This window comes from Pseudophryne corroboree, assembly GCF_028390025.1.
Source record: "Pseudophryne corroboree isolate aPseCor3 chromosome 7 unlocalized genomic scaffold, aPseCor3.hap2 SUPER_7_unloc_11, whole genome shotgun sequence".
Taxonomy (NCBI): domain Eukaryota; kingdom Metazoa; phylum Chordata; class Amphibia; order Anura; family Myobatrachidae; genus Pseudophryne; species Pseudophryne corroboree.
The window spans coordinates 11,701-155,879 of record NW_026967610.1 but is presented as its reverse complement, the minus strand read 5'-3'; the positions used below and the strand labels follow the sequence as shown (position 1 = coordinate 155,879).

Genomic DNA, 144,179 nt, shown 5'->3' with positions numbered 1-144,179 from the left:
ACTGCTATCAGTGCTGCTTCTATGTGAGTGTGACGCCCCCTGCTGCATTGCTATATTACTGCTAATTGCTTCTATGTGAGTGTGACGCCCCCTGCTGTATTACCATATTACTGCTATCACTGCTACTTCTATGTAAGTGTGACGCCCCCTGCTGAATTACCATATTACTGCTATCGCTGCAGCTACTATGTAAGTGTGATGCCCCCTGCTGTATTACCATATTACTGCTATCGCTGCTGCTTCTATGTAAGTGTGACGCGCTTCTATGTAAGTGTGACGCCCCCTGCTGCATTACCATATTACTGCTATCGCTGTGGCTTCTATGTGAGTGTGACGCCCCCTGCTGTATTACCATATTACTGCTATCGCTGCTGCTTCTATGTGTGACATCCCCTGCTGTATTACCATATTACTGCTATCGCTACTGCTTCTATGTTAGCGTGACGCCCCCTGCTGTATTACCATATTAGTGCTATCGCAGCTGCTTCTATGTAAGCGTGACGCCACTAGCTGTATTACCATATTACTGCTATCGCTGCTGCTTCTATGTAAGTGTGACGCCCCCTGCTGTATTACCAAAATACTGCTATCACTGCTGTTTCTATGTGAGTGAGACACCCCCTGCTGCATTACTATATTACTGCTATCACTGCTGCTTCTATGTAAGTGTGACGCCTCCTGCTGCATTACCATATTACTGCTATCACTGCTGCTTCTATGTAAGTGTGACACGCTTCTATGTAAGTGTGACGCCCCCTGCTGCATTATCATATCACTGCTATCACTGCTGCTTCTATGTAAGTGTGACGCCCCCTGCTGCATTACCATTTTACTGATATCGCTGCTGCTTTTATGTAAGTGTGACGCCCCTGCTGCATTACCATATTACTGCTATCACTTCTGCTTCTATGTAAGTGTGACGCCCCCTGCTGCATTAACATATTACTGCTATCACTGCTGCTTCTATGTTAGTGTGACACCCCCTGCTGCATGACCATATTACTGCTATCGCTGCTGCTTCTATGTAAGTGTGATGCGCTTCTATGTAAGTGTGACGCCCCCTGCTGCATAACCATATTACTGCTATCGCTGTTGCTTCTATGTGAGTGTGACGCCCCCTGCTGCATTACCATTTTACTGATATCGCTGCTGCTTTTATGAAAGTGTGACGCCCCTGCTGCATTACCATATTACTGCTATCACTTCTGCTTCTATGTAAGTGTGACGCCCCCTGCTGCATTAACATATTACTGCTATCACTGCTGCTTCTATGTTAGTGTGACACCCCCTGCTGCATGACCATATTACTGCTATCGCTGCTGCTTCTATGTAAGTGTGACGCGCTTCTATGTAAGTGTGACGCCCCCTGCTGCATTACCATATTACTGCTATCGCTGCTGCTTCTATGTAAGTGTGACATCCCCTGCTGTATTACCATATTACTGCTATCACTGCTGTTTCTATGTAAGTGTGATGCCCCCTGCTGTATTACCATATTACTGCTATCGCTACTGCTTCTATGTTAGCGTGACGCCCCCTGCTGTGTTACCATATTACTGCTATCACTGCTGTGCCTATGTAAGCGTGACGCCACTTGCTGTATGACCATATTACTGCTATCGCTGCTGCTTCTATGTAAGTGTGACACCCACTGCTGTATTACCATATTACTGCTATCGCTGCTGCTTCTATGTAAGTGTTACGCCCACTGCTGTATTACCAAAATACTGCTATCACTGCTGTTTCTATGTGAGTGTGACACCCCCTGCTGCATTACCATATTACTGCTATCGCTGCTGCTTCTATGTAAATGTGACACCCCCTGCTGCATTACCATATTACTGCTATCGCTGCTGCTTCTATGTAAATGTGACGCCCCCTGCTGCATTACCATATTACTGCTATCACTGCTGCTTCTCTTTAAGTGTGACTCCTCTTGCTGCATTACCATATTACTGCTATCACTGCTGCTTCTATGCAACCCCATACAGTAATATGACGCCCCCTGCTGCATTACCATATTACTGCTATCGCTAATGCTTCTATGTAAGTGTGACACCCCTTGCTGCATTATCATATTACTGCTATCACTGCTGCTTCTATGTAAGTGTGACGCCCCCTGCTGCATTACCATTTTACTGCTATCGCTGCTGCTTTTATGTAAGTGTGACGCCGCTGCTGCATTACCATATTACTGCTATCACTGCTGCTTCTATGTAAGTGTGACGCCCCCTGCTGCATTAACATAATACTGCTATCACTGCTGCTTCTATGTTTGTGTGACAACCCATGCTGTATTACCATATTACTGCTATCGCTGCTGCTTCTATGTAAGTGTGACATCCCCTGCTGTTTTACCATATTACTGCTATTGCTGCTGTTTCTATGTAAGTGTGATGCCCCCTGCTGTATTACCATATTACTGCTATCGCTACTGCTTCTATGTTAGCCTGACGCCCCCTGCTGTATTACCATATTACTGCTATCGCTGCTGCTTCTATGTAAGTGTGACTCCACTTGCTGTATTACCATATTACTGCTATCGCTGCTGCTTCTATGTAAGTGTGACGCCCCTGCTGCATTACCATATTACTGCTATCACTGCTGCTTCTATGTAAGTGTGACGCCCCTTGCTGCATTAACATATTACTGCTATCACTGCTGCTTCTATGTTAGTGTGACACCCCCTGCTGCATTACCATATTACTGCTATCACTGCTGCTTCTATGTATGTGTGATGCGCTTCTATGTAAGTGTGACGCCCCCTGCTGCATTACCATATTACTGCTATCGCTGTTGCGTCTATGTGAGTGTGATGCCCCCTGCTGTATTACCATATTACTGCTATCGCTGCTGCTTCTATGTAAGTGTGACATCCCCTGCTGTATTACCATATTACTGCTATCGCTGCTGTTTCTATGTAAGTGTGATGCCCCCTGCTGTATTACCATATTACTGCTATCGCTACTGCTTCTATGTTAGCCTGACTCCTCTTGCAGTATTACCATATTACTGCTATCGCTGCTGCTTCTATGTAAGTGTGACGCCACTTGCTGTATTACCATATTACTGCTATCGCTGCTGCTTCTATGTAAGTGTGACGCCCCCTGCTGTATTACCATATTACTGCTATCACTGCTGCTTCTATGTAAGTGTGACGCCCCCTGCTGTATTACCAAAATACTGCTATCACTGCTGTTTCTATGTGAGTGTGACACCCTCTGCTGCATTACCATATTACTGCTATCGCTGCTGCTTCTATGTAAGTGTGACGCCCCCTGCTGCATTACTATATTACTGCTATCACTGCTGCTTCTATGTGACCCCATACAGTAATATGACGCCCCCTGCTGCATTACCATATTACTGCTATCGGTAATGCTTCTATGTAAGTGTGACACCCCTTGCTGCATTATCATATTACTGCTATCACTGCTGTTTCTATGTAAGTGTGACCCCCCCTGCTGCATTACCATTTTACTGCTATCGCTGCTGCTTTTATGTAAGTGTGACGCCCCTGCTGTATTACCATATTACTGCTATCACTGCTGCTTCTATGTGAGTGTGACGCCCCCTGCTGTATTACCATATTGCTGCTATCACTGCTGCTTCTATGTAAGTGTGACCCCCCCCTGCTGCATTACCATTTCTCTAACGTCCTAGTGGATGCTGGGGAATCCGTAAGGACCATGGGGAATAGACGGGCTCCGCAGGAGACATGGGCACTTTAAGAAAGAATTTGGATTCTGGTGTGCTCTGGCTCCTCCCTCTATGTCCCTTTTCCAGTTTGAATCTGTGCCCGGACGAGCTGGGTGCTGTTCAGTGAGCTCTCCTGAGCTTGCTATAAGAAAGTATTTTGTTAGGTTTTTTATTTTCAGGGAGCTCTGCTGGCAACAAACTCCCTGCATCGTGGGACTGAGGGGAGAGAAGCAGCCCTACTCTCTGCAGATAGGTCCTGCTTCTTAGGCTACTGGACACCATTAGTTTCAGAGGGATCGTACACAGGATCTCACTCTCGTCGTCCGATCCCGGAGCCGCGCCGCCGTCCCCCTCGCAGAGCCGGAAGACAGAAGCCGGGTGTCAGAAGCAAGAAGACTTCGAAATCGGCGGCAGAAGACTCCAGTCTTCACTGAGGTAACGCACAGCACTGCAGCTGTGTGCCATTGCTCCCACATACACCCACATACTCCGGTCACTGTAAGGGTGCAGGGGAGGGGGCGCCCTGGGCAGCAATTTAGAACCTCTTTGGCAAAAAGTGGCATATATACAGTTGGGCACTGTATATATGTATGAGCCCCCGCCAAAAATTGTATATTAAAGCGGGACAGAAGCCCGCCATTGAGGGGGCGGGGCTTCTTCCTCAGCACTCACCTGCGCCATTTTTTCTCCACAGCTCCGCTGAGAGGAAGCTCCCCAGGCTCTCCCCTGCAGATACACGGTAGAAGAGGGTAAAAAGAGAGGGGGGCCACATAATTTGGCGCAAAAAGCAATATAACAGTGACTACTGGGTTAACATTAAGTTACTGTGTTATTCCTGGGTTATATAGCGCTGGGGTGTGTGCTGGCATACTCTCTCTGTCTCTCCAAAGGGCCTTGTGGGGGAACTGTCTTCAAAAAGAGCATTCCCTGTGTGTGTGGTGTGTCGGTACGCTTGTGTCGACATGTTTGACGAGGAAGGCTATGTGGAAACAGAGCGGGAGCAAATGAATGTGGTGTCTCCGCCGACGGTGCCGACACCTGATTGGATGGATATGTGGAAGGTTTTAAATAATAATGTTAATTCCTTGCATAAAAGGTTAGACAAAGCTGAAACCTCAGGACAGTCAGGGTCCCAACCCATGCCTGATCCTATGTCGCAGAAGCGCCCACTATCCCAAATTGTTGACACAGATACCGACATGGATTCTGACTCCAGTGTCGATTACGATGATGCAAAGTTACAGCCTAAATTGGCTAAATCCATCCGTTATATGATTATAGCAATTAAGGATGTGTTGCACAACACAGAGGAAACCCCAGTCCCTGACAAGAGGGTTTATATGTATGGGGAAAAAAGGCAGGTGGTGACCTTCCCTCCTTCACACGAGCTAAATGAGTTATGTGAAAAGGCTTGGGAATCTCCAGATAAAAAACTGCAGATTTCCAAACGGATTCTTATGGCGTATCCTTTCCCGCCAACGGACAGGTTACGCTGGGAATCCTCCCCTAGGGTGGACAAAGCTTTAACACGCTTATCCAAGAGGGTAGCCCTGACGTCACAGGATACGGCCACCCTAAAAGATGCTGCGGATAGAAAGCAAGAGGGTACCCTGAAGTCCATTTATACACATTCAGGTACCTTACTAAGGCCGACGATTGCGTCGGCCTGGGTGTGTAGTGCTGTAGCAGCATGGACGGATACCTTATCTGAGGAACTCGATGCCTTAGACAAGGACACTATATTAATGACCCTGGGGCATATAAAAGACGCTGTCCTATATATGAGAGATGCTCAAAGAGACATTAGCCTACTGGGCTCTAGGATAAATGCAATGTTGATTTCTGCCAGAAGGTTCCTGTGGACTCGGCAATGGACAGGTGATGCTGACTCAAAAAGGCACATGGAGGTTTTTTCCTTACAAGGGTGAGGAATTGTTTGGGGAGAGTCTCTCGGACCTGGTCTCCACAGCTACTGCTGGAAAGTCAAATTTTTTGCCATATGTTTCCTCACAGCCTAAGAAAGCACCGTATTACCAAATGCAGTCCTTTCGATCACAAAAAGTCCGAGGTGCGTCCTTTCTTGCCAGAGGCAGGGGCAGAGGAAGGAAGCTGCACAACACAGCTAGTTCCCAGGAACAGAAGTCCTCCCCGGCTTCCACTAAATCCACCGCATGACGCTGGGGCTCCACAGGCGGAGCCAGGCCCGGTGGGGGCACGTCTACGAAATTTCAGCCACAAGTGGGTTCACTCACAGGTGGATCCCTGGGCAATAGATATTGTGTCTCGGGGATACAAGCTGGAATTCGAAGAGATGCCCCCTCACCGATACCTCAAATCGGCCCTGCCAGCTTCCCCCTTAGAGAGGGAAATAGTGTTAGCTGCAATTCAAAAATTGTATTTTCAACAGGTGGTGGTCAAGGTTCCCCTCCTTCAACGAGGAAAGGGTTATTATTCGACCATGTTTGTGGTACCGAAACCGGACGGTTCGGTCAGACCCATATTGAATTTAAAATCCCTGAACATATACCTGAAAAGGTTCAAGTTCAAGATGGAATCGCTCAGAGCGGTCATCGCAAGCCTGGAAGGGGGGGATTTTATGGTGTCTCTGGACATAAAGGATGCATACCTTCATGTCCCCATTTATCCACCTCATCAGGCGTACCTCAGATTTGTGGTACAGGATTGCCATTACCAATTTCAGACGTTGCCGTTTGGTCTCTCCACGGCACCGAGAATATTTACCAAGGTAATGGCAGAAATGATGGTACTCCTGCGGAAGCAAGGGGTCACAATTATCCCATACTTGGACGATCTCCCCATAAAGGCGAGGTCCAGAGAGCAGTTGCTGATCAGCGTAGCATGCTCTCTGGAAGTGTTAGGACAACACGGCTGGATTCTAAATATTCCAAAGTCGCAGTTGATTCCTACGACTCGTCTGCCCTTCCTGGGCATGATTCTGGACACAGACCAGAAGAGGGTTTATCTCCTGATGTAGAAGGCTCAAGAACTCATGACACTGGTCAGAAACCTATTGAAACCAAAACAGGTGTAGGTGCATCACTGCACGCGAGTCCTGGGAAAGATGGTGGCATCATATGAGGCCATTCCCTTCGGCAGGTTCCATGCGAGGACCTTTCAATGGGATCTACTGGACAAATGGTCCGGATCACATCTTCAGATGCATCGGTTAATCACCCTATCCCCCAGGGCCAGGGTGTCTCTCCTGTGGTGGCTGCAGAGTGCTCACCTCCTCGAGGGCCGCAGATTCGGCATTCAGGACTGGATCCTGGTGACCACGGATGCAAGCCTCCGAGGGTGGGGGCAGTCACACAGGGGAGAAATTTCCAAGGTCTGTGGTCAAGTCAGGAGACTGGCCTCCACATCAACATCCTGGAACTAAGGGCCATATACAACGCCCTACGCCAAGCGAAGTCCCTGCTTCTCGACCACCCGGTTCTGATTCAGTCAGACAACATCACCGCAGTGGCTCATGTAAACCGCCAAGGCGGCACAAGGAGCAGGGTGGCGATGGTAGAAGCCACCAGAATTCTTCGCTGGGCAGAGAATCACGTAAGCGCACTGTCAGCAGTGTTCATTCCGGGAGTGGACAACTGGGAAGCAGACTTCCTCAGCAGACACGACCTCCACCCGGGAGAATGGGAACTTCATCAAGAAGTCTTCGCGCAGGTTGCAAGTCGGTGGGAGCTGCCACAGGTGGACACGATGGCATCCCGCCTCAACAAAAAGCTAAAGTAGTATTGCGCCAGGTCAAGAGACCCTCAGGCGATAGCTGTGGATGCACTGGCGACGCTGTGGGTGTTCCAGCCGGTCTATGTATTTCCTCCTCTTCCTCTCATACCCAAGGTGCTGAGAATCATTAGAAAAAGAGGAGTGAGAACAAGACTCATTGTTCCGGATTGGCCAAGAAGGACTTGGTATCCAGATCTGCAAGAAATGCTCGCAGAGGACCCGTGGCCTCTGCCTCTAAGACAGGACTTGTTGCAACAGGGGCCCTGTCTGTTCCAAGACTTACCGCGGCTGCGTTTGACGGCATGGCGGTTGAACGCCAGATCCTAGCAGAAAAAGGCATTCCGGATGAGGTCATTCCTACGCTGATAAAGGCTAGGAAGGACGTGACGGCTCAACATTATCACCGTATATGGTGAAAATATGTTGCTTGGTGCGAGGCCAGGAATGCCCCTACGGAGGAATTCCAGCTGGGCCGTTTCCTTCACTTCCTACAGTCGGGAGTGACTTTGGGCCTAAAATTGGGTTCCATAAAGGTCCAGATTTCGGCCCTATCCATTTTCTTTCAAAAAGAACTGGCTTCTCTGCCTGAAGTTCAGACGTTTGTAAATGGAGTGCTGCATATTCAGCCCCCTTTTGTGCCTCCAGTGGCACCTTGAGATTTTAACGTGGTGTTGAGTTTCCTGAAATCACACTGGTTTGAACCACTCAAGATGGTGGAATTGAAATATCTCACCTGGAAGGTGGTCATGCTACTAGCCTTGGCTTCGGCTAGGCGTGTGTCAGAATGGGCGGCTTTATCACATCAAAGCCCCTATCTGGTTTTCCATATGGACAGGGCAGAATTGCGGACCCGCCCACAATTTCTGCCAAAAGTGGTTTCATCCTTTAATATAAACCAACCTATTGTGGTGCCTGTGGCTACTAATGACTTGGAGGATTCCGAGTTACTGGATGTGGTCAGGGCTTTGAAGGTTTATGTAGCCAGAACGGCTAGGGTCAGGAAAACAGAATCTTTGTTTATCCTGTATGCTTCCAACAAGCTTGGGGCGCCTGCTTCAAAGCAGACTATTGCTCACTGGATCTGTAACACGATTCAGCAGGCTCATTCTGCGGCTGGATTGCCGCTGCCTAAATCAGTTAAGGCCCATTCCACTAGGAAGGTGGGCTCTTCTTGGGCGGCTGCCCGAGAGGTCTCGGCATTACAGCTTTGCCGAGCGGCTACTTGGTCAGGTTCAAACACCTTTGCAAGGTTCTACAAGTTTGATACCCTGGCTGAGGAGGACCTTGTGTTTGCTCATTCGGTGCTGCAGAGTCATCCGCACTCTCCCGCCCGTTTGGGAGCTTTGGTATAATCCCCATGGTCCTTACAGAGTCCCCAGCATCCACTAGGATGTTAGAGAAAATAAGATTTTACTTACCGGTAAATCTATTTCTCGTAGTCCGTAGTGGATGCTGGGCGCCCGTCCCAAGTGCGGACTTCTTCTGCAATACTTGTATATAGTTATTGCTTCAATAAGGGTTATATTATAGTTGCATCAGCGTTGATCTGATGCTCTGTTGTTGTTCATACTGTTAACTGGGTAAGTTTATCACAAGTTATACGGTGTGATTGGTGTGGCTGGTATGAGTCTTGCCCTGGATTCCAAAATCCTTTCCTTGTACTGTCAGCTCTTCCGGGCACAGTTTCTCTAACTGAGGTCTGGAGGAGGGACATAGAGGGAGGAGCCAGAGTACACCAGAACCTAAATTCTTTCTTAAAGTGCCCATGTCTCCTGCAGAGCCCGTCTATTCCCCATGGTCCTTACGGAGTCCCCAGCATCCACTACGGACTACGAGAAATAGATTTACCGGTAAGTAAAATCTTATTATTACTGCTATCACTGCTGCTTCTATGTAAGTGTGACACCCCCTGCTGCATTACCATATTACTGCTATCACTGCTGCTTCTATGTAAGTGTGACCCCTCCTGCTGCATTACCATATTACTGCTATCACTGCTGCTTCTATGTAAGTGTGACACCCCCTGCTGCATTACCATATTACTGCTATCACTGCTGCTTCTATGTAAGTGTGACGCCTCCTGCTGTATTACCATATTACTGCTATCGCTGCTGCTTCTATGTAAGTGTGAAGCCCCCTGCTGTATTACCATATTACTGCTATCACTGCTGCTTCTATGTAAGTGTGACGCCCCCTCCTGTATTACCATATTACTGCTTTCACTGCTGCTTCTATGAGAGTGTGACGCCCCCTTCTGCATTACCATATTACTGCTATCACTGGTGCTTCTATGTAAGTGTGAAGCCCCCTGCTGTATTACCATATTACTGCTATCACTGCTGCTTCTATGTAAGTGTGACACCCCCTGCTGTATTACCATATTACTGCTATCGCTGCTGCTTCTATGTAAGTGTGAAGCCCCCTGCTGTATTACCATATTGCTGCTATCACTGCTGCTTCTATGTAAGTGTGACGCCCCCTGCTGTGTTACCATATTACTGCTATCACTGCTGCTTCTATGTAAGTGTGACGCCCCCTGCTGCATTACCATATTACTGCTATCACTGCTGCTTCTATGTGAGTGTGACGACCCCTGCTGCATTACCATATTACTGCTATCACTGCTGCTTCTTTGTAAGTGTGACACTCCCTGCTGCATTACCATATTACTGCTATCACTGCTGCTTCTATGTAAGTGTGACGCTCCCTGCTGTATTACCATATTACTGCTATCGCTGCTGCTGCTTCTATGTAAGTGTGATGCCCCCTGCTGTATTACCATATTACTGCTATCGCTGCTGCTGCTTCTATGTAAGTGTGACGCCCCCTACTGTATTACCATATTACTGCTATCACTGCTGCTTCTACGTAAGTGTGACGCCCCCTGCTGTATTACCATATTACTGTTATCACTGCTGCCTTTGAGTGTGATGCCCCCTGCTGTACTACCATATTACTGCTATCACTGCTGCTTCTATGTAAGTGTGACGCCCCTGCTGTATTACCATATTACTGCTATCACTGCTGCTTCTATGTAAGTGTGACGCCCCCTGCTGTATTACCATATTACTGTTATCACTGCTGCCTCTGAGTGTGACGTCCCCTGCTGTATTACCATAGTACTACTATCGATGCTGCATCTATGTAAGTGTGACGCCCCCTGCTGTATTATCATATTACTGCTATCACTGCTGCTTCTATGTAAGTGTGCCGCCCCCTGCTGCATTACCATATTACTGCTATCGCCGCTGCTTCTATGTAAGTGTGACGCCCCCTGCTGTATAACCATATTACTGCTATCACTGCTGCTTCTATGTAAGTGTGACGCCCCCTGCTGTATTACCATATTACTGTTATCACTGCTGCCTTTGACTGTGACGCCCCCTGCTGTACTACCATATTACTGCTATCTCTGCTGCTTCTATGTAAGTGTGACGCCCCCTGCTGTATTACCATATTACTGCTATCACTGCTGCTTCTAGGTAAGTGTGACGCCCCTGCTGTATTACCATATTACTGTTACCACTGCTGCCTTTGAGTGTGATGCCCCCTGTTGTATTACCATATTACTGCTATCACTGCTGCTTCTATGTAAGTGTGACACCCCCTGCTGTATTACCATATTACTGTTATCACCGCTGCTTCTATGTAAGTGTGACGCCCCTGCTGTATTACCATATTACTGCTATCACTGCTGCTTCTATGTAAGTGTGACACCCCCTGCTGTATTACCATATTACTGCTATCGCTGCTGCTTCTATGTAAGTGTGACGCCCCCTGCTGTATAACCATATTACTGCTATCACTGCTGCTTCTATGTAAGTGTGAAGCCCCCTGCTGTATTACCATATTACTGCTATCACTGCTGCTTCTCTGTAAGTGTGACGCCCCATGCTGTATTACCATATTACTGCTATCACTGCTGCTTCTATGTAAGTGTGACGCCCCCTGCTGTATTACCATATTACTGCTTTCACTGCTGCTTCTATGAGAGTGTGACGCCCCCTTCTGCATTACCATATTACTGCTATCACTGGTGCTTCTATGTAAGTGTGAAGCCCCCTGCTGTATTACCATATTACTGCTATCACTGCTGCTTCTATGTAAGTGTGACACCCCCTGCTGTATTACCATATTACTGTTATCGCTGCTGCTTCTATGTAAGTGTGAAGCCCCCTGCTGTATTACCATATTACTGCTATCACTGCTGCTTCTATGTAAGTGTGACGCCCCCTGCTGTATTACCATATTACTGCTATCACTGCTGCTTCTATGTAAGTGTGGCGCCCCCTGCTGCATTACCATATTACTGCTATCACTGCTGCTTCTATGTGAGTGTGACGCCCCCTGCTGCATTACCATATTACTGCTATCACTGCAGCTTCTTTGTAAGTGTGACACTCCCTGCTGCATTACCATATTACTGCTATCACTGCTGCTTCTATGTAAGTGTGACGCTCCCTGCTGTATTACCATATTACTGCTATCGCTGCTGTTGCTTCTATGTAAGTGTGATGCCCCCTGCTGTATTACCATATTACTGCTATCGCTGCTGCTGCTTCTATGTAAGTGTGATGCCCCCTACTGTATTACCATATTACTGCTATCACTGCTGCTTCTACGTAAGTGTGACGCCCCCTGCTGTATTACCATATTACTGTTATCACTGCTGCCTTTGAGTGTGATGCCCCCTGCTGTACTACCATATTACTGCTATCACTGCTGCTTCTATGTAAGTGTGACGCCCCTGCTGTATTACCATATTACTGCTATCACTGCTGCTTCTATGTAAGTGTGACGCCCCCTGCTGTATTACCATATTACTGTTATCACTGCTGCCTCTGAGTGTGACGTCCCCTGCTGTATTACCATAGTACTACTATCGATGCTGCATCTATGTAAGTGTGACGCCCCCTGCTGCATTATCATATTACTGCTATCACTGCTGCTTCTATGTAAGTGTGACGCCCCCTGCTGCATTACCATATTACTGCTATCGCCGCTGCTTCTATGTAAGTGTGAAGCCCCCTGCTGTATTACCATATTACTGCTATCACTGCTGCTTCTCTGTAAGTGTGACGCCCCATGCTGTATTACCATATTACTGCTTTCACTGCTGCTTCTATGTAAGTGTGACGCCCCCTGCTGTATAACCATATTACTGCTATCACTGCTACTTCTATGTAAGTGTGACGCCCCCTGCTGTATTACCATATTACTGTTATCACTGCTGCCTTTGACTGTGACGCCCCCTGCTGTACTACCATATTACTGCTATCACTGCTGCTTCTATGTAAGTGTGACGCCCCCTGCTGTATTACCATATTACTGCTATCACTGCTGCTTCTAGGTAAGTGTGACGCCCCTGCTGTATTACCATATTACTGTTACCACTGCTGCCTTTGAGTGTGATGCCCCCTGTTGTATTACCATATTACTGCTATCACTGCTGCTTCTATGTAAGTGTGACACCCCCTGCTGTATTACCATATTACTGTTATCACCGCTGCTTCTATGTAAGTGTGACGCCCCTGCTGTATTACCATATTACTGCTATCACTGCTGCTTCTATGTAAGTGTGACACCCCCTGCTGTATTACCATATTACTGCTATCACTGCTGCTTCTATGTAAGTGTGACGCCCCCTGCTGTATAACCATATTACTGCTATCACTGCTGCTTCTATGTAAGTGTGAAGCCCCCTGCTGTATTGCCATATTACTGCTATCACTGCTGCTTCTATGTAAGTGTGACGCCCCCTGCTGTATTACCATATTACTGCTATCACTGCTGCTTCTATGTAAGTGTGACGCCCCCTGCTGCATTACCATATTACTGCTATCACTGCTGCTTCTATGTGAGTGTGACGCCCCCTGCTGCATTACCATATTACTGCTATCACTGCTGCTTCTTTGTAAGTGTGACACTCCCTGCTGCATTACCATATTACTGCTATCACTGCTGCTTCTATGTAAGTGTGACGCTCCCTGCTGTATTACCATATTACTGCTATCGCTGCTGCTGCTTCTATGTAAGTGTGATGCCCCCTGCTGTATTACCATATTACTGCTATCGCTGCTGCTGCTTCTATGTAAGTGTGACGCCCCCTACTGTATTACCATATTACTGCTATCACTGCTGCTTCTATGTAAGTGTGACGCCCCCTGCTGCATTACCATATTACTGCTATCACTGCTGCTTCTATGTGAGTGTGACGCCCCCTGCTGCATTACCATATTACTGCTATCACTGCTGCTTCTTTGTAAGTGTGACACTCCCTGCTGCATTACCATATTACTGCTATCACTGCTGCTTCTATGTAAGTGTGACGCTCCCTGCTGTATTACCATATTACTGCTATCGCTGCTGCTGCTTCTATGTAAGTGTGATGCCCCCTGCTGTATTACCATATTACTGCTATCACTGCTGCTTCTATGTAAGTGTGACGCCCCTGCTGTATTACCATATTACTGCTATCACTGCTGCTTCTATGTAAGTGTGACACCCCCTGCTGTATTACCATATTACTGTTATCACTGCTGCCTCTGAGTGTGACGTCCCCTGCTGTATTACCATAGTACTACTATCGATGCTGCATCTATGTAAGTGTGACGCCCCCTGCTGTATTATCATATTACTGCTATCACTGCTGCTTCTATGTAAGTGTGACGCCCCCTGCTGCATTACCATATTACTGCTATCGCCGCTGCTTCTATGTAAGTGTGACGCCCCCTGCTGTATAACCATATTACTGCTATCACTGCTGCTTCTATGTAAGTTTGACGCCCCCTGCTGTATTACCATATTACTGTTATCACTGCTGCCTTTGACTGTGACGCCCCCTGCTGTACTACCATATTACTGCTATCACTGCTGCTTCTATGTAAGTGTGACGCCCCCTGCTGTATTACCATATTACTGCTATCACTGCTGCTTCTAGGTAAGTGTGACGCCCCTGCTGTATTACCATATTACTGTTACCACTGCTGCCTTTGAGTGTGATGCCCCCTGTTGTATTACCATATTACTGCTATCACTGCTGCTTCTATGTAAGTGTGACACCCCCTGCTGTATTACCATATTACTGTTATCACCGCTGCTTCTATGTAAGTGTGACGCCCCTGCTGTATTACCATATTACTGCTATCACTGCTGCTTCTATGTAAGTGTGACACCCCCTGCTGTATTACCATATTACTGCTATCACTGCTGCTTCTATGTAAGTGTGACACCCCCTGCTGCATTACCATATTACTGCCATCACTGCTGCTTCTATGTAAGTGACTCCCCCTGCTGTATTACCATATTACTGCTATCACTGCTGCTTCTATGTAAGTGTGACACCCCCTGCTGTATTACCATATTACTGCTATCACTGCTGCTTCTATGTAAGTGTGACACCCCCTGCTGCATTACCATATTACTGCTATCACTGCTGCTTCTATGTAAGTGTGACTCCCCCTGCTGTATTGCCATATTACTGCTATCACTGCTGCTTCTATGTAAGTGTGACACCCCCTGCTGTATTACCATATTACTGCTATCACTGCTGCTTCTATGTAAGTGTGACACCCCCTGCTGTATTACCATATTACTGTTATCACTGCTGCCTCTGAGTGTGACGCCCCCTGCTGTACTACCATATTACTGCTATCACTGCTGCCTCTGAGTGTGATGCCCCCTGCTGTATTACCATATTACTGCTATCACTGCTGCTTCTATGTAAGTCTGACACCCCCTGCTGTATTACCATATTACTGTTATCACTGCTGCCTCTGAGTGTGACGCCCCTGCTGTACTACCATATTACTGTTATCACTGCTGCCTCTGAGTGTGACGCCCCCTGCTGTATTACCATATTACTGCTATCCCTGCTTCTATGTAAGTCTGACACCCCCTGCTGTATTACCATATTACTGTTATCACTGCTGCCTCTGAGTGTGACGCCCCCTGCTGCATTACCATATTACTGCTATCGCTGCTGCTGCTTCTATGTAAGTGTGACGCCCCCTACTGTATTACCATATTACTGCTATCACTGCTGCTTCTATGTAAGTGTGACGCCCCCTGCTGCATTACCATATTACTGCTATCACTGCTGCTTCTATGTGAGTGTGACGCCCCCTGCTGCATTACCATATTACTGCTATCACTGCTGCTTCTTTGTAAGTGTGACACTCCCTGCTGCATTACCATATTACTGCTATCACTGCTGCTTCTATGTAAGTGTGACGCTCCCTGCTGTATTACCATATTACTGCTATCGCTGCTGCTGCTTCTATGTAAGTGTGACGCCCACTGCTGTATTACCATATTACTGTTATCACTGCTGCCTTTGAGTGTGACGCCCCCTGCTGTACTACCATATTACTGCTATCACTGCTGCCTCTGAGTGTGATGCCCCCTGCTGTATTACCATATTACTGCTATCACTGCTGCTTCTATGTAAGTCTGACACCCCCTGCTGTATTACCATATTACTGTTATCACTGCTGCCTCTGAGTGTGACGCCCCCTGCTGTACTACCATATTACTGTTATCACTGCTGCCTCTGAGTGTGACGCCCCCTGCTGTATTACCATATTACTGCTATCCCTGCTTCTATGTAAGTCTGACACCCCCTGCTGTATTACCATATTACTGTTATCACTGCTGCCTCTGAGTGTGACGCCCCCTGCTGTATTACCATATTACTGCTATCGCTGCTGCTGCTTCTATGTAAGTGTGACGCCCCCTACTGTATTACCATATTACTGCTATCACTGCTGCTTCTATGTAAGTGTGACGCCCCCTGCTGCATTACCATATTACTGCTATCACTGCTGCTTCTATGTAAGTGTGACGCCCCCTGCTGTATTACCATATTACTGTTATCACTGCTGCCTTTGACTGTGACGCCCCCTGCTGTACTACCATATTACTGCTATCACTGCTGCTTCTATGTAAGTGTGACGCCCCCTGCTGTATTACCATATTACTGCTATCACTGCTGCTTCTAGGTAAGTGTGACGCCCCTGCTGTATTACCATATTACTGTTACCACTGCTGCCTTTGAGTGTGATGCCCCCTGTTGTATTACCATATTACTGCTATCACTGCTGCTTCTATGTAAGTGTGACACCCCCTGCTGTATTACCATATTACTGTTATCACCGCTGCTTCTATGTAAGTGTGACGCCCCTGCTGTATTACCATATTACTGCTATCACTGCTGCTTCTATGTAAGTGTGACACCCCCTGCTGTATTACCATATTACTGCTATCACTGCTGCTTCTATGTAAGTGTGACACCCCCTGCTGCATTACCATATTACTGCCATCACTGCTGCTTCTATGTAAGTGACTCCCCCTGCTGTATTACCATATTACTGCTATCACTGCTGCTTCTATGTAAGTGTGACACCCCCTGCTGTATTACCATATTACTGCTATCACTGCTGCTTCTATGTAAGTGTGACACCCCCTGCTGCATTACCATATTACTGCTATCACTGCTGCTTCTATGTAAGTGTGACTCCCCCTGCTGTATTGCCATATTACTGCTATCACTGCTGCTTCTATGTAAGTGTGACACCCCCTGCTGTATTACCATATTACTGCTATCACTGCTGCTTCTATGTAAGTGTGACACCCCCTGCTGTATTACCATATTACTGTTATCACTGCTGCCTCTGAGTGTGACGCCCCCTGCTGTACTACCATATTACTGCTATCACTGCTGCCTCTGAGTGTGATGCCCCCTGCTGTATTACCATATTACTGTTATCACCGCTGCTTCTATGTAAGTGTGACGCCCCTGCTGTATTACCATATTTCTGCTATCACTGCTGCTTCTATGTAAGTGTGACACCCCCTGCTGTATTACCATATTACTGCTATCACTGCTGCTTCTATGTAAGTGTGACGCCCACTGCTGTATTACCATATTACTGTTATCACTGCTGCCTTTGAGTGTGACGCCCCCTGCTGTACTACCATATTACTGCTATCACTGCTGCCTCTGAGTGTGATGCCCCCTGCTGTATTACCATATTACTGCTATCACTGCTGCTTCTATGTAAGTCTGACACCCCCTGCTGTATTACCATATTACTGTTATCACTGCTGCCTCTGAGTGTGACGCCCCCTGCTGTATTACCATATTACTGTTATCACCGCTGCTTCTATGTAAGTGTGACGCCCCTGCTGTATTACCATATTTCTGCTATCACCGCTGCTTCTATGTAAGTGTGACGCCCCTGCTGTATTACCATATTTCTGCTATCACTGCTGCTTCTATGTAAGTGTGACACCCCCTGCTGTATTACCATATTACTGCTATCACTGCTGCTTCTATGTAAGTGTGACGCCCACTGCTGTATTACCATATTACTGTTATCACTGCTGCCTTTGAGTGTGACGCCCCCTGCTGTACTACCATATTACTGCTATCACTGCTGCCTCTGAGTGTGATGCCCCCTGCTGTATTACCATATTACTGCTATCACTGCTGCTTCTATGTAAGTCTGACACCCTCTGCTGTATTACCATATTACTGTTATCACTGCTGCCTCTGAGTGTGACGCCCCCTGCTGTACTACCATATTACTGTTATCACTGCTGCCTCTGAGTGTGACGCCCCCTGCTGTATTACCATATTACTGCTATCCCTGCTTCTATGTAAGTCTGACACCCCCTGCTGTATTACCATATTACTGTTATCACTGCTGCCTCTGAGTGTGACGCCCCCTGCTGCATTACCATATTACTGCTATGATAATTACAGCATGTCATAAGTGTCAAAGGCTTTTATTGACAATAAACACAGTGATTGTTACTTCATCTATACAGCAACAAGGAATAGCGCTTTAAAGAATAATAGTTTTTAATTACATATAAAACGACAATAACACACTCATTGTAAAATATAATAAAATAAAGCAGTATCAACAACGTAACACAAATACAGCTGCAGCTCTTGTGTAAAACTTTTGGGGTCCGTGTTGTTTATTTGTAACTGATTAGTGTCCGATTGATTAGCGAGCAACTTTGTATCAGTCTTCTTTACACAAAGTCCCGAACTTTCAAAAGGCGTCCCGCCAGGAACGCTATGCTCAGACCCCCCGTAATGTTTAATGTATCTCATCGCAGCGGTTGATCAGAGCTGCCGTCATTCAGACCTTGTGCCGAGCGCTAAGATTAAGTTCACTGCCGCCTCAGTAGCGTTGATGTTACGTCTCTCTATTAAGCTCCTATTGAGGCTGGTGACCGGCGTTATTGTGGCTTATGGTCCTTGCTCAGCTGTCACGGGGGGAGTATCCAGGCCTGAAAACACAATATATTATCCACGGACGGACATAGGGGGTCATTCAGACCTGATCGGTGCTGTGTGTTTTCGCCGGCGCCGCAGTGTTTCTCCACTGCAACAAATCTGCGGTTTCCTCAGGAGGCGTATAATGGCATACATGGGTATATACTGTTTACTACAAAACTCCAATTGTTAGAAACTTTTGCGCTATATTATAAATTTATATGATATGGCTGACAAAAATAACAGACTCCTATTGAATTAAAAATATTTAATAATATATGAATAATCACAAATCATAAAACAAGACCGGTCTTAGTAGTTTAAACATCTAAGATGACAAGTATATATACTTTCCAATAAAAGGAGGTGGACTTAAGCATATTCTGTGCACAGAGGTGTAAAAACTAGCTTTATAGCTAAATTACTTGATTTACAAAGTCAAAAAAATATAGATCAAGTGTAGCTGCTGGTAGAACCCGTATAATAGATGTTTCCAATAGACAGTCACTTTGTATCAAAGTTCCTTTGAATGTAATAATCCAACATAGGTCAGTAAAATGAATGAGAGCCGTTTTCAACCGGAATCTTACGTGAGGTGTGAGCAAGTAGTATCAGCAGGAGTACATCCCGACGTCCACCACACTGGCTTCTAGCTGCGGGGAAAACGGCACCTGCACTGGCGCCTGCTACAACCTGTCCTGCTCGGTCTGAATGCTCCACAGGTCTCCACCTCTACGTGCCGTTTGCGGGCACCGGTGAGCGGCTCCTCTCCACTCAAGAATAAACAACCAGCAGATGAATGCTGCGGCCGGTATGTACTACGGGTCTAACTCCAGCTGGGGTCCAACAGTTCAGTTCTGACGCGTTTCGCTCCTCCCACAGGGGCTTCCTCAAAGAATGAATCATTCTTTGAGGAATCCCCTGTGGGAGGAGCGAAACGCGTCAGAGCTGAACTGTTGGACCCCAGCTGGAGTTAGACCCGTAGTACATACCGGCCGCAGCATTCATCTGCTGGTTGTTTATTCTTGAGTGGAGAGGAGCCGCTCACCGGTGCCCGCAAACGGCACGTAGAGGTGGAGACCTGTGGAGCATTCAGACCGAGCAGGACAGGTTGTAGCAGGCGCCAGTGCAGGTGCCGTTTTCCCCGCAGCTAGAAGCCAGTGTGGTGGACGTCGGGATGTACTCCTGCTGATACTACTTGCTCACACCTCACGTAAGATTCCGGTTGAAAACGGCTCTCATTTCATTTTACTGACCTATGCAGGGGCAAACGCAGGATTTTTAAGGGGGGGTTTCCACGCACGCACGCACGCACGTGTGGTGTATGTATCTATCTATATATATATATATATATATATATATATATATACTCTATCAATAAATACAGTATTCCAGAAGATAACTACAACACCAGTTGCATGAACTTTTCGCTTTTCGTGCAACTGGTGTTACAGTTATTTTCTGGAATACAAGTCCGCTGGAGTGCCACTGTATTTATTGATATTCGGATCTTGGAGCTGTGCACCACCGCTGCTGCATATGGTCATATGGTACAGGGAGTGCTGGTCGTTCAGAGTGTGTGTGTATGTATATATATATATATATATACACACACACACATACATGTATATATAAATATATATATACACATACATACAAATACATGCATATATATATATACAGTATACGTGTGACACACGTACAGCATACAAACACACACTGCACACACACATTGAATAACACGCACCATACTTATAAACATGCACAAAACATACTTACACACACACACACACACACACACACACACACACACACACACACACAGCATACCCACATAAATACAGTACATACATACACACACAAATAGTATACATATAAATAGCATACTTACTCACACACACACACTACAGATTACAGCATGCCCTTCGAGTTGCGGATCTCCTCTGTGACCCCAAAATGCCGTGCTGCGGTGCAAATCCTCCCCCCTCTCACTCCCCTTCTGGGAGCCGAGCACTGCCTATTATTGCGCGCGCTGTGCGGTAAAAAAACAGCCGGGTCAGCAGTCAGTCAGCGCTTCTGTAGAAGCACTGACAACTGAGCTGAACAGGCAGCTGCTGGCCAGGCAGCACTGCTCGCGGGTGTCCCGCGGGTGCTGCAGAGACGGGGACAAGGCTGTCCCCGTCTGCAGAAAAAAAACAGTTTTGGTCCGTAAGGGGGGGTTTCTGGGTACTCAGAACCCCCCCCTGCGTGCGCCACTGCTATGTTGGATTATTACATTCAAAGGAACTTTGATACAAAGTGACTGTCTATTGGAAACATCTATTATACGGGTTCTACCAGCAGCTACACTTGATCTATATTTTTTTGACTTTGTAAATCGTCATTTAGCTATAAAGCTAGTTTTTACACCTCTGTGCACAGAATATGCTTAAGTCCACCTCCTTTTATTGGAAAGTATATATACTTGTCATCTTAGATGTTTAAACTACTAAAACCGGTCTTGTTTTATGATTTGTGATTATTCATATATTATTAAATATTTTTAATTCAATAGGAGTCTGTTATTTTTGTCAGCCATATCATATAAATTTATAATATAGCGCAAAAGTTTCTAACAATTGGAGTTTTGTGGTTAATTGCACTTGGGTGGCCCAGTGCAATTTGATTGACCTGCTAACCCCAGGTCATTAACTTTTTGCAGCTGATTGTTATTTTATCCAAAAGGGTTTCTTATAGCATTTGATATTAGCGCCTGATAAAAAAGTTTTTTTCTATATACTGTTTACTAAGCTATACTGTATATATTTTTATATGTTATGTTATATATCACCCTTTTATATTTCATTATAATATACATATGAATAATCCAGCATTTGATTATTAACGCTGGGCTCATTAGTAATCACCACAGGTGACTATCCAAAAGCAAGATAATGATTGGCTGCAGCTAGTATAAATATCTACCCAAGTGGGATACCATTATACACCTCCTGAGGAAACCGCAGATTTGTTACAGCGGAGAAACACGTAGGGAGAGTGTGTATGTCCATCCATGGATAATATATTGAGCGTTTTCAAGCCTGGATACTATTGCCCCCCCATGACCGCTGAGCAAGGACCCACCCTGCTGTCACTCACTGTCACCCACAGCCTCTCCTGCTGTCACCCACAGCCTCTCCTGCTGTCACCCACTGCCTCGCCTGCTGTCACCCACTGCCTCGCCTGCTGTCACCCACAGCCTCTCCTGCTGTCACCCACAGCCTCGCCTGCTGTCACCCACAGCCTCGCCTGCGGTCACCCACAGCCTCGCCTGCTGTCAGCCAAAGCCACTCCTGCTGTCACCCACAGCCTCGCCTGCTGTCACCCACAGCATCGCCTGCTGTCACCCAAAGCCACTCCTGCTGTCACCCACAGCCACTCCTGCGGTCACCCACAGCCTCGCCTGCTGTCAGCCAAAGCCACTCCTGCTGTCACCCACAGCCACTCCTGCGGTCACCCACAGCCTCGCCTGCTGTCAGCCAAAGCCACTCCTGCTGTCACCCACAGCCTCGCCTGCTGTCACCCACAGCCTCGCCTGCTGTCACCCAAAGCCACTCCTGCTGTCACCCACAGCCACTCCTGCTGTCACCCACAGCCTCGCCTGCTTTCACCCAAAGCCTCGCCTGCTGTCACCCACTGCCTCGCCTGCTGTCACCCACAGCCTCTCCTGCTGTCACCCACAGCCTCACCTGCTGTCACCCACAGCCTCACCTGCTGTCACCCACAGCCTCGCCTGCTGTCAGCCAAAGCCACTCCTGCTGTCACCCACAGCCTCGCCTGCTGTCACCCACAGCCTCACCTGCTGTCACCCAAAGCCACTCCTGCTGTCACCCACAGCCACTCCTGCTGTCACCCACAGCCTCGCCTGCTGTCACCCAAAGCCTCGCCTGCTGTCACCCACAGCCTCTCCTGCTGTCACCCACAGCCTCTCCTGCTGTCACCCACTGCCTCACCTGCTGTCACCCACAGCCTCCCCTGCTGTCACCCACAGCCTCTCCTGCTGTCACCCACAGCCTCTCCTGCTGTCACCCACAGCCTCGCCTGCTGTCACCCACAGCCTCACCTGCTGTCACCCAAAGCCACTCCTGCTGTCACCCAAAGCCACTCCTGCTGTCACCCACTGCCTCGCCTGCTGTCACCTACAGCCTCCCCTGCTGTCACCCACAGCCTCTCCTGCTGTCACCCACAGCCTCTCCTGCTGTCACCCACTGCCTCACCTGCTGTCACCCACAGCCTCCCCTGCTGTCACCCACAGCCTCTCCTGCTGTCACCCACAGCCTCTCCTGCTGTCACCCACAGCCTCTCCTGCTGTCACCCACTGCCTCTCCTGCTGTCACCCACTGCCTCTCCTGCTGTCACCCACTGCCTCTCCTGCTGTCACCCTCTGCTCCACCCTGCCACCTGATGTCAAGTACCTCTCAGCCTCTCCAGTCACACTCAGCCTTTCCCTGTCACCCACTGCTTTCCCCTGCCACTATTATTGTAAGCCGTGAGGTGGTCAGATTAATGTTAAATTGATTTGAAATTAATGTTATTGATGTTAATAATACTGTAGGAAAACAGGCCCAAATTACATGATTTTAGCGGTTTAAAAAAAAAATACAGATTCAAAACAAAACACATGAGGGCCAGTGCACATCTCTAGTCAGTACTCAGCCTTCTAACTCACAGTTGTGCTCATAAGTTTACATACCCTAGCAGAATTTGTGATTTTCTGGCCATTTGTCAGAGAATATGAATGATAACTCACAAACTTTTCTTTCACTCATGGTTAGTGGTTGGGTGAAGCCATTTATTGTCAAACAACTGTGTTTACTCTTTTTAAAACATAATGACAACAGAAACTACCCAAATGACCCTGATCAAAAGTTTACATACCCTGGAGATGTTGGCCTGATAACATGCACACAAGTTGACACAAACGGGTTTGAATGACTACTAAAGGTAACCATCCTCACCTGTGATCTGTTTGCTTGTAATCAGTGTGTGTGTATAAAAGGTCAGTGAGTTTCTGGACTCCTGAAAGACCCTTGTATCTTTCATCCAGTGCTGCACTGACGTGTCTGGATTCTGAGTCATGGGGAAAGCAAAAGAATTGTCAGAGGATCTGCGGGAAAAGGTCATTCAACTGAATAAAACAGGAAAGGGATATAAAAAGATATACAAGCAATTGAGAATGCCAATCAGCAGTGTTCAAACTCTAATTAAGAAGTGGAAAATGAGGGATTCTGTGAAAACCAAATCACGGTCAGGTAGACCAACAAAAATTTCAGCCACAACTGCCAGCAAAATTGTTCAGGATGCAAAGAAAAATCCACAAATAACTTCAGCTGAAATACAGGACTCTCTGAAAAAAAGTGGTGTGGTTGTTTCAAGATGTACAATAAGGAGGCATTTGAAGAAAAATGGGCTGCATGGTCGAGTAGCCAGAGTAAAGCCATTACTACGCAAATGCCACAAAGCATCCCGCTTACAATACTCCAAAGAGCACAGAGACAAGCTTCAAAACTTTTGGAACAAAGTCATTTGGAGTGAGGAGACCAATATTTAACTTTTTGGCCACAACCATAAACGTTACATTTGAAGAGGAGTCAACAAGGCCTATGATGAAAGGTACACCATTCCTACTGTGAAACACGGAGGTGATTCGCTGATGTTTTGGGGATGTGTGAGCTACAAAGGCACTGGAAACTTGGTCAAAATTGATGGCAAGATGAATGCAGCATGTTATCAGAAAATACTGGAGGAAAATTTGCACTCATCAGCCCGGAAGCTACGCATGGGACGTACTTGGACGTTCCAACATGACAATGATCCAAAACACAAGGCCAAGTCGACCTGTCATTGGCTACAGCAGAATAAAGTGAAGGTTCCGGAGTTGCCATCTCAGTCTCCTGACCTCAATATCATTGAGCCACTCTGGGGAGATCTCAAATGTGCAGTTCATGCAAGACAGCCCAAGAATTTACAGGAACCGGAGGCTTTTTGCCAAGAAGAATGGGCAGCTTTACCATCTGAGAAAATAGAGCCTCATCCACAACTACCACAAAAGACTTCAAGCTGTCATTGATGTTAAAGGGGGCAATACACGGTATTAAGAACTGGGGTATGTAAACTTTTGATCAGGGTTATTTGGGTGGTTTCTGTTGTCATTATGATTTAAAAAGAGTAAACACAGTTGTTTGACAATAAATGGTTTCACCCAACCACTAACCATGAGTGAAAGAAAAGTTTGTGAGTTATCATTCATGTTCTCTGACAAATGGCCAGAAAATCACAAATTCTGCTAGGGTATGTAAACTTATGAGCACAACTCTATGTGCACCAATGCAAGAGCTAGCCAGCAAGGACTCTGAGGTTAATCTGTTCTATATGAGAACGTATCTTGCAAGGATTAAGGAATTCTTATGGGACATATTGCACTTGCAGATTTATGTGTGTATTGTTTGCCTTACATTGCGTTATTGTCTGAAAAGATTATTTATGATTTATTGTGAAAGTTCTTGAATTATTACACTCACATGTATTACTATGGCATATGCTGGATAAAGTACAAGTAGTGTCGTCATTTCTTCAGCAGGTAGACCGCAGAACGACAGTACCAGGTTGCAGCATACAGTTCACAGCTTAATAATACACAGGCTTCAAACAAGTTGGTATAACAATCCAGATAGCACCTAACGTAACCCCACACCCATAGTCCTATAGTCTGGTTTGCCGTCAGAAGCACTGACCTACTGCACAAACACATTTTTAAAGGTAACAGACATTAATTATTAATTAGCCCAGTTGTTGCTTACAACAGATTCAGCAAAAACCTGGACTGGATTCCATTAGACCTGGTGCTGCTGTGAAAGCCTGCCGTTCCACATTACCATCATGTGGAATCATGCTGTCCCTGCCACAGTACCTATTCAGGTTAGTGTATTATGGCCACAGTTTATCTTACCATTAGGCCTTTGTTCACATGACAATTTACTGAAGAACCGGAAGTATCCTTACAAAGAACTAGGTATCAAATAGGTTTAAAGTTACCAAAGAATAAAATAAATTAAGGACAGACTAGATGGGCCAAAAGGTGCTTATCTGCTGTCAAATTTTCTGTTTCTAAGTATCATGAAGTATAGTGGTATTGCGCTGATTTAATAATGTATTGAGCGTTTACAAGAGATGTTCTTGACATGTCACTGTTTATTTGGAACAAGGCCCAGTAGTGTTGCCTGTGGGAACGGCCAAGGTTCAGAGTATTAATGTTTTTCTTTTACATTTAAGCAGATCTACAGTGACGTAGTGTTCCAGCTAGAGATGAGCGGGTTCAGTTCTCCGAGAACCGAACCCCCCGAACTCCCCGTGGTTTACACGGGTCCGAGGCAGGCTCGGTTGTTCCCGCCTGACTCGGAAAACCCGAAGGAGGCAAAACTTCATCATCCCGCTGTCGGATTCTCGCGAGATTCAGATTCCATATAAAGAGCCGCGCGTCGCCGCCATTTTCACTCGTGCATTGTAGAGAGAGCAGAGAGGACGTGGCTACGTTCTCTCAGTGTCAGTTCTCAGTATCAGTGCTCAGTATCAGTGCTTATTGCTGCTCAGTAATACTAGTACAGTGTCTCTCTTGTGCTGCATCTTGCTGCTCAGTGTCACTGCTCATTGTCTTGTGCTGCTCAGTAATACTACAGTACATTACTAATACACTAGTCCAGTGTCTTGTGCTGCATCTTGCTGCTCAGTGTCAGTTCTCAGTAGTATCATCATCATCAGTGCTCAGTATCACTGCTAATTGTCTTGTGCTGCATTGTGGTGCTCAGTAATACTACATTACTAATACTAGTCCAGTGTCTTGTGCTCCATCTTGCTGCTGTAGGGTGCTGTGGTAGTGTCCTGTCACTGTGCATAGGTCATCATCATTCCAGTCACAGTGGTATTTGGTATCTATCTAGTGGTATCTAATTCCAGACATTACTGCCGTCTAATTCCAGATATATTACTGGCATATAATTCCACACATTAAAAAATGGAGAACAAAAATGTGGAGGGTAAAATAGGGAAAGATCAAGATCCACTTCCACCTAGTGCTGAAGCTGCTGCCACTAGTCATGGCCGAGACGATGAAATGCCATCAACGTCGTCTGCCAAGGCCGATGCCCAATGTGATAGTAGAGAGCATGTAAAATCCAAAAAGCAAAAGTTCAGTAAAATTACCCAAAAATCTAAATTAAAATCGTCTGAGGAGAAGCGTAAACTTGCCAATATGCCATTTACGACACGGAGTGGCAAGGAACGGCTGAGGCCCTGGCCTATGTTCATGGCTAGTGGTTCAGCTTCACATGAGGATGGAAGCACTCATCCTCCTGCTAGAAAAATGAAAAGACTCAAGCTGGCAAAAGCACCGCAAAGAACTGTGCGTTCTTCTAAATCACAAATCCCCAAGGAGAGTCCAATTGTGTCGGTTGCGATGCCTGACCTTCCCAACACTGGACGGGAAGAGGTGGCTCCTTCCACCATTTGCACGCCCCCTGCAAGTGCTGGAAGGAGCACCCACAGTCCAGTTCCTGATAGTCAGATTGAAGATGTCAGTGTTGAAGTACACCAGGATGAGGAGGATATGGGTGTTGCTGGCGCTGGGGAGGAAATTGGCAAGGAGGATTCTGATGGTGAGGTGGTTTGTTTAAGTCAGGCACCCGGGGAGACACCTGTTGTCCGTGGGATGAATATGGCCATTGACATGCCTGGTCAAAATACAAAAAAAATCACCTCTTCGGTGTGGAATTATTTCAACAGAAATGCGGACAACTGGTGTCAAGTCGTGTGTTGCCTTTGTCAAGCTGTAATAAGTAGGGGTAAGGACGTTAACCACCTAGGAACATCCTCCCTTATACGTCACCTGGAGCACATTCATCAGAAGTCAGTGACAAGTTCAAAAACTTTAGGTGACAGAGGAAGCAGTCCACTGCCAACTAAATCCCTTCCTCTTGTAACCAAGCTCCTGCAAACCACACCACCAACTCCCTCAGTGTCAATTTCCTCCTTAGACAGGAAAGCCAATAGTCCTGCAGGCCATGTCACTGGCAAGTATGACGAGTCCTCTCCTGCCTGGGATTCCTCCGATGCATCCTTGAGTGGAACGCCTACTGCTGCTGGCGCTGCTGTTGTTGCTGCTGGGAGTCGATCATCATCCCAGAGGGGAAGTCGGAAGACCACTTGTACTACTTCCAGTAAGCAATTGACTGTCCAACAGTCCTTTGCGAGGAAGATGAAATATCACAGCAGTCATCCTGTTGCAAAGCGGATAACTGAGGCCTTGACAACTATGTTGGTGTTAGACGTGCGTCCGGTATCCACCGTTAGTTCACAGGGACTTAGAGAATTGCTTAAAGGAAGTGTGTCTCCGGTACCAAATACCATCTAGGTTCCACTTCTCTAGGCAGGTAATACCGAGAATGTACACAGACATCAGAAAAAGTGTCCTCATTGTCCTAAAAAATGCAGTTGCACCCACTGTACACTTAACCACGGACATGTGGACAAGTGGAGCAGGGCAGACTAAGGACTATATGACTGTGACAGCCCACTGGGTAGATGTATTGCCTCCCGCAGCAAGAACAGCAGCGGCGGCACCAGTAGCAGCATCTCGCAAACGCCAACTCGTTCCTAGGCAGGCTACGCTTTGTATCACCGCTTTCCATAAGAGGCACACAGCTGACACCCTCTTACGGAAACTGAGGAACATCATCGCAGATTGGCTTACCCCAATTGGACTCTCCTGGGGATTTGTGATATCGGACAATGCCACCAATATTGTGCGTGCATTACATGTGGGCAAATTCCAGCACTCTATATGCTTCAGAGGATGGAGGAGCAGCAAAAGGCCATTCAAGCCTATACAGCTACCTACGATATAGGCAAAGGAGGGGGAATGCACCTGACTCAAGCGCAGTGGAGAATGATTTCCATGTTGTGCAAGGTTCTCCAACCCTTTGAACTTGCCACACGTGAAGTCAGTTCAGACACTGCCAGACTAAGTCAGGTCATTCCCCTCATCAGGCTTTTGCAGAAGCAGCTGGAGAGATTGAAGGAGGAGCTAAAATGGAGCGATTCCGTTAGGCATGTGGGACTTGTGGATGGAGCCCTTCATTCGCTTAACCAGGATTCACGGGTGATCAATCTGTTGAAATCAGAGCACTACATTTTGGCCACCGTGCTCGATCCTAGGTTTAAAGCCTACGTTGTATCTCTCTTTCTGGCAGACACAAGTCTGCAGATGTTCAAAGACCTGCTGGTGAGACAATTGTCAAGTCAAGCGAAACGTGACCCGCCAACAGCTCCTCCTTCATTTTCTACCGCCGCTGGAGCTGCCAGGAAAAGGATAAAATTTCCAAAACCACCCACTGGCGGTGATGCAGGGCAGTAAGGAGCAAGTGCTGACATCTGGTGCGGACTGAAGAACCTGCCAACGATTACTGACATGTCGTCTACTGTCACTGCATATGATTCTGTCACCATTGAAAGAATGGTGGAGGATTATATGAGTGACAGCATCCAAGTAGGCATGTCAGACAGTCTTTATGTATAGTGGCAGGAAAAAGAGGCAATTTGGAGGCCCTTGCACAAACTGGCTTTATTTTACCTAAGTTGCCCCCCCTCCAGTGTGTACTCCAAAAGAGTGTTTAGTGCAGCCGGTCACCTTGTCAGCGATCGGCGTAGGAGGTTACTTCCAGAAAATGTGGAGAAGATGATGTTCATCAAAATGAATTATAATAAATTCCTCCGTGGAGACATTCACCAGCAATTGCCTCAAGAAAGTACACAGGGACCTGAGATGGTGGATTCCAGTGGGGACGAATTAATAATCTGTGAGGAGGGGGATGTACACAGTGAAAGGGGTGAGGAATCGGAGGATGATGATGAGGAGGACATCTTGCCTCTGTAGAGCCAGTTTGTGCAAGGAGAGATTGATTGCTTCTTTTTTGGTGGGGGCCCAAACCAACCAGTCATTTCAGCCACAGTCATGTGCAGACCCTGTCGCTGAAATGATGGGTTTGTCAAAGTGTGCATGTCCTGTTTATACAACATAAGGGTGGGTGGGAGGGCCGAAGGACAATTCCATCTTGCACCTCTTTTTTCTTTCATTTTTCTTTGCATCATGTGCTGTTTGGGGACTCCTAGATGGGCCAGGTGTTTGTGTCGGCCACTTGGGTCGCTTAGCTTAGTCATCCAGCGACCTCGGTGCAAATTTTAGGACTAAAAATAAAATTGCGAGGTGTGAGGTGTTCAGAATAGACTGGAAATGAGTGGAAATTATGGTTATTGAGGCTAATAATACTATAGGATCAAAATGACCCCCAAATTCTATGATTTAAGCTGTTTTTGAAAAAAAAAAAAAAACACCCAAATCCAAAATGCATCCGTATCAGACAAAAATCTGAAAGGGAGGTTTTGCCAAAATACGTCCGAATCCAAAACACGACCGCGGAACCGAATCCAAAACCAAAACACGAAAAATGCCAGCTGCACATCTCTAGTTCCAGCCTAATATATCTAAACGTCACGTTACTTCCCTGGTATCCACCTTGTATTTGGGGTTTGAGAGTTCACTGTTCCTCTGCCACGACATAGCAGGAAGAAGACGAAGAGGAATCTTCTGAGAGCAAGTACAGTCCACACTACACATGAACACCCACCACTAGGGGCGTCACAGATCTTCTGAGGGATTATTAAGGGCTTGATTCTGGCTATGTTCCTCAGATGAGGATCTGATTGTAAAAGATGCCACCATCCAGGACAAGATTCCGCACATGATCAGTGCTTTGTAATTCCGAACCCAATAATCAAATTTCAGTGATTAACTTTTCCCAAAAGCTTTTTTACTCTTGAATTATCTGCAGTGTTACACACCAATAAATAACCCGAGGAACCATAATAGTGATCTATACAACTTTAATATTGTAAGATTTCAGCAATGATTTGACATCAAACTTAGAAGTAAAGCAGAAGGAAATTCAGCAGAACGTAGTTATTCATTTTACATAATAGGAAAAAATGTAAAAACTAATTTTGTGCCTCATCCTGTCTCAGGTGATTCCTGCCAGAGAGTTGTTTCTGGATCACTGCAGGAGGACGCGATGAGGGGAAGTGATGCTACCGTGGGGTACAGCGTAGAGCGAGCATTATTACCACGTTCCTCATGGGCAGACGTAGCATTAGTGGAAAAGTGCAGCACTTAGCTCATCCCATTGTGTTAGCTTTATATAAATTACATGAGTCTACTGCTTTGTTTCAAGATGGCGTCTCTGTTCATAAGGCAGCGGCTGGGAGGGGGAGTCAGATAAGCAGGGAGCGCTGGTACATTCAGCAGGTGAAGCCGGGCTGGCAGCAAGGTGTCCGTCTGCCACTGAAAGATGGAAACAGACAGAAGTAACATGTAACTGGGACACTTACATCCAGACTCTCACACATGTATAACTCACTGCAGAGATAGATGGAAACAGACAGAAATAACATGTAACTGGGACACTTACATCCAGACTCTCACACATGTATAACTCACTGCAGAGAAAGAAGGAAACAGACAGAAATAACATGTAACTGAGACACTTACACCCAGACTCTCACACATGTATAACTCACTGCGGAGAAAGATGGAAACAGACAGAAGTAACATGTAACTGGGACACTTACATCCAGACTCTCACACATGTATAACTCACTGCAGAGAAAGAAGGAAACAGACAGAAGTAACATGTAACTGGGACACTTACATCCAGACTCTCACACATGTATAACTCACTGCGGAGAAAGATGGAAACAGACAGAAGTAACATGTAACTGGGACACTTACACCCAGACTCTCACACATGTATAACTCACTGCAGAGAAAGATGGAAACAGACAGAAGTAACATGTAACTGGGACACTTACATCCAGACTCTCACACATGTATAACTCACTGCAGAGAAAGAAGGAAACAGACAGAAGTAACATGTAACTGGGACACTTACACCCAGACTCTCACACATGTATAACTCACTGCAGAGAAAGATGGAAACAGACAGAAGTAACATGTAACTGGGACACTTAAATCCAGACTCTCACACATGTATAACTCACTGCAGAGAAAGAAGGAAACAGACAGAAGTAACATGTAACTGGGACACTTACACCCAGACTCTCACACATGTATAACTCACTGCAGAGAAAGAAGGAAACAGACAGAAGTAACATGTAACTGGGACACTTACACCCAGACTCTCACACATGTATAACTCACTGCAGAGATAGATGGAAACAGACAGAAGTAACATGTAACTGGGACACTTAAATCCAGACTCTCACACATGTATAACTCACTGCAGAGAAAGATGGAAACAGACAGAAGTAACATGTAACTGGGACACTTACATCCAGACTCTCACACATGTATAACTCACTGCAGAGATAGATGGAAACAGACAGAAATAACATGTAACTGAGACACTTACACCCAGACTTTCACACATGTATAACTCACTGCAGAGATAGATGGAAACAGACAGAAGTAACATGTAACTGGGACACTTACACCCAGACTCTCACACATGTATAACTCACTGCAGAGAAAGATGGAAACAGACAGAAGTAACATGTAACTGGGACACTTACATCCAGACTCTCACACATGTATAACTCACTGCAGAGAAAGATGGAAACAGACAGAAGTAACATGTAACTGGGACACTTACACCCAGACTCTCACACATGTATAACTCACTGCGGAGAAAGATGGAAACAGACAGAAGTAACATGTAACTGGGACACTTACACCCAGACTCTCACACATGTATAACTCACTGCAGAGATAGATGGAAACAGACAGAAGTAACATGTAACTGGGACACTTACACCCAGACTCTCACACATGTATAACTCACTGCAGAGAAAGATGGAAACAGACAGAAGTAACATGTAACTGGGACACTTACATCCAGACTCTCACACATGTATAACTCACTGCGGAGAAAGATGGAAACAGACAGAAGTAACATGTAACTGGGACACTTACACCCAGACTCTCACACATGTATAACTCACTGCAGAGAAAGATGGAAACAGACAGAAGTAACATGTAACTGGGACACTTACATCCAGACTCTCACACATGTATAACTCACTGCAGAGAAAGATGGAAACAGACAGAAGTAACATGTAACTGGGACACTTACATCCAGACTCTCACACATGTATAACTCACTGCAGAGATAGATGGAAACAGACAGAAGTAACATGTAACTGGGACACTTACATCCAGACTCTCACAAATGTATAACTCACTGCAGAGATAGATGGAAACAGACAGAAGTAACATGTAACTGGGACACTTACATCCAGACTCTCACACATGTATAACTCACTGCAGAGATAGATGGAAACAGACAGAAGTAACATGTAACTGGGACACTTACATCCAGACTCTCACACATGTATAAATCACTGCAGAGATAGATGGAAACAGACAGAAGTAACATGTAACTGGGACACTTACATCCAGACTCTCACACATGTATAACTCTGCAGAAATAGATGGAAACAGACAGAAGTAACATGTAACTGGGACACTTACATCCAGACTATCACACATGTATAACTCACTGCAGAGAAAGATGGAAACAGACAGAAGTAACTTGTAACTGGGACACTTACATCCAGACTCTCACACATGTATAACTCACTGCGGAGATAGATGGAAACAGACAGAAGTAACATGTAACTGGGACACTTACATCCAGACTCTCACACATGTATAACTCACTGCAGAGAAAGATGGAAACAGACAGAAGTAACATGTTACTGGGACACTTACATCCAGACACTCACACATGTATAACTCACTGCAGATAAAGAATAACTCATTAGGAAGTTTCCTGAGAAGCTCATTGATAACTCTGAAAAGATCCTTAAGTATTTGATATATGGCAAATTAAAGAGCAACAAGAGAAACCCTATAGGTTACGTAGTTACTGGATAAGGGTCATTCACTTCCTGGCAGAGTTACTTATAGGGGGTAATTCCAAGTTGATCGCTAGCTAGCTACTTTTTGCAGCGCTGCGATCAGATAGTCGGCGCCTGTGGCCAGAGAGACTAACCAGCCACACGTGTAATGGTGGCCGCGGCACTGAAGGGGTTAACCCCTAGTGCCCGGCGCCATTAGGAGGACAATGGGCGCTTGGCGCCACTTTTAAACTGTGCACTGGCGCTAGTCGCCATCTTTAAATGTATTGTGAGTGCTAGGCACCGGGTAGTTAAAATATGTTTAATAATGTGTCATATGTTATATCGCTGCGCAGTTGGAGAATGATGAACTGATGGACAGGGCACTTATGAGGAAAGTACAAGGTATTTTGTTTCTAAAAAGGCCTTGAAAATAGTTTGTGAGACACTTTTTGCATAGGAAGACGTATGGTAATTGTCCTAGCTCCAGACTTGCTATGTACAAGCAAGTGTCAATTAGCCGGCCTCTTGGTGGCCAAACATCTTTGAAATGCAAACGAAGGTGGAAGGAAGACTGTTTGTTGTGTTGCAGCCTTTCCTGTTGTAATCCCAAACACTGGGTTTGCATGGAGATGTGAATGAGACTGAAACATTTGTATTTTGAAGCTATGTGATAAATTTATCAATAGTGAATGTTAAACTGATAACAAACGTCTGTGGGACAGGAAAGAGGAAATTGTTTAAAGAACTTGTATCCTTTGAAAATGTAATTTATTTATATTTTGTAAGATATCCTGATTGGATGGAAAGGACTGTGGTTTGTGATTTTACTGTATAAAAAGAGGAGGTCTGTGAGCCTCCAGTGTGTATTATACCAACTACTTTCTGCTGTGAACATCTTGCTGTACTGCTGAGCCTTTTGAAGGCTGTATTTGGGCAAATAAAGATCTTCTGCCTAAAGACGACGCTTCATCTTGTGACCTGCAGGCCTATGCAAAACATAGCCCCGTTCTCCGGCTGTCCCGGGAGCACCCCAACGTCTCCAAGTTCCGCCAGCTACCAGTAAAGGACTAGTGGGGATTCGTCAATACCACACAGGTGTGGTAAGGCAGTGTGTCGGCACATACAGAGCAGAACCGTGGTTCCAAACGCCACGGCAGGTTAGGAGTTTGGTGGTGGCAGCATAAACCCACCCACAGCGCAGTGGGAGGAGTCAGTAACAGGCGGTAACTGACGGTAAGCGGGAATCCCCTATGTGGTCAGGTCCCATGTGACCTGAACATCCAATCTGTGTACTGGGGACGGGACGCGAAAGCGGTGACTGCTTTTCGTACGAGACCGTCCGGTCACACCGCCTATAGGGTAGTGTATTTTTGCTTTGCAAGTGTGCAAACGCTTTTGTAACTGAGCGGTACAAAAAAAGTCTTGTGCAGTTTCTGAGTTTGAACTTACTCAGCCGCTGCGATCACTTCAGCCTGTTCGTGTCCGGAATTGACGTCAGACACCCGCCCTGCAAACGCCTGGACACGCCTGCGTTTTTCCAAACACTCCCTGAAAACAGTCAGTTGCCACCCACAAACGCCCTCTTCCTGTCAATCTCCTTGTGATCGGCTGTGCGAATGGATTCTTCGCTAAATCCATCACTCAGCAACGAACTGCTTTGTACCCGTACGACGCGCCTGCACATGGCGGTGCACACGCAGTTTTGCCGAGTTTTGACCTGATCGCACTGCAGCGAAAAAACCTAGCGTACGATCAGGTCGGAATGACCCCCATAATGTGATGCAGCGTTTTCTTCTGCTCTCCTAACATTGCAGATTTCAGGGTGACCCCATGATAATACATTAGCATAGAAGCTACAATGACGGTAAATGGTGGAAGTGAAAGTAACGCCCTGACTTTGCAGCAGCAGAATAAGCTCCGAGTTGACAACAATAAAGATTTGCCCTTTAAATTATTTTTCTGGAAATATTCCTATTTTACTGGGCAGTACAATTACTCTAATACTGGGCGCTAACGGGGCGTGATCATGTGATCCTAGGGGCGGCGCTTGCTGGGGGGCGGCACACCAGGCTGGATGTTTTTTTTTGTCATCATTACGATGTATTTTTTATAATTTATTTAGCCGATGATGGGAATTGAACTACGGGCAGCAAATTGTGGTCCAGGAGTCAGTAGTAGGATAAGGCTGGGGCTGCTTTGGTGGTCTCGAGGCATCTGGACCGGCACCCGAAATGAAGGGGGCAATGAAGTGATTTTAGCGGCCAATAATGTGCTAAGGGGCAACATGACCCCTAAATCTGCCCCTGTGGGTAAGGATCAGTAAGGGAATGCCAATGCCACTACGGGCTACACAGTAGCAGGATTCCTATAAGTCAACACGCGGCCTTTCCTCTGCGCCACATACCGTACACCCAATACACATTTACCTGCATCAGGCCCAGACTGTCTCTTATCACAGTTATGTCTTCTTCCTGTCATGTCCAGAGCCAGATTTAGGGGTCAGGCCGCCCCTAGGCACATTATTGATGCCCACCCCCTCCAACATCATGTCACTGCCCTCTTCATGTTAAGGCCAATCCTGATGCCTACAGACCACCAAACAGCCCCAGCCTCGCCCCACAGCCACCCCCCGCACCACAATTTGCAGCCAAATGAATCTGGCCTTAATCAGCCTGCTCTACCACTCCCCAGTAATTACCACCCCCCAGTAAGTGCCCCCCCCTAGGCACGTGCCTCATGTGCCTAGTGGGAATTCCACCACTGGTCATGTCTGTGTCACTCACCTCCTGTACATATGGAATGGAGTATTGGAGGTATGGTCTTACCTCACCAAGGCTTGTGATGTGCCGCCGGCAGGGAGACTTTCTGATGTGGAATTAGGAGATCTCGGATTTCTGGTTTAAGGCAGAGCCCAGGTACCGTGAATATGGATCGCACTGAAAGACAACACATGAAGGATTAGTTGTTGATCGATTCTAGTTACTGTGTACAAACTAGCTACGGAGCAGAGGCAGCATTTTATTGCCTGAGCCATATGCATAAGAAAGGATCATTGGCCCCGGAAGCAGTTACTTCTTCCATGGACGGCCTATGGAAGAAGTAACTGGATGTTACGAAACGCGTCTAGGACTCCCAAACTGAGTGACAGCTGAACCGAGTTGACCCTTGTCCGGCATCTCGAAAACACCCGGCACCCGCTAGCCGTTGATCGTGAAGGCGTAGTAACCTTCTTACCAGCGCCGCGGTGGACAGTGCTTCGGAGGCTGGAGCGGCTTTGCACCTGGTTGCTTCTAACGGGAGCAGAAGGAGTGACAACCCGCCCGTTGAAGTTGCCTGGCGGCTTACACGGAAGCTTTCAACCAGCGTATATACATTCAGTCGCATAGACAGAAGCCGCCAGCCGTTCTCAGGATACCGATCCGGTCTGCAGGTAATTAACCATCAGCCAAACAGATTGTGCAAACCCGGGGACGCTCGGGCTGCACAAAACTCCTCATACCTGCAAATAGGTCCCACATTACAAGCACAAGGGACAGAGTGAGTAATTTTACCTGTGACCGTTTGATCCCGATTTATACAGTTATCTGGATATAATTACTGGTGACTCTGGGATTCAATCAGCCGGGTGCAATTCAGTATAGAGGAATTCAGTCCTCATTAAACTTTTGGCTCAACTCCTGTCAGTCTGGACATTTTACAACTCAGTACACTTAATATATGTGAGCAAAAATTGATAATTTAGTATTGGATATTTATTGATATATTAGAGGGTGTTGTGATTACACCAGGTCTTAAATATCACGTACCATTATTTTTATATATGCTTATGGTTTTTTTAATAAATATTTTTAAAGTTGAGACTGGTGTGGAATATTTAATTGGCTCTATAGCGCGACCTCTTATACTATCATAATCCTATTCTGTTAATTTGAAGCCAATACAGACAGGCTTCTGAGGTCTGACGAGATAGAACCATTTACATTTGGTCACGAGGTGACAGATTTTAGATAAATATCAACTATATGTTTATATGATTTTTGCGCCATCAGGTATCTATTCTTTTTAACTTGTGGCTTGTGGCCCACCTTGTGTCCAGAAGTAAGAGAGATATAGATGATGCCATTATTTGCTGTGGTAAGTGGGTGGGGCAGTTGCACCATTAGGCGTCTCCGAGCGCAGGACACTGAGTGGTATGATAACGGCAACAACCATCTGCAATAGGTAAGGGATCCTGGGATATGTGCTCGCTTCATCTACTCTTCTATCTTCTGTGTCTTTCACTGTCGCTTCATCTACTCTGCTATCTTCTGTGTCTTTCACACTCGCTTCATCTACTCATCTATCTTCTGTGTCTTTCACACTCGCTTCATCTACTCTTCTATCTTCTGTGTCTTTCACACTCGCTTCATCTACTCTGCTATCTTCTGTGTCTTTCACACTCGCTTCATCTACTCTGCTATCTTCTGTGTCTTTCACACTCGCTTCATCTACTATTCTATGTCTCACACTCGCTTCATCTACTCTTCTATCTTCTGTCTTTCACACTTGCTTCATCTACTCTGCTATCTTCTGTGTCTTTCATACTCGCTTCATTTACTCTTCTACCTTCTGTGTCTTTCACACTCGCTTCATCTACTCTTCTATCTTCTGTATCTTTCACACTCGCTTCATTTACTCTGCTCTCTTCTGTATCTTTCACACTCGCTTCATCTACTCTGGTCTCCTCTGTGTCTTTCACACTCACTTCATCTACTCTTCTATCTTCTGTGTCTTTCACACTCGCTTCATCTACTCTTCTATCTTCTGTGTCTGTCATACTCGCTTCATCTACTCTTCTATCTTCTGTGTCTGTCACACTCGCTTCATCTACTCTTCTATCTTCTGTGTCTGTCACACTCGCTTCATCTACTCTTCTATCTTCTGTGTCTGTCACAGTTCATCCACTCTGCTATCTTCTGTGTCTTTCACACTCGCTTCATCTACTCTTCTATCTTCTGTGTCTGTCACACACACTTCATCCACTCTGCTATCTTCTGTGTCTTTCACACTCGCTTCATCTTCACTTCTATCTTCTGTGTCTTTCACACTCGTTTCATCTACTTTTCTATCTTCTGTGTCTTTCACACTCACTTCATCTACTCTTCTATCTTCTGTGTCTTTCACATTGCTTCATCTACTCTTCTATCTTCTGTGTCTTTCACACTCGCTTCATCTACTCTTCTATCTTCTGTGTCTTTCACATTGCTTCATCTACTCTGCTATCTTCTGTGTCTTTCACATTGCTTTATCTACTCTTCTATCTTCTGTGTCTTTCACACTCACTTCATCTACTCTTCTATCTTCTGTGTCTTTCACACTCGCTTCCTCTACTCTTCTATCTTCTGTGTCTTTCACACTCGCTTCATTTACTCTGCTCTCTTCTGTATCTTTCACACTTGCTTCATCTACTCTGCTATCTTCTGTGTCTATCACACTCGCTTCATCTACTATTCTATGTCTCACACTCGCTTCATCTACTCTTCTATCTTCTGTCTTTCACACTTGCTTCATCTACTCTGCTATCTTCTGTGTCTTTCACACTCGCTTCATCTACTCTGCTATCTTCTGTGTCTATCACACTCGCTTCATCTACTCTGCTATCTTCTGTGTCTTTCACACTCGCTTCATCTACTCTTCTATCTTCTGTGTCTTTCACACTCGCTTCATCTACTATTCTATGTCTCACACTCGCTTCATCTACTCTGCTATCTTCTGTGTCTTTCATACTCGCTTCATTTACTCTTCTACCTTCTGTGTCTTTCACACTCGCTTCATCTACTCTTCTATCTTCTGTATCTTTCACACTCGCTTCATTTACTCTTCTATCTTCTGTGTCTGTCACACTCGCTTCATCTACTCTTCTATCTTCTGTGTCTGTCACACTTCATCCACTCTGCTATCTTCTGTGTCTTTCACACTCGCTTCATCTACTCTTCTATCTTCTGTGTCTGTCACACTCGCTTCATCTACTCTTCTATCTTCTGTGCCTGTCACACTCGCTTCATCTACTCTTCTATCTTCTGTGTCTTTCACACTCGCTTCATCTACTCTTCTATCTTCTGTGTCTGTCACACTTCATCCACTCTGCTATCTTCTGTGTCTTTCACACTCGCTTCATCTTCACTTCTATCTTCTGTGTCTTTCACACTCGTTTCATCTACTTTTCTATCTTCTGTGTCTTTCACACTCACTTCATCTACTCTTCTATCTTCTGTGTCTTTCACATTGCTTCATCTACTCTTCTATCTTCTGTGTCTTTCACATTGCTTCATCTACTCTTCTATCTTCTGTGTCTGTCACACTCGCTTCATCTACTCTTCTATCTTCTGTGTCTGTCACACTCGCTTCATCTACTCTTCTATCTTCTGTGTCTGTCACACTTCATCCACTCTGCTATCTTCTGTGTCTTTCACACTCGCTTCATCTACTCTTCTATCTTCTGTGTCTGTCACACACACTTCATCCACTCTGCTATCTTCTGTGTCTTTCACACTCGCTTCATCTTCACTTCTATCTTCTGTGTCTTTCACACTCGTTTCATCTACTTTTCTATCTTCTGTGTCTTTCACACTCACTTCATCTACTCTTCTATCTTCTGTGTCTTTCACATTGCTTCATCTACTCTTCTATCTTCTGTGTCTTTCACATTGCTTCATCTACTCTGCTATCTTCTGTGTCTTTCACATTGCTTCATCTACTCTTCTATCTTCTGTCTTTCACACTCACTTCATCTACTCTTCTATCTTCTGTGTCTGTCACACTCGCTTTATCTACTCTTCTATCTTCTGTGTCTTTCACACTCGCTTCATTTACTTTGCTATCTTCTGTGTCTTTCACACTCGCTTCCTCTACTCTTCTATCTTCTGTGTCTTTCACACTCGCTTCATTTACTCTGCTCTCTTCTGTATCTTTCACACTCGCTTCATCTACTCTGGTCTCCTCTGTGTCTTTCACACTCGCTTAATCTACTCTTCTATCTTCTGTGTCTGTCACACTCACTTCATCCACTCTTCTATCTTCTGTGTCTTTCACACTCGCTTCATCTTCACTTCTATCCTCTGTGTCTTTCACACTCGTTTCATCTACTTTTCTATCTTCTGTGTCTTTCACACTCGCTTCATCTACACTTCTGTCTTCTGTGTCTTTCACAGTCACTTCATCCACTGCGCTGTCTTATGTGCAATCACTTATTGCTGGTCTGTGTTTTCCTGGGGAAGTTTAGCTTCTTAATTAAGAGATCACTTGTCTTCAAAAGGTGCCACATCTGCTGTTACTCTATACATTCCTGTATCCAGCCAATCAGCATAATGAATCCCCCCACTAGTGGCGGGCACCCTGATGTGAGGGAGGCATATAGGTGGCGCTAGGTGGTGGTGTTTATATGGTGTTACTTTTGTGGAGCTGCACAGAGTGACAGAACGAGGTGCTCACACCCTAGTGCTATGGCTGCTCTGAGTCATGTGTAATAATACTGTAATCCGAATTACTAGGAAGAGAAAACATGGAAAACTACTCATGAGGGCCCCTGGGACTTTCTAAGGGCCACAGTTTTTCCTTTGCATTGTTGAGTAATTACACCTGTTTCTAAAACACACACACATGGGTGAACAGGGGATTCCCTCTTACCGTCAGTAACCACCTGTTACTGCGCAGTATTTTGTTGCCACCACGTCCTACCACCGTCACTGGGAACTGCTGATTTCTACTCAAGCTCCACCACCTGAAACCGCTTGCTACTGTGTATGCGTGGACACGCTGCTGACACACCTCCTAACTGGCATTGACTGATCCCCACTGGTCACTCACCATGGACCAGAGCATTTAAACACTGTGCTCACTCCACAACAGGCGGGAAACGGAATTGTATTTTGCGCAATTCTGCTGGTCACAGGATAAATATTTGTCTTAAAGGCAATATGTTTATTGCTCAAAAAGTATAACCAAAAACACAAATGGGGTCATTCTGACACGATCGACGCTGCAGGTTTTCGCAGCGGTGCGATTGGGTCTGAACTGTGCATGCACCGCGACCGCAATGCGCAGGTAGGTCGATCCCTGGCAATGGCCGTCGCCAGGGAGCGACAGAACTAACGAAAAAAGCAACTGCACCCGTGACCGCATGAAGATTGACAAGTAGAGGCCGGCCGGAGGCGTCAATTGACCGCTTTCAGGGAGTGTCCGTCCAAACGCAGGCGTGCACAACCGTTATGAGGGAGGGATCCTGACAAGTTGTTTTCCTTCAGCCCTACGAGACACTTTACACAAACACACAGAAGACTCCTTCATTACCACCTTCCACAGGATACTGCAAGATCCAGGAACATCACCAGGGTTGAGCACAATGAGCTTGGTCATTGACCAGACCTCCTGCTAGGACAGGACAACTAGAGTCCCATCTCCTACAGTCACAGAAGACTCCCTCATTACCACCTTCCTACAGGATACTGCAAGATGCAAGAACATCACCAGGGGTGAGCACACTGACCACTGAGCTTGGTCATTCACCAGACCTCCTGCTAGGACAGGACAACTAGAGTCCCATCTCCTACAGTCACAGAAGACTCCTTCATTACCACCTTCCACAGGATACTGCAAGATGCAGGAACATCACCAGGGGTGAGTACACTGACCACTGAGCATAGTCATTCACCAGACCTCCTGGTAGGAAAGGACAACTAGAGTCCCATCTCCTACAGTCACAGAAGACTCCTTCATTACCACCTTCCACAGGATACTGCAAGATGCAGGAACATCACCAGGCGTGAGTACACTGACCTCTGAGCATAGTCATTCACCAGACCTCCTGCTAGGACAGGACAACTAGCCACCCATCTCCTACAGTCACAGAAGACTCCTTCATTACCACCTTCCACAGGATACTGCAAGATCCAGGAACATCACCAGGGGTGAGTACACTAACCTCTGAGCATAGTCATTCACCAGACCTCCTGCTAGGACAGGACAACTCGCGTCCCATCTCCTACAGTCACAGAAGACTCCTTCATTACCACCTTCCACAGGATACTGCAAGATGCAGGAACATCACCAGGGGTGAGCACACTGACCTCTGAGCATAGTCATTCACCAGACCTCCTGCTAGGACAGGACAACTCGCATCCCATCTCCTACAGTCACAGAAGACTCCTTCATTACCACCTTCCACAGGATACTGCAAGATCCAGGAACATCACCAGGGGTGAGTACACTAACCTCTGAGCATAGTCATTCACCAGACCTCCTGCTAGGACAGGACAACTCGCGTCCCATCTCCTACAGTCACAGAAGACTCCTTCATTACCACCTTCCACAGGATACTGCAAGATCCAGGAACATCACCAGGGGTGAGCACACTGAGCATAGTCATTCACCAGACCTCCTGCCAGGACAGGACAACTCGCGTCCCATCTCCTACAGTCACAGAAGACTCCTTCATTACCACCTTCCACAGGATACTGCAAGATGCAGGAACATCACCAGGGGTGAGCACACTGACCTCTGAGCATAGTCATTCACCAGACCTCCTGGTAGGAAAGGACAACTAGAGTCCCATCTCCTACAGTCACAGAAGACTCCTTCATTACCACCTTCCACAGGATACTGCAAGATGCAGGAACATCACCAGGGGTGAGCACACTGACCTCTGAGCATAGTCATTCACCAGACCTCCTGCTAGGACAGGACAACTAGCCACCCATCTCCTACAGTCACAGAAGACTCCTTCATTACCACCTTCCACAGGATACTGCAAGATCCAGGAACATCACCAGGGGTGAGTACACTAACCTCTGAGCATAGTCATTCACCAGACCTCCTGCTAGGACAGGACAACTCGCGTCCCATCTCCTACAGTCACAGAAGACTCCTTCATTACCACCTTCCACAGGATACTGCAAGATCCAGAAACATCACCAGGGGTGAGCACACTGAGCATAGTCATTCACCAGACCTCCTGCCAGGACAGGACAACTCGCGTCCCATCTCCTACAGTCACAGAAGACTCCTTCATTACCACCTTCCACAGGCTACTGCAAGATGCAGGAACATCACCAGGGATGAGCACACTGACCTCTGAGCATAGTCATTCACCAGACCTCCTGGTAGGAAAGGACAACTAGAGTCCCATCTCCTACAGTCACAGAAGACTCCTTCATTACGACCTTCCACAGGATACTGCAAGATGCAGGAACATCACCAGGGGTGAGTACACTGACCTCTGAGCATAGTCATTCACCAGACCTCCTGGTAGGACAGGACAACTAGAGTCCCATCTCCTACAGTCACAGAAGTTGGCAACTGCTTCTAAAATCACTGAATAAGTAACAGAAATGCATTTTACCTTTAAAATAAATTCAAACACATCTTAAATATAAAAACATTTAACGTGGAATTCCACAACCGTGCGCAGAGCGCTACATAGAACATATTAAACACATTATTGCCTATTACAGTACATTACGCCTAGCGACAATTTGTCCATCTAAAATATGGTGAATGCTCTGCGAGTTTATCCTGTGTGCAGGACTCCGAACACAAATTGTGACACCTGAAGTGTCTTACAGGTCACAGGAAAAGAAATTGCGCAGGTAAGTCCTGTACTTTTGTCCTCCATTATCACTGTCTCCCTGATGGAGACAGATTTCTGCGGCATCATTCCCATTGGCTCACACCGCGCTCCGGCCCTACGAGGTAACTAACGCTAACAGATGAAACGGGTACAAATCCTGCACCAAATAACATTTATTACATATATAAAATAACATTAATGGCTTGTACTGATGGAAAGTAGAATACAATAGAAATATATAAAGAACGGCACCATATAAAAATATAAAACAAAATAAATGGGCTGGTACATAGCAATCGGTATTACAGCGCACGCCGGCGCAAAGTGGGTGCCTCATGGGGTGTAGTGGAGCGTGGGGTATAACGGAGCGTAGGGTGTAGAAGAGCGTAGGGTGTAGGGGAGCGTGGGGTGGAGGGGAGTGTGGGGTGTACAGGAGCATGGGTGTACGGTAGCGTGGGGTGTAGGGGAGTGAGGGGTGTATGGGAGCGAGGGGTGTAGGGGAGTGAGGGGTGTACAGGAGCGAGGGGTGTAGGGGAGCGTGGGATGTAAGGGTAGTGTGGGGTGTAGGGGAGCGTCGGGTATAGGGGAGCGTGGGATGTAAGGGTAGTGTGGGGTGTAGGGGTGCGAGGGGTTTAGGGGAGCGTGGGATGTAAGGATAGTGTGGGGTGTAGGGGAGCGTGGGATGTAGATGAGGGTGGGGTGTAGGGGAGCATGGGGTTTAGTGGAGCGTGGGGTGTAGGGGAGCATGGGGTTTAGTGGAGCGTGGGGTTTAGTGGAGCGTGGGGTGTAGGGGAGCACGGGGTGCATTGGGTGTAGGGGAGCATGGGGTGTAGGGGAGCGTAGGGTGTAGAAGAGCATAGGGTGTAGGGGAGCGTGGGGTGTAGGGGAGCGTGGGGTGTAGGGAAGCATGAGGTGTATGGGAGCGTGGGGTGTAAGGGAGCGAGGGGTGTAGGGGAGCGTGGGGTGTAGGGAAGCTTGGGGTGCAAGGATAGTGTGGGGTGTAGGGGAACGAGGGGTGTAGGGGAGTGTTGGGTGTTAGGGAGCGTGGGGTGTAGGGGAGCATGCGGTGTAAGTGTAGTGTGATGTAGGGGAGCGTGGGGTGTATGGGAGCAAGGGGTGTAGGGAAGCGTGGGGTGTAAGGATAGTGAGGTAAATACCCCTGCCAGAATTCCATAAAAAACGGGAGAATAGGCCGCGAAAAAGGGGCGGAGCCTATCTCCTCAGCACACTGGCGCCATTTTTCCCTCACAGCTCGGCTGGAGGGAAGCTCCCTGGCTCTTCCCTGCAATTCTACAGTACAGTAAGAGGGAAAAGAGAGGGGGGGCATTAAAATTGGCACTGTATACAGTATATTATATAAAAGCTATTAGGGACATAACTCAGTTAGTCCCTGTATATATATAGCGCTCTGGTGTGTGCTGGCATACTCTTACTCTGTCCCCCCAAAGGGCTTTTGTGGGTCCTGTCCTCGTTTAGAGCATTCCCTGTGTGTCTGCGGTGTGTCGGTACAGCTGTGTCGACATGTTGAATGAGGAGGCTTATATGGTGACAGAACAGAGGCCGATATATGTGATATATGTGATGTCGCCCCGAGTGGATGGATAGGTGAAAGGTATTAACCGACAGTGTCAACTCCTTACATAAAAGGGTGGATGACATAACAGCTGTGGGACAGCCGGCTTCGCAGCCCGCGCTTGCCCAGGTGTCTCAAAGGCCATCAGGGGCTCAAAAATGCCCGCTCTCTCAGATGGCAGACACAGATGTCGACACAGAGTTTGACTCCAGTGTCGACAAGGTGGAGACATATACACAATCCACTAGGAACATCCGTGACGTGATCCCGGCAATAAAAAATGTGTTATACATTTCTGACTTTAACCCAAGCACCACTAAAAATGGGTTTTAGGTTTGGGGAGAAAAAGCAGGCAGTGTTTTGTTCCCCCATCAGATGAATAAATGAAGTGTGTGAAAGCGTGGGTTCCCCCGTTAAGAAACTGGTAATTTATAAAAAGTTACTGATGGCGTACCCTTTCCCGCCAGGTGGATAAGTTACGCTGGGAGATATCCCTTAGGGTGGATAAGGCGCTCACACGTTTGTCAAAAAAGGTGGCACTGCCGTCTTAGGATACGGCCACTTTAATAGGTACCTGTTGATAAAAAACAGGAGGCTATCCTGAAGTCTGTATTTACACACTCAGGTACTAGACTGAGACCTGCAGATAGTGCTGCTGCAGCGTGGTCGGTGACCCTGTCAAACAGGGATACTAGTTGGAAAACATAAAAACATATTAAAGACGTCGTCTTATATATGGGGGATGCACAGAGGGATATTTTGCCGGCTGGCATCCAAAATAAATGTAATGTCCATTCTGTCAGGAGGGTATTAGAGACCTGTCACTGGACAGGTGATGCTGACTTAAAAAGCGCATAGAGAGCCTTATAAGGGTGAGGAATTATTTGGGGATGGTCTCTGGGACCTCGTATCCACAGCAACTGCTGGGAAGAAATAATTTTACCTCAGGTTTCCTCACAGACAAAGGTACAGTCCTTTCGGCTTCAGAAAAGCAAGCTGGTCAAATGGCGCTTCCTTTCTGTACAGAGACAAGGGTAGAGGGAAAAAAGCTGCACCAGTCAGCCTGTTCCCAGAATCAAGATTCTTCCCCCGCCTCCTGTGAGGCCACACCATGACGCGGGTGCTCCACAGGTGTAGCCAGGTACGGTGGGGGGCCGTCTCAAAAAAATTTCAGCAATTAGTGGGCTCGCTCACAGGTGGATCCCTGTTTCTTTCAAGTAGTATTTCAGGGGTACAAGCTGGAATTCGAGATGTCTCCCCCCAGCCGTTTCCTAAAATATGCCTTGCTGACAACTCCCTCAGGCAGGGAGGCTGTGCTAGAGGCAATTAATAAGCGGTATTCCCAGCAGGTAATACTCAAGGTGCCCCTACTTCAACAAGGACGGGGTTACTATTCCACACGGGTTGGGGTACCGAAACCGCATGGTTCGGTGTGACCCATTTTATATTTAAAATCCTTGAACACAAAAATTCAAGTTCAAGATGGAATCGCTCAGGGCGGTTATTCCAAGCCTGGACGAGGGGGATTACATGGTATCCTGGGACATCAAGGATGCTTACCTGCATGTCCCCATTTACCATCCTCGCCAGGAGTACCTCAGATTTGTGGTACAGGATTACCATTACCAAGTCCAGACACTGCCGTTTGGACTGTACATGGCACCGAGGGTGTTTTATCAAGGTAATGGCCAAAATGTTGATACTCCTTCAAAAAAAAAAAAAAAAAAAGGGAGTTGTAATTATCCCGTACTTGGACAATCTCGTTATAAGGGCGAGGTCCAAGGAGCAGTTGGTAGTCGGGGTAGCACTATTTTGGAAAGTGCTACAACAGCATGGTTGGATTCTAAACAGTCCAAAGTCACAGCTGGTTCCTATGACACGTCTACTGTTCCTGGGGATGGTTCTGGACATAAACCAGAAATAGTGTTTCTCCCGGAGGAGAAAGCCAAGGAGTTGTCATCTCTAGTCAGAGACCTCCTGAAGCCAAAATAGGTAGCGGTGCATCATTGCACGCGAGTCCTGGGAAAAATGGTAGCTTCCTACGAAGCAATCCCATTAGGCAGGTTCCATACAAGAACTTTTCAGAGGGACCTGTTGGACAAGTGGTCCGGATCGCATCTTCCGATGCATAGGCTGATAACCCTGTCTCCAAGAACCAGGGTATCTCTACGGTGGTGGCTGCAGAGTGCCCATCTTCAAGAGGGCCGCAGGTTCGGCATACAGGACTAGGTCCTAGTGACCATGGATTCCAGCCTTTGAGGCTGGGAGGCAGTCACACAGGGAAGAAATTTCCAGGGACTTTGGTCAAGTCAGGTTATTTCCCTACACATAAATATTCTGGACCTGAGGGCCATTTACAATGCCCTGAGGCCGGCAAGGCCTCTGCTTCAAAACCAGCCGGTACTGATCCAATCAGACAACATCACGGCAGTCGCCCATGTAAACCAACAGGGCGGCACAAGAAGCAGGATGGCGATGGCAGAAGCCACAAGGATTCTCCGATAGGCGGAAAATCATGTGTTAGCACTGTCAGCAGTGTTCATTCCCGGAGTGGACAACTGGGAAGCAGATCTTCTCAACAGACACGACCTCCACCCGGGAGAATGGGGACTTCCTCCAGAAGTCTTCCAATAGGATTGTACACCATTGGGAAAGGCCACAGGTGGACATGATGGCGTCCCGCCTCAACAAAAAGCTATAAAAGATATTGCATCGGGTCAAGGGACCCTCAGGCGATAGCTATGGACGCTCTGGTAACACCGTGGGTGTACCAGTCGGTTTATGTGTTCTCCCCTCTGCCTCTCATACCAAAGGTACTGAGAATAATAAGAAGGCGAGGAGTAAGAACGATACTCGTGGATGGCCAAGAAGAGCTTGGTACCCAGAACTTCAAGAATTTATATCAGAGGACCCATGGCCTCTGCCACTCAGACAGGACCTGCGGCAGCAGGGGCCCTGTCTGTTCCAAGACTTACCGCGGCTGCGTTTGTCGGCATGGCGGTTGAACGCCGGATCCCGAAGGAAAAGGGCATTCCGGAGGAAGTCATTCCTACGCTTACTAAAGCCAGGAAAGAGGTTACAGCAACTCATTATCACCGCATATGGCGAAAATATGTTGCATGGTGTGAGGCCGAAAGGGCCCCAACAGAGGAATTTCAACTAGGTCGATTTCTGCATTTCCTGCAAGCAGGAGTGACTATGGGCCTTAAATTGGGTTCCATTAAGGTACAGATCTCGGCTCTGTCGATTTTCTTTCAAAAAGAACTAGCTTCAGTACCTGAAGTTCAGACATTTATAAAAGGAGTGCTGCAGAGTCAGCCCCCGTTTGTGCCTCCTGTGGAACCTTGGGATCTCAACGTGGTGTTGAGTTTCTTAAAATCACATTGGTTTGAACCACTAAAAACCGTGGATCTGAAATATCTCACGTGGAAGGTGGTTATGTTATTGGCCTTGGCTTCTGCCAGGCGAGTATCAAAGTTGGCGGCTTTGTCTTGTAAAAGCCCTTATTTGAGATTTTCCATATGGATAGGGCAGAATTGAGGACTTGTCTCCAGTTTCTCCCAAAGGTGGTGTCAGCGTTTCACCTGAACCAGCCTATTGTGGTGCCTAGGCTACTAGGGACTTGGAGGACTCCAAGTTGCTAGACGTTGTCAGGGCACTGAAAATATATGTTTCCAGAACGGCTAGAGTCAGAAAATCTGACTCGCTGTTTATCCTGTATGCACCCAACAAGCTGGGTGCTCCTGCTTCTAAGCAGACTATTGCTCGTTGGATTTGTAGTACAATTCAGCTTGCACATACTGTGGCAAGCCTGCCACAGCCAAAATCTGTCAATGCCCATTCCACAAGGAAGGTGGGCTCATCTTGGGCGGCTGCCCGAGAGGTCTCGGCTTTACAATTTTGCCGAGCAGCTACTTGGTCAGGGGCAAACACGTTTGCAAAAATTCTACAAATTTGATACCCTGGCTGAGGAGGACCTGGAGTTCTCTCATTCAGTGCTGCAGAGTCATCGGCACTCTCCCGCCCGTTTGGGAGCTTTGGTATAATCCCCATGGTCCTTACGGAGTTCCCAGCATCCACTAGGACGTTAGAGAAAATAAGAATTTACTCACCGGTAATTCTATTTCTCGTAGTCCGTAGTGGATGCTGGGCGCCCATCCCAAGTGCGGTTTATCTGCAATACTTGTACATAGTTATGGTTAACTAAATCGGGTTATTGTTGAGCCATCTGTTGAGAGGCTCTATTGTTTCATACTGTTAACTGTGTTTCATATCACGAGTTGTACGGTGTGATTGGTGTGGCTGGTATGAGTCTTACCCGGGATTCAAAATCCTTCCTTATTGTGTACGCTCGTCCGGGCACAGTGCCTAACTGAGGCTTGGAGGAGGGTCATAGTGGGAGGAGCCAGTGCACACCAGGTAGTCTAAGATCTTTCTAGAGTGCCCAGCCTCCTTCGGAGCCCGCTATTCCCCATGGTCCTTACGGAGTTCCCAGCATCCACTACGGACTACGAGAAATAGAATTACCGGTGAGTAAATTCTTATTGTTAGCATGACCGTAATATGAAAAGAACGGAAAAAAAAAATGGCAATTAATGATAATGTAAATGTGAAACCCATTTACTAAAGAGCAAACAGTACGTGTCACTTAGTGGTGTAATGAATGTGAAATCTCTCTCTATATAAGAGAGAGATCTTGCCTTATAAATAGCTATAGGAGCATATTTGTTAAAATATGCAGTTGGCTTCCAAAAAACTAAGAATCCTTATTGCCATATATCAAGACAATAAATATTCTTCTTCTGCTCGGATGTATAAATTTGTAATCGCCAGGACAAGGGCTCCAATGAAAGCCTGTCCCAGAAATAAGGAAGAAATATAGTGATCACTTTACTTCTATCTACAGACCCCCTTGTGTCTACTTAGCATGTGCGACAATATGGTGTTAGCCCACGCAGCATTTTATGGGGACAGGAGCCGCTGGACGGAAAGGATTTTTTTGGCCACGGTGCCGATTACTGAGGAGGGCAAGTTTTAAATCTGAAGGGCAACATTTTGGTTGCAAAGTATTGCTATAACTGTGTGGCATATTATGAATTGCGGGCACTACAGTGTAGTATAGTGTTTATGGGGTGCCGTCACCATGTCAACAATAACAAAGTCAACAGTTATGAGTCAACATTGTTGAATGTCGGCATGGAACACGTCGACATCTACAAAACGGTGACATATTCACAATGTTGGCACATAAAGAGTCAACATTCTGAAGAATGCTAACATAAAGGTTAGGCTGTGGCACTCACCGCCTGAGACTGTTATGTTGACATACTAATTATTTCAATGTATCATTAATGTCAACATACAAAACCCATATTTATAAAGAAATGTTTAAATCTTTCCCATTCATCCCCCCAAATCCTTTCAATGGCCCTCAGTCCTCACCAAGTGCCTAGTGGGTATGGTTTTCTCTGCACACCATCAGGCCACAATTCATGCCCCTGTATAGCCTCACAACTTAAGTTGACAGACCTCTGGGGGTAATTCCGACCCGTTCGTACGCAGCGGTTTATCGCTGCGCTGTGAACGGGTGCGGAATGCAGGACAGGTCGCCGGGTTACATTGCGGCTTACAAAGGAAGCGGTCGCAGAGCCAACCGCAAAGAAGATTGACAAGAAGGCGTGTCAGGGCGGATCCGGACCGTTTGGAGCTGTTTTCGGGGAGTGGTGAGTAAAACGCAGGCGTGTCCAGAAGAACGGAGGGCGGATGTCTGATGTCAAAGCCGGCTCCAGCATTGCAGGGATCGTCGCACAGTGTAAGTACTAGGTCTAGGCCTAGTCTTCTTTTGCGTGAAGATTATTTAGCATAGCCAGGCTGCACAAGCGATCGCAGCCCTGCTCAGCTATAATACACTCCCCCATAGGCATGTGCTAGTTGATCGCAGCAGCAGCTAAAAGTTGCTGGCTGCGATCAACTCGGAATGACCACCTCTGTGCAGTGTTTTAACACAGAGGGAGAAAAAAAAAATGGCCACCAGAAAGGGGATATGCGGACTGCCGCGACAGGGAAGCAGTGTTGGAATCAGCGGAATTATGCAGAGACACAGGGTCTCTGCTGCAGTCAGAGATGTACTGGGCACACTCACTTCAGTTCCCAATGCCTCCCAATAACCCCACATGAGTCCTTCTATAGATACCAATCTCCTGTTTCTCCTGTCACTAACCTCGCCACTGTCAGTGATTCCAGCAAAAGGTCCATCCGACAAGGGAGATTACACCCACCCTCTTTGTGTGGCTGCGACCCATCCTGCCTACAGTGCTGTGGTTCTCTGCAGTGTGCTTAGTGCTTTGGTTTGCAGGAATGGACGGAGGCAGGTGATGGCAGTGCTCAGCATCAGGTAGTGCCCACATCAGCGCTGATTATCCAATCAGTGTGATGCCCCCTAAAATGACAGGGCAAATTTTGACATTTACAAGATGGGCAGGGCGTCTATATCCATCCGATCGCACGGGCGTTCGAAAGGTGATTGACAGGAGGAAGCCATTTGTGGGTGGTACCTGATAGTTTATTAGGAGTGTCCAGAAAAATGCAGGCGTGCCTAAACATTTTCAGGGTTGGTGTCTGATGTCAGCTCCGGCCCCGATCAGCCTGTTCTTATCGCACTGTAGGAGTAAGTCCTGGGTTGTGCTGAGACTGCACACAATGGATTTTTGCAGCTCGGCGTACACATAGGATCGCACACTTGCACGGCGAATTTACACTCCCCCTGGAGGCGGCGACTATCTGAACGCAGGACAGCAAAGTTTGCAGCCCAGCGATCAGGTCTGAATCACCCCCTAAATGCGAAAGCCCTCATTCACTGACTGACTCATCACTGATTCTCTTACTTCCCAATATGTCAGGAAGATGAAATGTAACATAGATCTTCTTCAGGTGGGACACAGGAAAACTATGTAATTAGAATTTTAATAAATCTCCCCTAAGAGGATTAAAAAGGGGGGTGACATAATGACATCATTACCGATGCGTGGCTTCTTGCGTTACGTGAACGATAACGCCCAAACGGACATTCGGATGAACACCTCCAGTGTGTAGAATTTAATAAACTACAAAAATGGTCTTGTCACTTTATACCGTTTCTGCTATGGGTGCTCCTCGGGTAACGCCAAGAACCATAGATAAATATTTACTTACATTATGACATCTCAGATTTACATTGCCATAGATTTACCAACTTTTTAATAGTCATTTATATTTACAATCGTGGAAAAACAGAAACTCCCGTGCGAAGAACTATTCTACCCGTGCGAAGGACGGGTAGAATAGCTAGTAATTGTATAAGAATGTCCCGTCTCCCTAATGTGTGAGCCCCAAATATGGGACAGCCTTTGGAGAGGAAGACCAGCTGCTGGGTTTAGTATGGGAGCAAGGGGGTTGAGATGGAACCGTGACATGGGAGACAAGATCTGCAATGGATGTGTGGGACCGAACGCGTCCCACACATCCAGTGGGAAGAGCTGGTATGGGAGGAGGAACAAAGCAGCTACTGGAGGAGGGGGGGATAACGGAGAGGGGATGGGGCCAGCTAAACAGGGGCAGAGGCTGAGGTGACTGCTATAGTATAATTATATATATTATTCCTCGATGGGGCGGCACTCCTGGAATAGATAACGTCACACTGGCAACAGCATATAAGACATTAACATTTCAGTGCCCCATTATTACTTTCATTTCAATCAGGGGGTTCAGTATGGTATGCCGGCGACCAGCATACCGGCGCCGGGAGCCCGACCGCCGGCTTACCGACAGTGTGGCGAGCGCAAATGAGCCCCTTGCGGGCTCGCTGCGCTCGCCACGCTACAGGCACGGTGGCACGCTACGCTATTTTATTCTCCCTCCAGGGGGGTGGTAGACCCCCACGAGGGAGAATAAGTGTCGGTATGCTGGCTGTCGGGATTCCGGCGCCGGTATACTGTGCGCCGGGATCCCGTCAGTCGGCATACTGAAGACCACCCCAATCAGGATCCTGATGAAAGTGTCATTAATAGTGGAGCACTGAAATGTTAATGTCTTACATGCTGTTTCCAGTGTGACGTTATTTATGCCAGTAGTACCTAGCATAAATACAGGGAGAGGTGGACTTGTATAACTAGATATATATATATATATATATATATATATATATATATATATATTATATCTCAATCATAAATCACTAAATCTAATTAGGCAACAGTCAGTGGCGGTGCATACCTTTTTCATAGGCACTGCAGGACACTGACACCACGTCCCTGTGCAGCAGCAGCAGAGGGCAGGTACTATAGCTCAGACACAACCATGAAAGCCGGCCTTTACGGAGATCAGCTCGGCAACAGTTTCACATGGCGGGCCGGCGCTTGCATCTGATCACACGGCGCCGGAGGGATATGACCTGATGTCACGGCGCGGCTGCGAATAAGAGGCAGGTACTGTGCGGCGCAGGGAGGTATGAAGTCTTCCGCTGCGCCGCCATTAGCAAATTTATTATGCCCTCCCAGGTTTTCAACCCCGGGCAGGAAAGTGGAGGAGGGGTCAGGGGTGTTGCTGTTTCAGTGGGCGGGGCAATAGGTGGCCACAGGAAGACCGATGTAACAGGAAAATAAATACTGTTTCCAGCAGCAGTGAAAGGGATCTTGTGGGCCTGTTTTAATGGGGGGCCTGGAGCTGCAGCTCCATCCGCCCCATTGTTAATCCAGCCCTGGATGTGGGGAAGTGTGGGGTGTAGGGGAGGGAGGGGTGTAGGGGAGTGATGAGTATAGGGGAGTGACGGGTGTAGAGGAACAAGGGATGTAGTTGAGCGTGGGGTGTAGGGGAGCGTAGGGTGTAGGGAGGCACGGGGTGTAGGGGAGCACTGGGTGTAGGGGAGAGACGGATGTAGAGGAACAAAGGATGTAGGAGTGTGTGGGGTGTAGGGGAGCACGGGGTGTAGGGGAGCGTGGGGTGAAGGGGAGCACGAGGTGTAGGGGAGTAATGAGTATAGGTGAGAGATGGGTGTAGAGGAACAAAGGATGTAGGAGTGTGTGGGGTGTAGGGGAGCGTGGGGTGTAGGGGAGCACGAGGTGTAGGGGAGCACGGGGTGTAGGGCAGCGTGGGGTGTAGGGGAGCACAGGGTGTAGTGGAGCACGGGGTGTAAAGGAGCACAGGGTGTAGGGGAGCGTGGGGTGTAGGGGAGCACAGGGTGTAGGGGAACATGAGCTGTAAGGGAGCATGGGGTGTAGGGGAGCACAGGGTGTAGGGGAGTGTGGGGTTAGGGGAGTGATGGGTGTAGAGGAACAAGGGATGTAGTGGAGCGTGGGGTGTAGGGGAGCACAGGGTGTAGGGGAAGGTGGGGTGTAGAGGAACAAGGGATGTAGTGGAGCATGGGATTTAGTGGAGTATGGGATGCAGGGGAGCGTGGGGTGTAGGAGAGCGTGGGGTGTAGGGGAGCACAGTGTGTATTTGAGCGTGGGGTGTAGGGGAGGACAGGGTGCAGGGGAGTGATGGGTGTAGAGGAACAAGGGATGTAGTGGAGTGTGGGATGTAGGGGAGCGTGGGTTGTAGGGGAGCGTGGGGTGTAGGGGAGCACAGTGTGCAGGGGAGTGATGGGTGTAGAAGAACAAGGGATGTAGGGGAGCGTAGGATGTAGGGGAGCGTGGGGTGTAGTGGAGCGTGGGATGTAGGGGAGCGTGGGGTGTAGGGGAGCGAGGGATGTAGGGGAGCGTGGGTTGTAGGGGAGCGTGGGGTGTAGGGGAGCACAGGGTGCAGGGGAGTGATGGGTGTAGAAGAACAAGGGATGTCGGGAAGCGTAGGATGTAGGGGAGCGTGGGGTGTAGTGGAGCGTGGGATGTAGGGGAGCGTGGGGTGTAGTGGAGCGTGGGATGTAGTTGAGCGTGGGTGTAGGGGAGCGTAGGGTGTAGGGGAGCGTAGGGTGTAGGGAGGCATGGGGTGTAGGGGAGCACTGGGTGTAGGGGAGAGACGGATGTAGAGGAACAAAGGATGTAGGAGTGTGTGGGATGTAGGGGAGCACGGGGTGTAGGGGAGTGTGGGGTGAAGGGGAGCACGAGGTGTAGGGGAGTGATGAGTATAGGTGAGAGATGGGTGTAGAGGAACAAAGGATGTAGGAGTGTGTGGGGTGTAGGGGAGCGTGGGGTGTAGGGGAGCACGAGGTGTAAGGGAGCACGGGGTGTAGGGCAGCGTGGGGTGTAGGGGAGCACAGGGTGTAGTGGAGCACGGGGTGTAAAGGAGCACAGGGTGTAGGGGAGCGTGGGGTGTAGGGGAGCACAGGGTGTAGGGGAACATGAGCTGTAAGGGAGCATGGGGTGTAGGGGAGCACAGGGTGTAGGGGAAGGTGGGGTGTAGAGGAACAAGGAATGTAGTGGAGCATGGGATTTAGTGGAGTATGGGATGCAGGGGAGCGTGGGGTGTAGGAGAGCGTGGGGTGTAGGGGAGCACAGTGTGTATTTGAGCGTGGGGTGTAGGGGAGGACAGGGTGCAGGGGAGTGATGGGTGTAGAGGAACAAGGGATGTAGTGGAGTGTGGGATGTAGGGGAGCGTGGGTTGTAGGGGAGCGTGGGGTGTAGGGGAGCACAGTGTGCAGGGGAGTGATGGGTGTAGAAGAACAAGGGATGTAGGGGAGCGTAGGATGTAGGGGAGCGTGGGGTGTAGTGGAGCGTGGGATGTAGGGGAGCGTGGGGTGTAGTGGAGCGTGGGATGTAGGGGAGCGTGGGGTGTAGGGGAGCACAGGGTGCAGGGGAGTGATGGGTGTAGAGGAACAAGGGATGTAGGGGAGCGTGGGGTGTAGTGGAGCGTGGGGTGTAGGGGAGTGTGGGGTGTAGGGGAGCACAGTGTGTACGGGAGCGTGGGGTGTAGTGGAGCGTGGGATGTAGGGGAGCGTGGGGTGTAGTGGAGCGTGGGATGTAGGGGAGCGTGGGGTGTAGGGGAGCACAGGGTGCAGGGGAGTGATGGGTGTAGGATGTAGGGGAGCGTGGGGTGTAGTGGAGCGTGGGATGTAGGGGAGCGTGGGGTGTAGGGGAGCACAGGGTGCAGGGGAGTGATGGGTGTAGAGGAACAAGGGATGTAGGGGAGCGTGGGGTGTAGTGGAGCGTGGGGTGTAGGGGAGTGTGGGGTGTAGGGGAGCACAGTGTGTACGGGAGCGTGGGGTGTAGTGGAGCGTGGGATGTAGGGGAGCGTGGGGTGTAGTGGAGCGTGGGATGTAGGGGAGCGTGGGGTGTAGGGGAGCACAGGGTGCAGGGGAGTGATGGGTGTAGAGGAACAAGGGATGTAGTGGAGCGTGGGATGTAGGGGAGCAGTGGCGTCACTTGGGGGGTGCGGCCCGCACCCTGGTGTCCTTTCAATGGGGTGACACCAAATAGAGCCGCTCTCACGTCCGCACCCCCTCCTCCTATAGCGGGCCGCAGTCACGCCTGTCGCCCGCTATGTTTAACTACTAAACAAGCATATACCCCTGCGCCGCGGACAGCGTGCTTCGGGTGCGCCGCCACCGCCGCCGGGGTTGTTGTCACTGGGGTCCGTCCGGCACTGCATTGCGTCTCGGTCACACTGTCTTGTAGCCGCCGCTGCGGAGCTATGGACGGAGAGCAGACTTGCGAGATGATGGCATCATCATCTCGCGGGTCTCTCTCTCTCTCTGCACTGCAGCGGCTGTGGCTTCAGGCTGGGAGGAGCGGACGGGAACTCTGCGGGACAAACTGAGACTGAGTGTAGCTGTGTCCTGTGGCGCAGCTCGCACCCTCAAAAAGCAGCAGGGGAAGGGCTGGCCTGTCTGTTCGTCTGGAGCTAAGTAAGTTGATGTAACTGTAAGCTCCTGAGTCCTGTGCAGTCTATGTGACTGCTGTACATTAATACTGATAATCTGATATACTAAATGCAGTTCAATAAATGATTATTTGAATATTAAAAGGTAAATTAGATTAGATTTTATAAGTGTGTATTGCATGGCATGAAAAATTCTGGGGGCCAAGACGCCATGGCGACCAGGTATTGGTGCCTGGCGACCTGGGCCGGGAACACTATGAGGAGGTGGCTGGGAACGTGGTGAGGAGGGGGCCGGGCATGCGGTCAGGCAGGGTAGTGTCTAGTTACCCTTCGTGGAGAGGACCTTTCCCATAACCCCCTGGGTCCATGTCACAAACTATTTGTAATAGTAACCTGCGGCGAGCGAGACACAGAACCTGAAGCGTGGCAAGCGAAGCGAGGCCGTGAGGGTCCAATGGTGCATACATAAAATGAAATAACCTCAAATTAATGGAGAACAGAGAAAACATTTACTGTAGGTGCTGTAAGGGCAGAAATTATCTTCTACCCTCTCGTGCTGTCACTTCCTAGTCCTGATCACGAAGGGAACATAGACACAACCGGTCAGGCAGGGGCTGGGCAGCTATGGATAATAGCACTGAGTGATAACCCTTCAAATGAGGCGCCGATCTCCAGCCATTCTAAGCTTGTGGACCGGCAGCTAATCAGGAGCGTTGCCGGACTGCGAGCTCCTATTGGTTCGCAAATAGGCGCCACATTAAAAATGGCTCCTGGCCGCCCACCGCTCTGCCTGGTTATCCTCATCCCGATAGCCTAATGCATTGCAGCTTCACGTTCCTGTTGCTTGGTCTCCCGCAGCCTGCCCGTCTGATCTCCACGGTGAGGGACCCGCATAACAATAAGTCTTCAGCCAGTGGTGAGTACAGTACTGTAACTGTTCATTTTTTTAAGTGTATCTGGCTTTTACAAGGTTTTTTTGTTCATGTGGATCTGGCTTTTTAAGTATTTTTCATTTTTAATGTGGATCTACCTTGTGCAATGTATTTTATGTGGATTTGGCTTTTTCAGTGTTTTTCATTTTTAATGTGGATCTGGCTTTTTACGTATTTGCAGTACTGCAGGCTTTGTTGCCCTCCTTGTAATATGGATAAAAGATGCAGCACGGATGGTGTAGTGGTTAGCATTGCTGCCTAACAGCACAGAGGTCGTGTGTTCAATTCCCACCACGGCCCTAACTGTGTGGAGTTTGCATATTCTCCCTGTGCTTGCGTGGGTTTTCATCAGGTTCTCCTGTTTCCTTCCACAATCCAAAAATATACTGGTAGGTTAATTGGCTTCCAACAAAAAATAAACCCTAGTGTGAATGTGTGTTCATGTATATGTGGTAGGGAATATAGGGGGTCATTCCGACCCGATCGCACGCTGCACTTCCTAGAAGTGGTGCGATAAGGTCGGAAGTGCGCATGCACGGCGTTGCCGGTGCCGGGCAATGACGCCGGGAACGAGGAAAGCGGATGCAGTGGCGACCGCAAGAAGATTGACAGGAGGAAGGTGTGTCGGGGCATCAACTGACCGTTTTCTGGGAGTGGTCCAGCGAACGCAGGCGTGTCCAGGCGTTTTGAGGGCGGATGTCTGACATCAAATCCAGGACCTGCATCGCTGGATCCGTCACACAGGGTAAGTAGGTATAGGGCTACTCTTGTTTTGCTTGAAACTTTTAATGCATAGCAGGGCTGTACAAGTGATTGCAGCCCTGCTATGCTAAAATACACTCCCCCATAGGTGGCGTCTAGTTGATCGCACAAGCAGCAAAAAGTTGCTACGTGCGATCATCTCGGAATGACCACCATAGAGTGTAAGCTCCACTGGGGCAGGGACTGATGTGAATGGCCAAATATTCTCTGTACAGCGCTGTGGAACATGTGTGTGTTATATATGTATGTGTATTCGGCTAAATGGCGACATTTCAGGACCATGGGGGGTGACACCATGAGTTACTATACCGGGTGACACCATCCCTAGTGACGCCTCTGTAGGGGAGCATGGGGTGTAGGGGAGCGTGGGGTGTAGGGGAGCATGGGGTGTAGGGGAGCACAGGGTGCAGGGGAGTGATGGGTGTAGAGGAACAAGGGATGTAGTGGAGTGTGGGATGTAAGGGAGCGTGGGTTGTAGGGGAGCGTGGGGTGTAGGGGAGCACAGTGTGCAGGGGAGTGATGGGTGTAGAAGAACAAGGGATGTAGGGGAGCGTAGGATGTAGGGGAGCGTGGGGTGTAGTGGAGCGTGGGATGTAGGGGAGCGTGGGGTGTAGGGGAGCGTGGGATGTAGGGGAGCGTGGGGTGTAGGGAAGCACAGTGTGTATGGGAGCGTGGGGTATAGGGGAGCACAGGGTGCAGGGGAGTGATGGGTGTAGAGGAACAAGGGATGTAGTGGAGCGTGGGATGTAGGGTAGCGTGGGGTGTAGGGGAGCGTGGGATGTAGGGGAGCGTGGGGTGTAGGATGTAGGGGAGCGTAGGGTGTAGGGAAGCGTGGGGTGTAGTGGAGCGTGGGATGCAGGGGAGTGTGGGGTGTAGGGGAGCACAGTGTGTATGGGAGCGTGGGGTGTAGGGGAGCACAGGGTGCAGGGGAGTGATGGGTGTAGAGGAACAAGGGATGAAGGGGAGCGTGGGGTGTAGGGGAGCACAGGGTGCAGGGGAGTGATGGGTGTAGAGGAACAAGGGATGTAGTGGAGCATGGGATTTAGTGGAGTATGGGATGCAGGGGAGCGTGGGGTGTAGGAGAGCGTGGGGTGTAGGGGAGCACAGTGTGTATTTGAGCGTGGGGTGTAGGGGAGGACAGGGTGCAGGGGAGTGATGGGTGTAGAGGAACAAGGGATGTAGTGGAGTGTGGGATGTAGGGGAGCGTGGGGTGTAGTGGAGCGTGGGATGTAGGGGAGCGTGGGGTGTAGTGGAGCGTGGGATGTAGGGGAGTGTGGGATGTAGGGGAGCGTGGGTTGTAGGGGAGCGTGGGGTGTAGGGGAGCACAGTGTGCAGGGGAGTGATGGGTGTAGAAGAACAAGGGATGTAGGGGAGCGTAGGATGTAGGGGAGCGTGGGGTGTAGTGGAGCGTGGGATGTAGGGGAGCGTGGGGTGTAGTGGAGCGTGGGATGTAGGGGAGCGTGGGGTGTAGGAGAGCGTGGGGTGTAGGAGAGCGTGGGGTGTAGGGGAGCACAGTGTGTATGGGAGCGTGGGGTGTAGGGGAGCACAGGGTGCAGGGGAGTGATGGGTGTAGAGGAACAAGGGATGTAGTGGAGTGTGGGATGTAAGGGAGCGTGGGTTGTAGGGGAGCGTGGGGTGTAGGGGAGCACAGTGTGCAGGGGAGTGATGGGTGTAGAAGAACAAGGGATGTAGGGGAGCGTAGGATGTAGGGGAGCGTGGGGTGTAGTGGAGCGTGGGATGTAGGGGAGCGTGGGGTGTAGGGGAGCGTGGGGTGTAGGGGAGCGTGGGGTGTAGGGGAGCACAGTGTGTATGGGAGGGTGGGGTGTAGGGGAGCACAGGGTGCAGGGGAGTGATGGGTGTAGAGGAACAAGGGATGTAGTGGAGCGTGGGATGTAGGGTAGCGTGGGGTGTAGGGGAGCGTGGGATGTAGGGGAGCGTGGGGTGTAGGATGTAGGGGAGCGTGGGGTGTAGGGAAGCGTGGGGTGTAGTGGAGCGTGGGATGCAGGGGAGTGTGGGGTGTAGGGGAGCACAGTGTGTATGGGAGCGTGGGGTGTAGGGGAGCACAGGGTGCAGGGGAGTGATGGGTGTAGAGGAACAAGGGATGAAGGGGAGCGTGGGGTGTAGGGGAGCACAGGGTGCAGGGGAGTGATGGGTGTAGAGGAACAAGGGATGTAGTGGAGCATGGGATTTAGTGGAGTATGGGATGCAGGGGAGCGTGGGGTGTAGGAGAGCGTGGGGTGTAGGGGAGCACAGTGTGTATTTGAGCGTGGGGTGTAGGGGAGGACAGGGTGCAGGGGAGTGATGGGTGTAGAGGAACAAGGGATGTAGTGGAGTGTGGGATGTAGGGGAGCGTGGGTTGTAGGGGAGCGTGGGGTGTAGGGGAGCACAGTGTGCAGGGGAGTGATGGGTGTAGAAGAACAAGGGATGTAGGGGAGCGTAGGATGTAGGGGAGCGTGGGGTGTAGTGGAGCGTGGGATGTAGGGGAGCGTGGGGTGTAGTGGAGCGTGGGATGTAGGGGAGCGTGGGGTGTAGGGGAGCGTGGGGTGTAGGGGAGCGTGGGGTGTAGGGGAGCACAGTGTGTATGGGAGCGTGGGGTGTAGGGGAGCACAGGGTGCAGGGGAGTGATGGGTGTAGAGGAACAAGGGATGTAGTGGAGCGTGGGATGTAGGGTAGCGTGGGGTGTAGGGGAGCGTGGGATGTAGGGGAGCGTGGGGTGTAGGATGTAGGGGAGCGTGGGGTGTAGGGGAGCGTGGGGTGTAGGAGAGCGTGGGGTGTAGGGGAGCGTGGGGTGTAGGGGAGCACAGTGTGTATGGGAGCGTGGGGTGTAGGGGAGCACAGGGTGCAGGGGAGTGATGGGTGTAGAGGAACAAGGGATGTAGTGGAGTGTGGGATGTAAGGGAGCGTGGGTTGTAGGGGAGCGTGGGGTGTAGGGGAGCACAGTGTGCAGGGGAGTGATGGGTGCAGAAGAACAAGGGATGTAGGGGAGCGTAGGATGTAGGGGAGCGTGGGGTGTAGTGGAGCGTGGGATGTAGGGGAGCGTAGGGTGTAGGGAGGCACGGGGTGTAGGGGAGCACTGGGTGTAGGGGAGAGACGGATGTAGAGGAACAAAGGATGTAGGAGTGTGTGGGGTGTAGGGGAGCACAGGGTGTAGGGGAGCGTGGGGTGAAGGGGAGCACGAGGTGTAGGGGAGTGATGAGTATAGGTGAGAGATGGGTGTAGAGGAACAAAGGATGTAGGAGTGTGTGGGGTGTAGGGGAGCACGGGGTGTAGGGGAGCGTGGGGTGAAGGGGAGCACGAGGTGTAGGGGAGTGATGAGTATAGGTGAGAGATGGGTGTAGAGGAACAAAGGATGTAGGAGTGTGTGGGGTGTAGGGGAGCGTGGGGTGTAGGGGAGCACGAGGTGTAGGGGAGCACGGGGTGTAGGGCAGCGTGGGGTGTAGGGGAGCACAGGGTGTAGTGGAGCACGGGGTGTAAAGGAGCACAGGGTGTAGGGGAGCGTGGGGTGTAGGGGAGCACAGGGTGTAGGGGAACATGAGCTGTAAGGGAGCATGGGGTGTAGGGGAGCACAGGGTGTAGGGGAGTGTGGGGTTAGGGGAGTGATGGGTGTAGAGGAACAAGGGATGTAGTGGAGCGTGGGGTGTAGGGGAGCACAGGGTGTAGGGGAAGGTGGGGTGTAGAGGAACAAGGGATGTAGTGGAGCATGGGATTTAGTGGAGTATGGGATGCAGGGGAGCGTGGGGTGTAGGAGAGCGTGGGGTGTAGGGGAGCACAGTGTGTATTTGAGCGTGGGGTGTAGGGGAGGACAGGGTGCAGGGGAGTGATGGGTGTAGAGGAACAAGGGATGTAGTGGAGTGTGGGATGTAGGGGAGCGTGCAGTGTAGGGGAGCACAGTGTGCAGGGGAGTGATGGGTGTAGAAGAACAAAGGATGTAGGGGAGCGTAGGATGTAGGGGAGCGTGGAGCGTGGGATGTAGGGGAGCGTGGGGTGTAGGGGAGCGTGGGATGTAGGGGAGCGTGGGTTGTAGGGGAGCGTGGGGTGTAGGGGAGCACAGTGTGCAGGGGAGTGATGGGTGTAGAGGAACAAGGGATGTAGGGGAGCGTAGGATGTAGGGGAGCGTGGGGTGTAGTGGAGCGTGGGATGTAGGGGAGCGTGGGGTGTAGTGGAGCGTGGGATGTAGGGGAGCGTGGGGTGTAGGGGAGCACAGGGTGCAGGGGAGTGATGGGTGTAGAGGAACAAGGGATGTAGGGGAGCGTGGGGTGTAGTGGAGCGTGGGATGTAAGGGAGCACGAGGTGTAGGGGAGCACGGGGTGTAGGGCAGCGTGGGGTGTAGGGGAGCACAGGGTGTAGTGGAGCACGGGGTGTAAAGGAGCACAGGGTGTAGGGGAGCGTGGGGTGTAGGGGAGCACAGGGTGTAGGGGAACATGAGCTGTAGGGGAGCATGGGGTGTAGGGGAGCACAGGGTTTAGGGGAGTGTGGGGTTAGGGGAGTGATGGGTGTAGAGGAACAAGGGATGTAGTGGAGCGTGGGGTGTAGGGGAGCACAGGGTGTAGGGGAAGGTGGGGTGTAGAGGATCAAGGGATGTAGTGGAGCATGGGATTTAGTGGAGTATGGGATGCAGGGGAGCGTGGGGTGTAGGAGAGCGTGGGGTGTAGGGGAGCACAGTGTGTATTTGAGCGTGGGGTGTAGGGGAGGACAGGGTGCAGGGGAGTGATGGGTGTAGAGGAACAAGGGATGTAGTGGAGTGTGGGATGTAGGGGAGCGTGGGTTGTAGGGGAGCACAGTGTGCAGGGGAGTGATGGGTGTAGAAGAACAAGGGATGTAGGGGAGCGTAGGATGTAGGGGAGCGTGGGGTGTAGGGGAGCGTGGGATGTAGGGGAGCGTGGGGTGTAGGGGAGCGTGGGGTGTAGGGGAGCGTGGGTTGTAGGGGAGCGTGGGGTGTAGGGGAGCACAGTGTGCAGGGGAGTGATGGGTGTAGAAGAACAAGGGATGTCGGGAAGCGTAGGATGTAGGGGAGCGTGGGGTGTAGTGGAGCGTGGGATGTAGGGGAGCGTGGGGTGTAGTGGAGCGTGGGATGTAGTTGAGCGTGGGGTGTAGGGGAGCGTAGGGTGTAGGGCAGCGTAGGGTGTAGGCAGGCGTGGGGTGTAGGGGAGCGTGGGGTGTAGGGGAGCACAGGGTGCAGGGGAGTGATGGGTGTAGAGGAACAAGGGATGTAGTGGAGCGTGGGATGTAGGGTAGCGTGGGATGTAGGGGAGCGTGGGGTGTAGGGGAGCGTGGGGTGTAGTGGAGCGTGGGATGCAGGGGAGTGTGGGGTGTAGGGGAGCACAGTGTGTATGGGAGCGTGGGGTGTAGGGGAGCACAGGGTGCAGGGGAGTGATGGGTGTAGAGGAACAAGGGATGTAGTGGAGCGTGGGATGTAGGGTAGCGTGGGGTGTAGGGGAGCGTGGGATGTAGGGGAGCGTGGGGTGTAGGATGTAGGGGAGCGTGGGGTGTAGGGGAGCGTGGGGTGTAGTGGAGCGTGGGATGCAGGGGAGTGTGGGGTGTAGGGGAGCACAGTGTGTATGGGAGCGTGGGGTGTAGGGGAGCACAGGGTGCAGGGGAGTGATGGGTGTAGAGGAACAAGGGATGTAGGGGAGCGTGGGGTGTAGGGGAGCACAGGGTGCAGGGGAGTGATGGGTGTAGAGGAACAAGGGATGTAGGGGAGCGTGGGGTGTAGGGGAGCACAGGGTGCAGGGGAGTGATGGGTGTAGAGGAACAAGGGATGTAGTGGAGCGTGGGATGTAGGGGAACGTGGGGTGTAGGGGAGCGTGGGGTGTAGGAGAGCGTGGGGTGTAGGGGAGCGTGGGGTGTAGGGGAGCACAGTGTGTATGGGAGCGTGGGGTGTAGGGGAGCACAGGGTGCAGGGGAGTGATGGGTGTAGAGGAACAAGGGATGTAGTGGAGTGTGGGATGTAAGGGAGCGTGGGTTGTAGGGGAGCGTGGGGTGTAGGGGAGCACAGTGTGCAGGGGAGTGATTGGTGCAGAAGAACAAGGGATGTAGGGGAGCGTAGGATGTAGTGGAGCGTGGGGTGTAGTGGAGCGTGGGATGTACGGGAGCGTAGGGTGTAGGGAGGCACGGGGTGTAGGGGAGCACTGGGTATAGGGGAGAGACGGATGTAGAGGAACAAAGGATGTAGGAGTGTGTGGGGTGTAGGGGAGCACGGGGTGTAGGGGAGCGTGGGGTGAAGGGGAGCACGAGGTGTAGGGGAGTGATGAGTATAGGTGAGAGATGGGTGTAGAGGAACAAAGGATGTAGGAGTGTGTGGGGTGTAGGGGAGCGTTGGGTGTAGGGGAGCACGAGGTGTAGGGGAGCACGGGGTGTAGGGCAGCGTGGGGTGTAGGGGAGCACAGGGTGTAGTGGAGCACGGAGTGTAAAGGAGCACAGGGTGTAGGGGAGCGTGGGGTGTAGGGGAGCACAGGGTGTAGGGGAACATGAGCTGTAAGGGAGCATGGGGTGTAGGGGAGCACAGGGTGTAGGGGAGTGTGGGGTTAGGGGAGTGATGGGTGTAGAGGAACAAGGGATGTAGTGGAGCGTGGGGTGTAGGGGAGCACAGGGTGTAGGGGAAGGTGGGGTGTAGAGGAACAAGGGATGTAGTGGAGCATGGGATTTAGTGGAGTATGGGATGCAGGGGAGCGTGGGGTGTAGGAGAGCGTGGGGTGTAGGGGAGCACAGTGTGTATTTGAGCGTGGGGTGTAGGGGAGGACAGGGTGCAGGGGAGTGATGGGTGTAGAGGAACAAGGGATGTAGTGGAGTGTGGGATGTAGGGGAGCGTGGGGTGTAGGGGAGCACAGGGTGCAGGGGAGTGATGGGTGTAGAGGAACAAGGGATGTAGTGGAGTGTGGGATGTAGGGGAGCGTGGGTTGTAGGGGAGCATCGGGTGTAGGGGAGCACAGTGTGCAGGGGAGTGATGGGTGTAGAAGAACAAGGGATGTAGGGGAGCGTAGGATGTAGGGGAGCGTGGGGTGCAGTGGAGCGTGGGATGTAGGGGAGCGTGGGGTGTAGGGGAGCGTGGGATGTAGGGGAGCGTGGGTTGTAGGGGAGCGTGGGGTGTAGGGGAGCACAGTGTGCATGGGAGTGATGGGTGTAGAATAACAAGGGATGTAGGGGAGCGTAGGATGTAGGGGAGCGTGGGGTGTAGTGGAGCGTGGGATGTAGGGGAGCGTGGGGTGTAGGGGAGCGTGGAATGTAGGGGAGCGTGGGTTGTAGGGGAGCGTGGGGTGTAGGGGAGCACAGTGTGCATGGGAGTGATGGGTGTAGAAGAACAAGGGATGTAGGGGAGCGTAGGATGTAGGGGAGCGTGGGGTGTAGTGGAGCGTGGGATGTAGGGGAGCGTGGGGTGTAGTGGAGCGTGGGATGTAGGGGAGCGTGGGGTGTAGGGGAGCACAGGGTGCAGGGGAGTGATGGGTGTAGAGGAACAAGGGATGTAGTGGAGCGTGGGATGTAGGGGAGCGTGGGGTGTAGGGGAGCGTGGGGTGTAGGGGAGCGTGGGGTGTAGGGGAGCATGGGGTGTAGGGGAGCACAGTGTGTATGGGAGCGTGGGGTGTAGGGGAGCACAGGGTGCAGGGGAGTGATGGGTGTAGAGGAACAAGGGATGTAGTGGAGTGTGGGATGTAAGGGAGCGTGGGTTGTAGGGGAGCGTGGGGTGTAGGGGAGCACAGTGTGCAGGGGAGTGATGGGTGTAGAAGAACAAGGGATGTAGAGGAGCGTAGGATGTAGGGGAGCGTGGGGTGTAGTGGAGCGTGGGATGTAGGGGAGCGTGGGGTGTAGGGGAGCGTGGGGTGTAGGGGAGCACAGTGTGTATGGGAGCGTGGGGTGTAGGATGTAGGGGAGCGTGGGGTGTAGGGGAGCGTGGGGTGTAGTGGAGCGTGGGATGCAGGGGAGTGTGGGGTGTAGGGGAGCACAGTGTGTATGGGAGCGTGGGGTGTAGGGGAGCACAGGGTGCAGGGGAGTGATGGGTGTAGAGGAACAAGGGATGTAGTGGAGCGTGGGATGTAGGGTAGCGTGGGGTGTAGGGGAGCACGAGGTGTAGGGGAGCGTGGGGTGTAGGATGTAAGGGAGCGTGGGGTGTAGGGTAGCGTGGGGTGTAGTGGAGCGTGGGATGCAGGGGAGTGTGGGGTGTAGGGGAGCACAGTGTGTATGGGAGCGTGGGGTGTAGGGGAGCACAGGGTGCAGGGGAGTGATGGGTGTAGAGGAACAAGGGATGTAGTGGAGCGTGGGATGTAGGGGAGCGTGGGGTGTAGGGGAGCGTGGGGTGTAGGAGAGCGTGGGGTGTAGGGGAGCGTGGGGTGTAGGGGAGCACAGTGTGTATGGGAGCATGGGGTGTAGGGGAGCTCAGGGTGCAGGGGAGTGATGGGTGTAGAGGAACAAGGGATGTAGTGGAGTCTGGGATGTAAGGGAGCGTGGGTTGTAGGGGAGCGTGGGGTGTAGGGGAGCACAGTGTGCAGGGGAGTGATGGGTGTAGAAGAACAAGGGATGTAGGGGAGCGTGGGGTGTCGTGGAGCGTGGGATGTAGGGGAGCGTGGGGTGTAGGGGAGCGTGGGGTGTAGGGGAGCGTGGGGTGTAGGGGAGCACAGTGTGTATGGGAGCGTGGGGTGTAGGGGAGCACAGGGTGCAGGGGAGTGATGGGTGTAGAAGAACAAGGGATGTCGGGAAGCGTAGGATGTAGGGGAGCGTGGGGTGTAGTGGAGCGTGGGATGTAGGGGAGCGTGGGGTGTAGTGGAGCGTGGGATGTAGGGGAGCGTGGGGTGTAGTGGAGCGTGGGATGTAGTTGAGCGTGGGTGTAGGGGAGCGTAGGGTGTAGGGGAGCGTAGGGTGTAGGGAGGCATGGGGTGTAGGGGAGCACTGGGTGTAGGGGAGAGACGGATGTAGAGGAACAAAGGATGTAGGAGTGTGTGGGATGTAGGGGAGCACGGGGTGTAGGGGAGTGTGGGGTGAAGGGGAGCACGAGGTGTAGGTGAGTGATGAGTATAGGTGAGAGATGGGTGTAGAGGAACAAAGGATGTAGGAGTGTGTGGGGTGTAGGGGAGCGTGGGGTGTAGGGGAGCACGAGGTGTAAGGGAGCACGGGGTGTAGGGCAGCGTGGGGTGTAGGGGAGCACAGGGTGTAGTGGAGCACGGGGTGTAAAGGAGCACAGGGTGTAGGGGAGCGTGGGGTGTAGGGGAGCACAGGGTGTAGGGGAACATGAGCTGTAAGGGAGCATGGGGTGTAGGGGAGCACAGGGTGTAGGGGAAGGTGGGGTGTAGAGGAACAAGGAATGTAGTGGAGCATGGGATTTAGTGGAGTATGGGATGCAGGGGAGCGTGGGGTGTAGGAGAGCGTGGGGTGTAGGGGAGCACAGTGTGTATTTGAGCGTGGGGTGTAGGGGAGGACAGGGTGCAGGGGAGTGATGGGTGTAGAGGAACAAGGGATGTAGTGGAGTGTGGGATGTAGGGGAGCGTGGGTTGTAGGGGAGCGTGGGGTGTAGGGGAGCACAGTGTGCAGGGGAGTGATGGGTGTAGAAGAACAAGGGATGTAGGGGAGCGTAGGATGTAGGGGAGCGTGGGGTGTAGTGGAGCGTGGGATGTAGGGGAGCGTGGGGTGTAGTGGAGCGTGGGATGTAGGGGAGCGTGGGGTGTAGGGGAGCACAGGGTGCAGGGGAGTGATGGGTGTAGAGGAACAAGGGATGTAGGGGAGCGTGGGGTGTAGTGGAGCGTGGGGTGTAGGGGAGTGTGGGGTGTAGGGGAGCACAGTGTGTACGGGAGCGTGGGGTGTAGTGGAGCGTGGGATGTAGGGGAGCGTGGGGTGTAGTGGAGCGTGGGATGTAGGGGAGCGTGGGGTGTAGGGGAGCACAGGGTGCAGGGGAGTGATGGGTGTAGAGGAACAAGGGATGTAGTGGAGCGTGGGATGTAGGGGAGCAGTGGCGTCACTTGGGGGGTGCGGCCCGCACCCTGGTGTCCTTTCAATGGGGTGACACCAAATAGAGCCGCTCTCACGTCCGCACCCCCTCCTCCTATAGCGGGCCGCAGTCACGCCTGTCGCCCGCTATGTTTAACTACTAAACAAGCATATACCCCTGCGCCGCGGACAGCGTGCTTCGGGTGCGCCGCCACCGCCGCCGGGGTTGTTGTCACTGGGGTCCGTCCGGCACTGCATTGCGTCTCGGTCACACTGTCTTGTAGCCGCCGCTGCGGAGCTATGGACGGAGAGCAGACTTGCGAGATGATGGCATCATCATCTCGCGGGTCTCTCTCTCTCTCTGCACTGCAGCGGCTGTGGCTTCAGGCTGGGAGGAGCGGACGGGAACTCTGCGGGACAAACTGAGACTGAGTGTAGCTGTGTCCTGTGGCGCAGCTCGCACCCTCAAAAAGCAGCAGGGGAAGGGCTGGCCTGTCTGTTCGTCTGGAGCTAAGTAAGTTGATGTAACTGTAAGCTCCTGAGTCCTGTGCAGTCTATGTGACTGCTGTACATTAATACTGATAATCTGATATACTAAATGCAGTTCAATAAATGATTATTTGAATATTAAAAGGTAAATTAGATTAGATTTTATAAGTGTGTATTGCATGGCATGAAAAATTCTGGGGGCCAAGACGCCATGGCGACCAGGTATTGGTGCCTGGCGACCTGGGCCGGGAACACTATGAGGAGGTGGCTGGGAACGTGGTGAGGAGGGGGCCGGGCATGCGGTCAGGCAGGGTAGTGTCTAGTTACCCTTCGTGGAGAGGACCTTTCCCATAACCCCCTGGGTCCATGTCACAAACTATTTGTAATAGTAACCTGCGGCGAGCGAGACACAGAACCTGAAGCGTGGCAAGCGAAGCGAGGCCGTGAGGGTCCAATGGTGCATACATAAAATGAAATAACCTCAAATTAATGGAGAACAGAGAAAACATTTACTGTAGGTGCTGTAAGGGCAGAAATTATCTTCTACCCTCTCGTGCTGTCACTTCCTAGTCCTGATCACGAAGGGAACATAGACACAACCGGTCAGGCAGGGGCTGGGCAGCTATGGATAATAGCACTGAGTGATAACCCTTCAAATGAGGCGCCGATCTCCAGCCATTCTAAGCTTGTGGACCGGCAGCTAATCAGGAGCGTTGCCGGACTGCGAGCTCCTATTGGTTCGCAAATAGGCGCCACATTAAAAATGGCTCCTGGCCGCCCACCGCTCTGCCTGGTTATCCTCATCCCGATAGCCTAATGCATTGCAGCTTCACGTTCCTGTTGCTTGGTCTCCCGCAGCCTGCCCGTCTGATCTCCACGGTGAGGGACCCGCATAACAATAAGTCTTCAGCCAGTGGTGAGTACAGTACTGTAACTGTTCATTTTTTTAAGTGTATCTGGCTTTTACAAGGTTTTTTTGTTCATGTGGATCTGGCTTTTTAAGTATTTTTCATTTTTAATGTGGATCTACCTTGTGCAATGTATTTTATGTGGATTTGGCTTTTTCAGTGTTTTTCATTTTTAATGTGGATCTGGCTTTTTACGTATTTGCAGTACTGCAGGCTTTGTTGCCCTCCTTGTAATATGGATAAAAGATGCAGCACGGATGGTGTAGTGGTTAGCATTGCTGCCTAACAGCACAGAGGTCGTGTGTTCAATTCCCACCACGGCCCTAACTGTGTGGAGTTTGCATATTCTCCCTGTGCTTGCGTGGGTTTTCATCAGGTTCTCCTGTTTCCTTCCACAATCCAAAAATATACTGGTAGGTTAATTGGCTTCCAACAAAAAATAAACCCTAGTGTGAATGTGTGTTCATGTATATGTGGTAGGGAATATAGGGGGTCATTCCGACCCGATCGCACGCTGCACTTCCTAGAAGTGGTGCGATAAGGTCGGAAGTGCGCATGCACGGCGTTGCCGGTGCCGGGCAATGACGCCGGGAACGAGGAAAGCGGATGCAGTGGCGACCGCAAGAAGATTGACAGGAGGAAGGTGTGTCGGGGCATCAACTGACCGTTTTCTGGGAGTGGTCCAGCGAACGCAGGCGTGTCCAGGCGTTTTGAGGGCGGATGTCTGACATCAAATCCAGGACCTGCATCGCTGGATCCGTCACACAGGGTAAGTAGGTATAGGGCTACTCTTGTTTTGCTTGAAACTTTTAATGCATAGCAGGGCTGTACAAGTGATTGCAGCCCTGCTATGCTAAAATACACTCCCCCATAGGTGGCGTCTAGTTGATCGCACAAGCAGCAAAAAGTTGCTACGTGCGATCATCTCGGAATGACCACCATAGAGTGTAAGCTCCACTGGGGCAGGGACTGATGTGAATGGCCAAATATTCTCTGTACAGCGCTGTGGAACATGTGTGTGTTATATATGTATGTGTATTCGGCTAAATGGCGACATTTCAGGACCATGGGGGGTGACACCATGAGTTACTATACCGGGTGACACCATCCCTAGTGACGCCTCTGTAGGGGAGCATGGGGTGTAGGGGAGCGTGGGGTGTAGGGGAGCATGGGGTGTAGGGGAGCACAGGGTGCAGGGGAGTGATGGGTGTAGAGGAACAAGGGATGTAGTGGAGTGTGGGATGTAAGGGAGCGTGGGTTGTAGGGGAGCGTGGGGTGTAGGGGAGCACAGTGTGCAGGGGAGTGATGGGTGTAGAAGAACAAGGGATGTAGGGGAGCGTAGGATGTAGGGGAGCGTGGGGTGTAGTGGAGCGTGGGATGTAGGGGAGCGTGGGGTGTAGGGGAGCGTGGGGTGTAGGGGAGCGTGGGGTGTAGGGGAGCACAGTGTGTATGGGAGCGTGGGGTGTAGGGGAGCACAGGGTGCAGGGGAGTGATGGGTGTAGAGGAACAAGGGATGTAGTGGAGCGTGGGATGTAGGGTAGCATGGGGTGTAGGGGAGCGTGGGATGTAGGGGAGCGTGGGGTGTAGGATGTAGGGGAGCGTGGGGTGTAGGGAAGCGTGGGGTGTAGTGGAGCGTGGGATGCAGGGGAGTGTGGGGTGTAGGGGAGCACAGTGTGTATGGGAGCGTGGGGTGTAGGGGAGCACAGGGTGCAGGGGAGTGATGGGTGTAGAGGAACAAGGGATGAAGGGGAGCGTGGGGTGTAGGGGAGCACAGGGTGCAGGGGAGTGATGGGTGTAGAGGAACAAGGGATGTAGTGGAGCATGGGATTTAGTGGAGTATGGGATGCAGGGGAGCGTGGGGTGTAGGAGAGCGTGGGGTGTAGGGGAGCACAGTGTGTATTTGAGCGTGGGGTGTAGGGGAGGACAGGGTGCAGGGGAGTGATGGGTGTAGAGGAACAAGGGATGTAGTGGAGTGTGGGATGTAGGGGAGCGTGGGTTGTAGGGGAGCGTGGGGTGTAGGGGAGCACAGTGTGCAGGGGAGTGATGGGTGTAGAAGAACAAGGGATGTAGGGGAGCGTAGGATGTAGGGGAGCGTGGGGTGTAGTGGAGCGTGGGATGTAGGGGAGCGTGGGGTGTAGTGGAGCGTGGGATGTAGGGGAGCGTGGGGTGTAGGAGAGCGTGGGGTGTAGGAGAGCGTGGGGTGTAGGGGAGCACAGTGTGTATGGGAGCGTGGGGTGTAGGGGAGCACAGGGTGCAGGGGAGTGATGGGTGTAGAGGAACAAGGGATGTAGTGGAGTGTGGGATGTAAGGGAGCGTGGGTTGTAGGGGAGCGTGGGGTGTAGGGGAGCACAGTGTGCAGGGGAGTGATGGGTGTAGAAGAACAAGGGATGTAGGGGAGCGTAGGATGTAGGGGAGCGTGGGGTGTAGTGGAGCGTGGGATGTAGGGGAGCGTGGGGTGTAGGGGAGCGTGGGGTGTAGGGGAGCGTGGGGTGTAGGGGAGCACAGTGTGTATGGGAGCGTGGGGTGTAGGGGAGCACAGGGTGCAGGGGAGTGATGGGTGTAGAGGAACAAGGGATGTAGTGGAGCGTGGGATGTAGGGTAGCGTGGGGTGTAGGGGAGCGTGGGATGTAGGGGAGCGTGGGGTGTAGGATGTAGGGGAGCGTGGGGTGTAGGGAAGCGTGGGGTGTAGTGGAGCGTGGGATGCAGGGGAGCGTGGGGTGTAGGGGAGCACAGTGTGTATGGGAGCGTGGGGTGTAGGGGAGCACAGGGTGCAGGGGAGTGATGGGTGTAGAGGAACAAGGGATGAAGGGGAGCGTGGGGTGTAGGGGAGCACAGGGTGCAGGGGAGTGATGGGTGTAGAGGAACAAGGGATGTAGTGGAGCATGGGATTAAGTGGAGTATGGGATGCAGGGGAGCGTGGGGTGTAGGAGAGCGTGGGGTGTAGGGGAGCACAGTGTGTATTTGAGCGTGGGGTGTAGGGGAGGACAGGGTGCAGGGGAGTGATGGGTGTAGAGGAACAAGGGATGTAGTGGAGTGTGGGATGTAGGGGAGCGTGGGTTGTAGGGGAGCGTGGGGTGTAGGGGAGCACAGTGTGCAGGGGAGTGATGGGTGTAGAAGAACAAGGGATGTAGGGGAGCGTAGGATGTAGGGGAGCGTGGGGTGTAGTGGAGCGTGGGATGTAGGGGAGCGTGGGGTGTAGTGGAGCGTGGGATGTAGGGGAGCGTGGGGTGTAGGGGAGCGTGGGGTGTAGGGGAGCGTGGGGTGTAGGGGAGCACAGTGTGTATGGGAGCGTGGGGTGTAGGGGAGCACAGGGTGCAGGGGAGTGATGGGTGTAGAGGAACAAGGGATGTAGTGGAGCGTGGGATGTAGGGTAGCGTGGGGTGTAGGGGAGCGTGGGATGTAGGGGAGCGTGGGGTGTAGGATGTAGGGGAGCGTGGGGTGTAGGGGAGCGTGGGGTGTAGTGGAGCGTGGGATGCAGGGGAGTGTGGGATGTAGGGGAGCACAGTGTGTATGGGAGCGTGGGGTGTAGGGGAGCACAGGGTGCAGGGGAGTGATGGGTGTAGAGGAACAAGGGATGTAGGGGAGCGTGGGGTGTAGGGGAGCACAGGGTGCAGGGGAGTGATGGGTGTAGAGGAACAAGGGATGTAGGGGAGCGTGGGGTGTAGGGGAGCACAGGGTGCAGGGGAGTGATGGGTGTAGAGGAACAAGGGATGTAGTGGAGCGTGGGATGTAGGGGAGCGTGGGGTGTAGGGGAGCGTGGGGTGTAGGAGAGCGTGGGGTGTAGGGGAGCGTGGGGTGTAGGGGAGCACAGTGTGTATGGGAGCGTGGGGTGTAGGGGAGCACAGGGTGCAGGGGAGTGATGGGTGTAGAGGAACAAGGGATGTAGTGGAGTGTGGGATGTAAGGGAGCGTGGGTTGTAGGGGAGCGTGGGGTGTAGGGGAGCACAGTGTGCAGGGGAGTGATGGGTGCAGAAGAACAAGGGATGTAGGGGAGCGTAGGATGTAGGGGAGCGTGGGGTGTAGTGGAGCGTGGGATGTAGGGGAGCGTAGGGTGTAGGGAGGCACGGGGTGTAGGGGAGCACTGGGTGTAGGGGAGAGACGGATGTAGAGGAACAAAGGATGTAGGAGTGTGTGGGGTGTAGGGGAGCACAGGGTGTAGGGGAGCGTGGGGTGAAGGGGAGCACGAGGTGTAGGGGAGTGATGAGTATAGGTGAGAGATGGGTGTAGAGGAACAAAGGATGTAGGAGTGTGTGGGGTGTAGGGGAGCACGGGGTGTAGGGGAGCGTGGGGTGAAGGGGAGCACGAGGTGTAGGGGAGTAATGAGTATAGGTGAGAGATGGGTGTAGAGGAACAAAGGATGTAGGAGTGTGTGGGGTGTAGGGGAGCGTGGGGTGTAGGGGAGCACGAGGTGTAGGGGAGCACGGGGTGTAGGGCAGCGTGGGGTGTAGGGGAGCACAGGGTGTAGTGGAGCACGGGGTGTAAAGGAGCACAGGGTGTAGGGGAGCTTGGGGTGTAGGGGAGCACAGGGTGTAGGGGAACATGAGCTGTAAGGGAGCATGGGGTGTAGGGGAGCACAGGGTGTAGGGGAGTGTGGGGTTAGGGGAGTGATGGGTGTAGAGGAACAAGGGATGTAGTGGAGCGTGGGGTGTAGGGGAGCACAGGGTGTAGGGGAAGGTGGGGTGTAGAGGAACAAGGGATGTAGTGGAGCATGGGATTTAGTGGAGTATGGGATGCAGGGGAGCGTGGGGTGTAGGAGAGCGTGGGGTGTAGGGGAGCACAGTGTGTATTTGAGCGTGGGGTGTAGGGGAGGACAGGGTGCAGGGGAGTGATGGGTGTAGAGGAACAAGGGATGTAGTGGAGTGTGGGATGTAGGGTAGCGTGGGGTGTAGGGGAGCACAGGGTGCAGGGGAGTGATGGGTGTAGAGGAACAAGGGATGTAGTGGAGTGTGGGATGTAGGGGAGCGTGTAGTGTAGGGGAGCACAGTGTGCAGGGGAGTGATGGGTGTAGAAGAACAAAGGATGTAGGGGAGCGTAGGATGTAGGGGAGCGTGGGGTGTAGTGGAGCGTGGGATGTAGGGGAGCGTGGGGTGTAGGGGAGCGTGGGATGTAGGGGAGCGTGGGTTGTAGGGGAGCGTGGGGTGTAGGGGAGCACAGTGTGCAGGGGAGTGATGGGTGTAGAGAAACAAGGGATGTAGGGGAGCGTAGGATGTAGGGGAGCGTGGGGTGTAGTGGAGCGTGGGATGTAGGGGAGCGTGGGGTGTAGTGGAGCGTGGGATGTAGGGGAGCGTGGGGTGTAGGGGAGCACAGGGTGCAGGGGAGTGATGGGTGTAGAGGAACAAGGGATGTAGGGGAGCGTAGGATGTAGGGGAGCGTGGGGTGTAGTGGAGCGTGGGATGTAAGGGAGCACGAGGTGTAGGGGAGCACGGGGTGTAGGGCAGCGTGGGGTGTAGGGGAGCACAGGGTGTAGTGGAGCACGGGGTGTAAAGGAGCACAGGGTGTAGGGGAGCGTGGGGTGTAGGGGAGCACAGGGTGTAGGGTAACATGAGCTGTAGGGGAGCATGGGGTGTAGGGGAGCACAGGGTTTAGGGGAGTGTGGGGTTAGGGGAGTGATGGGTGTAGAGGAACAAGGGATGTAGTGGAGCGTGGGGTGTAGGGGAGCACAGGGTGTAGGGGAAGGTGGGGTGTAGAGGAACAAGGGATGTAGTGGAGCATGGGATTTAGTGGAGTATGGGATGCAGGGGAGCGTGGGGTGTAGGGGAGCACAGTGTGTATTTGAACGTGGGGTGTAGGGGAGGACAGGGTGCAGGGGAGTGATGGGTGTAGAGGAACAAGGGATGTAGTGGAGTGTGGGATGTAGGGGAGCGTGGGTTGTAGGGGAGCACAGTGTGCAGGGGAGTGATGGGTGTAGAAGAACAAGGGATGTAGGGGAGCGTAGGATGTAGGGGAGCGTGGGGTGTAGTGGAGCGTGGGATGTAGGGGAGCGTGGGGTGTAGGGGAGCGTGGGGTGTAGGGGAGCGTGGGTTGTAGGGGAGCGTGGGGTGTAGGGGAGCACAGTGTGCAGGGGAGTGATGGGTGTAGAAGAACAAGGGATGTCGGGAAGCGTAGGATGTAGGGGAGCGTGGGGTGTAGTGGAGCGTGGGATGTAGGAGAGCGTGGGGTGTAGTGGAGCGTGGGATGTAGTTGAGCGTGGGGTGTAGGGGAGCGTAGGGTGTAGGGCAGCGTAGGGTGTAGGCAGGCGTGGGGTGTAGGGGAGCGTGGGGTGTAGGGGAGCACAGGGTGCAGGGGAGTGATGGGTGTAGAGGAACAAGGGATGTAGTGGAGCGTGGGATGTAGGGTAGCGTGGGATGTAGGGGAGCGTGGGGTGTAGGGGAGCGTGGGGTGTAGGGGAGCACAGTGTGTATGGGAGCGTGGGGTGTAGGGGAGCACAGGGTGCAGGGGAGTGATGGGTGTAGAGGAACAAGGGATGTAGTGGAGCGTGGGATGTAGGGTAGCGTGGGGTGTAGGGGAGCGTGGGATGTAGGGGAGCGTGGGGTGTAGGATGTAGGGGAGCGTGGGGTGTAGGGGAGCGTGGGGTGTAGTGGAGCGTGGGATGCAGGGGAGTGTGGGGTGTAGGGGAGCACAGTGTGTATGGGAGCATGGGGTGTAGGGGAGCACAGGGTGCAGGGGAGTGATGGGTGTAGAGGAACAAGGGATGTAGGGGAGCGTGGGGTGTAGGGGAGCACAGGGTGCAGGGGAGTGATGGGTGTAGAGGAACAAGGGATGTAGGGGAGCGTGGGGTGTAGGGGAGCACAGGGTGCAGGGGAGTGATGGGTGTAGAGGAACAAGGGATGTAGTGGAGCGTGGGATGTAGGGGAGCGTGGGGTGTAGGGGAGCGTGGGGTGTAGGAGAGCGTGGGGTGTAGGGGGAGCGTGGGGTGTAGGGGAGCACAGTGTGTATGGGAGCGTGGGGTGTAGGGGAGCACAGGGTGCAGGGGAGTGATGGGTGTAGAGGAACAAGGGATGTAGTGGAGTGTGGGATGTAAGGGAGCGTGGGTTGTAGGGGAGCGTGGGGTGTAGGGGAGCACAGTGTGCAGGGGAGTGATGGGTGCAGAAGAACAAGGGATGTAGGGGAGCGTAGGATGTAGGGGAGTGTGGGGTGTAGTGGAGCGTTGGGATGTAGGGGAGCGTAGGGTGTAGGGAGGCACGGGGTGTAGGGGAGCACTGGGTGTAGGGGAGAGACGGATGTAGAGGAACAAAGGATGTAGGAGTGTGTGGGGTGTAGGGGAGCACGGGGTGTAGGGGAGCGTGGGGTGAAGGGGAGCACGAGGTGTAGGGGAGTGATGAGTATAGGTGAGAGATGGGTGTAGAGGAACAAAGGATGTAGGAGTGTGTGGGGTGTAGGGAGGCGTGGGGTGTAGGGGAGCACGAGGTGTAGGGGAGCACGGGGTGTAGGGCAGCGTGGGGTGTAGGGGAGCACAGGGTGTAGTGGAGCACGGAGTGTAAAGGAGCACAGGGTGTAGGGGAGCGTGGGGTGTAGGGGAGCACAGGGTGTAGGGGAACATGAGCTGTAAGGGAGCATGGGGTGTAGGGGAGCACAGGGTGTAGGGGAGTGTGGGGGTTAGGGGAGTGATGGGTGTAGAGGAACAAGGGATGTAGTGGAGCGTGGGGTGTAGGGGAGCACAGGGTGTAGGGGAAGGTGGGGTGTAGAGGAACAAGGGATGTAGTGGAGCATGGGATTTAGTGGAGTATGGGATGCAGGGGAGCGTGGGGTGTAGGAGAGCGTGGGGTGTAGGGGAGCACAGTGTGTATTTGAGCGTGGGGTGTAGGGGAGGACAGGGTGCAGGGGAGTGATGGGTGTAGAGGAACAAGGGATGTAGTGGAGTGTGGGATGTAGGGGAGCGTGGGGTGTAGGGGAGCACAGGGTGCAGGGGAGTGATGGGTGTAGAGGAACAAGGGATGTAGTGGAGTGTGGGATGTAGGGGAGCGTGGGTTGTAGGGGAGCGTCGGGTGTAGGGGAGCACAGTGTGCAGGGGAGTGATGGGTGTAGAAGAACAAGGGATGTAGGGGAGCGTAGGATGTAGGGGAGCGTGGGGTGTAGTGGAGCGTGGGATGTAGGGGAGCGTGGGGTGTAGGGGAGCGTGGGATGTAGGGGAGCGTGGGTTGTAGGGGAGCGTGGGGTGTAGGGGAGCACAGTGTGCATGGGAGTGATGGGTGTAGAAGAACAAAGGATGTAGGGGAGCGTAGGATGTAGGGGAGCGTGGGGTGTAGTGGAGCGTGGGATGTAGGGGAGCGTGGGGTGTAGTGGAGCGTGGGATGTAGGGGAGCGTGGGGTGTAGGGGAGCACAGGGTGCAGGGGAGTGATGGGTGTAGAGGAACAAGGGATGTAGTGGAGCGTGGGATGTAGGGGAGCGTGGGGTGTAGGGGAGCGTGGGTGTAGGGGAGCGTGGGGGTGTAGGGGAGCATGGGTGTAGGGGAGCACAGTGTGTTTGGGAGCGTGGGGTGTAGGGGAGCACAGGGTGCAGGGGAGTGATGGGTGTAGAGGAACAAGGGATGTAGTGGAGTGTGGGATGTAAGGGAGCGTGGGTTGTAGGGGAGCGTGGGGTGTAGGGGGAAGCACAGTGTGCAGGGGAGTGATGGGTGTAGAAGAACAAGGGATGTAGAGGAGCGTAGGATGTAGGGGAGCGTTGGGTGTAGTGGAGCGTGGGATGTAGGGGAGCGTGGGATGTAGGGTAGCGTGGGGTGTAGGGGAGCGTGGGGTGTAGGGGAGCACAGTGTGTATGGGAGCGTGGGGTGTAGGATTGTAGGGGAGCGTGGGGTGTAGGGGAGCGTGGGGTGTAGTGGAGCGTGGGATGCAGGGGAGTGTGGGGTGTAGGGGAGCACAGTGTGTATGGGAGCGTGGGGGTGTAGGGGAGCACAGGGTGCAGGGGAGTGATGGGTGTAGAGGAACAAGGGATGTAGTGGAGCGTGGGATGTAGGGTAGCGTGGGGTGTAGGGGAGCGTGGGATGTAGGGGAGCGTGGGGTGTAGGATGTAAGGGAGCGTGGGGTGTAGGGTAGCGTGGGGTGTAGTGGAGCGTGGGATGCAGGGGAGTGTGGGGGTGTAGAGGAGCACAGTGTGTATGGGAGCGTGGGGTGTAGGGGAGCACAGGGTGCAGGGGAGTGATGGGTGTAGAGGAACAAGGGATGTAGTGGAGCGTGGGATGTAGGGGAGCGTGGGGTGTAGGGGAGCGTGGGGTGTAGGAGAGCGTGGGGTGTAGGGGGAGCGTGGGGTGTAGGGGAGCACAGTGTGTATGGGAGCATGGGGTGTAGGGGAGCACAGGGTGCAGGGGAGTGATGGGTGTAGAGGAACAAGGGATGTAGTGAGTGTGGGATGTAAGGGAGCGTGGGTTGTAGGGGAGCGTGGGGTGTAGGGGAGCACAGTGTGCAGGGGAGTGATGGGTGTAGAAGAACAAGGGATGTAGGGGAGCGTGGGGTGTCGTGGAGCGTGGGATGTAGGGGAGCGTGGGGTGTAGGGGAGCGTGGGGTGTAGGGGAGCGTGGGGTTGTAGGGGAGCACAGTGTGTATGGGAGCGTGGGGTGTAGGGGAGCACAGGGTGCAGGGGAGTGATGGGTGTAGAGGAACAAGGGATGTAGTGGAGCGTGGGATGTAGGGTAGCGTGGGGTGTAGGGGAGCGTGGATGTAGGGGAGCGTGGGGTGTAGGATGTAGGGGAGCGTGTGGGTGTAGTGGAGCGTGGGATGCAGGGGAGTGTGTGGGTGTAGGGGGAGCACAGTGTGTATGGGAGCGTGGGGTGTAGGGGAGCACAGGGGTGCAGGGGAGTGATGGGTGTAGAGGAACAAGGGATGTAGTGGAGCCTGGGATGTAGGGTAGCGTGGGGTGTTGGGGAGCGTGGGATGTAGGGGAGCGTGGGGTGTAGGATGTAGGGGAGCGTGGGGTGTAGGGGAGCGTGGGGTGTAGTGGAGCGTGGGATGCAGGGGAGTGTGGGGTGTAGGGGAGCACAGTGTGTATGGGAGCGTGGGGTGTAGGGGAGCACAGGGTGCAGGGGAGTGATGGGTGTAGAGGAACAAGGGATGTAGTGGAGCGTGGGATGTAGGGTAGCGTGGGGTGTAGTGGAGCGTGGGATGTAGGGGAGCGTGGGGTGTAGGATGTAGGGGAGCGTGGGGTGTAGGGGAGCGTGGGGTGTAGTGGAGCGTGGGATGCAGGGGAGTGTGGGGTGTAGGGGAGCACAGTGTGTATGGGAGCGTGGGGTGTAGGGGAGCACAGGGAGCAGGGGAGTGATGGGTGTAGAGGAACAAGGGATGTAGTGGAGCGTGGGATGTAGGGGAGCGTGGGGTGTAGGGGAGCGTGGGGTGTAGGAGAGCGTGGGGTGTAGGAGAGCGTGGGGTGTAGGGGAGCACAGTGTGTATGGGAGCATGGGGTGTAGGGGAGCACAGGGTGCAGGGGAGTGATGGGTGTAGAGGAACAAGGGATGTAGTGGAGTGTGGGATGTAAGGGAGCGTGGGTTGTAGGGGTGCGTGGGGTGTAGGGGAGCACAGGGTGCAGGGGAGTGATGGGTGTAGAAGAACAAGGGATGTAGGGGAGCGTGGGGTGTAGTGGAGCGTGGGATGTAGGGGAGCGTGGGGTGTAGGGGAGCGTGGGGTGTAGGGGAGCACAGTGTGTATGGAAGCGTGGGGTGTAGGGGAGCACAGGGTGCAGGGGAGTGATGGGTGTAGAGGAACAAGGGATGTAGTGGAGCGTGGGATGTAGGGTAGCGTGGGGTGTAGGGGAGCGTGGGATGTAGGGGAGCGTGGGGTGTAGGATGTAGGGGAGCGTGGGGTGTAGTGGAGCGTGGGATGCAGGGGAGTGTGGGGTGTAGGGGAGCACAGTGTGTATGGGAGCGTGGGGTGTAGGGGAGCACAGGGTGCAGGGGAGTGATGGGTGTAGAGGAACAAGGGATGTAGTGGAGCGTGTGGTGTAGGGGAGCGTGGGATGTAGGGTAGCGTGGGGTGTAGGGGAGCGTGGGATGTAGGGGAGCGTGGGGTGTAGGATGTAGGGGAGCGTGGGGTGTAGAGGAACAAGGGATGTAGTGGAGCGTGGGGTGGAGGGGAGTGTGGGGTGTAGGGGAGCACAGTGTGTACGGGAGCGTGGGGTGTAGGGGAGCACAGGGTGCAGGGGAGTGATGGGTGTAGAGGAACAAGGGATGTAGTGGAGCGTGGGGTGTAGGGGAGTGTGGGGTGTAGGGGAGCACAGTGTGTAGGGGAGCGTGGGGTGTAGGGGAGCACAGGGTGCAGGGGAGTGATGGGTGTAGAGGAACAAGGGATGTAGTGGAGCGTGGGTTGTAGGGGAGCGTGGGGTGTAGGATGTAGGGGAGCATGGGGTGTAGGGGAGCGTGGGCTGTAGGGGAACGTGGGGTGTAGGGGAGCGTGGGATGTAGGGTAGCGTGGGGTGTAGGGGAGCGTGGGATGTAGGGGAGCGTGGGGTGTAGGATGTAGGGGAGCGTGGGGTGTAGAGGAACAAGGGATGTAGTGGAGCGTGGGGTGTAGGGGAGTGTGGGGTGTAGGGGAGCACAGTGTGTAGGGGAGCGTGGGGTGTAGGGGAGCACAGTGTGTAGGGGAGCGTGGGGTGTAGGGGAGCACAGGGTGTATGGGAGCGTGGGGTGTAGGGGAGTGTGGGGTGTAGGGGAGTACAGTGTGTATGGGAGCGTGGGGTGTAGGGGAGCACAGGGTGCAGGGGAGTGATGGGTGTAGAGGAACAAGGGATGTAGGGGAGCGTCGGGTGTAGGGGAGCACAGGGTGCAGGGGAGTGATGGGTGTAGAGGAACAAGGGATGTAGGGGAGCGTGGGGTGTAGGGGAGCACAGGGTGCAGGGGAGTGATGGGTGTAGAGGAACAAGGGATGTAGTGGAGCGTGGGATGTAGGGGAGCGTGGGGTGTAGGGGAGCGTGGGGTGTAGGAGAGCGTGGGGTGTAGGGGAGCGTGGGGTGTAGGGGAGCACAGTGTGTATGGGAGCGTGGGGTGTAGGGGAGCACAGGGTGCCGGGGAGTGATGGGTGTAGAGGAACAAGGGATGTAGTGGAGTGTGGGATGTAAGGGAGCGTGGGTTGTAGGGGAGCGTGGGGTGTAGGGGAGCACAGTGTGCAGGGGAGTGATGGGTGCAGAAGAACAAGGGATGTAGGGGAGCGTAGGATGTAGGGGAGCGTGGGGTGTAGTGGAGCGTGGGATGTAGGGGAGCGTAGGGTGTAGGGAGGCACGGGGTGTAGGGGAGCACTGGGTGTAGGGGAGAGACGGATGTAGAGGAACAAAGGATGTAGGAGTGTGTGGGGTGTAGGGGAGCACGGGGTGTAGGGGAGCGTGGGGTGAAGGGGAGCACGAGGTGTAGGGGAGTGATGAGTATAGGTGAGAGATGGGTGTAGAGGAACAAAGGATGTAGGAGTGTGTGGGGTGTAGGGGAGCGTGGGGTGTAGGGGAGCACGAGGTGTAGGGGAGCACGGGGTGTAGGGCAGCGTGGGGTGTAGGGGAGCACAGGGTGTAGTGGAGCACGGGGTGTAAAGGAGCACAGGGTGTAGGGGAGCGTGGGGTGTAGGGGAGCACAGGGTGTAGGGGAACATGAGCTGTAAGGGAGCATGGGGTGTAGGGGAGCACAGGGTGTAGGGGAGTGTGGGGTTAGGGGAGTGATGGTTGTAGAGGAACAAGGGATGTAGTGGAGCGTGGGGTGTAGGGGAGCACAGGGTGTAGGGGAAGGTGGGGTGTAGAGGAACAAGGGATGTAGTGGAGCATGGGATTTAGTGGAGTATGGGATGCAGGGGAGCGTGGGGTGTAGGAGAGCGTGGGGTGTAGGGGAGCACAGTGTGTATTTGAGCGTGGGGTGTAGGGGAGGACAGGGTGCAGGGGAGTGATGGGTGTAGAGGAACAAGGGATGTAGTGGAGTGTGGGATGTAGGGGAGCGTGGGGTGTAGGGGAGCACAGGGTGCAGGGGAGTGATGGGTGTAGAGGAACAAGGGATGTAGTGGAGTGTGGGATGTAGGGGAGCGTGGGTTGTAGGGGAGCGTCGGGTGTAGGGGAGCACAGTGTGCAGGGGAGTGATGGGTGTAGAAGAACAAGGGATGTAGGGGAGCGTAGGATGTAGGGGAGCGTGGGGTGTAGTGGAGCGTGGGATGTAGGGGAGCGTGGGGTGTAGGGGAGCGTGGGATGTAGGGGAGCGTGGGTTGTAGGGGAGCGTGGGGTGTAGGGGAGCACAGTGTGCAGGGGAGTGATGGGTGTAGAAGAACAAGGGATGTAGGGGAGCGTGGGGTGTAGTGGAGCGTGGGATGTAGGGGAGCGTGGGGTGTAGTGGAGCGTGGGATGTAGGGGAGCGTGGGGTGTAGGGGAGCACAGGGTGCAGGGGAGTGATGGGTGTAGAGGAACAAGGGATGTAGTGGAGCGTGGGATGTAGGGGAGCGTGGGGTGTAGGGGAGCGTGGGGTGTAGGGGAGCACAGTGTGTATGGGAGCGTGGGGTGTAGGGGAGCACAGGGTGCAGGGGAGTGATGGGTGTAGAGGAACAAGGGATGTAGTGGAGTGTGGGATGTAAGGGAGCGTGGGTTGTAGGGGAGCGTGGGGTGTAGGGGAGCACAGTGTGCAGGGGAGTGATGGGTGTAGAAGAACAAGGGATGTAGGGGAGCGTAGGATGTAGGGGAGCGTGGGGTGTAGTGGAGCGTGGGATGTAGGGGAGCGTGGGGTGTAGAGGAGCGTGGGGTGTAGGGGAGCACAGTGTGTATGGGAGCGTGGGGTGTAGGGGAGCACAGGGTGCAGGGGAGTGATGGGTGTAGAGGAACAAGGGATGTAGTGGACCGTGGGATGTAGGGTAGCGTGGGGTGTATGGGACCGTGGGGTGTAGGGGTGCACAGTGTGTATGGGAGCGTGGGGTGTAGGATGTAGGGGAGCGTGGGGTGTAGGGGAGCGTGGGGTGTAGTGGAGCGTGGGATGCAGGGGAGTGTGGGGTGTAGGGGAGCACAGTGTGTATGGGAGCGTGGGGTGTAGGGGAGCACAGGGTGCAGGGGAGTGATGGGTGTAGAGGAACAAAGGATGTAGTGGAGCGTGGGATGTAGGGTAGCGTGGGGTGTAGGGGAGCGTGGGATGTAGGGGAGCGTGGGGTGTAGGATGTAGGGGAGCGTGGGGTGTAGGGTAGCGTGGGGTGTAGTGGAGCGTGGGATGCAGGGGAGTGTGGGGTGTAGGGGAGCACAGTGTGTATGGGAGCGTGGGGTGTAGGGGAGCACAGGGTGCAGGGGAGTGATGGGTGTAGAGGAACAAGGGATGTAGTGGAGCGTGGGATGTAGGGGAGCGTGGGGTGTAGGGGAGCGTGGGGTGTAGGAGAGCGTGGGGTGTAGGGGAGCGTGGGGTGTAGGGGAGCACAGTGTGTATGGGAGCATGGGGTGTAGGGGAGCACAGGGTGCAGGGGAGTGATGGGTGTAGAGGAACAAGGGATGTAGTGGAGTGTGGGATGTAAGGGAGCGTGGGTTGTAGGGGAGCGTTGGGTGTAGGGGAGCACAGTGTGCAGGGGAGTGATGGGTGTAGAAGAACAAGGGATGTAGGGGAGCGTGGGGTGTCGTGGAGCGTGGGATGTAGGGGAGCGTGGGGTGTAGGGGAGCGTGGGGTGTAGGGGAGCGTGGGGTGTAGGGGAGCACAGTGTGTATGGGAGCGTGGGGTGTAGGGGAGCACAGGGTGCAGGGGAGTGATGGGTGTAGAGGAACAAGGGATGTAGTGGAGCGTGGGATGTAGGGTAGCGTGGGGTGTAGGGGAGCGTGGGATGTAGGGGAGCGTGGGGTGTAGGATGTAGGGGAGCGTGGGGTGTAGTGGAGCGTGGGATGCAGGGGAGTGTGGGGTGTAGGGGAGCACAGTGTGTATGGGAGCGTGGGGTGTAGGGGAGCACAGGGTGCAGGGGAGTGATGGGTGTAGAGGAACAAGGGATGTAGTGGAGCCTGGAATGTAGGGTAGCGTGGGGTGTAGGGGAGCGTGGGATGTAGGGGAGCGTGGGGTGTAGGATGTAGGGGAGCGTGGGGTGTAGGGGAGCGTGGGGTGTAGTGGAGCGTGGGATGCAGGGGAGTGTGGGGTGTAGGGGAGCACAGTGTGTATGGGAGCGTGGGGTGTAGGGGAGCACAGGGTGCAGGGGAGTGATGGGTGTAGAGGAACAAGGGATGTAGTGGAGCGTGGGATGTAGGGTAGCGTGGGGTGTAGTGGAGCGTGGGATGTAGGGGAGCGTGGGGTGTAGGATGTAGGGGAGCGTGGGGTGTAGGGGAGCGTGGGGTGTAGTGGAGCGTGGGATGCAGGGGAGTGTGGGGTGTAGGGGAGCACAGTGTGTATGGGAGCGTGGGGTGTAGGGGAGCACTGGGTGCAGGGGAGTGATGGGTGTAGAGGAACAAGGGATGTAGTGGAGCGTGGGATGTAGGGGAGCGTGGGGTGTAGGGGAGCGTGGGGTGTAGGAGAGCGTGGGGTGTAGGGGAGCGTGGGGTGTAGGGGAGCACAGTGTGTATGGGAGCATAAGGTGTAGGGGAGCACAGGGTGCAGGGGTGTGATGGGTGTAGAGGAACAAGGGATGTAGTGGAGTGTGGGATGTAAGGGAGCGTGGGTTGTAGGGGAGCGTGGGGTGTAGGGGAGCACAGGGTGCAGGGGAGTGATGGGTGTAGAAGAACAAGGGATGTAGGGGAGCGTGGGGTGTAGTGGAGCATGGGATGTAGGGGAGCGTGGGGTGTAGGGGAGCGTGGGGTGTAGGGGAGCGTGGGGTGTAGGGGAGCACAGTGTGTATGGGAGCGTGGGGTGTAGGGGAGCACAGGGTGCAGGGGAGTGATGGGTGTAGAGGAACAAGGGATGTAGTGGAGCGTGGGATGTAGGGTAGCGTGGGGTGTAGGGGAGCGTGGGATGTAGGGGAGCGTGGGGTGTAGGATGTAGGGGAGCGTGGGGTGTAGTGGAGCGTGGGATGCAGGGGAGTGGGGGGTGTAGGGGAGCACAGTGTGTATGGGAGCGTGGGGTGTAGGGGAGCACAGGGTGCAGGGGAGTGATGGGTGTAGGGGAGCGTGGGATGTAGGGGAGCGTGGGGTGTAGGATGTAGGGGAGCGTGGGTGTAGGGGAGCGTGGGGTGTAGTGGAGCGTGGGATGCAGGGGAGTGTGGGGTATAGGGGAGCACAGTGTGTATGGGAGCGTGGGGTGTAGGGGAGCACAGGGTGCAGGGGAGTGATGGGTGTAGAGGAACAAGGGATGTAGTGGAGCGTGGGGTGTAGGGGAGCGTGGGATGTAGGGTAGCGTGGGGTGTAGGGGAGCGTGGGATGTAGGGGAGCGTGGGGTGTAGGATGTAGGGGAGCGTGGGGTGTAGAGGAACAAGGGATGTAGTGGAGCGTGGGGTGTAGGATGTAGGGGAGCGTGGGGTGTAGAGGAACAAGGGATGTAGTGGAGCGTGGGGTGTAGGGGAGTGTGGGGTGTAGGGGAGCACAGTGTGTACGGGAGCGTGGGGTGTAGGGGAGCACAGGGTGCAGGGGAGTGATGGGTGTAGAGGAACAAGGGATGTAGTGGAGCGTGGGGTGTAGGGGAGTGTGGGGTGTAGGGGAGCACAGTGTGTAGGGGAGCGTGGGGTGTAGGGGAGCACAGGGTGCAGGGGAGTGATGGGTGTAGAGGAACAAGGGATGTAGTGGAGCGTGGGTTGTAGGGGAGCGTGGGGTGTAGGATGTAGGAGAGCATGGGGTGTAGGGGAGCGTGGGCTGTAGGGGAACGTGGGGTGTAGGGGAGCGTGGGATGTAGGGGAGCGTGGGGTGTAGGGGAGCGTGGGATGTAGGGGAGCGTGGGGTGTAGGATGTAGGGGAGCGTGGGGTGTAGAGGAACAAGGGATGTAGTGGAGCGTTGGGTGTATGGGAGTGTGGGGTGTAGGGGAGCACAGTGTGTAGGGGAGCGTGGGGTGTAGGGGAGCACAGTGTGTAGGGGAGCGTGGGGTGTAGGGGAGCACAGGGTGCAGGGGAGTGATGGGTGTAGAGGAACAAGGGATGTAGTGGAGTGTGGGATGTAAGGGAGCGTGGGTTGTAGGGGAGCGTGGGGTGTAGGGGAGCACAGTGTGCAGGGGAGTGATGGGTGTAGAAGAACAAGGGATGTAGGGGAGCGTAGGATGTAGGGGAGCGTGGGGTGTAGTGGAGCGTGGGATGTAGCGGAGCGTGGGGTGTAGGGGAGCGTGGGGTGTAGGGGAGCGTGGGGTGTAGGGGAGCACAGTGTGTATGGGAGCGTGGGGTGTAGGGGAGCACAGGGTGTAGGGGAGTGATGGGTGTAGAGGAACAAGGGATGTAGTGGAGCGTGGGATGTAGGGGAGCATGGGATGTAGGGGAGCGTGGGGTGTAGGATGTAGGGGAGCGTGGGGTGTAGGGGAGCGTGGGGTGTAGTGGAGCATGGGATGCAGGGGAGTGTGGGGTGTAGGGGAGCACAGTGTGTATGGGAGCGTGGGGTGTAGGGGAGCACAGGGTGCAGGGGAGTGATGGGTGTAGAGGAACAAGGGATGTAGTGGAGCGTGGGATGTAGGGTAGCGTGGGGTGTAGGGGAGCGTGGGATGTAGGGGAGCGTGGGGTGTAGGATGTAGGGGAGCGTGGGGTGTAGGGGAGCGTGGGGTGTAGTGGAGCGTGGGATGCAGGGGAGTGTGGGGTGTTGGGGAGCACAGTGTGTATGGGAGCGTGGGGTGTAGGGGAGCACAGGGTGCAGGGGAGTGATGGGTGTAGAGGAACAAGGGATGTAGGGGAGCGTGGGGTGTAGGGGAGTGATGGGTGTAGAGGAACAAGGGATGTAGTGGAGCATGGGATGTAGGGGAGCGTGGGGTGTAGGGGAGCGTGGGGTGTAGGGGAGCGTGGGGTGTAGGGGAGCACAGTGTGTATGGGAGATGGGAGCATGGGGTGTAGGGGAGCACGGGGTGCAGGGGAGTGATGGGTGTAGAGGAACAAGGGATGTAGTGGAGTGTGGGATGTAAGGGAGCGTGGGTTGTAGGGGAGCGTGGGGTGTAGGGGAGCACAGTGTGCAGGGGAGTTATGGGTGTAGAAGAACAAGGGATGCAGGGGAGCGTGGGGTGTAGTGGAGCGTGGGATGTAGGGGAGCGTGGGGTGTAGGGGAGCGTGGGGTGTAGGGGAGCGTGGGGTGTAGGGGAGCACAGTGTGTATGGGAGCGTGGGGTGTAGGGGAGCACAGGGTGCAGGGGAGTGATGGGTGTAGAGGAACAAGGGATGTAGTGGAGCGTGGGATGTAGGGTAGCGTGGGGTGTAGGGGAGCGTGGGATGTAGGGGAGCGTGGGGTGTAGGATGTAGGGGAGCGTGGGGTGTAGGGGAGCGTGGGGTGTAGTGGAGCGTGGGATGCAGGGGAGTGTGGGGTGTATGGGAGCACAGTGTGTATGGGAGCGTGGGGTGTAGGGGAGCACAGGGTGCAGGGTAGTGATGGGTGTAGAGGAACAAGGGATGTAGTGGAGCGTGGGATATAGGGTAGCGTGGGGTGTAGGGGAGCGTGGGATGTAGGGGAGCGTGGGGTGTAGGATGTAGGGGAGCGTGGGGTGTAGGGGAGCGTGGGGTGTAGTGGAGCGTGGGATGCAGGGGAGTGTGGGGTGTAGGGGAGCACAGTATGTATGGGAGCGTGGGGTGTAGGGGAGCACAGTGTGCAGGGGAGTGATGGGTGTAGAGGAACAAGGGATGTAGTGGAGCGTGGGATGTAGGGTAGCGTGGGGTGTAGTGGAGCGTGGGATGTAGGGGAGCGTGGGGTGTTGGATGTAGGGGAGCGTGGGGTGTAGGGGAGCGTGGGGTGTAGGGGAGCGTGGGGTGTAGTGGAGCGTGGGATGCAGGGGAGTGTGGGGTGTAGGGGAGCACAGTGTGTATGGGAGCGTAGGGTGTAGGGGAGCACAGGGTGCAGGGGAGTGATGGGTGTAGAGGAACAAGGGATGTAGTGGAGCGTGGGATGTAGGGTAGCGTGGGGTGTAGGGGAGCGTGGGATGTAGGGTAGCGTGGGGTGTAGGGGAGCGTGGGATGTAGGGGAGCGTGGGGTGTAGGATGTAGGGGAGCGTGGGGTGTAGAGGAACAAGGGATGTAGTGGAGCGTGGGGTGTTGGGGAGTGTGGGGTGTAGGGGAGCACAGTGTGTACGGGAGCGTGGGGTGTAGGGGAGCACAGGGTGCAGGGGAGTGATGGGTGTAGAGGAACAAGGGATGTAGTGGAGCGTGGGGTGTAGGGGAGTGTGGGGTGTAGGGGAGCACAGTGTGTAGGGGAGCGTGGGGTGTAGGGGAGCACAGGGTGCAAGGGAGTGATGGGTGTAGAGGAACAAGGGATGTAGTGGAGCGTGGGTTGTAGGGGAGCGTGGGGTGTAGGATGTAGGGGAGCGTGGGGTGTAGGGGAGCGTGGGCTGTAGGGGAACGTGGGGTGTAGGGGAGCGTGGGATGTAGGGTAGCGTGGGGTGTAGGGGAGCGTGGGATGTAGGGGAGCGTGGGGTGTAGGATGTAGGTGAGCGTGGGGTGTAGAGGAACAAGGGATGTAGTGGAGTGTGGGGTGTAGGGGAGCACAGTGTGTAGGGGAGCGTGGGGTGTAGGGGAACACAAGGTGCAGGGGAGTGATGGGTGTAGAGGAACAAGGGATGTAGTGGAGCGTGGGTTGTAGGGGAGCGTGGGGTGTAGGATGTAGGGGAGCGTGGGGTGTAGGGGAACGCGGGGTGAAGGGGAGCGTGGGATGTAGGGTAGCGTGGGGTGTAGGGGAGCGTGGGATGTAGGGGAGCGTCGGGTGTAGGATGTAGGGGAGCGTGGGGTGTAGAGGAACAAGGGATGTAGTGGAGCGTGGGGTGTAGGGGAGTGTGGGGTGTAGGGGAGCACAGTGTGTAGGGGAGCGTGGGGTGTAGGGGAGCACAGGGTGCAGGGGAGTGATGGGTGTAGAGGAACAAGGGATGTAGTGGAGCGTGGGGTGTAGGGGAGCGTGGGGTGTAGGGGAGCACAGTGTGTAGGGGAGCGTGGGGTGTAGGGGAGCACAGGGTGCAGGGGAGTGATGGGTGTAGAGGAACAAGGGATGTAGTGGAGCGTGGGTTGTAGGGGAGCGTGGGGTGTAGGGTGTAGGGGAGCGTGGGGTGTAGAGGAACAAGGGATGTAGGGGAGCGTGGGGTGTAGGGGAGTGTGGGGTGTAGGGGAGCACAGTGTGTAGGGGAGCGTGGGGTGTAGGGGAGCACAGGGTGCAGGGGAGTGATGGGTGTAGAGGAACAAGGGATGTAGTGGAGCGTGGGGTGTAGGGGAGTGTGGGGTGTAGGGGAGCACAGTGTGTAGGGGAGCGTGGGGTGTAGGGGAGCACAGGGTGCAGGGGAGTGATGGGTGTAGAGGAACAAGGGATGTAGTGGAGCGTGGGTTGTAGGGGAGCGTGGGGTGTAGGGTGTAGGGGAGCGTGGGCTGTAGGGGAACGTGGGGTGTAGAGGAACAAGGGATGTAGGGGAGCGTGGGGTGTAGAGGAACAAGGGATGTAGTGGAGCGTGGGGTGTAGGGGAACGTGGGGTGTAGGGGAGCATGGGGTGTAGAAAATGAAAACATAATAAAGGATTTTTTTCTACAGTGTGTTTCCTCTATTTTTCTTACAGGTGAACTACCGGTGCCAGCGGGACGTGTAAAACTTGCTGGGACCAGTAATCCCACTGTAAAAAAACTAAACAATATTATTTATTGGCATTTTGAGTCATGGTGGGGGGGGGGGGGGGGGTCCCACTACAGGTTACCAGGGCAGTGGAGAGCAGGGAACGGCTCAGGCCCTTGAGGGTGTGGCCAAATTGGGGAAGTTTAGTGACACCTCCTCCCAAATATAATGTCAAAAAATACTTTGCACTGACGCCCTCTTCCTGAATTCACCTTTGGCTTTGTTGCAGAGTAATCACCCCCATCACTTCTTACCTGCCAACTACTGCTGGTGCTGTACAGGTGCGGCACATCATGCGGGAGGGGGCGGGGGGAGACTGATGCTGGTGCTGTACAGGTGCGGCACATCATGCGGGAGGGGGCGGGGGGAGACTGATGCTGGTGCTGTACAGGTGCGGCACATCATGCGGGAGGGGGCGGGGGGAGACTGATGCTGGTGCTGTACAGGTGCGGCACATCATGCGGGAGGGGGCGGGGGGAGACTGATGCTGGTGCTGTACAGGTGCGGCACATCATGCGGGAGGGGGCGGGGGGAGACTGATGCTGGTGCTGTACAGGTGCGGCACATCATGCGGGAGGGGGCGGGGGGGAGACTGATGCTGGTGCTGTACAGGTGCGGCACATCATGCGGGAGGGGGCGGGGGGAGACTGATGCTGGTGCTGTACAGGTGCGGCACATCATGCGGGAGGGGGCGGGGGGAGACTGATGCTGGTGCTGTACAGGTGCGGCACATCATGCGGGAGGGGGCGGGGGGAGACTGATGCTGGTGCTGTACAGGTGCGGCACATCATGCGGGAGGGGGCGGGGGGAGACTGATGCTGGTGCTGTACAGGTGCGGCACATCATGCGGGAGGGGGCGGGGGGGAGACTGATGCTGGTGCTGTACAGGTGCGGCACATCATGCGGGAGGGGGCGGGGGGGAGACTGATGCTGGTGCTGTACAGGTGCGGCACATCATGCGGGAGGGGGCGGGGGGAGACTGATGCTGGTGCTGTACAGGTGCGGCACATCATGTGGGAGGGGGCGGGGGGAGACTGATGCTGGTGCTGTACAGGTGCGGCACATCATGCGGGAGGGGGCGGGGGGGAGACTGATGCTGGTGCTGTACAGGTGCGGCACATCATGCGGGAGGGGGCGGGGGGAGACTGATGCTGGTGCTGTACAGGTGCGGCACATCATGCGGGAGGGGGCGGGGGGGAGACTGATGCTGGTGCTGTACAGGTGCGGCACATCATGCGGGAGGGGGCGGGGGGGAGACTGATGCTGGTGCTGTACAGGTGTGGCACATCATGCGGGAGGGGGCGGGGGGAGACTGATGCTGGTGCTGTACAGGTGCGGCACATCATGCGGGAGGGGGCGGGGGGGAGACTGATGCTGGTGCTGTACAGGTGCGGCACATCATGCGGGAAAGGGCGGGGGGAGACTGATGCTGGTGCTGTACAGGTGCGGCACATCATGCGGGAGGGGGCGGGGGGAGACTGCTGCTGGTGCTTTACAGGTGCGGCACATCATGCGGGAGGGGGCGGGGGGGAGACTGATGCTGGTGCTGTACAGGTGCGGCACATCATGCAGGAGGGGGCGGGGGGAGACTGCTGCTGGTGCTGTACAGGTGCGGCACATCATGCGGGAGGGGGCGGGGGGGAGACTGATGCTGGTGCTGTACAGGTGCGGCACATCATGCAGGAGGGGGCGGGGGGAGACTGCTGCTGGTGCTGTACAGGTGCGGCACATCATGCGGGAGGGGGCGGGGGGGAGACTGATGCTGGTGCTGTACAGGTGCGGCACATCATGCGGGAGGGGGCGGGGGGGAGACTGATGCTGGTGCTGTACAGGTGCGGCACATCATGCGGGAGGGGGCGGGGGGGAGACTGATGCTGGTGCTGTACAGGTGCGGCACATCATGCGGGAGGGGGCTGGGGGGAGACTGATGCTGGTGCTGTACAGGTGCGGCACATCATGCGGGAGGGGGCGGGGGGAGACTGATGCTGGTGCTGTACAGGTGCGGCACATCATGCGGGAGGGGGCGGGGGGAGACTGCTGCTGGTGCTGTACAGGTGCGGCACATCATGCGGGAGGGGGCGGGGGGGAGACTGATGCTGGTGCTGTACAGGTGCGGCACATCATGCAGGAGGGGGCGGGGGGAGACTGCTGCTGGTGCTGTACAGGTGCGGCACATCATGCGGGAGGGGGCGCGGGGGAGACTGATGCTGGTGCTGTACAGGTGCGGCACATCATGCAGGAGGGGGCGGGGGGAGACTGCTGCTGGTGCTGTACAGGTGCGGCACATCATGCGGGAGGGGGCGGGGGGGAGACTGATGCTGCTCATCGCCAGTGGCTTCCAGGTCTCTCCACAGATGAGCAACAGCATCTCCTCTCTCTCCCTGCCCACTGTGTCACTGACCCCGGCGCCCTCCGACAAGCCCTTGCCGGGGGTGCAGGTCTCCCCTCTATGGTTTCACCGTCTCCATCATCGCTAGTGCCGCTTTATTCTTTTCATTCCTTATTTTAAATAACATTTATTCTGGCGCCAATTCTGCTATTTTACAGCTCTCTGGAAGGCGCTATATGACGCGGCGAGTATGGATATATTACATCTGGAAGGCGCTATATGACACGGTGAGTATGGATATATTACATCTGGAAGGCACTATATGACGCGGCGAGTATGAATATATTACATCTGGAAGGCGCTATATGACACAGCGAGTATGGATATATTACATCTGGAAGGCGCTATATGACGTGGAGAGTATGGATATATTACATATGGAAGGCGATATATGACGCGGAGAGTATGGATATATTACATCTGGAAGGCGCTATATGACACAGCGAGTATGGATATATTACATCTGGAAGGCGCTATATGACGCTGCGAGTATGCATATATTACATCTGGAATGCGCTATATGACGTGGCGGGTATGGATATATTACATATGGAAGGCGCTATATGACGCGGAGAGTATGGATATATTACATCTGGAAGGTGCTATATGACACAGGGAGTATGGATATATTACATCTGGAAGGCGCTATATGACACAGCGAGTATGGATATATTACATCTGGAAGGCGCTATATGACGTGGCGAGTATGCATATATTACATCTGGAATGCGCTATATGACGTGGCGGGTATGGATATATTACATATGGAAGGCGCTATATGACGCGGAGAGTATGGATATATTACATCTGGAAGGCGCTATATGACACAGGGAGTATGGATATATTACATCTGGAAGGCGCTATATGACACAGCGAGTATGGATATATTACATCTGGAAGGCGCTATATGACGCGGAGAGTATGGATATATTACATCTGGAAGGCGCTATATGACGCGGAGAGTATGGATGTATTACATCTGGAAGGCGCTATATGACGTGGCGGGTATGGATATATTACATATGGAAGGCGCTATATGACGCGGAGAGTATGGATATATTACATCTGGAAGGCGCTATATGACACAGGGAGTATGGATATATTACATCTGGAAGGCGCTATATGACACAGCGAGTATGGATATATTACATCTGGAAGGCGCTATATGACGCGGAGAGTATGGATATATTACATCTGGAAGGCGCTATATGACGCGGAGAGTATGGATGTATTACATCTGGAAGGCGCTATATGACGTGGCGGGTATGGATATATTACATATGGAAGGCGCTATATGACGCGGAGAGTATGGATATATTACATCTGGAAGGCGCTATATGACACAGCGAGTATGGATATATTACATCTGGAAGGCGCTATATGACGCGGCGAGTATGCATATATTACATCTGGAAGGCGCTATATGACGTGGCGGGTATGGATATATTACATATGGAAGGCGCTATATGACGCGGAGAGTATGGATATATTACATCTGGAAGGCGCTATATGACACAGCGAGTATGGATATATTACATCTGGAAGGCGCTATATGACGCGGAGAGTATGGATATATTACATCTGGAAGGCGCTATATGACGCGGAGAGCATGGATGTATTACATCTGGAAGGCGCTATATAACGTGGCGAGTATGGATATATTACATATGGAAGGCGCTATATGACACGGTGAGTATGGATATATTACATCTGGAAGGAACTATATGACGCTGCGAGTATGGATATATTACATCTGGAAGGCGCTATATGACACGGTGAGTATGGATATATTACATCTGGAAGGCGCTATATGACGCAGCGAGTATGGATATATTACATCTGGAAGGCGCTATATGACGCGGCGAGTATGGATATATTACATCTGGAAGGCGCTATATGACGCGGCGAGTATGGATATAATACATCTGGAAGGCGCTATATGACGCAGCGAGTATGGATATATTACATCTGGAAAGCGCTTTATGACGCAGCGAGTATGGATATATTACATCTGGAAGGCACTATATGACGCAGCGAGTATGGATATATTACATCTGGAAAGCGCTTTATGACGCAGCGAGTATGGATATATTACATCTGGAAGGCGCTATATGACGCAGCGAGTATGGATATATTACATCTGGAAAGCGCTTTATGACGCAGCGAGTATGGATATATTACATCTGGAAGGCACTATATGACGCGGCGAGTATGGATATATTACATCTGGAAGGCGCTATATGACGCGACGAGTATGGATATATTACATATGGAAGGCGCTATATGACACGGCGAGTATGGATATATTACATCTGGAAGGCGCTATATGACACGGCGAGTATGGATATATTACATCTGGAAGGCGCTATATGACGCGGCGAGTATGGATATATTACATCTGGAAGGCGCTATATGACGCGGCGAGTATGGATATATAACATCTGTAAGGCGCTATATGACGCGGCGAGTATGGATATATAACATCTGTAAGGCGCTGTATGACGCAGCGAGTATGGATATATTACATCTGGAAGGCGCTATATGACGCGGCGAGTATGGATATATTACATCTGGAAGGCGCTATATGACGCAGCGAGTATGGATATATTACATCTGGAAGGCGCTATATGACACGGTGAGTATGGATATATTACATCTGGAAGGCGCTTTATGACGCAGCGAGTATGGATATATTACATCTGGAAGGCGCTTTATGACGCGGCGAGTATGGATATATTACATCTGGAAGGCGCTATATGACACGGTGAGTATGGATATATTACATCTGGAAGGCGCTATATGACACGGTGAGTATGGATATATTACATATGGAAGGCGCTATATAACGTGGCGAGTATGGATATATTACATCTGGAAGGCGCTATATGACGCGGCGAGTATGGATATATTACATCTGGAAGGCGCTATATGACACGGTGAGTATGGATATATTACATATGGAAGGCACTATATGACGCGGAGAGTATGGATATATAACATCTGGAAGGCGCTATATGAAGCGGGGAGTATGGATATATTACATGTGGAAGGCGCTATATGACGCAGCGAGTGTGGATATATTACATCTGGAAGGCGCTATATGACACAGTGAGTATGGATATATTACATCTGGAAGGCGCTATATGACACGGTGAGTATGGATATATTACATCTGGAAGGCGCTATATGACACAGTGAGTATGGATATATTACATCTGGAAGGCGCTATATGACGCGGAGAGTATGGATATATTACATCTGGAAGGCGCTATATGACGCGGCGAGTATGGATATATTACATCTGGAAGGCGCTATATGATGTGGCGAGTATGGATATATAACATCTGTAAGGCGCTATATGACGCGGCGAGTATGGATATATAACATCTGTAAGGCGCTATATGACGCGGTGAGTATGGATATATTACATCTGGAAGGCGCTATATGACGCGGCGAGTATGGATATATAACATCTGGAAGGCGCTATATGACGCGGCGAGTATGGATATATAACATCTGTAAGGCGCTATATGACGCGGTGAGTATGGATATATTACATGTGGAAGGCGCTATATGACGCGGAGAGTATGGATATATTACATCTGGAAGGCGCTATATGACACAGTGAGTATGGATATATTACATCTGGAAGGCGCTATATGACACAGTGAGTATGGATATATTACATCTGGAAGGCGCTATATGACGCGGAGAGTATGGATATATTACATCTGGAAGGCGCTATATGACGCGGCGAGTAAGGATATATTACATCTGGAAGGCGATATATGATGTGGCGAGTATGGATATATAACATCTGTAAGGCGCTATATGACGCGGCGAGTATGGATATATAACATCTGTAAGGCGCTATATGACGCGGCGAGTATGGATATATTACATCTGGAAGGCGCTATATGACACGGTGAGTATGGATATATTACATCTGGAAGGCGCTATATGACGCGGAGAGTATGGATATATTACATCTGGAAGGCGCTATATGACGCGGCGAGTATGGATATATTACATCTGGAAGGCGCTATATGACGTGGCGAGTATGGATATATAACATCTGTAAGGCGCTATATGACGCGGCGAGTATGGATATATAACATCTGTAAGGCGCTATATGACGCGGCGAGTATGGATATATAACATCTGTAAGGCGCTATATGACGTGGCGAGTATGGATATATTACATCTGGAAGGCGCTATATGACGCGGCGAGTATGGATATATTACATCTGGAAGGCGCTATATGACGTGGCGAGTATGGATATATTACATCTGGAAGGCGCTATATGACACGGTGAGTATGGATATATTACATCTGGAAGGCACTATATGACACGGTGAGTATGGATATATTACATCTGGAAGGCGCTATATGACGCGGCGAGTATGGATATATTACATCTGGAAGGCACTATATGACACGGTGAGTATGGATATATTACATCTGGAAGGCGCTATATGACACAGCGAGTATGGATATATTACATCTGGAAGGCGCTATATGATGCGGCGAGTATGGATATATTACATATGGAAGGCGCTATATGACGTGGCGAGTATGGATATATTACATCTGGAAGGCGCTATATGACGCGGCGAGTATGGATATATAACATCTGTAAGGCGCTATATGACGTGGCGAGTATGGATATATTACATCTGGAAGGCGCTATATGACGCGGCGAGTATGGATATATTACATCTGGAAGGCGCTATATGACGCGGCGAGTATGGATATATTACATCTGGAAGGCGCTATATGACACAGCGAGTATGGATATATTACATCTGGAAGGCGCTATATGACGCGGCGAGTATGGATATATTACATCTGGAAGGCGCTATATGATGCGGCGAGTATGGATATATTACATCTGGAAGGCGCTATATGACGCGGCGAGTATGGATATATTACATCTGGAAGGCGCTATATGACGTGGCGAGTATGGATATATAACATCTGTAAGGCGCTATATGACGTGGCGAGTATGGATATATTACATCTGGAAGGCGCTATATGACGCGGCGAGTATGGATATATTACATCTGGAAGGCGCTATATGACGCGGCGAGTATGGATATATTACATCTGGAAGGCGCTTTATGACACGGCGAGTATGGATATATCACATCTGGAAGGCGCTTTATGACACAGCGAGTATGGATATATTACATATGGAAGGCGCTTTATGACGCGGCGAGTATGAATATATTACATATGGAAGGCGCTTTATGACGCAGCGAGTATGGATATATTACATCTGGAAGGCGCTTAATGATGCAGCGAGCATGAATATATTACATATGGAAGGCGCTTTATTACGCAGCGAGTATGGATATATTACATCTGGAAGGCGCTTAATGACGCAGCGAGTATGAATATATTACATCTGGAAGGCGCTTAATGACGCAGCGAGTATGAATATATTACATATGGAAGGCGCTTTATGACGCAGCGAGTATGGATATAGCAAGAATCTGGTGAGTTTGGCTGGAGACGCATTTTATTACATACTGCAACTTGAAACGCGCTAAATTTGCACCATAAAGTCGCACACGATCACATGTCTCCCACAATACCATATTCCACACCTTACATCTGTGCAGGATATTGAAATCAGGTTTTTGTGTAGAACTTCAAGTTTTGGAAAAATTGTAGTGCCAGGTGTATACTTTCATATATGCCGATTTATATGTCAGACCCCCCTCATGCCACTTTATATGCCACTAATACCACACCCACCTCATGCCACTTTATATGCCACTAATACCACACCCACCTCATGCCACTAATACCACACCCACCTCATGCCACTTTATATGCTACTAATACCACCCCCCTCATGCCACTTTGTATGCCACTAATACCACACCCACCTCATGCCACTAATACCACACCCACCTCATGCCACTTTATATACTACTAATACCACCCCCCTCATGCCACTTTGTATGCCACTAATACCACACCCCCTCATGCCACTTTATATGCCACTAATACCACACCCACTTCATGCCACTAATACCACACCCACCTCATGCCACTTTATATACTACTAATACCACCCCCCTCATGCCACTTTATATGCCACTAATACCACACCCCCTCATGCCACTTTATATGCCACTAATACCACACCCACCTCATGCCACTTTATATGCCACTAATACCACACCCCCTCATGCCACTTTATATGCCACTAATACCACACCCACCTCATGCCACTAATACCACACCCCTCTTGCCACTTTATATGCCACTAATATCACACCCCTCTTGCCACTTTATATGCCACTAATACCACACCCACCTCATGCCACTATATATGCCACTAATTAGTGATGAGCGGGTTCGGTTTCCGATAAACCGAACCCCCCCGAATTTTACCTTTTTTACACGGGTCCGAGCCATACTCGGATTCTCCCGTATGGCTCGATTAACCCGAGCGCGCCTGAACGTCATCATCCCGCTGTCGGATTCTCGCGAGATTCGGATTCTATATAAGCAGCCGCGCGTCGCCGCCATTTTCACACGTGCATTGGAGAGGATAGGGAGAGGACGTGGCTGGCGTCCTCTCCGTTTAGTAGAAGACAGTTGATTTCATGATTTGATTGCTTGTTTATTACTATAATTGTGGGGAGGATTGGGGAGCAGCTGTTAGGAGGAGTACAGTGCAGAGTTTAGTTTTTATCCGTTCTCTGCCTGAAAAAAACGCTCCATACCATATCTGTGCTCAGTGTGCTGCATGATATATCTGTGCTGAGTGCTCACACTGCTTAATTGTGGGGACTGGGGAGCAGCTATAGCAGGAGTACAGTGCAGAGTTTTGCTGACAGTGACCACCAGTATACGTTTGTCTGCCTGAAAAACACTCCATATCTGTGCTCACAGTGTGCTTCTTTATTGTGGGGACTGGGGACCACCAGTATAATTAATATTATATAGGAGGAGTACAGTGCAGAGTGCACTGCTGTACCTACCTCTGTGTCGTCACTCGTCATCCATTAAGTATACTATCCATCTACATTGTATACCTGTGGTGCATTTTAGACTAGTTTAGCAGTTTGCTGACAGTGTCCACCATATAATTCCACACATTAAAATATGGAGAACAAAAATGTGGAGGTTAAAAAAATAGGGAAAGATCAAGATCCACTTCCAACTCGTGCTGAAGCTGCTGCCACTAGTCATGGCCGAGACGATGAAATGCCATCAACGTCGTCTGCCAAGTCCGATACCCAATGTCATAGTAGAGAGCATGTAAAATCCAAAACACAAAAGTTCAGTAAAATGACCCAAAAATCAAAATTAAAAGCGTCTGAGGAGAAGCGTAAACTTGCCAATATGCCATTTACGACACGGAGTGGCAAGGAACGGCTGAGGCCCTGGCCTATGTTCATGGCTAGTGGTTCAGCTTCAAATAAGGATGGAAGCACTCATCCTCTCGCTAGAAAAAAGAAAAGACTTAAGATGACAAAAGCACAGCAAAGAACTGTGCGATCTTCGAAATCACAAATCCCCAAGGAGAGTCCAATTGTGTCGGTTGCGATGCCTGACCTTCCCAACACTGGACGTGAAGAGCATGCGCCTTCCACCATTTGCACGCCCCCTGCAAGTGCTGGAAGGAGCACTCGCAGTCCAGTTCCTGATAGTCAGATTGAAGATGTCAGTGTTGAAGTACACCAGGATGAGGATATGGGTGTTGCTGGCGCTGGGGAGGAAATTGACAAGGAGGATTCTGATGGTGAGGTGGTTTGTTTAAGTCAGGCACCCGGGGAGATACCTGTTGTCCGTGGGCTGAATATGGCCATTGACATGTCTGGTCAAAATACAAAAAAAATCAGCTCTTCGGTGTAGAATTATTTCAACAGAAATGCGGACAACAGGTGTCAAGCCGTGTGTTGCCTTCGTCAAGCTGTAATAAGTAGGGGTAAGGACGTTAACCACCTCGGAACATCCTCCCTTATACGTCACCTGCAGCGCATTCATAATAAGTCAGTGACAAGTTCAAAAACTTTGGGTGACAGCGGAAGCAGTCCACTGACCACTAAATCCCTTCCTCTTGTAACCAAGCTCCTGCAAACCACACCACCAACTCCCTCAGTGTCAATTTCCTCCTTACCCAGGAAAGCCAATAGTCCTGCAGGCCATGTCACTGGCAAGTCTGACGAGTCCTCTCCTGCCTGGGATTCCTCCGATGCATCCTTGAGTGTAACGCCTACTGCTGCTGGCGCTGCTGTTGTTGCTGCTGGGAGTCGATCGTCATCCCAGAGGGGAAGTCGGAAGACCACTTGTACTACTTCCAGTAAGCAATTGACTGTCCAACAGTCCTTTGCGAGGAAGATGAAATATCACAGCAGTCATCCTGCTGCAAAGCGGATAACTGAGGCCTTGGCAGCCTGGGCGGTGAGAAACGTGGTTCCGGTATCCATCGTTAATTCAGAGCCAACTATAGACTTGATTGAGGTACTGTGTCCCCGGTACCAAATACCATCTAGGTTCCACTTCTCTAGGCAGGCGATACCGAAAATGTACACAGACCTCAGAAAAAGAGTCACCAGTGTCCTAAAAAATGCAGCTGTACCCAATGTCCACTTAACCACGGACATGTGGACAAGTGGAGCAGGGCAGGGTCAGGACTATATGACTGTGACAGCCCACTGGGTAGATGTATGGACTCCCGCCGCAAGAACAGCAGCGGCGGCACCAGTAGCAGCATCTCGCAAACGCCAACTCTTTCCTAGGCAGGCTACGCTTTGTATCACCTGTTTCCAGAATACGCACACAGCTGAAAACCTCTTACGGCAACTGAGGAAGATCATCGCGGAATGGCTTACCCCAATTGGACTCTCCTGGGGATTTGTGGCATCGGACAACGCCACCAATATTGTGCGTGCATTACATCTGGGCAAATTCCAGCACGTCCCATGTTTTGCACATACCTTGAATTTGGTGGTGCAGAATTATTTAAAAAACGACAGGGGCGTGCAAGAGATGCTGTCGGTGGCCAGAAGAATTGCGGGACACTTTCGGCGTACAGGCACCACGTACAGAAGACTGGAGCAACACCAAAAACACCTGAACCTGCCCTGCCATCATCTGAAGCAAGAAGTGGTAACGAGGTGGAATTCAACCCTCTATATCAGGGGTTCTCAAACTCGGTCCTCAGGACCCCACACAGTGCATGTTTTGCAGGTAACCCAGCAAGTGCACAGGTGTATTAATTACTCACTGACACATTTTAAAAGGTGCACAGGTGGAGCTAATTATTTCACTTGTGATTCTGTGAGGAGTCCTGCAAAACATGCACTGTGTGGGGTCCTGAGGACCGAGTTTGAGAACCTGTGCTCTATATGCTTCAGAGGATGGAAGAGCAGCAAAAGCCCATTCAAGCCTATTCATCTGGCCACAATATAGGCAAAGGAGGTGGAATGCACCTGTCTCAAGTGCAGTGGAGAATGATTTCAACGTTGTGCAAGGTTCTGATGCCCTTTGAACTTGCCACACGTGAAGTCAGTTCAGACACTGCCAGCCTGAGTCAGGTCATTCCCCTCATCAGGCTTTTGCAGAAGAAGCTGGAGACATTGAAGGAGGAGCTAACACGGAGCGATTCCGCTAGGCATGTGGGACTTGTGGATGGAGCCCTTCATTCGCTTAACCAGGATTCACGGGTGGTCAATCTGTTGAAATCAGAGCACTACATTTTGGCCACCGTGCTCGATCCTAGATTTAAAACCTACGTTGTATCTCTCTTTCCGGCAGACACAAGTCTGCAGGGGTTCAAAGACCTGCTGGTGAGAAAATTGTCAAGTCAAGCGGAACGTGACCCGTCAACAGCTCCTCCTTCACATTCTCCCGCAACTGGGGGTGCGAGGAAAAGGCTAAGAATTCCGAGCCCACCCGCTGGCGGTGATGCAGGGCAGTCTGGAGCGAGTGCTGACATCTGGTCCGGACTGAAGGACCTGCCAACGATTACTGACATGTCGTCTACTGTCACTGCATATGATTCTCTCACCATTGAAAGAATGGTGGAGGATTATATGAGTGACCGCATCCAAGTAGGCACGTCAGACAGTCCGTACGTATACTGGCAGGAAAAAGAGGCAATTTGGAGGCCCTTGCAGAAACTGGCTTTATTCTACCTAAGTTGCCCTCCCTCCAGTGTGTACTCCGAAAGAGTGTTTAGTGCAGCCGCTCACCTTGTCAGCAATCGGCGTACGAGGTTACTTCCAGAAAATGTGGAGAAGATGATGTTCATTAAAATGAATTATAATCAATTCCTCCGTGGAGACATTCACAAGCAGCAATTGCCTCCAGAAAGTACACAGGGACCTGAGATGGTGGATTCCAGTGGGGACGAATTAATAATCTGTGAGGAGGGGGATGTACACAGTGAAAAGGGTGATGAATCGGACGATGAGGAGGAGGTGGACATCTTGCCTCTGTAGAGCCAGTTTGTGCAAGGAGAGATTGATTGCTTCTTTTTTGGTGGGGGCCCAAACCAACCAGTCATTTCAGTCACAGTCGTGTGGCAGACCCTGTCACTGAAATGATGGGTTCGTTAAAGTGTGCATGTCCTGTTTATACAACATAAGGGTGGGTGGGAGGGCCCAAGGACAATTCCATCTTGCACCTCTTTTTTCTTTCATTTTTCTTTGCATCATGTGCTGTTTGGGGACTATTTTTTTGAAGTGCCATCCTGTCTGACACTGCAGTGCCACTCCTAGATGGGCCAGGTGTTTGTGTCGGCCACTTGGGTCGCTTAGCTTAGTCACACAGCTACCTCATTGCGCCTCTTTTTTTCTTTGCATCATGTGCTGTTTGGGGACTATTTTTTTGAAGTGTCATCCTGTCTGACACTGCAGTGCCACTCCTAGATGGGCCAGGTGTTTGTGTCGGCCACTTGTGTCGCTTAGATTAGTCACACAGCGACCTTGGTGCGCCTCTTTTTTTCTTTGCATCATGTGCTGTTTGGGGACTATTTTTTTGAAGTGCCATCCTGCCTGACACTGCAGTGCCACTCCTAGATGGGCCAGGTGTTTGTGTCGGCCACTTGTGTCGCTTAGATTAGTCACACAGCGACCTTGGTGCGCCTCTTTTTTTCTTTGCATCATGTGCTGTTTGGGGACTATTTTTTTGAAGTGCCATCCTGTCTGACACTGCAGTGCCACTCCTAGATGGGCCAGGTGTTTTTGTCGGCCACTTGGGTCGCTTAGCTTAGTCACACAGCTACCTCATTGCGCCTCTTTTTTTCTTTGCATCATGTGCTGTTTGGGGACTATTTTTTTGAAGTGCCATCCTGCCTGACACTGCAGTGCCACTCCTAGATGGGCCAGGTGTTTGTGTCGGCCACTTGTGTCGCTTAGATTAGTCACACAGCGACCTTGGTGCGCCTCTTTTTTTCTTTGCATCATGTGCTGTTTGGGGACTATTTTTTTGCAGTGCCATCCTGTCTGACACTGCAGTGCCACTCCTAGATGGGCCAGGTGTTTTTGTCGGCCACTTGGGTCGCTTAGCTTAGTCACACAGCTACCTCATTGCGCCTCTTTTTTTCTTTGCATCATGTGCTGTTTGGGGACTATTTTTTTGAAGTGCCATCCTGCCTGACACTGCAGTGCCACTCCTAGATGGGCCAGGTGTTTGTGTCGGCCACTTGTGTCGCTTAGATTAGTCACACAGCGACCTTGGTGCGCCTCTTTTTTTCTTTGCATCATGTGCTGTTTGGGGACTATTTTTTTGAAGTGCCATCCTGTCTGACACTGCAGTGCCACTCCTAGATGGGCCAGGTGTTTGTGTCGGCCACTTGGGTCGCTTAGCTTAGTCACACAGCTACCTCATTGCGCCTCTTTTTTTCTTTGCATCATGTGCTGTTTGGGGACTATTTTTTTGAAGTGCCATCCTGTCTGACACTGCAGTGCCACTCCTAGATGGGCCAGGTGTTTGTGTCGGCCACTTGGGTCGCTTAGCATAGTCACACAGCGACCTTGGTGCGCCTCTTTTTTTTCTTTGCATCATGTGCTGTTTGGGAACAATTTTTTTGAAGTGCCATCCTGCCTGACACTGCAGTGCCACTCCTAGATGGGCCAGGTGTTTGTGTCGGCCACTTGTGTCGCTTAGCTTAGCCATCCAGCGCCCTCGGTGCAAATTTTAGGACTAAAAATAATATTGTGAGGTGTGAGGTGTTCAGAATAGACTGAAAATGAGTGGAAATTATGGTTATTGAGGTTAATAATACTATGGGATCAAAATGACCCCCAAACTCTATCATTTAAGCTGTTTTTGTGGGTTTTTTGAAAAAAACACCCGAATCCAAAACACATCCGAATCCGACAAAAAATTTTCGGTAAGGTTTTGCCAAAACGCGTCCGAATCCAAAACACGGCCGCGGAACCGAACCCAAAACCAAAACACAAAACCCGAAAAATTTCCGGTGCACATCACTACCACTAATACCACACCCACCTCATGACACTTTATATGCCACTAATACCAGACCCACCACATGCCACTATATATGCCACTAATACCACACCCACCTCATGCCACTATATATGCCACTAATACCACACCCACCTCATGCCACTTTATATGCCACTAATACCACATCCACCTCGTGCCACTTTATATACTACTAATAATAATACCCACACCCACTCCAAATTATGCCCCATTATATGCCAGTAATACCAGACTCGCCGACGCCTTCATGCCACTAATTCCAGACCCTTATGCCCCTTTATATGACACTAACTCCAGACACCTCATGCCACGTTATATATAACACCAGTAGCGTAAGTTCATCCCAGTTGCCCGTTGTGTGTGTGTGTGTGTGTGTGTGTGTGTGTGTGTGTGTGTGTACATGTATGTATGTATGTATGTATGTATGTGTGTATATATATATACACATATATATATATACATACATATATATATATATATATATATATAGTGCATACGGAAAGTATTCACAGTGCTTCACTTTTTCCACATTTTGTTATGTTACAGCCTTCACAAGGCTATTGGATGACTCCATACAGAAATTTGTGGGAGCCCAACCCCGAGATTTTAGGAACATCACTAGGGAGGAGGAGAAAGCCATCAAAGACCTGGCTGGGTATCCAGATATAGTCATACGCCCCGCGGATAAAGGCGGGGCAATTGTTATCCAAGATAAGGCCAAGTATATTGAGGAGATCGATAGCCAACTGAGTGACCTGGGCACCTACAAGAAATTGAGGGGTGACCCGACGACCCAATTTAAAAGAAACTAGACCTCCTTTTGAAGGATGCGGTCTCCAAGGGAGACTTGGATCAAACCACACATCGGGCCCTAACACAAGCACATCCGGTCACACTAATATTCTACACAGTCCCGAAAGTCCACAATGACAGTATCAATCCCCCGGGTAGGCCGATTATTTTGGCGCGTGGGTCCTTGACGCAACCAATTTCTCAGTATCTGGACTTTTTACTTCAGCCTTTAGTGTCGGTACAAAGTACATACTTGAAAGACACCACTCACCTGTTACTAATCTTGAAGGGATTGGGGTAGTTTCCCCGGGCACGGTACTTTGTACCATGGATGTTAAAAGCCTCTATATGATCATCCCTCATGGGGCTGGGATGGAAGCCATGAGGAGATTTCTGGAGGAAAATAATTTTCAAGCATTAAATATTCCCTTATTCCTTGAGTTACTATACTTTACTTTGACACATAATTATTTCTTGCATAATGGACAATATTATTTACAGCTAACCGGGTGTGCAATTGGATCCAACGTGGCACCTATGTATGCCAATGTATATATGTTTTCAGTAGAAAAGGAGTTCTTTTGGGCCACTACATCTATCAGCAACAAAATGTTGTTGTATCGAAGATATATTGACGACCTGCTCTTGTTTTGGGGGGCCAGGTCACAGAACTTCAAGATCTCCTTAATACCTTGAACAATAAGAATTCACCAGTCAAATTGACAACAATATGGAGTACAACCGAGATTAATTTTCTGGACGTTAAGATCTCAGTCATAGACAATTGCATAGTAACAGACGTGTATAATAAACTCACGGACCGTAACACCCTGTTACTCCATAATAGCTTCCACCCCCCAGCCCTGAAACAGGGATTACCAAAATCACAGTTGATGAGAGCGGCACGCATCACTAGTAGGAAAGAAAGAGTGGAACCAGCTTTGAATCAGGTTGTGGATAGGTTCCTCCAAAGAGGGTATCATAAGAAACCTCTAGTACAACTTAAAGAGGAAATCCTACGAAAATCAAGAGAGGACCTGTTGATACACCATCAGAAGTTCCAGGAAACTAACAGAACCCCCTCATTACGGAATTCTCCACGGCTAGCCTAGTTCTCCCAAGGGCAACGAGGGCCTTATGGCCTCTGGCATCCACTGACCCTGAAACCCCCTGCTTCAAAGGTAAAAGGATCATGCCAGCATATAAGAGGGGCCAAAATCTCAGGGACCTGGTGGTGAAACTGGATGTCACCAAGAAACCAGAGGAACCCCAAAGAAAGGGCTGCTTCAAGTGCTTGAGGTGCGAAACTTGTAATTATATGATTCCGGGACAGAAATTTGTGCATCCACGCACATACAAAGAGTTTGACATCAGACACTGGGTCACCTGTATCTCTTCCTATGTCATCTATGCCATAGTGTGCCCATGTGGGTTGATCTATGTGGGTCAGACCACAAGGACATTCCGGGAGAGAATGGCCCTACATAAGTCAGCCATTAGGGCTACCTTGGAAGGAAAGGACAAAGATCAGCCGGTGGCAAGACACTTCAAGCAGGCAAACCATCTTTTGGGACAACTTAGATCTATGATCATAGACCATGTGCCCAAGATGCTAAGAGGGGGAGACAGAGCCAAGATCTTATCGCAAAAAGAGACCAGATGGATTCATCTCTTAGATGCTTTAACCCCTAATGGACTCATTGAACAATTCAGTGGAATGTTTTCCTGTAGGCAAAATCCTAGTGTGGTTACATGTATATACAGTGGTCCACCCTCCCTCCCCTCCTGCCTTCTCTTCTTTTCCTCTTCCTCTGCCTATCTCTTCGCCTCTGTTCTTCTTTTTTTCTTTTTCCTCCCTGCCTCTCCCTCCTTTCTCCTTCTCTTCTTCTTTTGCTTTTCTCTTCTCTTCTGTTCTTCTCCTTTTTTGAGATGTTCCTACAGCTTAATTGGAGTCCACTTGTGGTAAATTCAGTTGATTGGACATGATTTGGAAAGGCACACACCTGTCTATAAGGTCCCACACTTGACGGTGCATGTCTAAGCACAAACCAAGCATGAAGTCAAAGGAATTGTCTGTAGACCTCAGGTACAAATCTGGGGAAGGGTACAGAAAAATATATGCTGCTTTGAAGGTCAAAATGGGCACAGTGGCCTCCATTATCTGTAAATGGAATAAGTTTGGAACCACCTACCTAGAACTGTCCGTCCGTCTAAACTGAGTGATCGGGGGAGAAGGGCCCTAGTCAGGGAGGTGACCAGGAACCCAATGGTTACTCTGTCAGAGCTACAGCATTCCTCTGTGGAGAGACGAGAACCTTCCAGAAGGACAACCATCTCTGCAGCAATCCACCAATCAGGCCTGTATGGTAGAGTGGCCAGACAGAAGCCACCCCTTAGTAAAAAGCTTTCATTTGATATACAGTATGAATCAGTGCACTGCGTGAAGTGTAACAGGTTTTATAAGCATTCGAAGTTGAAAAACATTCAAATTTCAAAAAGTGTCCACAATTTTGGCCACCACTGTATTATATATAAAATATATATATATATATATATATATACAGTTACACACACACACACACACACACACACACACACACACACACACATCCTCTCTCTCTCTGTCTGTTCCTGTATGGCGCTGCAGGCACTTTCATCTGTTAACTTGGGGATATGTCACCGCAGGATTCGCTTGTCCGCCTCTCATACAGTGGCAGAGCGCCATGGCTTTGACAAACCTCATTTAATTGGGAGGAAGCCGGGAGGGTTTGAAAGAACTCATGTCTACGAGACTCCTTTTATCAGGCATAATTTAAACTCTGCATGGAAGAATAAACCCCTATATGTAGAGAAGAAAGTCAGACGCCCTCCTGCTGTGAAGCCCCCTCCTCCCGTGCAGCTTCATAAAAGATTCTATCCTTTTATTCTATAAAAGTCTCACTGTAGATTCGTGTTCTGCGGCTCTGCGAGGCGTGCGGAACGCACTCTCATTATTACTGGGCGCTCTGCCTCACATTAGTATTTGCAGGAGACAGATTCCCTGATATAAAGGGGTCAATTCCGCGTTGCCCGCAATGAGCTTTGTGGACAGATTGTGCGTTTTTTGCACAACGAGTGCTTCATGGCCGAACATTCGCAAATAAGAGCAACTGGCACCAATTCCAAGCCGTACGCATTTCAGTGTCTTCTCCCCTTGTGACTTAGTGGGTGCAACTGGGCGGCTAAATGTCCTGAGGGCACGTCGTGGGGATGGCTGAGTGGGCGGCTACGTATTCTGAGGGTGTGTCATGGCATACCTCCCAACTGTCCCGATTCCAGTGGGACAGTCTCGCTATTCAGACATTTTCCCGCTGTCCCTCCTGTGGGCCGCAGTGTCCCGTGATCCCACTCATGGGCCGTAGTATCCCACGGGCATGGAGGGCAGGACGGAAGAGCCTGTGATCCCCACTGCTCTGCAAAGCAGCCGGTGATCACTGAACAGATGCCGTGCGCTAAACGTTCTGAGGGCATGTCGTGGGCGTGACTGAGAGGCATCGTTATATTCCTAGGGCTTGTTGTGGGTGTGGCAGAGTAGGCAGCTAAATGTCCTGAGGGTATGTCGTGGGTGTGAAGACAGAACTGTCAGATATGCTGGGTTGGTCCATCAGATTGCTGGCAGATCTTATATGCCAGGAGGCACAGCCAACATGGTGTGACCACACCCCCTCCAGCGGGCAGCATATAGGCTCCCAGTATTCATAATGGGATGTGGCCAGCGCCACTTTTCAAATGTACTGGCGCTGGGCGCCATCTTTAATCTGTATTGGGGCACTAGGCACCGTGTGTTTAAAAAATGTATTTTTAAAAGTGTGCTGTGGTCCCGGATCTCTCCAGCGACCGCGGCAGTGAGGGAGCCGCTGCACTGCCCGCTGGGGGACCAGGCTATCCTTCCCCCTGTTCAGCGGGTGGAGGAGGTAGCATGGGGGCTGCGGCTGGGAGACCGGGAACCCCGGCTCCCGGTCCGCCACACTCAGTAGATGGTGCGCTGTGTGCTGAGGTCCGGGAGCTACGCTCCCGACACCTCAGTGCTACGGAGGAGGGAGAGCCGCTGCAGGCGGGAGATCCGCTCCCGCTGCAGTGCTCTCTGTGTGTGCCGCTGTTGGGGGCCGGGAGCTCTGCTCCGGGCGCCTCAGCCCATCGGAGGTGGCCAGCCGCGACAGCCGGGATGAATGTCCCGGGCAGCTGGACAGCAGAGGGGGTGCGCCGCAGCCTGGATCACCGCCGGACGCTGCGGCGAGGCCACAGAGTTCAGCGCTACACACAGGGGACCGGGCTAGCCGGCTCCCTGCGTGGTGAGGGCAACAGAGTGCGCCGCTCATGGGGGACCGGGCTAGCCGCCTCCCTAGCAGCGGGGGGTGAGCAGGATGGTGAGTGCTGGGGTCCGGGAGCTACACTCCCGGCACCTCAGCGCTGCAAGGAGCACAGAGCCGCCGCGGCCGGGACAAGCGTCCTGAGCCGCCGAGCTTCAGGTCAGGAGGGTGCGCTGCAACGTGCGGTGAGGCCACCAAATGAGTGCCGCACTGGGGGGACAGGGAGAGCCAGCTCCCTGGACCCCAGTGGCAGACATTGCACTGGCAGGCTGGAGGATGGGGGAAGCCAGCCCTATACCTCTACCATGGCCCTTTGCTGTGACGCGGCGTGCTGCATGGGATGTGACTATTCGCAGCGATCGCTCCTTTAATACCATTAGGAATAACTGGCTGCGAATAGTCAGTGACCGATGCGTCCTGCTGCAACGCATGACTACACCTGCACTTTATACAAAACCAGAGCAGCCGATAGGACAGGTGCTTTCATTGTCTATCTGGCACCAATCAGATAACAGCCAGTAGCAGAGTGGCAGCGCACTATAATGTGAGTGTAATATTGTCATATACACAAAGGCTTTTGTGTATCCTCTGGCACTTCTGGCAAATGCCGCTGGTGGGCCGGTCTTCTCACACAGAGAGCCGGGACGGCCCCCTATCTGGCACCTCCCCCCCCCCCCCCTCGTCTCCATGAAAATGGAGGCATGCCGCAAGTCCACGCCCCCCTGACTCGTCCCCGCCCCCGTTGGTAGTGTCTGCACATCCCTTTCATGTATGCGCGTGCATGCCAGGGACGATTTTTGGCCCCAGTCCGTCCCTGCTTACTATATATATATAATAAAGGGGCCACATTGACCAAGCCTTGAAAAGTGATAAATTTAACAGTGCTAAAGTACCAACCAACCAGCTCCTATCTATCAAACCCAGCCTGTGACATGGAAGTTAGGCGCTGATTGGCTGGTCCTTTATCACCGTGAAATTATCACTTTTCAAGGCTTAGTTCCCCTAACGCTGCTCCTCACTTCTATGGGGGGAATTCAAGTGTTTTGCGTGTTGGTGGCCACTGTGTGGTGTCTGACGGAGCAAGTCAGTTGTTGCTCTGTTCGGGCGCGCACTGGTGCTGACATCACTGTTATGTTATTCTGACAGGCTGGTGACTAGTTGTGTATAATTTCTCTGTACATCCCACTGTGGGAAATGGAATTTACTCCGTGTACGACCCTGGCTGTACAATAATAGATCAGGAGACAGACAGGAGATCGGAGACACAGAGACAAGGGACGCCAGCACCGGGCACCTGCAGCTAGCTGTTCATTGTCTCCAGGCGCACATACCGTCCCAGGAGGACAAGCTGGGAGACTGCGAGGAGGACAAGCTAGGAGACTGCCAGGAGAACAAGCTAGGGGACTGCCAGGAGAACAAGCTAGGGGACTGCCAGGAGGACAAGCTAGGAGACTGCCAGGAGGACAAGCTAGGAGACTGCCAGGAGGACAAGCTAGGGGACTGCCGGGAGGACAAGCTATGGAACTGCCTGGAGGACAAGCTATGGAACTGCCTGGAGGACACGCTAGGAGACTGCCAGGAGGACACGCTAGGAGACTGCCAGGAGAACAAGCTAGGGGACTGCCAGGAGGACAAGCTAGGAGATTGCCAGGAGGACAAGCTAGAGGACTGCCGGGAGGAAAAGCTATGGAACTGCCAGAAGGACAAGCTATGGAACTGCCTGGAGAACACGCTAGGAGACTGCCAGGAGGACAAGCTAGGAGACAGCCAGGAGGACAAGCTAGGGGACTGCCGGGAGGACAAGCTAGGAGACTGCCAGGAGAACAAGCTAGGGGACTGCCAGGAGAACAAGCTAGGGGACTGCCAGGAGGACAAGCTAGGAGACTGCCAGGAGGACAAGCTAGGGGACTGCCGGGAGGACAAGCTACGGAACTGCCTGGAGGACAAGCTATGGCCTGGAGGACAAGCTAGGGGACTGCCAGGAGGACAAGCTAGGAGACTGCCAGGAGGACAAGCTAGGAGACTGCCAGGAGAACAAGCAAGGGGACTGCCAGGAGGACAAGCTAGGAGATTGCCAGGAGGACAAGCTAGGGGACTGCCGGGAGGACAAGCTATGGAACTGCCAGGAGGACAAGCTATGGCACTGCCTGGAGGACATGCTAGGAGACTGCCAGGAGGACAAGCTAGGAGACTGCCAGGAGGACAAGCTAGGAGACTGCCAGGAGGACAAGCTAGGAGACTGCGAGGAGGACATGCTAGGAGACTGCGAGGAGGACAAGCTAGGAGACTGCAGGAGGACAAGCTAGGAGACTGCGAGGAGGACAATCTAGGGGACTGCCAGTAGGACAAGCTAGGGGACTGCCAGGAGGACAAGCTATGGAACTGCCTGAAGGACAAGCTAGGGGACTGCCAGGAGGACAAGCTAGGGGACTGCCAGGAGGACAAGCTATGGCACTGCCTGGAGGACATGCTAGGAGACTGCCAGGAGGACAAGCTAGGAGACTGCCAGGAGGACATGCTAGGAGACTGCCAGGAGGACATGCTAGGAGACTGCGAGGAGGACAAGCTAGGAGACTGCCAGGAGGACATGCTAGGAGACTGCAGGAGGACAAGCTAGGAGACTGCGAGGAGGACAATCTAGGGGACTGCCAGGAGGACAAGCTAGGGGACTGCCAGGAGGACAAGCTAGGGGACTGCCAGGAGGACAAGCTAGGGGACTGCCAGGAGGACAAGCTAGGGACTGCCAGGAGGACAAGCTAGGGGACTGCCGGGAGGACAAGCTATGGAATTACCTGGAGGACAAGCTAGGGGACTACCAGGAGGACAAGCTAGGAGACTGCCAGGAGGACAAGCTATGGAACTGCCTGGAGGACAACCTAGGGGACTGCCAGGAGGACAAGCTAGGAGACTGCCAGGAGGACAAGCTAGGAGACTGCCAGGAGGACAAGCTAGGGGACTGCCAGGAGGACAAGCTAGGAGACTGCCAGGAGGACAAGCTAGGGGACTGCCAGGAGGACAAGCTAGGAGACTGCCAGGAGGACAAGCTAGGAGACTGCCAGGAGGACAAGCTAGGAGACTGCCAGGAGGACAAGCTGGGAGACTGCCAGGAGGACAAGCTAGGGACTGCCAGGAGGACAAGTTAGGGGACTGCCAGGAGGACAAGCTATGAAACTGCCTGGAGGACACGCTAGGAGACTGCCAGGAGGACAAGCTAGGGGCCTGCCAGGAGGACAAGCTAGGGGACTTCCAGGAGGACAAGCTAGGAGACTGCCAGGAGGACAAGCTAGGAGACTGCCAGGAGGACAAGCTGGGAGACTGCCAGGAGGACAAGCTAGGGACTGCCAGGAGGACAAGCTAGGGGACTGCCAGGAGGACAAGCTAGGAGACTGCCAGGAGGACAAGCTAGGAGACTGCCAGGAGGACACGCTAGGAGACTGCGAGGAGGACACGCTAGGAGACTGCCAGAAGGACACGCTAGGAGACTGCCAGGGGGACATGCTAGGAGACTGCGAGGAGGACAAGCTAGGAGACTGCCAGGAGGACAGGCTAGGAGACTGCGAGGAGGACAAGCTAGGAGACTGACAAGCTAGGGGACTGCCGGGAGGACAAGCTAGGGGACTGCCAGCAGGACAAGCTAGGGAACTCCCAGGAGGACAAGCTAGGGGACTGCCAGGAGGACACGCTAGGAGACTGCCAGGAGGACACGCTAGGAGACTGCCAGGGGGACATGCTAGGAGACTGCGAGGAGGACAAGCTAGGAGACTGCCAGGAGGACAGGCTAGTAGACTGCCAGGGGGACATGCTAGGAGACTGCGAGGAGGACAAGCTAGGAGACTGCCAGGAGGACAGGCTAGTAGACTGCGAGGAGGACAAGCTAGGAGACTGACAAGCTAGGGGACTGCTGGGAGGACAAGCTAGGAGACTGCCAGGAGGACAAGCTAGGAGACTGCCAGGAGGACAAGCTAGGGGACTGCCAGCAGGACAAGCTAGGGAACTGCCAGGAGGACAAGCTAGGGGACTGCTGGGAGGACAAGCTAGGGGACTGCCAGCAGGACAAGCTAGGGAACTGCCAGGAGGACAAGCTAGGGGACTGCCGGGAGGACACGCTAGGAGACTGCCGGGAGGACGAGCTAGGAGACTGCCGGGAGGACAAGCTAGGGGACTGCCAGCAGGACAAGCTAGGGGACTGCCGGGAGGACAAGCTAGGGGACTGCCGGGAAGACAAGCTAGGAGACTGCCGGGAGGACAAGCTAGGAGACTGCGGGGAGGACAAGCTAGGAGACTGCCGGGAGGACAAGCTAGGAGACTGCCGGGAGGACAAGCTAGGGGACTGCCGGGAGGACAAGCTAGGGGACTGCCGGGAGGACAAGCTAGGGGACTGCCGGGAGGACAGGATGACAAGCTAGGAGATTGCCAAGAGGACAAGCTAGGGACAACTTATCACCATATTCTTCTTCATCGGTCTCCACAATAAAATCCTAAAGAGGAGCTTGAACATTACAATGTGGTTTACAACACACTTTCTTTCCCATTCTCTTCTGTGTTGTCAGTATCAGCGCCTAAACATATCCTTTCATTTACTAACAATCACCTTACCTAAGATCTCCCCCCAAGATGTTACAAATGATGCATGTGTGGGTGCACAAGGAGCATACCATCAGACAGCTGGTACAGCTGACCCGGCAAAGTACTGAAGAATTTATGGAGCAGGCCATCCTCGGCTGTGGTCCTGTCCCGCGGGCAACCTTTCAGCATCTTATACGCAAGGTCTTCCGCCCCCATGGTCCTGCTGAGTCTGGAAAACAGAGAGACGTCACTTAGCCTGTGCTCTGGGTCTGATAGGGAAACACAGCACCTTCAACCAATGGCTAATATCTTCCCCACCTTCCCATAGTCCCTACCTTCCCATAGTCCCTACCTTCCCATAGTCCAGCACCCAGAGATAAGGAACTAACCCCCATGTCATATTTTGTCTCGCAACGGCTGCACTTGACGTCACGCAGCTGCCCCAATTGCATCCCTCTGACCCCAAGCTAACACTCACACATCCCTCTGACCGCAGGATAACACTCACACATCCCTCTCACCGCAGGATAACACTCACACATCCCTCTGACCCCAAGTTAACACTCACATCCCTCTGACTGCAGGATAACACTCACACATCCCTCTGACCCCAAACTAACACTCACACATCCCTCTGACCCCAAACTAACACTCACACATCCCTCTGACCCCAAACTAACACTCACATCCCTTTGACTCCAAGCTAACACTCACACATCCCTCTGACCCCAAACTAACACTCACACATCCCTCTGACCCCAAACTAACACTCACACATCCCTCTGACCCCAAACTAACACTCACATCCCTTTGACTCCAAGCTAACACTCACATCCCTCTGACTGCAGGATAACACTGACACATCCCTCTGACCCCAAGCTAACATTCACACATCCCTCTGACCCCAAGCTAACACTCACACATCCCTCTGACCCCAAACTAACACTCACATCCCTTTGACTCCAAGATAACACTCACATCCCTCTGACCGCAGGATAACACTCACACATCCCTCTGACCCCAAGCTAACACTCACACATCCCTCTGACCCCAAGCTAACACTCACGCATCCCTCTGACCCCAAGCTAACACTCACATCCCTTTGACCCCAAGATAACACTCACACATCCCTCTGACTCCAAGCTAACACTCACACATCCCTCTGACCCCAAGCTAACACTCACACATCCCTCTGACCCCAAGCTAACACTCACACATCCCTCTGACCCCAAGCTAACACTCACATCCCTTTGACCCCAAGCTAACACTGACACATCCCTCTGAACCCCAAGCTAACACTCACACATCCCTTTGACCCCAAGCTAACACTCACACATCCCTCTGACTGCAGGATAACACTGACACATCCCTCTGACCCCAAACTAACACTCACACATCCCTCTGACCCCAAACTAACACTCACACATCCCTCTGACCCCAAACTAACACTCACATCCCTTTGACTCCAAGCTAACACTCACATCCCTCTGACTGCAGGATAACACTGACACATCCCTCTGACCCCAAGCTAACACTCACACATCCCTTTGACTCCAAGCTAACACTCACATCCCTGACTGCAGGCTAACACCCACACATCCCTCTGACCCCAAACTAACACTCACACATCCCTCTGACCCCAAACTAACACTCACATCCCTTTGACTCCAAGCTAACACTCACATCCCTGACTGCAAGCTAACACTCACACATCCCTCTGACCCCAAGCTAACATTCACACATCCCTCTGACCCCAAGCTAACACTCACACATCCCTCTGACCCCAAACTAACACTCACATCCCTTTGACTCCAAGATAACACTCACATCCCTCTGACCGCAGGATAACACTCACACATCCCTCTGACCCCAAGCTAACACTCACACATCCCTCTGACCCCAAGCTAACACTCACGCATCCCTCTGACCCCAAGCTAACACTCACATCCCTTTGACCCCAAGATAACACTCACACATCCCTCTGACTCCAAGCTAACACTCACACATCCCTCTGACCCCAAGCTAACACTCACACATCCCTCTGACCCCAAGCTAACACTCACACATCCCTCTGACCCCAAGCTAACACTCACATCCCTTTGACCCCAAGCTAACACTGACACATCCCTCTGAACCCCAAGCTAACACTCACACATCCCTTTGACCCCAAGCTAACACTCACACATCCCTCTGACTGCAGGATAACACTCACACATCCCTCTGACCCCAAGCTAACACTCACATCCCTTTGACCCCAAGCTAACACTCACATCCCTCTGACTGCAGGATAACACTCACACATCCCTTTGACCCCAAGTTAACACTCACACATCCCTCTGACCCCAAGCTAACACTCACACATCCCTCTGACCCCAAGCTAACACTCACACATCCCTCTGACCCCAAGCTAACACTCACATCCCTTTGACCCCAAGCTAACACTCACACATCCATCTGACCCCAAGCTAACACTCACACATCCCTCTGACCCCAAGCTAACACTCACACATCCCTCTGACCCCAAGCTAACACTCACATCCCTTTGACCCCAAGCTAACACTCACACATCCCTCTGAACCCCAAGCTAACACTCACACATCCCTCTGACCCCGACACATCCCTCTGACCCCAGGCTAACACTCACACATCCCTCTGACCCCAGGCTAACACTGACACATCCCTCTGACCCCAGGCTAACACTGACACATCCCTCTGACCGCAGGATAACACTCACACATCCCTCTGACTCCAAGCGAACACTCACACATCCCTCTGACCCCAGGCTAACAGTGACACATTCCTCTCTTTGGAGATAAATGGATTCAGCACTCATAGGGCTATAAATCATTCCATGTGATGTGCGGCTATGCGTTTCACAGTATAATACAGCAACTTGACATTGCCAGACTTCCTGTGTGGTTCCCTGTAATGTGCGGCTACGCGTTTCACAGTATAATACAGTATCCTGACATTGCCAGACTTCCTGTGCAGTTCCCTGTGATGTGCGGCTATGCGTTTCACAGTATAATACAGCAACTTGACATTGCCAGACTTCCTGTGTGGTTCCCTGTAATGTGCGGCTACGCGTTTCACAGTATAATACAGTATCCTGGCATTGCCAGACTTCCTGTGCAGTTCCCTGTGATGTGCGGCTATGCGTTTCACAGTATAATACAGTAACCCGGCATTGCCAGACATCCTATGTAGTTCCATGTGATGTGCGGCTATGCATTTCACAGTATAATACAGTAACCAGACATTGCCAGACATCCTATGTAGTTCCATGTGATGTGCGGCTATGCGTTTCACAGTATAATACAGTATCTTGACATTGCCAGACTTCCTGTGCAGTTCCCTGTGATGTGCGGCTACGCGTTTCACAGTATAATACAGTATCTTGACATTGCCAGACTTCCTGTGCAGTTCCCTGTGATGTGCGGCTATGCGTTTCACAGTATAATACAGTAACCTGGCATTGCCAGACATCCTATGTAGTTCCATGTGATGTGCGGCTATGCATTTCACAGTATAATACAGTAACCCGACATTGCCAGACATCCTATGTAGTTCCATGTGATGTGCGGCTATGCGTTTCACAGTATAATACAGTATCTTGACATTGCCTGACTTCCTGTGCAGTTCCATGTGATGGGCGGCTACGCGTTTCACAGTATAATACAGTATCTTGACATTGCCAGACTTCCTGTGCAGTTCCATGTGATGTGCGGCTACGCGTTTCTCAGTATAATACAGTAACCCGACATTGCCAGATTTCCTGTACAGTTCCCTGTGATGTGTGGCTATGCGTTTCACAGTATAATACAGCAACTTGACATTGCCAGACTTCCTGTGTGGTTCCCTGTAATGTGCGGCTACGCGTTTCACAGTATAATACAGTATCTTGACATTACCTGACTTCCTGTGCAGTTCCATGTGATGTGTGGCTACGTGTTTCACAGTATAATACAGTATCTTGACATTGCCTGACTTCCTGTGCAGTTCCATGTGATGTGCGGCTACGCGTTTCACAATATAACACAGTAACCCGACATTTCCAGACTTCCTGTGCAGTTCCCTGTGATGTGCGGCTACGCGTTTCACAGTATAACACAGTAACCCGACATTGCCAGACTTCCTGTGCAGTTCCCTGTGATGTGCGGCAATGCATTTCACAGTATAATACAGCATCTTGACATTGCCAGACTTCCTGTGCAGTTCCATGTGATGTGCGGCTATGCATTTCACAGTATAATACAGTATCTTGACATTGCCAGACATCCTGAGCAGTTCCATGTGATGAGCGGCTATGCGTTTCACAGTATAACACAGTAACCCGACATTGCCAGACTTCCTGTGCAGTTCCATGTGATGTGCGGCTATGCGTTTCACAGTATAATACAGTATCTTGATATTGACAGACATCCTGTGCAGTTCCCTGTGATGTGTGGCTATGCATTTCACTGTATAATACAGTAACCTAACATTGCCAGACTTCCTGTGCAGTTCCCTGTGATGTGCGGCTACGCGTTTCACAGTATAATACAGTATCCTGACATTGCCAGACTTCCTGTGCAGTTCCCTGTGATGTGCGGCTACGCGTTTCACAGTATAATACAGTATCTTGACATTGCCAGACTTCCTGTGCAGTTCCCTGTGATGTGCGGCTATGCGTTTCACAGTATAATACAGTAACCCGGCATTGCCATACATCCTATGTAGTTCTATGTGATATGCGGCTATGCATTTCACAGTATAATACAGTATGTTGACATTGCCAGACTTCCTGTGTAGTTCCCTGTGATGTGCGGCTACACGTTTCACAGTATAATACAGTATCCTGACATTGCCAGACTTCCTGTGCAGTTCCCTGTGATGTGCGGCTACGCGTTTCACAGTATAATACAGTATCTTGACATTGCCAGACTTCCTGTGCAGTTCCCTGTGATGTGCGGCTATGCGTTTCACAGTATAATACAGTAACCCGGCATTGCCATACATCCTATGTAGTTCCATGTGATATGCGGCTATGCATTTCACAGTATAATACAGTAACCCGACATTGCCAGACATCCTATGTAGTTCCATGTGATGTGCGGCTATGCGTTTCACAGTATAATACAGTATCTTGACATTGCCTGACTTCCTGTGCAGTTCCATGTGATGGGCGGCTATGCGTTTCACAGTATAATACAGTATCTTGACATTGCCAGACTTCCTGTGCAGTTCCAAGTGATGTGCGGCTACGCGTTTCTCAGTATAATACAGTAACCCGACATTGACAGATTTCCTGTACAGTTCCCTGTGATGTGTGGCTATGCGTTTCACAGTATAATATAGCAACTTGACATTGCCAGACTTCCTGTGCAGTTCCCTGTAATGTGCGGCTAGGCGTTTCACAGTATAATACAGTATCTTGACATTGCCTGACTTCCTGTGCAGGTCCATGTGATGTGTGGCTACGTGTTTCACAGTATAATACAGTATCTTGACATTTCCAGACTTCCTGTGCAGTTCCATGTGATGTGCGGCTATGCGTTTCACAGTATAATACAGTATCTTGACATTGCCTGACTTCCTGTGCAGTTCCATGTGATGTGCGGCTACGCGTTTCACAGTATAATACAGTATCTTGACATTGCCTGACTTCCTGTGCAGTTCCATGTGATGTGTGGCTACGTGTTTCACAGTATAATACAGTATCTTGACATTTCCAGACTTCCTGTGCAGTTCCATGTGATGTGCGGCTATGCGTTTCACAGTATAATACAGTATCTTGACATTGCCTGACTTCCAGTGCAGTTCCATGTGATGTGCGGCTATGCGTTTCACAGTATAATACAGTAACCCGACATTGCCAGACTTCCTGTGTAGTTCCCTGTGATGTGCGGCTACGCGTTTCACAGTATAATACAGTATCTTGACATTGCCAGACATCCTATGTAGTTCCATGTAATGTGCGGCTACGCGTTTCACAATTTCTCTGACGTCCTAAGTGGATGCTGGGGACTCCGTCAGGACCATGGGGATTAGCGGCTCCGCAGGAGACAGGGCACAAAACTAAAGCTTTAGGATCAGGTGGTGTGTACTGGCTCCTCCCCCTATGACCCTCCTCCAAGCCTCAGTTAGGTTTTTGTGCCCGTCCGAGCAGGGTGCAATCTAGGTGGCTCTCTTAAGGAGCTGCTTAGAAAAAGTTTTTAGGTTTCTTATTTTCAGTGAGTCCTGCTGGCAACAGGCTCACTGCATCGAGGGACTTAGGGGAGAGAAGTTCAACTCACCTGCGTGCAGGATGGATTGGCTTCTTAGGCTACTGGACACCATTAGCTCCAGAGGGAGTCGGAACACAGGTCTCACCCTGGGGTTCGTCCCGGAGCCGCGCCGCCGACCCCCCTTGCAGATGCTGAAGATTGAAGGTCCAGAAACCGGCGGCAGAAGGCTTTTCAGTCTTCATGAAGGTAGCGCACAGCACTGCAGCTGTGCGCCATTGTTGTCACACACTTCACACCAACGGTCACGGAGGGTGCAGGGCGTTGCTGGGGGCGCCCTGGGCAGCAATGTATAATACCTTATTCTGGCTAAAAATACATCACATATAGCCCCTGGAGGCTATATGGATGTATTTAACCCCTGCCAGGTCTCAGAAAAACGGGAGAAGAAGCCCGCCGAAAAGGAGGCGGGGCCTATTCTCCTCAGCACACAGCGCCATTTTCCCTCACAGAAAGGCTGGTGGGAAGGCTCCCAGGCTCTCCCCTGCACTGCACTACAGAAACAGGGTTAAAACAGAGAGGGGGGGCACTTATTTGGCGATATGTATATATATATTAAAATGCTATAAGGGAAAAACACTTATATAAAGGTTGTCCCTGTATAATATAGCGTTTTTGGTGTGTGCTGGCAAACTCTCCCTCTGTCTCCCCAAAGGGCTAGTGGGGTCCTGTCCTCTATCAGAGCATTCCCTGTGTGTGTGCTGTGTGTCGGTACTTGTGTGTCGACATGTATGAGGACGATGTTGGTGAGGAGGCGGAGCAATTGCCGGTAATGGTGATGTCACTCTCTAGGGAGTCGACACCGGAATGGATGGCTTATTTAAGGAATTACGTGATAATGTCAACACGCTGCAAGGTCGGTTGACGACATGAGACGGCCGGCAAACCAATTAGTACCTGTCCAGGCGTCTAAAACACCGTCAGGGGCGTTAAAACGTCCTTTTACCTCAGTCGGTCGACACAGACACAGACACGGACACTGACTCCAGTGTCGACGGTGAAGAAACAAACGTATTTTCCTTTAGGGCCACACGTTACTTGTTAAGGGCAATGAAGGAGATGTTACATATTTCTGATACTACAAGTACCACAAAAAAGGGTATTATGTGGAGTGTGAAAAAACTACATGTGGTTTTTCCTGAATCAGATAAATTAAATGAAGTGTGTGATGATGCGTGGGTTTCCCCCGATAGAAAATTATTGGCGGTATACCTTTTCCCGCCAGAAGTTATGGCGCGTTGGGAAACACACCTTAGGGTGGATAAGGCGCTCACACGCTTATAAAAACAAGTGGCGTTACCGTCTCCAGATACGGACGCCCTCAAGGAGCCAACTGATAGGAGGTTGAAAAATATCCTAAAAAGTATATACACACATACTGGTGTTATACTGCGACCAGCGATCGCCTCAGCCTGGATGGGCAGCGCTGGGGTGGCTTGGTCGGATTCCCTGACTGGAAATATTGATACCCTTGACAGGGACAGTATTTTATTGACTATAGAGCATTTAAAAGATGCATTTCTATATATGCGAAACTCTGGCATCAAGAGTAAGTGCGATGTCCATATCTGCCAGACGATGTTTCTGGACACGACAGTGGTCAGGTGATGCAGATTCCAAACGGCACATGGAAGTATTGCCGTATAAAGGGGAGGAGTTATTTGGGGTCGGTCCATCGGACCTGGTGGCCACGGCAACAGCTAGAAAATCCACCTTTTTTACCCCAAGTCACATCTCAGCAGAAAAAGACATAGTCTTTTCAGCCTCAGTCCTTTCGTCCCCATAATATCTGCCCAGGGATAGAGGTAAGGGAAGAAGACTGCAGCAGGCAGCCCATTCCCAGGAACAGAAGCCTTCCACCGCTTCTGCCAAGTCCTCAGCATGACGCTGGGGCCGTACAAACAGGTGCGGTGGGGGGTCGTCTCAAGAGTTTCAGCACGCAGTGGGCTCACTCGCAAGTGGACCCCTGGATCCTACAAGTAGTATCCCAGGGGTACAGATTGGAAATTCGAGACGTCTCCCCCTCGCAGGTTCCTGAAGTTTGCTTTACCAACGTCTACCTCCGACAGGGAGGCAGTATTGGAAACAATTCACAAGCTGTATTCCCAGCAGGTGATAATCAAAGTACCCCTCCTACAACAAGTAAAGGGGTATTATTCCACACTATATTGTGGTACTGAAGCCAGACGGCTCGGTGAGACCTATTCTAAATGGAGTCACTCAGAGCAGTGATAGCGAACCAGGAAGAAGGGGACTATATGGTGTCCCTGGACATCAAGGATGCTTACCTCCATGTCCAAATTTGCCCTTCTCACAAAGGGTACCTCAGGTTCGTGGTACAAAACTGTCACTATCAGTTTCAGACGCTGCCGTTTGGATTGTCCACGGCACCCCGGGTCTTTACCAAGGTAATGGCCGAAATGATGATTCTTCTTCAAAGAAAAGGCGTCTTAATTATCCCTTACTTGGACGATCTCCTGATAAGGGCAAGGTCCAGAGAACAGTTGGAGGTCGGAGTAGCACTATCTCAAGTAGTTCTACGACAGCACGGGTGGATTCTAAATATTCCAAAATCGCAGCTGTCTCCGACGACATGTCTGCTGTCCCTAGGGATGATTCTGGACACAGTCCAGAAAAAGGTGTTTCTCCCGGAGGAGAAAGCCAGGGAGTTATCCGAGCTAGTCAGGAACCTCCAAAAACCAGGAAAAGTGTCAGTGCATCATTGCACAAGGGTCCTGGGAAAAATGGTGGCTTCTTACGAAGCGATTCCATTCGGCAGATTTCACGCAAGAACTTTTCAGTGGGATCGGCTGGACAAATGGTCCGGATCGCATCTTCAGATGCATCAGCGGATAACCCTGTCTCCAAGGACAAGGGTGTCTCTTCTGTGGTGGCTGCAGAGTGCTCATCTACTAAAGTGCCACAGTTATGCATTCAGGACTGGGTCCTGGTGACCACGGATTCCAGCTTGAAAGGCTGGGGAGCAGTCACACAGGGAAAAAATTTCCAGGGAGTGTGATCAAGTCTGGGGACTTCTCTCCGCATAAATATACTGGAGCTAAGAGCAATTTACAATGCTCTAAGCTTAGCAAGACCTCTGCTTCAAGGTCAGCCGGTATTGATCCAGTGGGACAACATCACGGCAGTCGCCCACGTAAACAGACAGGGCGGCACAAGAAGCAGGAGGACAATGGCAGAAACTGCAAGGATTCTTCGCTGGGCGGAAAATCATGTGATAGCACTGTCAGCAGTTTTCATTCCGGGAGTGGACAACTGGGAAGCAGACTTCCTCAGCACGACCTCCACCCGGGAGAGTGGGGACTTCATCGAGAAGTTGTTTCCACATGATTGTGCACCGTTGGGAAAGACCAAAGGTGGACATGATGGCGTCCCGCCTGAACAAAAAAACTGGACAGGTATTGCGCCAGGTCAAGAGACCCTCAGGAAATAGCTGTGGACGTTCTGGTAACACCATGGGTGTACCAGTCGGTGTATGTGTTCCCTCCTCTGCTTCTCATACCAAAGGTACTGAGAATTATAAGACGTAGAGGAGTAAGAACTATACTCGTGGCTCCGGATGGGCCAAGAAGGACTTGGTACCCGGAACTTCATGAGATGCTCACAGAGGACTCAGGGCCTCTGCCGATAAGAAGGGACTTGCTTCAGCAAGTACCATGTCTGTTCCAAGACTTACCGCGGGTGCGTTTGACGGCATGGCGGTTGAACGCCGGATCCTAAGGAAAAAAAGGCATTCCGGAAGAGGTCATTCCTACCCTGGTCAAAGCCAGGAAGGAGGTGACCGCACAACATTATCACCACATGTGGCGAAAATATGTTGCGTGGGGTGAGGCCAGGAAGGCCCCACGAAGAAATTTCAACTCGGTCGATTCCTGCATTTCCTGCAAACAGGAGTGTCTATGGGCCTCAAATTGGGGTCCATTAAGGTTCAAATTTCGGCCCTGTCGATTTTCTTCCAGAAAGAATTGGCTTCAGTTCCTGAAGTCCAGAAATTTGACAAGGGAGTACTGCATATACAACCCCCTTTTGTGCCTCCAGTGGCACTGTGGGATCTCAATGTAGTCCTGGGATTCCTCAAATCACGTTGGTTTAAACCGCTCAAATCTGTGGATTTGAAATATCTCACATGGAAAGTGACCATGATGTTGGCCCTGGCCTCGGCCAGGCGAGTGTCAGAATTGGCGGCTTTGTCTCACAAAAGCCCATATCTGATTGTCCATTCGGACAGGGCAGAGCTGCGGACTCGTCCCCAGTTTCTCCCTAAGGTGGTGTCAGCGTTTCATCTGAACCAGCTTATTGTGGTACCTGCGGCTACTAGAGACTTGGAGGACTCCAAGTTGCTAGATGTTGTCAGGGCCCTGAAAATATAGATTTCCAGGACGGCTGGAGTCAGGAAAACTGACTTGCTGTTATCCTGTATGCACCCAAAAAACTGGGTGCTCTTGCTTCTAAGCAGACGATTGCTAGTTGAATGTGTAGTACAATTCAGCTTGCACATTCTGTGGCAGGACTGCCACAGCCAAAATATATAAATGCCCATTCCACAAGGAAGGTGGGCTCATCTTGGGCGACTGCCCGAGGGGTCTCGGCTTTACAACTTTGCCGAGCTGCTACTTGGTCAGGGGCACACCCTGGCTGAGGAGGACCTGGAGTTCTCTCACTCGGTGCTGCAGAGTCATCCGCACTCTCCCGCCCGTTTGGGAGCTTTGGTATAATCCCCATGGTCCTGACGGAGTCCCCAGCATCCACTTAGGACGTCAGAGAAAATAAGATTTTACTTACCGATAAATCTATTTCTCGTAGTCCGTAGTGGATGCTGGGCGCCCATCCCAAGTGCGGATTGTCTGCAATACTTGTACATAGTTATTGTTACAAAAAAATCGGGTTGTTATTGTTGTGAGCCGTCTGTTCAGAGGCTCCTACGTTTGTCATACTGTTAACTGGGTTTAGATCACAAGTTATACGGTGTGATTGGTGTGGCTGGTATGAGTCTTACCCGGGATTCAATATCCTTCCTTATTGTGTACGCTCGTCCGGGCACAGTATCCTAACTGAGGCTTGGAGGAGGGTCATAGCGGGAGGAGCCAGTACACACCACCTGATCCTAAAGCTTTAGTTTTGTGCCCTGTCTCCTGCGGAGCCGCTAATCCCCATGGTCCTGACGGAGTCCCCAGCATCCACTACGGACTACGAGAAATAGATTTATCGGTAAGTAAAATCTTATTATAACACAGTAACCCGACATTGCCAGACTTCCTGTGTAGTTCCCTGTAATGTGCAGCTACGCGTTTCACAGTAAAATACAGCATCTTGACATTGCCAGACTTCCTGTGCAGTTCCATGTGATGTGCGGCTACGCATTTCACAGTATAATACAGTAACCCGACATTGCCAGACTTCCTGTGCAGTTCCCTGTGATGTGCGGCTACGCGTTTCACAGTATAATACAGTATCTTGACATTGCCAGACATCCTATGTAGTTCCATGTAATGTGCGGCTACGCGTTTCACAATATAACACAGTAACCCGACATTGCCAGACTTCCTGTGCAGTTCCCTGTGATGTGCGGCTACGCGTTTCACAGTATAACACAGTAACCCGACATTGCCAGACTTCCTGTGCAGTTCCCTGTGATGTGCGGCTACGCGTTTCACAGTATAATACAGTATGTTGACATTGCCAGACTTCCTGTGCGGTTCCCTGTGATGTGCGGCTACGCTTTTCACAGTATAATACAGTATCTTGACATTTCCAGACTTCCTGTGCAGTTCCATGTGATGTGCGGTTACGCGTTTCAGAGTATAATACAGTAACCCGACATTGCCAGACTTCCTGTGCAGTTCCATGTGATGTGCGGGTATGCGTTTCACAGTATAATACAGTAACCCGACATTGCCAGACTTCCTGTGTGGTTCCCTGTAATGTGCGGCTACATTTCACAGTATAATACAGCATCTTGACATTGCCAGACTTCCTGTGCAGTTCCATGTGATGTGCAGCTACGCATTTCACAGTATAATACAGTATCTTGACATTTCCAGACTTCCTGTGCAGTTCCATGTGATGTGCGGCTACGAGTTTCACAGTATAACACAGTAACCCAACATTGCCAGACTTCCTGTGCAGTTCCATGTGATGTGCGGCTATGCGTTTCACAGTATAATACAGTAACCCGACATTGCCAGATTTCCTGTGCAGTTCCCTGTGATGTGCGGCTATGCATTTCACTGTATAATATAGTATCTTGACATTGCCAGACATCCTATGTAGTTCCATGTGATGTGCGGCTACGCGTTTCACAGTATAACACAGTAACCCGACATTGCCAGACTTCCTGTGCAGTTCCCTGTGATGTGCAGCTACGCGTTTCACAGTATAACACAGTAACCCGACATTGCCAGACTTCCTGTGTAGTTCCCTGTGATGTGCGGCTATTCGTTTCACAGTATAATACAGCATCTTGACATTGCCAGACTTCCTGTGCAGTTCCATGTGATGTGCGGCTACGCATTTCACAGTATAATTCAGTATCTTGACATTGCCAGACTTCCTGTGCAGTTCCATGTGATGGGCGGCTACGTGTTTCACAGTATAATACATTATCTTGACATTTCCAGACTTCCTGTGCAGTTCCATGTGATGTGCGGCTACGCATTTCACAGTATAATTCAGTATCTTGACATTGCCTGACTTCCTGTGCAGTTCCATGTGATGTGCGGCTATGCGTTTCACAGTATAATACAGTATCTTGACATTGCCTGACTTCCTGTGCGGTTCCCTGTGATGTGCGGCTATGCGTTACACAGTATAATACAGTATCTTGACATTGCCTGACTTCCTGTGCGGTTCCCTGTGATGTGCGGCTACGCGTTTCACAGTATAATATAGTATCTTGACATTGCCAGATTTCCTGTGCAGTTCCATGTGATGTGCGGCTACGCGTTTCACAGTATAATACTGCATGAACACTTTGCACCTTATCCTAACCCTGTGCGAGTTTTATTTATTCATTTTTAGTTTTTCTGCTGTTTTTATTTTGCTTATGGTACTTTAATGCTTTGTCTTACCTGTCCCAGACATTTCCAAACGTCTGCTTCTCACTGAGCGTCAGCCATTCTAAATAAAATACATGAAGAGCAATCCCATTACCATAAGCCATTTTTATGTAAATTCTGTACTGTAGATAACAGCAAGAAACTTTTATAATGAACAACAGTCATCAACAACTAAAGGGGCTGGGCTGGGAACAAAACAGAATAAGCCACTAACTTTACAGCTGGACAGGCCGTGCTGCACTGCAAGGGGGGCATGTGTGTGATGTGATGGGTGGGTATTGTGTGATGGGTGGGTATTGTGTGATGGGCGGGTATTGTGTGATGGGCAGGAATTGAGTGATGTTGGTATTGTGTGATGGGGTATTGTGTGATGGGCAGGAATTGAGTGATGGGGGTATTGTGTGATGGGCAGGAATTGAGTGATGGGGTATTGTGTGATGGGCAGGAATTGTGTGATGGGGTATTGTGGGATGGGCAGGAATTGAGTGATGGGGGTATTGTGTGATGGGCAGGAATTGAGTGACGGGGGTATTGTGTGATGGGCAGGAATTGAGTGATGGGGTATTGTGTGATGGGCAGGATTTGAGTGATGGGGGTATTGTGTGATGGGGTATTGTGTGATGGGCAGGAATTGTGTGATGGGGTATTGTGTGATGGGCAGGAATTGAGTGAGGGGGTATTTTGTGATGGGCAGGAATTGAGTGAGGGGGTATTGTGTGATGGGTGGGTACTGAGTGATGGGGTATTGTGTGATGGGCAGGAACTGAGTGATGGGGTATTGTGTGATGGGCAGGAATTGAGTGATGGGGTATTGTGTGATGGGCAGGAATTGAGTGATGGGGCATTGTGTGATGGGCAGGAATTGAGTGTTGGGGTATTGTGTGATGGGCAGGAATTGAGTGTTGGGGTATTGTGTGATGGGCAGGAATTGAGTGATAGGGGTATTGTGTGATGGGCAGGAATTGAGTGATGGGGGTATTGTGTGATGGGCAGGAATTGAGAGATGGGGTATTGTGTGGTGGGGTATTGTGTGATGGGCAGGAATTGAGTGTTGGGGTATTGTGTGATGGGCAGGAATTGAGTGATGGAGTATTGTGTGATGGGCAGGAATTGAGTGATGGGGGTATTGTGTGATGGGCAGGAATTGAGTGATGGGGGCATTGTGTGATGGGCAGGAATTGAGTGATGGGGGTATTGTATGATGGGCTGGAATTGAGTGATGGAGTTTTGTGTGATGGGCGGGTACTGAGTGATGGGGTATTGTGTGATGGGCGGGTACTGAGTGATGGGGGCATTGTGTGATGGGCAGGAATTGAGTGATGGGGTATTGTGTGATGGGCAGGAATTGAGTGATGGGGTATTGTGTGATGGGCAGGAATTGAGAGATGGGGTATTGTGTGGTGGGGTATTGTGTGATGGGCAGGAACTGAGTGATGGGGTATTGTGTGATGGCGGGTATTGTGTGATGGGGTATTGTGTGATGGGCAGGAATTGAGTGTTGGGGTATTGTGTGATGGGCAGGTATTGTGTGTTAAGTAAATGTAAAGAACATTTAAAAGTTGCTGCATAGCCATAATATAGCTGTGTTAGCATGCTGAGAAAAAACATTTTTTAAACCCAGGCCTAAAGTAACTTTTGGTGCCTGTGTGGAGTGTGATTTCTTTGTGACAAAAGAGCCGCATGGTCTGTCCTCCATTTTGGGCTAGCCACATGGCCTGTCCACCATCTTTTGCAAGCCACATGGATGTGAAAGGGGCAGAGCAGTGGCCATTTTAGGAAGGTTACTTTCTAAATAGCTGGCTTTCAGTCTGGTCAGAACAATCAGTTTCCTTTGTCACAAAGGGGTATATTTACAAAGGTCCCGATTTTGACCGAGATGGTGTTTTTTCTTCAAAGTGTCATCTCGGGAATTTACTAAACTCAAATCTCGGCAGTGATGACGGCATTCGTATTTTTTTGGAAGTCAAAGAAAAAAAATACGAATTAATACACCATCGGTCAAATACGACTGTTTTTTGATACAACTCGGTAAGTTACTAAAAAGTGTATTTCACGAACACTGCCGGCAATAGCCAAACACTGCCGTGAAAAAATACAAATCGTAAAAAAAAGCAAATTTAAAACAGACCTGCTTTTTTTTACCGTGTTCTGATAGGCATGCACGGATCCATGAGATCCGTGCATGTTTATCAGTGGAAAGGGGTGGGATAGTGTTAAATTTTCTGGAAAAAAATGCGTGGGGTCCCCCCTCCTAAGCAAAACCAGCCTCGGGCTCTTTGACCCGGACCTGATTGAAAAAATATGGGGGGGAAAATGTCAGGGGTTCCCCCATATTTAATCAACAAGCACCGGGCTCTGCGCCTGGTCCTGGTTCCAAAAATACGGGGGACAAAAAGCGTAGGGGTCCCCCGTATTTTTTAAACCAGCACCGGGCTCCACTAGCCAGGTACATAATGCAACAGCCGGGGGACACTTATATCTAGGTCCCTGCGGCCCTGGCATTACATACCCAACTAGTCACCCCTGGCCGGGGTACCCTGGAGGAGTGGGAACCCCTTAAATCAAGGGGTCCCCCCCCCTCCAGTCACCCAAGGGCCAGGGGTGAAGCCCGAGGCTGACCCCCCATCCAAGGGCGGCGGATGGGGGGCTGATAGCCTTTTGAAAAAAATGTGAATATTGTTTTTAGTAGCAGTACTACAAGTCCCAGCAAGCCTCCCGCAAGCTGGTACTTGGAGAACCATAAGTACCAGCATGCGGTGGAAAACCGGGCCCGCTGGTACCTGTAGTACTACTACAAAAAAAATACCCCCAAAAAAACAGGACACACACACCGTGACAGTATAAGTTTATTACATACATGCACACCTCCAAACATACATACTTACCTATGTTCACACGAGGCTCGGTCCTCTTCTCCAAGTAGAATCCTAGGGGTACCTGTGGAAAAAATTATACTCACATAATCCAGTGTACCTTCTGTTCTTTGTATAATCCACGTACTTGGCAAAACAAAAAAACGGAAACCCGACCACGCACTGAAAGGGGTCCCATGTTTACACATGGGACCCCTTTCCCCGACTGCCAGGAACCCCCCTGACTCCTGTCAAAGAGGGTCCCTTCAGCCAATCAGAGAGCGCCACGTCGTGGCACTCTCCTGATTAACTGTGTGCTCCTGTAGTGTCTGTCAGGCTGCACACGGCAGAGATACAATGTTGTGCCTATGCGCTCCATTGTATCCAATGGTGGGAACTTTGCGGTCAGCGGTTATGAGATACTGTACATGATGGAGAGTCTCGCTATGAGATACTGTATATGATGGAGAGTCTCACTATGAGATACAGTACATGATGGAGAGTCTCGCTATGAGATACTGTACATGATGGAGAGTCTCGCTATGAGATACATGATGGAGTCTCACTATGAGATACAGTACATGATGGAGAGTCTCGCTATGAGATACTGTACAGTACATGATGGAGAGTCTCGCTATGAGATACAGTACATGATGGAGAGTCTCGCTATGAGATACAGTACATGATGGAGAGTCTCGCTATGAGATACTGTACATGATGGAGAGTCTCGCTATGAGATACAGTACATGATGGAGAGTCTCGCTATGAGATACAGTACATGATGGAGAGTCTCGCTATGAGATACAGTACATGATGAAGAGTCTCGCTATGAGATACTGTACATGATGGAGAGTTTCGCTATGAGATACTGTACATTATGGAGAGTCTCGCTATGAGATACAGTACATCATGGATAGTCTCGCTATGAGATACAGTACATGATGGAGAGTCTCGCTATGAGATACAGTACATGATGGAGAGTCTTGCTATGAGATACTGTACATGATGGAGAGTCTCGCTATGAGATACTGTACATGATGGAGAGTCTCGCTATGAGATACTGTACATGATGGAGAGTCTCGCTATGAGATTCTGTAAGTGATGGAGAGTCTCGCTATGAGATACATGATGGAAAGTCTCACTATGAGATACTGTACATGATGGAGAGTCTCGCTATGAGATACTGTACGTGATGGAGAGTCTCGTTATGAGATACTGTACATGATGGAGAATCTCACCATGAGATACTGTACATGATGGAGAGTCTCACCGTGAGATACATGATGGAGAGTCTCACCGTGAGATACACGATGGAGAGTCTCACCGTGAGATACACGATGGAGAGTCTCACCGTGAGATGCACGATGGAGAGTCTCACCGTGAGATACACGATGGAGAGTCTCACCGTGAGATACACGATGGAGAGCCTCACCGTGAGATACTGTACATGATGGAGAGTTTCACTATGAGATACAGTACATGATGGAGAGTCTCACTATGAGATACTGTACATGATGGAGAGTCTCACTATGAGATACTGTGCATGATGGAGAGTCTTGCTATGAGATACTGTGCAAGATGGAGAGTCTCGCTATGAGATACTGTGCATGATGGAGAGTCTCGCTATGAGATACTGTGCATGATGGAGAGTCTCGCTATGAGATACTGTGCATGATGGAGAGTCTCGCTATGAGATACAGTACATGATGGAGAGTCTCGCTATGAGATACAGTACATGATGGAGAGTCTCACTATGAGATACAGTACATGATGGAGAGTCTCGCTATGAGATACAGTACATGATGGAGAGTCTCGCTATGAGATACTGTACATGATGGAGAGTCTCGCTATGAGATACATGATGGAGTCTCACTATGAGATACTGTACATGATGGAGAGTCTTGCTATGAGATACTGTATGTGATGGAGAGTCTCACTATGAGATACTGTATGTGATGGAGAGTCTTGCTATGAGATACATGATGGAAAGTCTCACTATGAGATGCTGTACAAGATGGAGAGTCTCGCTATGAGATACTGTAAATGGTGGAGTCTCGCTATGAGATACATGATGGAGTCTCACTATGAGATACTGTACATGATGGAGAGTCTCACTATGAGATACTGTACATGATGGAGAGTCTCACCATGAGATACTGTACATGATGGAGAGTCTCACCGTGAGATACACGGTGGATAGTCTCACCATGAGATACATGATGGAGAGCCTCACCGTGAGATACATGATGGAGAGTCTCGTTATGAGATACTGTACGTGATGGAAAGTCTCGCTATGAGATACAGTACATGATGGAGAGTCTCGCTATGAGATACTGTACATGATGGAGAGTCTCGCTATGAGATACAGTACATGATGGAGAGTTTCGCTATGAGATACTGTACATTATGGAGAGTCTCGCTATGAGATACAGTACATGATGGAGAGTCTCGCTATGAGATACAGTACATGATGGAGAGTCTTGCTATGAGATACTGTACATGATGGAGAGTCTCACTATGAGATACTGTACATGATGGAGAGTCTCGCTATGAGATACTGTACATGATGGAGAGTCTCACCATGAGATACTGTACATGATGGGGAATCTCACCATGAGATACTGTACATGATGGAGAGTCTCACCGTGAGATACATGATGGAGAGTCTCACCGTGAGATACACGATGGAGAGTCTCACCGTGAGATACACGATGGAGAGTCTCACCGTGAGATACACGATGGAGAGCCTCACCGTGAGATACTGTACATGATGTAGAGTTTCACTATGAGATACTGTGCATGATGGAGAGTCTCGCTATGAGATACAGTACATGATGGAGAGTCTCGCTATGAGATACAGTACATGATGGAGAGTCTCGCTATGAGATACAGTACATGATGGAGAGTCTCGCTATGAGATACAGTACATGATGAAGAGTTTCGCTATGAGATACTGTACATTATGGAGAGTCTCGCTATGAGATACTGTACATGATGGAGAGTCTCGCTATGAGATACTGTACATGATGGAGAGTCTCGCTATGAGATACAGTACATGATGGAGAGTCTCGCTATGAGATACTGTACATGATGGATAGTCTCGCTATGAGATACTGCACATGATGGAGAGTCTCACTATGAGATACTGTACATGATGGAGAGTCTCGCTATGAGATACATGATGGAGTCTCACTATGAGATACAGTACATGATGGAGAGTCTCGCTATGAGATACAGTACATGATGGAGAGTCTCGCTATGAGATACAGTACATGATGGAGAGTCTCGCTATGAGATACAGTACATGATGGAGAGTCTCGCTATGAGATACTGTACATGATGGAGAGTCTCGCTATGAGATACATGATGGAGTCTCACTATGAGATACAGTACATGATGGAGAGTCTTGCTATGAGATACTGTATGTGATGGAGAGTCTCGCTATGAGATACAGTACATGATGGAGAGTCTCACTATGAGATACTGTACATGATGGAGAGTCTCACTATGAGATACATGATGGAGTCTCACTATGAGATACAGTACATGATGGAGAGTCTTGCTATGAGATACTGTATGTGATGGAGAGTCTCGCTATGAGATACTGTATGTGATGGAGAGTCTTGCTATGAGATACATGATGGAAAGTCTCACTATGAGATACTGTGCATGATGGAGAGTCTCACTATGAGATACTGTACATGATGGAGAGTCTCACTATGAGATACTGTACATGATGGAGAGTCTCACCATGAGATACTGTACATGATGGAGAGTCTCACCGTGAGATACACGGTGGAGAGTCTCACCATGAGATACATGATGGAGAGCCTCACCGTGAGATACATGATGGAGAGTCTCACCGTGAGATACTGTACATGATGGAGAGTCTTGTTATGAGATACTGTACATGATGGAGACTCTCACCGTGAGCAGGGCCGGTTCCGGGGCTTCTGGCGCCCCGGACAGCATTAGGGGGCGTGGCTTCATACAGGGGGCATGGTCAGTTACACCCCCTGTACTGTTGTAGGATGTGCGGTGCGCGATAACATCATCGCGCACCGCACAGCAAAGGTCCTCTCCACGAAGGTAAACTAGACGCTAAGCTAAGCATTATTATTATTATTAACAGTTTCTTATACAGCGCAGTAAATTCCGCTACGCTTTACAATTGGAAATATTGATAAAACAAAGCTGGGTAATAACAAACAGTCCAGTGGTAGGAAGGCCCTGCTCACAAGCTTACACCCTATAGATTACCATATTTGTACACAATATAATAATGTAATGAAGTGTCATATACACAAGAGAATAGTGTCGCACGTGCCAATAATACCGCCCGGACAGATGCAGCCGTAAAACTTTTGCCTTCTCTATATACACTGAAAGTAAAGTTGATTATTGAGGCAACAGGAGCAGTGATTAGATGCTCCAGTATTTAAGTATTTTCCATCTTAAAATTTGACTGGAAGGTAGCGTGCCCAATTCCCATTTCTGTCTGATCATGTGTGACAGTGGGCAGGAGGGTGGGGGTCATGTGCGACAGTGGGCAGGAGGGTGGGGGTCATGTGTGACAGTGGGAAGGAGGGTGGGGGTCATGTGTGACAGTGGGAAGGAGGGTGGGGGTCATGTGTGACAGTGGGCAAGAGGGCGGGAGTCATGTGTGACAGTGGGCAGGAGGGTGGGAGTCATGTGTGACAGTGGGAAGGAGGGCGGGAGTCATGTGTGACAGTGGGAAGGAGGGTGGGAGTGATGTGTGACAGTGGGAAGGAGGGTGGGGGTCATGTGTGACAGTGGGCAAGAGGGCGGGAGTCATGTGTGACAGTGGGCAGGAGGGTGGGAGTCATGTGTGACAGTGGGAAGGAGGGTGGGAGTCATGTGTGACAGTGGGAAGGAGGGCGGGAGTCATGTGTGACAGTGGGAAGGAGGGCGGGAGTCATGTGTGACAGTGGGAAGGAGGGTGGGAGTGATGTGTGACAGTGGGAAGGAGGGTGGGGGTCATGTGTGACAGTGGGCAAGAGGGCGGGAGTCATGTGTGACAGTGGGCAGGAGGGTGGGAGTCATGTGTGACAGTGGGAAGGAGGGTGGGAGTCATGTGTGACAGTGGGCAGGAGGGTGGGGGTCATGTGTGACAGTGGGAAGGAGGGTGGGGGTCATGTGTGACAGTGGGCAAGAGGGCGGGAGTCATGTGTGACAGTGGGCAGGAGGGTGGGAGTCATGTGTGACAGTGGGAAGGAGGGTGGGAGTCATGTGTGACAGTGGGAAGGAGGGCGGGAGTCATGTGTGACAGTGGGAAGGAGGGTGGGAGTGATGTGTGACAATGGGAAGGAGGGTGGGGGTCATGTGTGACAGTGGGCAAGAGGGCGGGAGTCATGTGTGACAGTGGGCAGGAGGGTGGGAGTCATGTGTGACAGTGGGAAGGAGGGTGGGAGTCATGTGTGACAGTGGGAAGGAGGGTGGGGGTCATGTGTGACAGTGGGCAAGAGGGCGGGAGTCATGTGTGACAGTGGGCAGGAGGGTGGGAGTCATGTGTGACAGTGGGAAGGAGGGTGGGAGTCATGTGTGACAGTGGGAAGGAGGGTGGGGGTCATGTGTGACAGTGGGCAAGAGGGCGGGAGTCATGTGTGACAGTGGGCAGGAGGGTGGGAGTCATGTGTGACAGTGGGAAGGAGGGTGGGAGTCATGTGTGACAGTGGGAAGGAGGGTGGGGGTCATGTGTGACAGTGGGCAAGAGGGCGGGAGTCATGTGTGACAGTGGGCAGGAGGGTGGGAGTCATGTGTGACAGTGGGAAGGAGGGTGGGAGTCATGTGTGACAGTGGGAAGGAGGGTGGGGGTCATGTGTGACAGTGGGCAAGAGGGCGGGAGTCATGTGTGACAGTGGGCAGGAGGGTGGGAGTCATGTGTGACAGTGGGCAAGAGGGCGGGAGTCATGTGTGACAGTGGGCAAGAGGGCGGGAGTCATGTGTGACAGTGGGCAGGAGGGTGGGAGTCATGTGTGACAGTGGGAAGGAGGGTGGGAGTCATGTGTGACAGTGGGCAGGAGGGTGGGAGTCATGTGTGACAGTGGGCAAGAGGGCGGGAGTCATGTGTGACAGTGGGCAGGAGGGTGGGAGTCATGTGTGACAGTGGGAAGGAGGGTGGGAGTCATGTGTGACAGTGGGAAGGAGGGTGGGGGTCATGTGTGACAGTGGGAAGGAGGGTGGGGGTCATGTGTGACAGTGGGCAGGAGGGTGGGAGTCATGTGTGACAGTGGGAAGGAGGGTGGGGGTCATGTGTGACAGTGGGAAGGAGGGTGGGGGTCATGTGTGACAGTAGGCAGGAGGGTGGGAGTCATGTGTGACAGTGGGCAGGAGGGTGGGAGTCATGTGTGACAGTGGGAAGGAGGGTGGGAGTCATGTGTGACAGTGGGCAGGAGGGTGGGAGTCATGCGTGACAGTGGGAAGGAGGGTGGGAGTCATGTGTGACAGTGGGAAGGAGGGTGGAGTCATGTGTAACAGCGGGAAGGAGGGTGGGGGTCATGTGTGACAGTGGGAAGGAGGGTGGAGTCATGTGTGACAGTGGGAAGGAGGGTGGGAGTCATGTGTGACAGTGGGAAGGAGGGTGGGAGTCATGTGTGACAGTGGGAAGGAGGGTGGGAGTCATGTGTGACAGTGGGCAGGAGGGTGGGGGTCATGTGTGAAAGTGGGAAGGAGGGTGGGAGTCATGTGTGACAGTGGGCAGGAGGGTGGGAGTCATGTGTGACAGTGGGAAGGAGGGTGGAGTCGTGTGTGACAGTGGAAAGGAGGGTGGAGTCATGTGTGACAGTGGGAAGGAGGGTGGAGTCATGTGTGACAGTGGGACATATACGTCAGACCATCTAAGCCTCCCCCTCCACAGATGTATAGCAGGGTGAACGGCTGCTCTCTCTGTCACTGACCACCTGCAGGGAAGTGACGTCCGCTCCTCCACCAGCCACTGGATCTAGGTAAGAGCTATTGGTATGTCTGGTGGAGGGTCGGAGGCCTGTGCCTGCATTCTGCTCCTCACACAGAGATAAAGTAACGACAGGTAGGTGGCCCTTAGAGTGGATGTAGCTTGTGCCCCAGTCTGCCACATCTATGTATGCGCTATAATAGGGGATCGGTATGCCATTCCTTCCGGCGGTCAGAATACTGACATGATCCCAACAGGGGTGAGGTAAGTATGCTAACTTCCCCCCTACTCCTCTAACCCACCCTCACCGCAGCCTAAACCTAACCCACCCTCACTGCAGCCTAAAACTAACCCACCCTCACGGCAGCCTAAACCTATCCCCCCCCCCCCGCAGCCTAAACCTAACCCCCTCCCGCAGCCTAAACATAACCCCCCCCCTGCAGCCTAAACCTAACCCACCCTCACCGCAGCCTAAACCTAACCCCCCGCAGTCTAAACCTAACCCACCCTCACCACAGCATAAACCTATCCCCCCTGCAGCCTAAACCTAACCCACCTTTACCGCAACCTAAACCTAACCCACCCTCACCGCAGCCTAAACCTAACCCACCCTCACCGCAGCCTAAACCTACCCCCCCCTCACTGCAGCCTAAACCTAACCCACCCTCACCGCAGCCTAAACCTACCTCCACGCAGCCTAAACCTAACCCCTCATGTAGCCTAAATTTAACCCCCCCCCGCAGCCTAAACCTAACCCCCCCCGCAGCCTAAACCTAACCCCCCCGCAGCCTAAACCTAACCCACCCTCACCGCAGCCTAAACCTAACTACCCCGAAGCCTAAACATAACACCCCCCGCAGCCTAAACCTATACCCCCCCCCCCCCCCTGCAGCTTAACACTAGCCCCACTGCGGCTATTCTTACCCTCAGGATCAAGGCTGCCGGTATTCCGGCACCGTGGTGCTGACCTGATCGGTATATCGGCATGGGTATTTGGACGGGTGTCGGTATTCCGGCGTCGGTATTTTGACAGCCGGGATCTTGAACGTATTGTCAGAGCATCTTATTATAACACTTTTGTGTGTTCAGTTCATACATGCAGCGTAGGACAGATACTACATGGCCCAGATGCTGCAGGATTCCATCCCCCGGCGCAACATCCTCTCTGTCCTGTCAGTCATATAAAGCCCATCAGGGAGGATCATGACTACATAATACACTAATTACACACACAGACACAGACACCACACACCACACAGACACACACACCACACAGACACAGACACCACACACCACACAGACACACACACCACACAGACACACACACCACACAGACACACACACACCACACACCACACAGACACACACACCACACAGACACACACACCACACAGACACACACACCACACACACACCACACAGACACACACACACACCACACAGACACACACACCACACACACACACACCACACACCACACACACACCACACAGACACACACACCACACAGACACACACACCACACACCACACAGACACACACACCACACAGACACACACACACCACACAGACACACACACACCACACACCACACAGACACACACACCACACAGACACACACACCACACAGACACACACACCACACAGACACACACACACACCACACACCACACAGACACACACACCACACAGACACACACACCACACAGACACACACACCACACACACACCACACAGACACACACACACACACACACCACACAGACACACACACCACACACCACACACACACCACACACACACCACACAGACACACACACCACACAGACACACACACCACACACCACACAGACACACACACACACACCACACACCACACAGACACACACACACCACACAGACACACACACCACACACCACACAGACACACACACTACACACCACATGGTGCAGCGGCTGCCTGCTACTCCTGTGCTGAGGGAAGAGGGAACACGACTCTTTGTCTCCCTCTTCTGGATGGAGATAACAACACAGCAAAAACAAGTCATGTCAAAGACTATACTGTTACTAGCTGCTCTTCCAACGGGACTTTCTGATTTTCACGGTTGTGTGTGTGTATGTATGTGTATATTATATATATATATATATATATATAAAATATACACACACACATACCCTCACCCACTCTTCTCCCTCTTACATCTCTGACCTTATCTCCCTTTACACTCTCACCCGTCCTCTTCTCTCTGCTAATGCTCGCCGACTCTCCTGCCTACTGATTACTTCCTCCCACTCCTACCTCCAAGATTTCTCACGTGCTGCACCATTTCTCTGGAATTCTCTACTTCTCCCTCTCTCTACAAAACCTCAAACAGGCTCTCAAGACCCACTTCTCCACCAAACCCAGCCGTCTCTCCTCCTAACCCTCTTGTCTGTGTGCACTGTCTACCCCTTCTGTGTCCCCCCGGTTTGTTAGCCCTTCACAATGTAACATGCATGGGATAGACATTAGGATCCTTACACAGAGATAAGGATGAAATAAGTTTTGAAATAAAAATATGGTAAAAAAAAGGGGCAGACTAGCTGGGCCAAGTGGTTCTTATCTGCCGTCACATTCTTTGACCATGGATGATTCAAAACCATCGATGATCTATGACCAATGTTGAATACTTTTTCCATCGATGGTGGAGAACCAGATTGTTTCCCACCATCGATTATACACAAGCACCAGGATGTAGGCAATTAGAGGAGAGATTGGTGCAATTTATATAACTGTTTTCCTGTGTAGCATCTGGACGGTCTTACATATAGATCTGGAGTAGGCTGAAGCAGAGATCCAGGGACTGACACAGATGACTCCGCTGTGCCTGGCTACGGAGTGTATTGCGTGTTTCCCAACTGCAACCTCTGGCACCAAGCCATGCAGAGGTAGACGCATATTAATTGCATCTTTATTTGTGACTACAGAGGCATAACCGGGCTGTAACGTGGCTGCAGCACAGCATTCTCATCTAGACAGAGCTGAGTGACGCAGGGAATCCGCCTGTATAGTGTAGTGCACTGATAATGATGTGTCGGAAGAGGGGGCAGGTGTATAACAGAGGTGTGCCTGGGGTAAATATCAGCAGCACTGCCTAGACCTAGCCTACGTGTAGTCATATGAAGCGGGAGAAATTGGGCAAAGTGTAAATCACCTCTTGTTACTGTAAATGTGCAATCCGCTCTACATCCACCAGCACAGAGAAAGCGCACCGCGCAAAATACAGCGCAGTTGCACAGACAGGCGTATCCGCAGCGTCTGGCCCAAGCACTAAGCCGGATCAGCAGACCGGTCACATATAAAAGCAATGGGCACCCAATACAGGGAGGTCAGCCATAACTATTACTCAATCAGGGAAGCGACGCCTCATTGGGAGAGCAGCACCGTAACTACCTGTGTGCCAGGTGTGCCTGGCACACAGCGCAGTTGTCCTGAGGGCTCACGGCCAGCGGCTTGTAATGAGTCAAATTGACTCATTACAAGCCGTCTGTTCTGTGCCGTGCTGGAGGAGAGCAGCAGTGCCGGAGGCAGGGAAGGAGGAGGAGGGAGGGGGACTGGAGCCGCAGCAGCAGGGCCGTCTTTCCGTATGGGCTCAATGGGCTCTTGCCCAAGGGCCCCAGGAGTATAAGGGCCCTAGGCTGATAGCTGAGGGTCCCCTCTTTCCAGGGGTACCAGATTTTTTAAAATCGTCCCTGGGGAACCGGAGATATCTGACTTGAAAGCAGTGGTCCCCATCCGAGCCTGTTAATTGCTCTTCCCAGCCAGATATCTCAGGTTCTGTCTGACTTAGAGTTTTTCTGAGGGTATAATCCAAAAGCTGGGACTCTCCCCTATAGGTGGACGCTGGCAGCTTGTCTCTACTGTGCCCAGAACCAGAGATATCAGCCTTCCAGCAGCTGGTCCCTGCTCCAGCTCCACACGTCTAATATGCAGTTTTAGATTTTCGTTGGTGGATTGCTCTGGCTCCTGAATGCTGATCCCCAAGTCCCCAGTAATTCCTGAAAGGTGGGACTTTCTAGTTTTTTATCCCATTTAAATCTAAGAAATATATTTTCAGGATCTTGAGATATCTGCAGTCAAGCAAGCTGCCCTCCCACCGTAAAATGATAAATATTAAGCCTACTCCACTATCCATCCCTCCCCTGTGTATTAAACACCCCCTACCACCCCGGAAGTCATGTGCCGGGGCTCCTTCATTCAGCCCAATGCCCCTTCTACAGTTTAGTGTTCTACCTCCTGTCCCATCTGTGCAGTAAAGGAGCAATTAGCAGAAATTACTGCTCCAGGTCCTACATGCTGAGCGGAAGATAGAACACCCCCTACCACCCACGGGACATCAAAGCTGCCGCTGGTAGCACCCCCCACCCCTACCGCTGGAGGATGGGTAGGGGGCCCAATGCATTGCTGTGCCCAGGGGCCTGCACTGCCGTTAAGACGGCCCTGTGCAGCAGCGCTATGTCATTAGTAGTAGCGCCACTGCAGCATCCCCCTCTCCTTCCGTATTTGCTGCCCAGCGCTGCTGTGAATGCTGGGATGCGCTTCCCTCATCCCAGCATTCACAGCAGCGGGCAGCCAATGCAGAAGGAGAGGGGACTGCTGCAGCGGCGCCTCCACCAATTACATAACGCTGCTGCGGCTCCAGTCCCCCTCCCTCCTCCTCCTTCTCCGCTGCCAGGGAATGGATCTGCCTGCACGCGGAGCCTGACTGGGATAGATGGTAAGTATCTCTCTTTCTCTCTCTTCTGTCTGCCATAATGTGTAAAAAGGGGGACTGGCTGCTGTAATGTGTAAAAAGGGGGATGCTGTCTGCCGTAATGTGTAAAAAGGGGGACGCTGTCTGCCGTAATGTGTAAAAAGGGGGACGCTGTCTGCCATAATGTGTAAAACAGGGGACGCTGTCTGCCATAATGTGTAAAAAGGGGGACGCTGTCTGCCATAATGTGTAAAAAGGGGGACACTGTCTACCGTAATGTGTAAAACAGGGGACGCTGTCTGTCGTAATGTGTAAAAGGGGCTCTACCTGGTGTACTGGCGCTACTGTGCAGCGTAATTTGAATAATGGAGACTACTGTACACCGTAGTATGAATTGGTATTATACTGTGGCCACGCCCCTTCCCCATGAAGCCACATCCCTATATATTTTTTGCGTGCCCGCGGCGCGCACTGCCCCTATCT

General features: G+C 51.2%; 1 protein-coding gene across 1 annotated transcript; it reads right to left on the bottom strand.

Annotated features, from left to right (window-relative positions):
- Positions 1–30,695: 30,695 nt before the first annotated feature.
- LOC134985974 (cyclin-dependent kinase 15-like) lies at positions 30,696–134,295 on the bottom strand. Its single transcript, XM_063950455.1, has 6 exons — positions 134,230–134,295; positions 133,348–133,491; positions 129,211–129,320; positions 115,952–116,091; positions 36,568–36,678; positions 30,696–31,166 (listed from the first exon to the last, which is right to left on the bottom strand). The coding sequence occupies exons 1-5, from the start codon at positions 134,293–134,295 to the stop codon at positions 36,569–36,571; spliced, it is 570 nt and encodes a 189-aa protein (XP_063806525.1). The 3' UTR covers positions 30,696–31,166; position 36,568.
- Between the last annotated feature and the right edge of the window lie 9,884 nt (positions 134,296–144,179).

Bases quoted from the DNA above. Each gene is read 5' to 3' on its own strand.
- LOC134985974 (XM_063950455.1), bottom strand. From the start codon at position 134,295: ATGTATCTCACGGTGAGGCTCTCCATCATGTATCTCATGGTGAGACTA. The intron at 133,492-134,229 runs GTGAGACTCTCC...CATCATGTACAG, and splicing joins TATCCACCGTGTATCTCACG to TATCTCACGGTGAGGCTCTC. The intron at 129,321-133,347 runs GTGAGACTCTCC...TGTTATCTACAG, and splicing joins TCTCCATCGTGTATCTCACG to TACAGAATTTACATAAAAAT.